The following is a 137,669-nucleotide window of genomic DNA, read 5'->3' as shown; positions in this document are numbered from 1 at the left end:
AATCTGATTCAGATCCATCACTGCAGGCAGGAACAAACACGATCTCCACGCATCCTGTTCTTACACTTTATGAGTTTAATTGTTCTTTTTGATTCAGGAAAGCATCAAAAATTCCAAAAGACACCTGGAAAATTTAAGATATCTTAGCTTTTTACAGGAATTATTAATTAGTTGAACATAAACACCTAACCAATTCATTTCAGTTCAAAATGCTCCAAACATTCCCAGTTCCTTCACATTTTACTTCCAAGTAGACAGATTTCCCATTAATCCTTCAGTCTTTTTACTGGACTTTGGCAGCTTTGCCTCCAGTTTCTGTTCAACCCCTGACAGCATGCTTAGCAGCAAGACTGAAAATGAGGAATGTGGACAGGTAGAGGACAAAAACAGCAGCGTCAGGGCTGAAAATAAACAAGCTACAGTAAATAAATGAGCTATGAGGGTCATGTTTGTACAGAAAACAAATGTAACTCAAACCTGAAACAGGAACAGAGATGCATCATGGTAAATGGATAATCATCTGGTATGAGGAGCTGATTATGGCGTTTTACTAAAAGTACTTAGTACTTATCTTCATATAGTTCACCAAGCTAGAATAATTAATAATGTTTTACTTTATATAGGAACTTTAAATATTTTCAAAAGATTCTAAGTAAAAGTGTAGCACTAGGGATTGGCTACATACGTGTAAAATGATCAATAAGATGTGATAATTCCATATAAATATGAAATATCAATCTGATTAATCTGAGATCTCTCCAGGTGATGGCATGGAAGCTGGAAGGCTTTTTTGCGTCTAAGGCTGTTCGGTGGCTCTTAAAAGAGCCGTTGTGTCGGTAACCACTCGCAAGCGTTGCAGAGAGGCTTTGACCTGATGTCAAAAAGAGAGAATGGATAGAAAACGCTTGTTTGCCCGAAACACCTCCCCAGGGAGGAGTCCAGGAGGCATCCTGACCAGATGCCAAAACCACCTCAACTGGCTCCTTTCGATCCGGAGGAGCAGCGGTTCTACTCCGAGTCCCTCCCGAATGTCCGAGCTCCTCACCCTATCTCTAAGGCTGAGCCCGGCCACCCTACGGAGGAAACTCATTTGGGCCGCTTGTATCCGCGATCTCGTTCTTTCGGTCTTTACCCAAAGCTCATGACCATAGGTGAGGATTGGGACGTAGATCGACCGGTAAATCGAGAGCCTGGCTTTCTGGCTCAGCTCCCTCTTCACCACGACAGATCGGCTCAGCGTCCGCATCACTGCAGACGCCGAACCAATCCGCCTGTCGATCTCCCGATCCCTCCTACCCTCACTCGTGAACAAGACCCCGAGATACTTAAACTCCTCCACTTGAGGTAGGACCTCTCCCCCGACCCGGAGTTGGCAAGCCACCCTTTTCCGGTCGAGAACCATGGTCTCAGATTTGGAGGTGCTGATCCTCATCCCAGCCGCATCACACTCGGCCGTGAACCTACCCAGCAAGAACTGAAGGTCAGAGCTGGATGAAGCTAGGAGGACCAAATCATCCGCAAAAAGCAGAGACGAGATTCTCCTGCCACCAAACTCGACACACTCCACACCACGGCTGCGTCTAGAAATTCTGTCCAAATACTGATCTGGTGTAGTTTAATATCTGAAATTAACCAATGCAGGAAAAATATTCATTTGAACACATCCTTGATTAATACCAAAGATTATTCAACATGTTAGGATTTAAATATCTTGTTCATTCAACACATTTGTTTATTTCGACGTATAAATTGTAAAGTCATTTATAATTCAAGGCAGATTAACTTTATTCAGCGTAAAAGATGCAGGAGTCTCGCTTCTGCATGAGAGCTTGGCTGAAGATGTGTCTTCTTTGTACGGTAACAAGGTCTGATGCAGAGCTTTCTGGTTTGGAGTCCAGACAGATGGGGTGTTTTTCAGTAGCCTTCCCGGCATTTGTGCCTCGATACAATTCCTTCAGATGTCAGTCTTGGGTTTGGCTCTGACATGCTCTGTCAACTGTAGGACCTTGTGGAACCATGTGTGGGCCTTTCCAGATCATCTCCAATCAGCTGAGTTTACAGGTGAATAGGAAGCATTTGGAACAAGGCTGTAACATATAAAACATGAACAGTGGATGTGCTGCCTTTCTGATGCACAGCATGTTAGCATGAAGATTTACTTTACATTCTAAACAACGAGAATTTTTGGGATTTAATTAAACATATTTAGCAATATAATAATTATCTGTGGTATTTTTCTTAAATTTAATAAAAGCAAAAATAACAAATAGTTTGTGATGAGCTGCTAGGGATTATGTTAAGGAAGTAAGCTATTATCTTAGTTATTTACTAGAAATCCCATTTAAACGGGATATTTGCGTCGTGTCCCTTGTCGACACAACTTTTTTTTTCTTTTACTTAAAACCATGTTTATATCTGAATGATTCATGAGTTAAAACTGAACTACCTGAAAATCAGCATTCACTCAGAGGTGTTTACTGTAGTAAGGTTTCACAATAAAAAAAGGCCCTCCAGAATTACTGGTTAAAATCACTTCAAAGAAAAATGTCAGCGCAAAACCTACCTTCTGCACTGAAATGTGGGTCTCTACTTCATCTATAAACACCATCCATCCATCCATCCATCCATCCATTTTCATCCACTTATCCGGAGTTGGGTCGCGGGGGCAGTAGCCTAAGGCGAGAGGCCCAGACTTCCCTCTCCCCAGCCACTTGGGCCAGCTCCTCCGGGGGAATCCCGAGGCGTTCCCTGGCCAGGTGAGAGACATAGTCCCTTCACCGTGTCCTGGTCTACCTTTAGGCCTCCTCCCGGTTGGGCGTGCCCGGATAACCTCACCAGGGAGGTGTCCAGGAGGCATCCTGACCAGATGCCCGAGCCACCTCAACTGGCTCCTCTCGATGTGGAGGAGCAGCGGGTCTACTCCGAGCCCCTCCCGAATGACCGAGCATCTCACCCTGTCTCTAAGGGAGAGCCCAGCCACTCTTCAGAGAAAACTCATTTCGGCCGCTTGTATCCGTGATCTCGTTCTTTCGGTCATTACCCAAAGCTCATGACCATAGGTGAGGGTAGGAACGTAGATCGACCGGTAAATCGAGAGCTTCGCCTTCTGACTCAGCTCTCTCTTCACCACAACAGACCGGTACAACGCCCGCATCACTGCAGATGCAGCACCAATCTGCCTATCGATCTCACGCTCCAGTTTTCCCTCATTCATGAACAAGACCCTGAGATACTTAAACTCCTCCCCTTGGGGCAGGACCTCATCCCTGACCCGGAGAAGGCATTCTACCCTTTTCTGAATCAAGACCATGGTCTCAGATTTAGAGGAGCTGATTCTCATCCCAGCTGCTTCACACTCGGCCGCGAACCGCTTCAGCGAAAGCTGAAGATCACGTTCTGATGAAGCCAAAAGGACCACATCATCTGCAAAAAGCAGAGACCTGATCCTCAGGCTACCAAAACGGATGCCCTCCACACCTTGGCTGTGCCTATAAATCCTGTCCATAAAGGTTATGAACAGAATCGGTGACAAAGGGCAGCCTTGGTGGAGTCCAACTCTCACTGGGAACGAGCCCGACTTACTGCCGGCAATGCGAGCCAAGCTCTGACACCGGTCATACAGGAACCTAACAGCCCGTATCAGAGGGCCTGGTACCCCATACTCCTGGAGTACCCCCCACAGGGCCCGCCAAGGGATGCGGTCAAACGCCTTCTCCAAATCCGGAAAACTCGTGTAGACTGGTTGGGCAAATTCCTACACACCCTCCAGGATCCCCCTAAGGGTATAGAGCTGGTCCAGTGTTCCATGGCCAGGACGAAAACCCCATTGCTCCTCATGAATCTGAGGTTCAACAATCCAACAGACCATCCTCTCCAGAACCCCTGAACAGACCTTACCAGGAAGGCTCAAGTGTGTGATCCCCCTGTAGCTGGAACACACCCTGCGGCCCCTCTTTTTAAAGAAGGGGACCACCACCCCGGTCTGCCAGTCCAGTGGGACTGCCCCCGATGTCCACACGATTGTACAGAGCCGCGTCAGCCAACACAGCTCCACAACATCCAGAGCCTTAAGGAACTCCGGGCGGATCTCATCCACCCCTGGAGCTTTGCCACAGGGGAGCTTTTTAACCACCTCAGTGACCTCCGCAACAGAGATTTGAGAGGCCAACCCAAAGTCCCCAGACTCTGCTTCCTCACTGGAAGACGTGTTGGTGGGATTGAGGAGCCAGAGTCATGTGTTGAGGTGAGTCTGGCTATATCTAGTCGGAACCTCTCAACCTCACACACCAACTCAGGCTCCTTCCCCACCAGAGAGGTGACATTCCATGTGCCAAGAGCCAGCTTCTGTAGCCGAGGATCAGACCGCCAAGGTCCCCGCCCTCGACTACCACCCGTCACACACTGCACCCGACTCCTTTGGCCCCTCCCACGAGTGGTGAGCCCATGGGAAGGGGGACCCACGTTTCCTCTTTGGGCTGAGTCCGGCCGGGCTCCATGGGTGAAAGCCCGGCCACCAGGCGCTTGCCAACGTGCCCCACCTCCAGACCTGGCTGTAGAGGGGGGCCCCGGTGACCCACGTCCAGGCGAGGGAACATGGTTTCCATTTATAGAATTCATCATAAGAGGTCTTCTATAAACACTATGAACATAGAAAAAAAATCTGAGCCAGAGTTTGGTTTAAGGAATCATACGTTTCAGAAAGTCCCCGTTTGTGATGTCACAAGTGGGGATATTTAAATTAGAACCACCTGTCACATGCTGCTGCACTCCTCTGAGCCCCTTCTGGGCATCAGAGCTTCTCAGCTTATAGCAGCCTGAGCAGGAAGAGAGGTGGGCATGACCAGCTCCTGCTGGTTTTCTTAAAGTGACAGAGCTCTGAACCTGTAGTCTGGCGAGCCATCCAACATATGTGAACATATAGTCTGGTGATGGTCCATTGATGGCTCTCGTTCATTGAACAGGATCTACGTTGTCTTTCAAACTGTCTCTGAATGCAATTGGATAACAAACAACGTGACATACTCACTACAAATGTCAGTTAGTGAGGCAGTCCACCTTATTCCGCCAAAGAAAATGCAAATACATATTTATTCTAAATAAATTTAAGTACCTCTATCTGCTCTTGACTCAAAAAAATAAACAAAAGCCTACATCAAAATAGTCCACAGTTGATGCCAAAGTCGTCTCAAACAAGCCGCCATCTTTATTTCATCAGTAACATCCTGCCCACCAACAGAATGCTGTGATTGGCCCACCAAACCAAAAGAGTGCTGTGATTGGGCTGCTACGGAAGTCTGTCAACGTGGCAATCCACCATTACACTGCAGAAGAACTACGTAAAATATAAAAACATAATACATTGTTTTTTTTAAATAAATGCACTGTGATTGGCCAGCCACAATACTGGCTGAAGATGCGAGGCTCTAATGGGGTGTTGCTAGATTGTTAAAGAGCAGGTCACCCCTACCAGAGTCTTACACCACTCCCACTTCCTGTTTGACAAATGCAACAAATGCTGTTGCCTAGCAGACAGAGAGGGCAGAGCCGCTAACAAATACACACACACACACACACACACATGCTCACAATGTCATTGTGACATCATAAGGTACCAGCTAACGTCTTAGCAAATACCTGAAGACCTGAAGAGGGCGCAACAATGACAGTTTTAGGCAGAATATTTTTTTTTGTTAATTAAGTTTTTTTATTAAGTTTTCCAAATTTTTACATACAAACAAAGTCAAAATACCCAAATAACCCACCCCCCTTACCCCTCACAGCACAGACTAGCTCAAAACCACACACAACCACAATTCATAATAATTTCAAAACATGCTATCCAACAACTTTTATATCTTTTTACCAATAAAAAACAAAAATTCATTCCAGGTTTCAAAATATGAGTCTTTTTCCCCCTTCATTTTAGCAATTAATAATTCATAAGATGCGATCTCCGTCATCGTTATTATCCCGTCTCTGTAAACAGGTGCCTCAAAACTTTTCCATTTACGCAGTATGACTCTAGCTGCTGAAATAAAACCTGTAAGAGCCAGGGCCCCTGCTGTTGTAGAAATATTCGGTACACACGACAAGTCTCCTAATAAACAAAGTCGTGCAGTTTCCGGGAGCGGTATACCCAACCACTCTTGCATCGTATTCAATATTTTTTTTTCCAAATAGGTTGAACAACATAGCATGACTACATAGAATGGCATTGTGACATCATAAGGTACCAGCTAACGTCTTAGCAAATACATGAAGACCTGAAGAGGGCGCAACAATGACAGTTTTAGGCAGAATATTGAAATTTTTACTAAGATGCACTAAAGTGCCAAATTATTGACTCCACATGTCTACAGCATGATTAGACACTCATTTATATCATTTATCAACATCAAAATGTTGATTTGGGAGTGACTTGCTCTTTAATTTTTTTCTTCGGCAAAGAAAGTCTAGATTCCAGGCTACTGAAATGACTCATTCTGGACGGTACTGAAAACATCAAGAATAAAACCGTTGATTTAGCTTTATGTGAGAGGGATTGTATACAAAGAACTTCATTAAACCTATAGATCTATTATGACTAAAGAAAGAAGTCATGTCGCTTCCCCTTTAATAGAAGCAGAAAAAATCTGGTTCCTTAAAATTTTAAAGCTCAAAGGAGGAGGACTGGAGTTTTCATTATTATCTGTGGCATTACAAACTCACAAATAACACAACAAAGTATTCTCATACGTAATAATGAATAGAAGCAACATTGATGTTGGCTGGGGACTGTCTTCATGGGGATCAGTGGTAAGTTGTCAAAGGAGATCAGAGAAGAGAAGAAATATGACAATTCAGATGAAGCAAAGCAAAAATCTCCTCTTTGGCGTTTCATATCATCAGTTTCCCTGTAGCTGCTTCATCTTTGCTGCTTTTATCACGCTTACATCACGATTCCATGGGAAACAGATGCTTGAACTTCAGCAACTCATTTTGCTACAACAAACTCACAAAGCAACTCTTCACAGCGTCCCACTTGAGTCGTGCTGTCTCCTCTTCCTCCTCCCTCTGAGGATCACTCACCTCTTTAGTGCATCACCTGAGTAACATCACCCTTTCAGTCCCATCCCCTGTTTCTCCCCGTCTCATCTCATCTCTGTCTCTCTCTACTTCTGAATAAAAATGGTTGTGCGGCGAGCGAAAGGTCGCAGTTGTTATGGAAACAAGGCTGGTAACAAAAGCTGGACACACGAGTACAGAAAGTGGGGAGAGATGGAGAGAAAAAAGAGGGAGACACGTCTGAGTAAATATGCAGAGAGGAGGAGAGGGCAGGGGAAAAGGGAGAGAGGGAGAGGTCTGAATAAATAAAAACATATGCAGAGAGGAGGAGGAAAAGAGCCAACGGGGGTCACGAAATGATGGCTCCATCTGCAATAATAAATAACAAAAGATAATTCTGGGCTTTGTCACTCTGAGGAAGCAGCTCGAGGAACAAAGGTGCGTATTCATGTGGACAGTAGGAGAATGCAACGGATAGTAAGCGCTGCGCAGGCTGGAGAATACTAAAAAGCTCAAATCGTGCAGAGAAAAAGCCGACCAGAAAGCCTAAAACTGTGATTCAGTGTGTGTGTGTGTGTGTGTGTGTGTGTGTGTGTGTGTGTGTGTGCATGTGAGTGGCTGAATGTAATCTCTCCAACGGCTCATATTATGTTAACCATTTAGGCAAACATCAAACACACACACACACACACACACACACACACACACATGCACACACACACACACACACACACACACACACACACACACACACACACACACACACACACACACACACTTCAGTAGAGGCATTGAGGTGCCAGCCATGTAAATAGGATTTCCCACAGCGAAAGGTATAAAGAGAAAGAGGTTGACAGGGAGAGAGAGAGAGAGAGAGAGAGAGGGGGGGATAGAGAGAGAGAGAGAGAGAGAGAGAGAGAGAGAGAGAGAGAGAGAGAGAGAGAGAGAGAGAGAGAGAGAGAGAGAGAGAGAGAGAGAGAGAGAGAGAGAGAGAGAGAGAGAGAGAGAGAGAGAGAGAGAGACAACAGGAGGGGGTGAGGGCAGATAGACATGAAAGGATCAATAAATGGCATAAAGTGTGTGCTCATTGATTTACTTACAGTACATGGGGGGGGGGGGGGGGGATAATGGGAGGGCAAAGCACCAGAAGCTTCCAGGATTAAAAGAGAAAGATTTTTCAAGCCCCTCAAATGTAATCAAAACTTTCAATGGAAAACAATGATTCAGGTGAATTTCATCAGTTACAGAATACTTCAATCCAACCTTGTCGTGTAAAATGAAAAACACCCGGTGAAGGGACACTAAACGGGATTCAGACACTAAATCATCCTGTTTCCACTCTCAACCCATCCTCGAACATCCCTGCTGCATAATGAGAAAAAACACTTGTAGCTTTAAAAAGAAGCGTTTACCCTAACCTAGCTAAGATGTTACGTTATATCACAGTTTCCATTTAAAGTAACTTTTTCATCACCTCTGGTTGACGTCATCGAACCAGACATGGAGAAAACTGAGGAAAAATGGCTGCAAGTTCAGCAAATTTCAAAACCTTCCCACAGGAGGAAAGAACCACCATAAATCTGGTCATGTGGTAAGTGGCAGCTACGCTAGAGGAGAGGAGATTATGCAAAGTACCGATGTAGTCATGCTAATCACGAACTTTTACAAGCTGATTAATTTCAAAGTACGTGACAGGCGTGATCAAAACACCCATTGTTAGTTTTAATTTAAATTGCAGTACAACACATGTGTGATCCAGGGCGTAAGGCAAAGCGGGTTAGAAAATAGCGTTTTAAGCCTCGTTGACCTGAATTAATTTTTTTGTACTTCCGGGTCAGGGGCGCCTCCAGGAAATTTAGATAGGGGTGGCCAGATGGGGCCCCAAAAATTTTTGGGGTGGCACACCAAATTGGTGCTTGTGGTAACTGAGAGTTTAGCCTGCAGCGATGTGCTGCATTGCTCCTTTATTCATTTTTATTAAAAAGGCATTACGTTTCCAAAATATTTAACTTAAACTTTACAAATAAACTTTTCAGAAAAGTACATTTTAAGTTATTTGAAATGTTATTCCAAATTTAATTTAAAATAAACTCTTTTTAGGATCATTCACCTGTGTTGCTGTGTTCACAAACAAACAATGGAGTTAAAACCTTTTTTAAATGGTGAGCAGCGGAAACATGAGTATTTATTTTTTTCTGATTATTTCTTTACTTATTAATTGTATTGTTTTTATTTTGTTTTACTATTATGTCTTAAATAAACAAGATCAACCTATTGTTTGACTGAACAATAATATGATTTATTAACACTGACTTTTCCTGGGGGGGGGGCATGGCCACCCCAGGCCAAACCTTGGGGGTGCCCTTGTTCCGGGGACCCACAGCCGACCGGAAAGGGAGGAGTATGGCATCAGATGGGTGCCAAAACCCATGCACGCGTAATACGCGTGCATGGGTTTGTCATGTTCCTGAGCCGAGGTGAGTGACAACATCTTCCATCTCACCGTTATCAGGCTGATTTTCCACAGGTGAGGAGCGGAGGGGTTTGCAGGTGCAGAAGATTCCCGATCAGGAACTCGGGTATAAAAGGAGGATGGAGACACTTCACTACGCCGGATGATTGCACCAGTATAGGTAGCCCCAGCCACTTGCTCTCGTTCTTGAAACTCGTATTTTGACATTCGCTTTCTGGATGTTATTGGATTTTGAACTCGGACTGCTTTTGGATTACGTTTTCTGGATTACCCTCTCATCTGGTGTTTGTTTGCCTTCTCGCAGGATCTCCACATACCCTGCTTCACCCTCGCTGTTTGAACTCTGGATTACATTCACCACGTCCCATCCTCCTCCGTTGTTCCTGTTTGGACCCTCTCCGCTGCCTCACCAATCCCGGATCATACCTGGACTAAACAGAGCTCACCTCGGCTCTCTCGCCTCTTCCCCCCACCCTCTTGGTTCCCCTGAACTCTAAATGAACTCGAGCAAGTGATCTACTCCACAGGACTTCCCTGTGCTCTTTTTGTTCTCCTTATAATAACGACTTTTACTTTAACCAGTTCCACAAGTCAGTTTCTGCATGTCTTGGGTTAAACACATACCTCGAGCCATGACAGGGTTTTGGCACCCATCTGACGCCATAGAGGAGACTTAGGCTCCCTATAGAGGGCACCATTGTAGGTTACCAAATATGGTAAACAGGCTGCTCGGCACAGGAATGCGGTGGAGTCAAGCAGCTGCTTCTGAGCCCAGAAAATGTTGTAATGTTAAATACTGTTGTAAAATAGACTTATTAGTAGACATTTGCGCTTACCCTGTTCCATTCATCACTGGACATGATGCTGGCTGGTAGTGAACCTGCCATCCCGACGGCTGGAAACCGTGTTCTATTGTTGAAACTACAACCTGCACACTCTAGATGTCGCCATGGTCTCCGTGCTCCTCAATCCACCTTTAACAAAAGCTGGAGGGTTTTGTTTTCAGATCACACATGTGATTATTTTAGGTCAGCAAACTGGCCTGTCATTTACATAAGGGGTGGAGCTTAAAACCTGTACTGCAGTGTAGTGAAATATAGATTGTATATTTATACACTGTAATTAGATCTAAATATTATAATCAGAAGTGGTTGTTTTTATCATCAGGGAGTTTACTTAAACACTCTGTATTGACTGAGAGACAAGAAAAGAGAGAGTTGGGATCGTTTAAGAATCTTTAATTTCTATAATTATAAATTCTTACAATCTACCAGGACTATCTCAATGATGGATGCATATGGATTTGAATGTTATAGTGATGGTGTGTGGGTGTGTGTTTTGTTCAGAATCTCTAGGCTGGCGTAGCGAATCTGGTTTGTTATGACTAGGCTACCACGAGGCTTCAGAAGCTGATGACATGAGCCGCCATTTTGCCGTAACCACGTACCCTGTGGAGCCTCCCGTGTTAGATCAGGAATTGCCAGGTCCTCGGACCTTCAGGTGTACTGGAGCTGGTGAAGCAGCGGTCGCAGCACTACAAAGCCCGTCTGCGGGTCCACTCCGGTAGCAGCGGCAGGCGTCAGCGAGTTCAGCTCTTATTTTGAAAGAACGTCGTCTTGTTGTTCAAACGACGGAAATCTCCAGCTTGACAGTTCTCAGCTTAAAGTAGGAAAGTGCATCTGGCCAGCCTGCAACTTTCTTAATCATGACGATGGAACTCCTTAGGAACTCAGATTGAACAGAGCTGAGGTTAAAATGGAACTGAGGGTAAAATGGCGTTGCCTTGTTTTATATCCCCTAATTGTTTATACATCTTAGTAAACCGGACTGGACAACTTCATTAAACAACCCAGATTCTGCCCTACGACAGACGAAAGTTCTGAATGGCTGACAACAATGTGTCATGCGTTTCCATGTTAATGTAGATCAGTCAGTCTGGTGCAGTCCTGTTTATTCATTAAACACATAAATCATGACATCTTTATTTCACAGATCATTCACCTGATTATTAATGATCAACATATGCTTTGATTAGCTTTATCACAAATAAAGTACTTTGATTAATTAATGGAAAGCGTTCTTCTTCTCTTCTTCTGTCTCTTCTCCTGGAATGTAAACATACTGAAACAAGCACCCGACCTTGGCGATTCTTACACGTTGTTACTGTGTGAAGGGGACAGCTGTTAGGGGCAGACAATTATAATATTCATAACGCTACAGCAGCCAGCCACTAGAGGGAGTTTTGATTCCTTTCAGAGTCCCACGTTTAGTATTCATCCCATAGTCCCACAATCTGAGTGCTAACTGTGTTTTAGATGGCGTTCTTTTGTAGATTTGATCAAAACTCCATCATTAATAAACATAAGGTGACTTTAGTGAAATGCAGGCGGGGATATGCGATCCGTTACAGAACTCTGGACCTTTCATTTTAATGTAGATCTCTAATCAGTTAAAATTAGACAAACAAAACAAACAAAAGACGACTGAAGAAGATTCTGTTTTCCACGGCAAGCATGTGTGTGTGTGTGTGTGTGTGTGTGTGTGTGTGTGTGTGTGTGTGTGTGTGTGTGTGTGTGTGTGTGTGTGTGTGTGTGTGTGGAGAGAGAGATCAGGGGGAGGATGTGAGACAGAAGCGTGCTCAGATAGCTGTGGGCAAGGTGACAGAGAGAAGCGAATGGACAGCGAGGGATAACGAGCTCGTAGGGGAGTGGTGTGTGATGGAGGGAGAGAGGGAAAGGCGAGGATGGATGGGAACAGAGAAGAAGTTGAGGAAACAAAAATGAAAACAGCAAGAGAGCAGGTGTTCTGTTTGGTTCCACCCATGTGGGGTTGTGTCTCCAAGCACGTGTGTGTGTGAGTGTGTGCATGGGCATCCATTAGTGTGTATTTGTGTAAGAGACACACATGTGGAGTGGGCCTACTGGAGCGCGTTTAAGTGTGAGTTTGGTCAGAGGTTGGAGAAGCAGTTTTTCTAGCTTGTAGGACACACACACGCACACACACACACACACACACACACACACACACACACTTGTGTTCACCCATACATGCTGCAAATCCCGTTTTGGCACACGCACACACCAACAGCTGCCCTGCGTGTCATACATGCACACTTAATGCACCATGTGTGACTCTAAAATATGCACAAATACACACGTCTCTTTTGATCTCTCGTGATAACACACACACAACACACACGCACGCACGCACGCACACACACACACACACACACACACACACACACACACACACACACACACACACACACACACACAGGAGGATGCTATTATGCTCTCAGGCTGGAGTGTTTGGATGGTGTAATTGCAGTGACCAGTGAGGAGAAAGAGATGGATAGAGGGATGGAGAGGGGGATGATGATGGAGGGAGGGAGAGAAATAGAAGAGAGTGCTGACACTCTCAGCATGCTAATGTTGCAAGGCTGTACCCCCCTCCTCTGATTTCAAACCTCCCTCCCTGCCTCTCTTTGTCTCCTCCCTCCATCCCACATTGCCGGCTTCTGTGTTTTTCACAGGTGGAGCACTAGAGTGAAGGGGGGATTGAAAGTTAGAGAGGTGGAGAGATGAGAGGAAGAGAGATACATAACAGGATGGAGTTATGTTATCTCTCACGTTCTCTTTCCATCCATCCATCCACTTCAAACGCCCCACAACGGTCCAAAACAAAGCCTGGGCTGGAGTTAGAGGAAGAGGAGGGTCTGATTTTTTCCATCCCTTTGACAATAGAAGGATCATCTCTCTTTATCCTCTAATCTCATCCCTTTTTTCTTCTCCTCCATCCCCTGTTATCCCTCTTTCATGTGGCCCATCATTTCCTCACATGGTTGGAGAAAGGGTCGCCTCTTCTTCCCACTGGCCTCCATTTTTGTCACCCTTCCATTTGTCCCCCGCCCTCTCGCTCCTCTCTGGAGAAGGGATTCTGACTATTTTCTCTCTTCTGCATCCCGCTCTTTGTTTCACCACCAAGCACGACCCGTCCACATTAAAACAGCAAAAATAACTCTGACTCTCCAGGCGAGTGTTAGAAAAGTCAGTCAGATGTGTGTGTGAGGCGTAACACACACACACTCAGGATAAGTCCTTCATCCTTTCAGAAGAGCGTTCACGCCATCCAGGTTTTCTTCTGCTGTTTAAAAGTGGGCGGGATCAACATTTTTCAGGCTTTCTGAAGGTTTATTGAATGATTGTGGCTGCTTGGTAAAACAAAAACTCATCAGACCTCTCATCTATTCATCTGTAGCATGTAACTGAAATGTCACCAGTATGCCACAAAGACTTGATTTATTCCACTTTAAACCCGTTTTCTTCCGGCTCTTGGAGGGTGCAGATGCTTTTTTCCTCCTCTCCTCCATAACTTATCCTCAAGGCCTTTGTCTGTCTGTGGGTGCACGGCTGCTTCTGCATTTTTCTGGAAACTAGAAACTGAAATTCACCTAAATGGACCTCGTCAGTCGGTCTCTCAACGCGATTGATAAAAAAATTTTAACGATGAGAACGGGAGAAGGGGCTCCTGGATGCCCCTGGGACAGACCCAGTAGGACACATCATGGACTCCTGGAAACAGTGGATCTTGATTGGTCTATCTCAGCTGTCTGTGGAGGACTCTGAAGACGTGTGGATATTCGTGGTGTTGGTGTCGGGTTTCCTGCTCATTGGCCTTGGAGGCTACCTGGCTTATCGGAAAATTAACGAGCTGTCGAGGAATATCGACCTGCTCCCGGAGCTCAGAGATGGTTTGCACCGCGCTGTGAATTCACAGTCTCACATAATTGTCGAGATGAATTGTAAGCTTGGGACTTTGGCGGAGATTCATTCTTTGGCACAAAAGATGGATGCCATCAAGGAGAGAGTGGACAAATGAGCACGGATTGGGATAGATTAACATCCAACCCACCACCCCACCTAGTGGACACTTATGTTGTGTTGTCTGAAGTTTGTTGCGTATATGTCCAGGGGCGCCGTAAAGCGCCCCTGGACGTGTTAGCTAGCAGCCTCATTTAAGGGGGTCTGTGGGAATCACTTAAGGCTCTCTTCTCTATCACTACTATTACAAATGAATATAAAAAGGCTATTTTTGGTGATAAACACATTGTTTTTCCACATAATGATAATTATATATATCAATCAGTAAAAATGTGTAGACTGTTTTTGATGCTGGGCAGGTTGAAGCATTGTTATTTAGTCCGTCACTAAGTATGTCACTCAGGAGCATTATTAATTATATCACTGTAAATAATAAATCTTGTTGTGTACAGTCAAGTGTAAAGAAAAACTGGTTTGCTCAGCCATATTGTGGGACTGGCTGGCTGGTCATATTGTAAGGAGAAACTGTCTTTACTCAGTTATATTGCAGCGTTGTGGTTTTATGCTCTTTTATGAAAGAGGAACCATGCTACGTATTAATTCGGAATATTAATTTTTAATAAATCAATAACCAAATTTTATATTGTTAAGAAGACTCAAAGGTTGTTTTCATCAATAAACTGACGATAATATCTGTGTGTCTGTGTTTCAGTTCAATGAGGAAACCAGTTTGACAATTAAAAGTTTTAATTCTTCAAATTAAACTAATGATTTTGAAATTGACAAACAGGAAATAACAATCAACATTGGCAACTTTGTGGGACAATCTTTAACAGTCGATATGCTGTTCTTGCTCAAATAGACCTTCTGTCGGTGAATGAAGATTGAGAGTGATATGATGTGACTATGGATGCGTGTGGGTGCAAAGTGTCGTGAGAATTGAACATGAGGTGAGATGGATGCGTGTGTGAGTCTGATTTTGCTTCAGGAAGAACAGGTGTCTGAGTGAAGTGATGGTTTGGATAAACTTAGGTCTTATCAGAGAACTGCATCAAACGCTGAACACCGTGTTCTGTCTCACCGAACTCTTGTGGACCCTCTTTCGGATCCGGGCCGTGGAGGATGGTGGTGGTTCATCCAGATGACACCGGCGGCTGACAGGGGAGACGTAGGTGTCGAACGGAACCGGTCCAGAGTTGCCCTCGGTACACGTTGATGGTAAAGCGTTTTGTCGACGCGCTTTCTTAAGTTAATTCACTCAGAAATCAAAGACCCGGTATGAGTCTGCGTTAGAAGTTGCGATTCAGCTATTCTGTCTGGCTGACAGGAACAGCGTGAAAGGGGGGGAGAAACGAGCCAACCGGCTCTGCCCCCCCTTTTGTTCAGGTCCTCTCTCTTTCGTTGTCAAGCACGAACTGAAATCATAAGACTGAAACTTACCAAAAGCCTTTCTTCTCTCAAAGCAAAACGTGTGCGTCAGCAAATGTGTTTTGGAGTTTACTGTGAGAAGATGTGCGTGGGCGTGTTTGGGTGTGTGAAGAAGCAGGAGTGTGAAGGTCGTTACCAAACATTCTCAACATTAACATTTAATTAAGAATGGATTAATTAAATCTCTTATAATTACCCAAAGCATAATAATCATTAATTTGATTAAAACACATTTATAATGAGCAAATTGATGATTAAACTTTTAACATTCAAAACAAGAAAAAGAAGTTTAAACTTTATGTTTTGACTTGGTCTGGGTACAACTCATGGAAACACGTCTTCTGACAGCTGCAGGTGGCAGATGTTATGGTTTCCTCCCAGACTCGCTGGCGTTCAGGTCTTAATCTGTGGGTGAAAGTTCTCAGCGACCCAGCTTTGACCCAGCTGAGTCCAACACCACCTTTGTGACAGAAAACCCTTATTTCCTCACGTTACACAAGGCTGAATAAATTTTTTGCTAGTTTTTTTTTATTGAGAAAAATGGGTTTCTAGAGACTTATATACATATTCATGCAAAGTTGTCCAACTTTAAAATTTTATGTAACCCTAACTGACTCCGGTTTGAACTGTGTGCTTATTCATTTTGTGTCTGAAGCCATGGAGACTTAATAAAGAAGTCACCTTGTGAGCAGTGAATCCTTAATTTTTGTCAGTCATACAGAAATACTCCTGTTGCTGCCAGGGCAGATGGCTCCGCTGATGATGTGTCGTTCATTACCTGACCCATCTGAACTCAGCCTATTGTTTCCTCTGGTGTTCACGAGTGTGTGTGTGTGCATGGACGAGTGTGCGGGTGATTGTATGTCCACTTTGGAAGTTGGGTGCGGGAGGGTAACTGTAATTTTTAATTGTTTTATACTTGGGGAGGGGGGCTGGGATGGGAATGTGGGATCTATGGGGCCATTTTAATCTGTAAAGCACTTTGAGTTGCATTTTTTGTATGAAAAGTGCTATATAAATAAAGTTGATTTGATTTGATTTGACTTGATTTCAAGAGGAAAGACAGCTGAAAATGTAGTTATGTAAAGCTTTGACAAAACATGGAAATTTAATTAGATATCCAAATTTGAATTTTATCATGAAATAAAATTTTAGAATAAATAAACACATTTTAAGGGAGTAAAAGGGGAAAGGAGATTAACACCTTTCAGCATGCATTTCCTGCTTTTTCCAGCAGTGATATTGCTAATTCTCTTGAAGGAAATTCACCGTTTAATGAGAGAAAGTTGATGAAAATGATGTAAACCCACATCATTAAGCAAAACTGAAACACTAATATAAAGTATATATATATATATATATATTATATTGTTTTTACTCCCTTCAAATCTGGGAGGGTGGAACCCCAGCTCCAGCTATGGACGAGCCCCCAGGGGGCCCAACTTGACATTTCTTCATGGGGCACAAAATCTCTGGCAGCCCCCCTGTATCTGTCCGGGGTGTTTTTTGCAGAGCAAAGCTGTCCTCCTGGTGGAGGGTAACTCTGAAGTGCCTTTTTTTTCCCTCCACCTGAACCAATCCTCATGTAACCCTCTGATCTCTATTAAGGTAGCGTGACTCAGGGTTGTGAATGACCACAGTCACCAATTCTTGTCATGTGTCTTGCCCATGTCTGATCTCTGAATTGTGTGTACTGAAACTCTAATTTCCCTCTGGGATTAATAAAGTATCTTTGATTGATTTGATTGATTGATTCCAGTTTAAACCTGACACTCCACTAATTTGATTATTAATGAAACACATTATCGTGGTAAGAGACCTGAATGAGTGAAATAAAGTAGCTAAAGCCAACAGAGCAGTGCTGGATCAGAATTTGTCTCATCTCCACACGGTCTTGTCCAAACGGAGATATCCTGCACAAGATAGGTTTTATTGTCCAAAGACCAACAGCACCTCTTACAGGTGCTGAGCATACATTTAACTATCATAACCCTAACTATAAATTAGAGCACGCCGATCTGCACATGGGCACGAGGTTTTAACTATGTTCCCTGAAATGTAGCCTCCATGTTGCATCCGTTCTTGTTTCAGGAGCAGCGCTTGAGTTTGAGTCTCGCTCCTCACGCTCCTGCTGGGATGAATCAAACCGATTCAGTAAGAGAAACGTGTGAATTTCCACCAAAGTGATTCAATTGGAGGAGCACTGAAATTCTAAGAAATACAGTTCTATATGAAATAAGGAAAATGACTTTTTTCACCCTTATGCACTCACCTAAAGGATTATTAGGAACGCCTGTTCAACTTCTCTTTAATGCATGTAGGGGTGTGGTCCTGGTCAAGACCATCTCCTGAACTCCAAACTGAACGTCAGAATGGGAAAGAAAGGTGATTTAAGCTATTTTGAGAGTGGCATGGTTGTTGGTGCCAGACGGGCCGGTCTGAGTATTTCACAATCTGCTCAGCTACTGGGATTTTCACCCACAACCATTTCTAGGGTTTACAAAGAATGGTGTGAAAAGGGAAAAACATCCAGTATGCAGCAGTCCTGTGGGCCACAATGCCTTGTTGATGCTAGAGGAGAATGGGCCGACTGATTCAAGCTAGAAGAGCAACTTTGACTGAAATAACCACTCGTTACAACCGAGGAATGCAGCAAAGCGTTTGTGAAGCCACAACACACACAACCTTGAGGCAGATGGGCTACAGCAGCAGAAGACCCCACCGGGTACCACTCATCTCCACTACAAACAGGAACAAGAGGCTACAGCTTGCACCAGCTCACAAACAGTGGAGAGTTGAAGACTGGAAAAATGCTGCCTGGTCTGATGAGTCTGGAGTTCTGTTGAGACATTCAAATGGTAGGGTTAGGCATAAACAGAATAACATGGATCCATCATGTCTTGTTACCACTGTGCAGGCTGGTGGTGGTGGTGTTATGGTGTGGGGGATGCTTTCTTGGCACACTTTAGGCCCCTTAGTGCCAACTGGGCATGGTTTAAATGCCACGGGCTACCTGAGCATTGTTTCTGACCACGTCCATCCCTTCATGACCACCATGTACCCATCCTCTGATGGCTACTTCCAGCAGGACAATGCACCATGTCATAAAGCTCCAGTCATTTCAAATTGGTTTTTTGAACATGACGATGAGGTCGCTGTACTACAACGTTCCCCACAGTCACTAGACTTGAATCTGCACCGAAGGGCCTTGAGTGTCTGTTATTGCTTGTTTTTGTCTTCTTAAACTTTTGCTTTGCACTATCTTCCACTGGGAAAGCGAAGGAAATGCATCTGTGGGTAATCCTGTTATCTAGTAGCTCCGGTTGGGGCCAGCTGAAAACAATAAGTGCAATCAGGCGCTGTGAACGAGCTGTTTCTCCCCTCCCTGAATACACTCATCAGGTGCTCTAGGTCTCAACCATTGCAATCAGCTGCTGCATGAACACCTGTTTCCAACTAGTAGCACAGCCCAAGTTTGGTGGCATAACTGAAGCGTCAGTCCTCGTGTCTCAGCCCCTCCGGTGTGAAGACATACGTGTCTACCTGCACGTGTCCACAGAGCAATCAAACTCTACCCAGACGCTGCTTCATCGACACCTTGCAAAATGTGCCATTATCCCATACCTGTGATCACTGGCGTCAGATTCAGATAACAAGAGTTTGTTTGGGTCAGGCTGAGATAATTTTCCTCTCTGCCTTCAGTCTTTAAACTGATCATTTCCAGTCCTTCAGTGAAGCCAATTTGGGGTTTTTAAACCTGTCCATACCGTCCAGTGACTCTCTCCGAGATGACATCCATTTTGCGCACTAATACCGGTATCGCAGCTAGAACATTGTCCAGCTTACGATTCACCTCGAGTAACGTCCTAGTCTGTGAGGTCTCCACACGGACGGTGCTTTCCGTGGGTGCGGGTCGCCCTCCAATCGCTCCCGTCTTCCCAAATTTCCAGAAAACCAGATATCCTCCCACTCCAATCAGGAGAAATCCAGTGATCATCAGACCAAATATCCACACGTCTTCGATGTCATCAATGGACAGCTGGCTGAGGCATATGATCTTCCACTCCCTCCAGGAATCCAGTATATACCCCACCGGGTGCGTCCCCTGTGGACATGTGGGAGGCCCCTGCTCCGTTCTCATTGTTGAAAAAATGTTATCGATCGCATTGAATGACCAGTTTATCAAATCCGTGGTTAGTAAAAAATTGACATTTTCAGAAGAAATGCAGAGAAGCGCTCTGTGGGCAGACAGGACAAAGAGCCTTGGGGAGAAAAGATAAGGTAGCGAAAGAGGGAAGCGTCTGTACTCCCCGGGTGCCTGAAGAGAAGATGTCGAGATGTTAACTTCTGTGGACAGCCTGGATCTCTCTGTAAGATGGTTGCACTTCCATTGTTCCTAAGGTTTTGACACTGAATGACATTTCATTAACCCCTCAAAGGATCATTTTAGCAGATACTGGCTGAAGAAAATGATTTTAAACCATGAAAAAGTTACGTGATGTCCCTTTAAAGAACACCTGTGTGTGTGTGTGTGTGTGTGTGTGTGTGTGTGTGTGTGTGTGTGTGTGTGTGTGTGTGTGTGTTATACAATGGCAAATAACTTCAAATGAATTAGTACAATTAAGTTTGAATCTGTGAAGTTTTGTGCATGAGCAGCTTTCGGGTTGTGCTGAATTGGGACTCTCGTGTGTTCTGCTGCCATCTAGTGGACATAAAACACAACACCCCACATTGTTGCCAGTTAAAAAAACATTTCAGTGAGTGGCTAAATACTAGTGATGGGAATTCCAGCTCTTTTTAGAGAGTCGGTTCTTTTGGTTCAGCTCACCAAAAAGAGCCGGCTCTTTTGGCTCCCAAGTGGCTCCTCAGATTTTCTGTTGCGTTGAGTACATTTATAACCAAAATAATGCAAAACTATATGTAAAATGATTTATTAATCTAAAAAAATGCTATATATCAAATATTTATCATTTCTATGGATTGAATAACTGAACACTTTCAGAAATCTCCACTTTCCGACTGCTGGCGCTCATTTTCTCACCGTCTTCGTCACACTCTCCTCTCTCGCTCGCCTTTTTCCTCCTCCTCATTCCCTCTCGTCTCCCTCCACCCGCATGTGCTCTGCTGTGTGTCTGAGTCTGATCCTCCCTCTTCCCCGCCCCTACTGCTCTGTCTGTGGACAGTCTGGACACGCAGTTACACATGCTGACCAATCGCCTGTAGCTTTCACCAAAGCAAAAGGGGAGGGGGGAGGGGAGGGGACGGCTCCCAATGACGAGCCGGCTCCTGTCGTTCACTTCAAAGAGCCGGTTCTTAGAGCCGGTTCGTTCGCGACCGACACATCACTACTAAATACTAATAATGATCTGTACTTTCTCACCTTAATTATCATTAATTCTTCTTCTCTTTATTTTATTTTGGTTGTCACGTTAACAGGAAAAAGCTTTTAAACAACAAAGATAACATCATGAATCTCAACCAAAAAAGAAATAGGCAGAAACTGTGCTTATTTTAGCCAGCCCCAGGTATGCATGTGCTATATTATTAACCCTCTGATGCATGAATTATGAGATCTTCAACCAAGATTTTTTAAACACTTTTTTTCATTCATCTTTAGGTGTGAGTGAAACAAATTTCAACAAATATGTTTTGTAACATTGTGTTAATTTACAAATAATTTATTACATGTCCACCTCAGTGGACAGCGTGTATTCTGAACATGAAATATGTTGGCTTGACTTACTGAAGTCCAAATGGAGGGGCTCACATGCAATAAAGTCTTCAACAGCTGTGCTTCATAGCAAAAATAAATAAATAACAATTTTGAGCACCTGTCCACTGCAGTGACCATTATGCATCAAAGGGTTAATTTATTATATACAATTTAAATATATTTATTTAAAATAAATAAAACAAATCATTCATGTTTTACAAATACTTTTCACATTATGCTTTAAATTTTGATGTAGAAATAAATTTCTTCAAGTCATCATTGAGCTCATTCCATAATTTCACACCAATAACAGAAATGCACCTTGGTTTAACAGTTAAATGCTTCAAACGTGAATCTTTATGCTTTTATTGTGAAAGTGGGCTGGTGTGTTTCCTGACCAATGTGGTTGCCATGGGCAACAGAAACCCACAGTGCCCTACAGATCGATCAGACGTAAACAAAGGCGCTAGCTAATCTAACTTAAATCGTTTCGTATCATAGTTGCTCTGTTGTGTTTTACCAGCAGTAAAAATGCAGGCTGGTAAAAAGGGTTCGGCTAAAAAGCCGAGGGCCACCCCTGGGACTCCGGCTGGAAACAAGACCTTTGAGGCGGAGCTCATCAAAGCTCAGTTCCACGAGGTTTGTGAAGTTCCGAACTTATCCGTTTGATCTTTTTTAACACCGATATTCCTGTCCCTCTCAAATGGCTTCTGTTAGCTAAAAAAATTAAACAAAAAAAATTAGTAAAAGAGAAGAATTAAAGCTACACAGAGGAATTGGTAGTATTTCATTTAGAACGTTCAAACGCGCAAACCGGAAGTGTATCATTAATTGCGCAGTTTCTAATTATCGCCATTTTTAAATGGGAAATAATCGATGTAAATAAATTTTAACCAGTTTTAGGTCGATTTATTACACGAACTCCGGCCAGACCTTCTTATATTAACTTTGATGGAAGCAGATGCTAAGTAGCGTTAGTCATTGTTTAATTGAGCTGCTCGTGACCAGGGCTCGTGGCAGGCCTGCGTGTCTCTGCTAGTCGGGAGGAGTCCAGAGGAAGAGAAGCAGCTCGTCAGCCCCCTGGCTAGAGCCGTGCTCAAGCCACAACGTAAACTTTTCACCATTCTATCCCGGGACAACGTTCTCCTGAAGGTATCATTTGATCTGTTAGTGAAAAAAAAATTAAAAACAAAAAATAATTCAAAACAAGATAATGAAACTCATAGATCTGCTTTGTGTGTTTTAGCAAATTTATTAGCAATTCATTACCATAAAATAGTCATTTTTGTTTTGTAAGTACAAAGTTGTTGTCTAAAATAAATTAACACACACTCAAATCACAGTTTAATTTAATCATAATTTAGTATAAACATATTTGTAAAATGGGGTTTTTCTTTATTATCTGTTAATAAACCTTTTATTTACAGATACGTGAACTGGGAAATCCTAGAGCAAAGAAATCCGATCATCTTCCCATGTTCTACGAGGTAGGGATGTATGGGATCTGTGAGGACTTCTTCCTACAGTGTGTGGTTTGCTGATGTCGGCATCTTGAGTAGATCACTGAGGCTGCTAAAGCGTTGCTGGATGCAGGAGAGGAGATTCCTTGTGACCTGATGACTAAAGTACTGAAGTTCATGCTGCTGCAGATCAAAGCCAGCGACAAGCACAGGAGAGAGGGAGAGCAGGTGAGTGGTGCTGCTGCTGATGTTTACTTCTCGTGGTTTATGCATGATGGCTCACAGCAAGAAGGTTGCAGGTTCAAATCTGGCTGCAGCTTTTCTGCGTGTAATTAGGGTATTCTCCTGATGCATGCATGGACTTCCCCCACTAACCAAAACCAGACATGTTAGATTTATTGGAGACTCTAAAGTTGTTCCTATGTGTGAGTGAGTGTCGCTGGTTTGTTTTTGTGTCCCTGTGATGGACTGGTGACCTCCCAAAGTGTTTCTGTCACTGGCCTGCTGGGGTTAGGCAGCGGCTCCCTCCACTACCGCTGTTTTGTATTTTCCGTACATTTCAGCTCAAGACAGAGGGACGTGAAGAAAAGGTTGTCCCTCCCTCTGACAACAAGGCCAAAGGTTCAAACAGGAAGCCGAAGGGATCTTCCTCAGCTGTGGAAGGTTCCAAGCAGAAGAAAACCGGACTCAAACGTAGGGATGATGTGGACCCACCCACATTCATAGGTAATAATGTAGTGTTGTTTATGGTTGTTATGGTCGGCTGTTTCACAAAGTAGCACGAATCGACAAGAATTACTTTTCCACGCTTTATTCAAACGTGCGTCACATGTACCAGTATCAGGCATCCATCTTAACCCCAAAATTCCACTATCTCCGCTCCGCTCCGGCACGAACTCCGCAGCAAAAACGGTCCCGTTGTAGTCAATCAGAGCTGTTCCACTACTGCGGCCGTGCCGCGCAGTGCCCGCCATCCGGCAAAAATAGGATCGATTCGATTTTTGCCAGACGCCGGAGCACCTCCGCAGTCAATGGACAGAAACCACAACCGCCCAACAGGAAAGGGAGCAAGCACAGCTTCCGTTATTTCACAATAAATCGATAAACAAAAAGCATTTTTTGTTTCATATGCACAGGTTTAACAACTTTTAACAACTATCAATGGCGGCTGAAGTTTAAATGCACAAAAGTAAGCCATGAATACAGTTTCTACTATCAAAGTAGTCACACGTTGTTGATCCAAACACTGCTGATCTCTCAACACAAATGATGGGCAGATTAAAACAGCTCATTTCGATGCTTCTCCCACACAACGGGTGTTTGGATCTAACTTCCGCGTTTATTGCTCGGACTGTATCGAAAGATCTCAAAAATCCCACGCATGCTTGTTTGCCCACCTCAGGTCTCCGCACCGGAGCGGAGCCGTTGTAGAGCGGGTACCAGTAAAAATTGAGTTCGGAAGCGAGCGGCTGCGGGGGCGGAGCGGAGATAGTGGAATTTTGGGGTAACTCCCTCACTCCTTCTTCTCTTGTCCTCTACTGCCCGTCAGTGGTTGTTACAACAACGGTAAAGTAGATTTCCATCCATCCACAGGGGAGCTGGCGCTAGGGCTGCTCGATTATGGCAAAAATAATAATCACGATTATGGTGACTGAAATTGAGATCACGATTATTTAGGACGATTTTTCTATTTATGTTGATTTTATTTATTTTTATTCAGTCATAAAACTGCTCAGGGCACAATCAGGACAAAAATAAATAAGAAACAAGATGATCACTAAAAGAACTCCTGATTCCCAGTATAAAAAGACCAATATACTTATAGCTCATAGTTTATGACCCAAGGGCTGTAGACCTTGGTTTTACTCATGTAAGTCTAACCAGTACAGACCCAAATACCAATATCTTGCAAATACTGACAGCAAGAATTATACAGTGGCATTTATAACAAATAAACGCAAATAAATTGATGTTCACAAAATGTTGCATAACATTTATTGAGTCATGTCAAGGTGCTGTAGGAGCGTGCACTAGCACCGTGTCCTCAGAGAGATTAGTTATTAGTTATCAGCGTGAGGAACTTATTTCTACCTTATTTAAAAACTATTTATTTACAAGTCCATCAGTTAATGTAATAATTGTCCCAACCACAGCTGCACCCCCACCCCCAACCCGGTCTCACAGCAATCCGGGGCAAGCTGCACGTGTGTTTAGCGTGCCGCACATTTAGCTGTTTTTAGCGGCTCAGGAGTCCGCAGGTGCGGTGTGTGTGTCACTCAGTCTGGTTAATCCAACAAGGAGCTGGCTCCGAGAGCCGTTTCTTTAGCGACCGACACATCACTGCATCATTCCCTTTCCTAATGTCCTGAAGAACGGTCGGGAGCGCAGGCGGAGTGTTTAGCTAACCTGCAGGAAATGTCGACGACAGTTATCCAGAAAGTAGCTAAGGGTTACCAGAGATGTTTCTGAGATGTTCGCTAGGTACTTTTAAGATTTAAAAAGTCAAGAAGGGGGTCTGAAAAGCTGCTAGAAATAGCGTCAAAGTCACTAAGTTGGCAACACTGTGGGAGGAGCGCTTCATTTGCAACTCAGGGCAGCGCAAGCGGGAGGAGCAAATAATCGGCTTGTTTTGTTTTTATAATCGTTCAAAACTCAGATCGTAATCGTGATTAAAATTCAATCAATTGAGCAGCCCTAGCTGGCGCCCATCTCCAGCTGTGAATATAATAATAATAATACATTTTATTTCAACAGCGCCTTTCTGAACCCTCAAGGACACTTTACAGACAGAGATAAAATACACAACAATAAAAGATAAAACAGCATAAAACAGACACATTGGAGCAAAGAGAGTAACTATTGGAATGCCAGACAGAACAGGTGGGTTTTGAGTCTGGTTTTAAAGAGAGTGAGGGAATCAATGTTACGGAGGTCAGGAGGGAGGGAGTTCCAGAGCTGGGGAGCAGAGCGACTGAAGGCCCTGCTCCCCATAATGACCAGACGGAAAGGTGGGACAGAGAGGTGGATGGAGGAGGAGGACCTGAGGGAACGGGTGGAGGTTGAAGGATGAAGGAGGTCTGAGAGGTACGGTGGAGCTAGGTTATGGGTGGCTTTGAATGTATATAGCAGAATTTTGAATTGGATTCTGGAAGTGACTGGGAGCCAGTGGAGCTGCTGAAGAACAGGGGTGATGTGGTGGAAGGAGGGAGTTCTGGAAATGATGCGGGCTGCCGAGTTCTGGAGAAGTTGGAGTTTATGGTGGGATTTGTGAGGAAGACCGAAGAGAATAGCGTTGCAGTAGTCAATACGGGAAGTGATGAGGCTGTGGACAAGGATGGCGACCGAGTGAGTAGTGAGGGAGGGGCGTAGGCGGTTAATGTTACGTAGATGGAAGTAGGCAGACCGGGTAATATTGTTTATGTGGGACTGGAAGGATAGTGAGGAGTCGAGGATGACACCCAGACTCTTGACCTGAGGGGAGGGGGAAACTGTGGAGTTGTCGACAGGAAGTGTAAAGCTGTGGATTGTGGATAGTAAAGATTTAGTGCTGACAAGTAACATTTCTGTTTTATCACTGTTAAGTTTGAGAAAGTTTGATGTGAACCAGTCTTTGATTTCAGATAAACAATTGGTGAGGGAGGAAGAAGGAAGTGAAGAGGAGGGTTTGGAGGATACATAGAGCTGGGTGTCATCCGCGTAGCAATGAAAATGGATGTCAAATTTACGGAAAATATTTCCCAGGGGATGAAGGTAAGTGATGAAAAGGAGTGGACCGAGAACAGAACCTTGGGGGACGCCAGTAGTGACAGGGAAGGGACGGGAAGTGAAAGATTTGAGTTGAATAAACTGAGTACGGCCAGAGATATATGAACGGAACCAATCAAGCGGGGTATGAGAAATGCCAAGGGAAGACAATCTATGGAGGAGGATGGTGTGAGAGATGGTATCGAAGGCTGAACTCAAGTCGAGGAGGATGAGAATGGAGAGCAGTCCAGTATCGGCAGCAGTGAGGAGGTCGTTAGTGATTTTTATGAGTGCAGTTTCTGTACTGTGGCCAGGTCGAAAACCAGACTGGAAGGGCTCATAGAGGCTATTGAGGGTGAGATATGTTGTGGAAAAGGGATAAAGAGCAAATTGCAGGTTAAATTATTTACTAATTCATATAAAACTCTGTCCAAAAATACTATTTAAAAAAGCTTATTGTGGATATTTGGTTTTAAAATACATAACAGCAGAGATTTCTTAGCCTAGTGAACTAGACCAAATTCTTGCTTTGCAAAGAATGGTCTAGGCACGCTCCATTGGAACCTCCACAGCTCCTACCAGGACTCTGGCTGGCCAATCACAGCTCTCTAGACGGGGTTCAAACACAAAGAGCTGTGATTGGTCCATAATGGTGGGCCAATCATAGTGCTCTATCTGCTTAGTGAACAAATCACAGAGCTTTATCCACTTTGTGGGCCAATCAGGGCACTCTATATGCCTGGTGGGTGGGATGATGCAACAGAGTGAAACAAGAGTATGTCACATTCATTGTCCAGTAGACAACGGTAGAACCCGCCCCACAACCGAGAGCCGTCAATGGAGCATGGCCAGACTAAATAATACATTTCTGGCTTGCCAGGCTAGAGATTTCTAGCAGAACCGGACCTTTCTCAGCAAAGCTCGTTTCTAAATGTGAACCTCTGACGTAACCAAAGGGAGTCAGAAGCTCGGCTGCCTCGGCTCAAGTGTGGATAGTGGCTAGTTTTAGGGTAGAGAGGTCATGTGATCCAGTCAGTGTGTGTTTACTAGTGTTGGATTGTGTTCATGTTGATAAACTAGAGTGTGTGAAGGCGGTACCAACTCCAGCCTGTCTGGACATCGAGTCCACGGGTTTCCAGATCAGAGGAACAACGCCTCTATCTCCGTACCTGAGGGCGTTTCTGCAGCTGGAAGACGGACTTCTGTAGCCCGCATCGGTCGGTACCGGGTCAGGGAGGCCCGCGCTCGGCTCCGGAGACCCGAGCCGTGGTTTAAAAAATTAAATGTGGATTTCTGGAGCTCCGATCACCGTCAGAACCTGGTCAGAACCGACCACCAGAAGAGACGCGCGGCTCAGCGGGCCAGCTGATTTCCGGGTCGGAACCGGATTAGAACCGCCGCCTGGACCACCAGGAGATGATGCGCGGCTTTTAAAAATACCAGCTCGACTGTCTCGCTCGTGTTTGGGTCAAATCCAGCTCACAGAAGCCCGCATGAGCTCCAGAACCGGATCACAGGCGTCTCTCTAAGGTAAACTAGGTTAGGTGAACGGATATTAGCGAGTATGAGACCGCTGACAGACGCTCATTAGTATTAATATTATATTAACTGCCCGATACTACTTTAATTGTCTGGTACACGATAGTAATCAGTACTATATTGTGAAGTTAGCACACGAGTTTAAAGAGCAAGTCACCCCCTACCAGAGTCTTACTCCACTCCCACTTCATGTTTGAAAAAATGCAACAAATGATGTTGCCTGGCAGACCGAGAGGGCGGAGCCACTAACAAAATACACACACACAGGCTCACAACAACATTGTGACATCATAATGTACCATCTGACATCATTGTGTACTTCTTAGCCAATAGCGATGGCCAATTTAAATTCAAATGTAGTGCAGAGTTTTTACCTGACGACGGTACAACGCTGACAGTTTTAGGCAGAATATTTAAATTTGAACTAAAATGCATTAAAGTGCCAAATCGACTACATGTGTCTGCAGCACGATTAGACATTAATTTGTATAGTTTATCAGTGTAGTGTTAAAGAGTTACAATTTAACTAATGACCATAGGCATTAAAGATCCATAATTAGTATGGACACCATCTAATGGACACTGGGTTATTTAAATCAGAAGATTGGTTCTTTTTATTGCAGGGAAATTAAATAAACACTTTACATGAACTGAGAGACAAGAGAAGAGAGAGAGACTTTCAAATGTTTAAGACAATTTATTATCTAAATGATTTTAAACAGTTTAACAGAACTAACTCTTAACGATGGATGTTTGTGGAGTGGAATGTGAGGTGGAGTGTGTGTTGGTGCGATGTCAGTTCAGAACCTCCTTCTGGAGAAGCGAGTCTGAGTGGGAGATGATGTTTTCCTCCTAACTGATCAACGTTTGAACCGTGGTCATAAAACAACATGAGACGCCATTTATGTCGCTCTACATTACCCTTCAGTGAGACTCCCGTACAGATCAGGATGCCAGGTCCACGGACCCTCCTCTGGTACTGGAGCCGATGAAACAGCGTCGACAGCACGACAAACCAGTCTTTGGATAGTCTCCAGGTAAAAAGCGACAGGTGTTTCACAGCGTCAAAGTGGACCCTCCTTGGGTCAGCGAGTTCAGCTTTTATTCTGAAGGAGCCGTTGTATGTTGATAACAATGACAGGATTTCCCAGCTTGGCAGTCCTAGCTTAACTCATTCACTGCCAGCCGTTTCCTGATCGCTAACGGCCTTCGCTGCCAGCGTTTCTCACCGTTTTTACTGTTTTTTTAAGAGTCACAGAACGTTGCGCACTAGCATGATGTCGATGCCAAAACAATCAAAAAGAGGAGACTCACCTCTTACATCAGGAAGAAGCCGCGTGTTTCGAGCGTTATCCGTTCTTTCATAATCCGTTGTCGAATTGTGATCGGCAGACGCTTTTCCGGTTCGCGCCTCACTTTTTTTTACAGGAACGACCCAAAACGATCTCCAAACACATGGATGTGTTGCTTCCTGATCGTGTGATGTGTGACGTATGCGGATGAAGATCGGCTTCAGGGCTGAGATGTTTGTTCTCTCAGCACGGGGGCTCGTTCCGATGCTCAAACAGAAAAAAAATGCAAATGACGACTTTAGTCGTCATTGGCAGTGAATGAGTTAAAAAGGGAAGTATAGATGGCCTGTCCATACTTCACTTAGCATGTGATGAACTTCAGGGGATCTTGCGATCTGGCTGAATACTGAACTTAAAATGGCGTTGCGCTGTTTTATTAATCTTGATGTTTATGATTCTGGACGAATCACAGCTGACAGATTAAATAAACACCACAGAGACTCTGCCACACTTCAGACATGAAGGTCCTGATTGGATTTGCGGCAGCAATGTGTCATGTGATTATTTACCTTAGTGTATCAGCGTGACTAGTGACTAGAATAAGTCATTTACTTATTAAAACATATTAATCATAATATTGTGATTTCACAGATCGGTCACATGGTTATTATTGACTAACAGTTGTTTTGATTAGCTTTTATTGAAAATAGAGTTCTTTGGTTTTTTAATAAAAGAAAAGAAAGCAGTCTTCTCTTCTGTCTTCATCGCTGGAATGTAAACAGTTTAGAAGTGAATGCATGACCTTGAGGCTGTTTCATGCGCTCTGGCGCTGCGTCAAAGGGACTGTGGAAAAGACTAAATAATCTTGGTTGGAACAGCTCCTTCATCATGTTACATCAGCAAAAAATACTTGGTTTGGGGGTGACTTGCTGGGGGTGACTTGCTCTTTAAGCTAACATGACTAAATCGCCAGACCCCCCCCCCCCCCCCCCCCCCCCGCTCTGCTTTGGCCGATGGTTTCTCCCTCTGGTTGGTTTCTGCTCTCTGGGGCGAGCAGCAAACTCATAACTTTGTGGTTTTGGTCCATCATGAGTATAACAGTAAACATTTAAAGTTTCCTCTGTGTCATTGCCGCCATTATAATCTATATTTTTCACTGGATTAAGCTAGCAGGACTCCCTCAGATGACGTCACTTGGTTTGGCCAAAAAAAAAACTTTCTCACAAAAATGACTCTAAAACCATGTTGTCGTTCTTTTTTAAAACACAGAAACGGTTTTGTTACCTGTTATTGTCGCTACGTTTCGCCGACGGCTGCCGGCTTCTTCAGGCTGGCGCTGATGGTGGCGCGTCACTTCCTTCTCCGTTTATCCGCGGGCAGCAGAGGACGTTGTCGCCCTCTACTGCCCGCTCTCCCCTCTCCGACGATGCAGTCCCATGCGTGGTCCAGCGTGCCTGTTCATGGTCCCGCATCCACGTCTCCTTATCTCGATTGCTTCCTTGATCCATCTTTTGTAACCGTTTCTGTGTTTTAAAAAAGAACGACAACATGGAATTAGAAATAACGCACAGCAAGAACACACCTAAGATGACTCTAAAAGCCTGAATAATTAATGTTTGTGTAAAAAACTGTTTAAAACGAGTTGCTATGATGTTTCCCTAAACATCGGTTCATGGGAGTCTCTAACCTGCGGTTTGCTCTTCAACACTTGTGTGCTTGTCTGTATTTGTCATCAGATGATGAACCAGACCCTGGTCCTCACCACTACATACTCTTGGTGGGCTTCTACCAGCCACAGCTGATCCCTCTGCTCGATGAGGTCGGTGTACACGTAGCAAACGTCATCCAGCTGTGCTCAGAGCAGGCTCAGACCCGTGCAGAGGAGCAAGGTCACCGCTCTGAGGAGAACCGGCCGAGCACAAGAGCTCCTCAAGTTCTGGATGCAGGTTGAGACTCTTCACTACTTTTGGCTTCATACACCTGTCCAGATCTGATGTTCTCATTCACTCTGGTGTTTAGAGATCACTCTAAAGGTGAAGCGGTTCTGGTCAGGTCTAAGAGCAGCCTTAGACAGCGGGCCACCAGACTCCAGGCTCCATGATGTGGTTCAGCTCAGCTATACTGTCCCAGATCTCACATCCTGTCTTCAAACACACGACTCTGACGCTGTGGTGAGAAGAGCCTCACATATGAGTTCATAGATCTCTTCTGAGGATGGATTTCTAGAACTTTGCATTAAAAAGTCATTTTTCTTCATCTCCTTTGTGGGTTTCATGTTTTCAGTTGAGCCTGGGAAGCAGAATCTTTGAAGGCGTGGCTAATCTCATCTACGACTGTCTGGACTGGCGTAGACAGCATCAGCATTACAGGGACAATGTCAAGCTTCTGAGTGTCCCCTGTGTTGGACGGGACTCCCAGCCTGAACAGGTGAACATGTTAGAAAGTCCCTAACCCTACGAGGGTTCACTCAGTTCTTAATTATCCGGATCTAACCTAAAGTGTGCCCCCTAGTGGATGTCAGAGGTAAGCCAGCTGTGAGCTCGTGATAACAGCAGTTTCCTTTGATCTAACGGATGCTGTTCTTCCCTCTGAGGAGGATTAAAGGTTGTTTCCTTTAAGTAGAGATGTTTACCCATAATGCTCAGCTCCAGCACCAGCTGTCAGCATGGCGGCTGAGGGCTGATGGTTTGGGTTGACCTATAGATCTGACAGCTGCGGCCGGAACCCAGGAGAACGATCAGAGTCCAGAGCTTAACAACGGGGTGCTTTTCCGTTTTTATTTTTGGTTTTTGTTTAGCGAATGTTGACCCAACGCGGAGAAACTGCTGTGTTTTCTCTATAAATGACGTTAGATTTGACTAATTTTAGAACCTGGTAAATATTTGCTAGTTTTTCTTACCGTAAATCCTCTTATACAGGCCCGGGCCTGTATTTGACTCAAGCTCATCAAGCTCCAGGCCTTTATTGGAAGGAGGACCAGAAATAGAGGCAGGCCTCAATTTCTATTTGAGCAAAATTAACTAATGGTTCGCTGGAGTTTTTGACAATTAAAATTGCGCCCACATTTTTAAAATTAAACACATTTCTTTTAACAACGGTAGTTTCTGCTTCAGCCCTCTCCCCCCTCCCCCTGCGCAGCGGCCGCTAACTCACTGATGCGCCTGCAGCCTCTCGGAGTTTCTGCTGCTCTAAACATTAAAATAATTATTTCATTTTCTGTTCCTCACTTCTGATTACCTTCAATGGTGTCTGTTTGTTGCAACCAGCAGGTACAAAAACTAACTTGTTTTTATTTGACTATTTTTCTGTCCTGCCTGTTTATTATCTTCCTGCATCTCCTCTCAATCCTAAAGAGAAACTGCTACCTGGGTTCATATATATTCACCTTATGAGTTACCTTTGAACTGCAGTTCTAAAAGATCTACCAACCGCAAAAACAGCGGAGTGCTCGCCGGCCGCATCAGTTAGGTGCGTCACCGAGGACAAAACAGGTGATGCGGCCCGCTCCACAGCAGCGAAACGCATCAGGCACAAATAAAAGAATAAAAGACAGAAAACATAAAAGGAAATGAGCCGACGTGAACGATCGCGTGTTAAATTAGTTTTTGAGGTGGCGACACCTGATTTGATAATGTTACTGTGGCCGTGCTCAGGACGCAGATGTCTGGAGCGTGTCAACAATCAGAGCTTTGCATGCGCAAGCTGGTTAATATGAGGTTAGGATGGGGGTGAGGGGAAGGTTAAATTGCAAGAGGGTAAAGGTCACAATTTGGTTAATTGTCCGTTTTACGGCGGGTGTCAGTGCCGACGCTCTGGCACAGCGCGTCGCCTCCCGACGTGCAGGAGCTCGTCACCTGCTGACAACAGGCTGCTGTCTTTTCCGAGGACTGCATCTTGCCGGTCATTATCACGTGACAGCGACTAGTCGATGACAGGCATAAAAAGTCACTACAGAGCGGTGAAGTCGACTAGTGACTAGTTCATACAACCCCTGCTACTGCTCCCGAGAGTGTTCTGCAGCATAATCAGCACGTTCTCTTTGAACTTGATATTAAATTTTCGCCTCCTCTTCGTCTCCACACGGTTAAAGTTACCCTCGCGGTCTATCACTGGCAAATCAAAAGTGAGACGGATGACACAACACCCCCCCCCCCCCCCCCATGGTACTTGCTTGCTACCACATTCCACCCGGCCACAATAAAAAACCGGCCATTATTCACCTCCGCCGACTCCGACACCGGCCAAAATCTGATACCCGGCAGTTAATTGAATGCAGGCTAATATTAGAGGATTTACGGTATGTCCTGTAACCCTAAAAGAGTGTTTTTATTTGTTATCGTGACGGTAGTAAACCTGTAAACAGGGGTAGCTTGTAGTTGTCATATTTGAACCATTTATTATTGTATATTTTTCATTTAGATTTGGTGTCTTTTATTCAGCTCAGATGTCTATTTAAAAAGATAATTTTACCTTTAAGATACCAACTTTAGCAGAGGATGGTTTCGATCCATCGACCTCTGGGTTATGGGCCCAGCACGCTTCCGCTGCGCCACTCTGCTGCAGACCCCTGATGCAACTCAGATTCATCATAAGCTGCTTAAGAGCCACCCCCCCCCCCCCCCCCCCCCACACACACACACACACACACACACAGCTCATATAGAATCATCCTGATGACCTGAGGCTGATCTGTAACAAATACTGAATCCAAAAGTAACACGAGCTTCTGTTTGTTCCAGTTCACTAAAACCACTCATCAGGACTCTTTAGAGTCGACCGTTCTGCCGACCCAACGCACCAAGAAGATGAACAGGGAACCAGCCCCACCAGAACCTGGTGAGCCTCACCTCTCTGATCTCATTCTGCATCTGTTGCTCTTCTTTACTGCCACTCTTAAGTTTTGTCTCAACAACTGATTCAGAGAAACCTGAATATCTGTTTCCTGTGTGGACAGAGAGCAAGCTGCCTCCTCTCTGTGTGGACAGGCGTTACTATAGCAACCTACTGGACCAGGTTCCCCCTGAAGCCTGCTCTGTACCCTTGATCATGAACTGTATGCTGGAGCAGGTGTGTGTGTGTGTGTGTGTGTGTGTGTGTGTGTGTGTGTGTGTGTGTGTGTGTGTGTGTGTGTGTGTGTGTGTGTGTGTGTGTGTGTGGAGGAAGAGGTGATGACAGTATGAACAAGCACCTCCAACTTCATTTCCTGTGTGGTTTTTTTTTGTGTCCAGGTGGTCCTCACTTTGTCCCAAACACCAGAGGAACCCAAACCGGTCAGCGGTGGTCCCTGGTTGGACCCCCAGCATGCTAGCTGCTTGCAGGAGAACTTCCTGCCTCTTCTACACACCGAAGACGAGAGGAACCAGCGTTTAACCGACGTCCTGACGTTAGCACAGAAGGAAGAAGACATAAAGGTATAAAATCAGAAGTGTTGCTCCTTCAGCACAAGCAGCATTGGTGGTTCAGTGGTAGAATTCTCGCCTGCCACGCGGGAGGCCCGGGTTCGATTCCCGGCCAATGCAGCAACTTCATTTTTCCCCGCCGAAGCGCTAACACGTGACGTGAATTTTAGCGAGGAGCTCAAAGCCCTGTGTCCTTCTATCAAAGACCTCCTCCTGTTGTTTACAATGACTACGCTGCCTGTCCTGCAACATAAATGCAGTAGGCGTGCCGTTGCTGGTGTGTGTGTGAGACATGAGTGTGTGTGTGTGTTTGGGGGGAGGGGAAACACTCGCTCCAAAGAGCACACGTTGTGTAAGAGGACGTGGCTTGTTCTGTTGCTTCTACATTTGAATGTGAAGTGAGTTCAGAAAGGATCCCAGCAGAAGGAGACTACCTATTTAACTCTGAAATGTTTAGACCCGAGACCGTGGAGCTGCTGCAGCTGCAGTCGTTTCTCACACAGCTGAATCAGAGCGTAATACAACCGTGTGTCCAGCAGAGGGAGCCCAAGTCAAGGTCAAAAGCAGCAAACACACTTGACTGCTGCAGATTCTCTATTTACACAAATACAGACTGTCTAGTCATTAGATGTATTGCTGTAACACTACACGAGTATTTTTGGTGTTCAGATCAGGATTATACATCTGTGCTGTCGCTCTCTCCACACAAGGTTGTTCATTATTTAGTCCGGCCTGTTCTTGTTCTCTGTTTTAGATGTTGATGGAGACATCTGGAGATAGAAAGAGTCAGAAGAAGTCTGAGCAGCTTCAGGTTATCGCACACAACGATGAGAGAGCACTACGCTTAAGGGGCGTAACTGTGAGTATTTATTTACTTGTTTGTATGTTTCGTGTGTGGTTGTCATTCCCACGCGTCTGTCTCGTAGGCGGATGATGGTTTCAGTCCAGCTGAAGTGGAAGTGTCCATGATGAGGTTTTCTCCAGTTTTGGACTTAACTCAGCCCAAAGCTCAGGGGAGGAACAGCGCCACCTGTTGGATGACAGACAAACAGCAGCTGCAGCACTTCTGTACAGATGGTCAGAAAACCTTTTTAATAGGTTTGAATAAAAACCTAAAACGCAGATCAGTTTGAGTTCATGAGAATAATCTAAAGACGTCTCCTAGATGAGGTGTCATGGCCAGACGTGGAGCGCCTGTTTCATCAGAGTGTTTTTGAGGCTATGGTCCTGAAGACTGTGGATCAACATGGGGTGTTACTAAACAATCCAGGAACAGAGGAACACACATCAGATGTTATTCCCTGGGACAACCCTTTATTATACGCTAAACAACAACTTCATAAGCTGCGAACTGAAGGTATGTTTGATGAAACCAGCTCCACGAAGCCAGCTTACATGTGTCTCATCAGAGAGTCTTTACTTCCACCTGTAGGCCCAGCATTTCTAACTGAAGACCCTGGAGACTCAGAGGTACTTCCTGTCTTTCACCGCTGCTGAGACAGAGTATTTAGCATCTGACCTCTTGGTCTCCTGTGCTGCTCGTTTTCTCCAGCAGCAGTCTAGCGGGAACGTTTGTCACCAGCTGGACTTGTCTGACATCCAGAGATGTAGACGGAGATCTTTAGTGGACTGGCATTACGCCGAACATCATAGTTCTGCTGTTTTACCACAGGTGAGTCATCTTGTTCATTCATGCATTCATGCATTCACCATCTCATTAGATAGTCATCAGTTATTTCAGCCAGTTAAGTGAAGCTGTCCTTTTAAACGACTCGTTCAAGGCTCGTGTACTGTTACTGTGTTTCTGTGGTTTTAACCTGGATTATGAAATATGATTGTGTGGTTTTTTTTTCCTCTGTTCAGGTTCTCATGTCAGCCTCAGAGGAGTATCAGTGCCTGGACACCTTCAGAGGAAGCCACGAAAACATTGTTTATGTCTTTTGTCACAATCCCATGAATTCTCAGCGCCGGTCTAAAGAGTTGTGGGGCGTGGCTCTTCACACTGATGTCAAGTTCAGGTCTGGCACAGAGGGGCTACTCAACACAGGAGGAACTCAGGAACTTCCTTCCAACTTTGACCAATTATAACACTAAATTAACCACACAGATTTATCTGATAACATTATTTAGATGGGGTGAAGTTGATTTCAAATTCAGAAACATCCTTCTCTCTCCTGGGTTTTGTAGGAAATATCTGGAGCATGTGGCTGAGACTGTTTCAGACTGGACTAGAGAGGAGGAGCTGAAAAGAGAAAAAGCACTCATCAGAACCCAGAGCCCTGCGGAGTCTCTCAAAGGTGCCATACACATGAAAATGTGCAACAACAGCTGTCACGCTTTTATTACAATGTTATAACTACAGCAGCATTAGCTCAGCAGGTAGAGTGGGTTGTTCAGTAATTGGAAGGTTACAGGTTGATACCGGCTTCGACCAGAGAATGCTGCTGTTGTGTCCTTGAGCAAGACACTTAACCCACCTTGCCTTCTGGTGGTGGTCGGAGGGCCCGCTGGCGCCAATGTGCAGGCCTCGCCTCTGTCAGTGTGCCCCAGGGCAGATGTGACTACATTGTAGCTCATCCCCACCAGTGTATGAAAGTGTATGTGAATGAGTGAATGACTGATTGTGCTGTGAAGTGCCTCGACGGGTTGTAGAACCCTAAAAAAGTGCTATACAGGCCATTTACTATTCACTTATGATGGTGTAATAACAGCTGTCACACTTTTATCATGTTATAACAACACATGATGGTGTAGTAACAGCTATCAAACATTTATTACAATGTTTTAACTACTCATAATGGTGTGGTAGCAGCTGTCACACTTTTATTACAGCGTTGTAACAACTGATGGTGTAGTAACAGCTTTCACACATTCATTACAATGGTATTACTACTCATGATGGTGTCATAACAGCTGTCATACTTTTATCACACATGATGGTGTAGTAACAGCTGTCACACTTTATTACAGTGTTTTAACTACTCATGATGGTGTTTTAGCAGCTGTCTCACTTTTGTTACTATGGTATAACTACTCATGATTAGGGCTGCAACAAATGATTATTTGGATAATCGATTAATCGGATGGGGTCTCGACACGATTAATCGATTAATCGGATTACATGGTGAAATTTTTAAAAACTGCTGGGGAAACGTTATTTCTCTCCTTCCTTCACTTTATTTAACACAACATTATTAGAAAACAGTTCAATAGCAGAAAAACAACATGCCATCACCTAAATTGTCTTAAAAGGTGTATAGACAGAGACCCTAAGCTACATCTATCTGTGACCTAAAATGCTTGGTCCAAGTTAAACAGCTTAAGGGCAATTCTCATCTGTTTTGTTTGATCTCATCTGTTGACATTTATTTTAAATGTAATTAAACATAGGCTGTGAATTAATCAAAATTGATCACTATTTCCAAAAATGACTGAAAAAATACCAAATAAAACAAAAGTAAATGAATGCCATCCTCCTTGCGATGATGCCCTGGGCAACTGCCATAAAGTCACATCAAGAAATGCTGCTGATCATTCCAATGATCCCAAATAGACTCACATTAGGCCACATGAAAGCAACTGAACCCAAAAATATATTAACCAGTATATAACTGCACTCTCACACAACACGCCTGCAGCAACAGTTAGGACTCCTCCCTCCCTTTTAAAAGCGTTTTTGCTTCTGAGGACATTGTGGTTGTAAAACCACATGCTAGTAGTCTGGCCCCGGTGTGATCAACCAGTTTCTGCGGGAATGTGACGGCGGAACCAGGGCCAGATTAACACTTTGTTGTACCCTGGGCAACAATATTCAAGGGCTCCATCATCACGACCAGAGGATCACCATAATGTGGTCACATACAGAATATTTTACTGTAATATGCAGTAAATATACTCAATACTTGAATGCCTGACAACACGTAACCCGCCCAGAGTAACCTTTGACCCACCTCGTGTGGACTGACCAATGAGGAGAGGGTCTTAACTTGAGGCCCTCTCTTCATTGGTTAGTCTGCATGAGACTGACTCTCAACTGACATTCGAAGTCATAGGCAGCGAAGCGTCTCTGTGCAGCGCAAAAGCCCGGGTGGACAGTTTGTTTAATGTAGGGTGATCATATTTCCATTTCCAAACAAGAGGACAGGGGATCTGTGCCTATGACATCACACTATGGCAACACCACACAAACCATGTTGGGACCCATTTTTTGTAAGAACTAAATTAATATCAGATTCTGCCAATAAAAGGGCTCTAAAACAATTCATATGTAAATATTTTGCATATTTAATGTAAAATCTAATTTTTCTGCTTTAGTGCTGCAACAAGGTTTTATTAATAATAAATTATTATACCTTTTGTTTTACTACAGCATCGGTAAGCTTCCTGTGCACAAATTATTAAGGATGCTTGTTTCAGCTGTGAGATTAGACGATAGAATCAATGAAAAAATAAGTTGTCACACACTCCATGGAAACTTTCAGAGAATCCACAAATAGTGGCTTTCAAATGGTTTTGTTACTTTTTGCAAGTTTATAAAAGCAGCAGATGAGACAGCATGTCTGATAATTTACTTTTTCATCTGATATTAGAACATGTCAGTAATGTCTGAGGAGCTTTTTATAAACACCATATAACTAACACTACTGGAGAGGGTATGAATTACACAGAGGCCCCCAAAATGTCTTGAAACGGCCCTGGGTGTGTGACTGAGTTTTGAAGGTGATCTGAATTGTATCAGATGTATAAATATTACATGTGTATAACTTATTGTTTTTTACTGGTAAAAACGTGTAGTGGAGATAAATCTACCTACATTTTACTTTTCAACACTTTGTTTTGTTTTCTTGTTTTTATTTAACTGTTTTCCTGTCCTGTCTGTCTCTCATCTTCCTGCATCTCCTCTTAATTCTCCAGAAAATCTGTTGCCTGGATTCTTACCTTTTCACCTCATCAGTTACTTTTGAGCAGATCAAAGGGATCTCCTGACCGAAAAGCGCAGAGCGCGTTTTCGATGCTGCGTGAGGTGACATCACCACAGCACAGGTGATGAGCTCCGCAGTAGCGAGCTTCAGGCACAAATAAGACAGAAAATAGAGAACATGTGCGGACATGAACGATCGTGTGCTAATTATAGTTTTTTGGTTGCGCCACTTTGAGAATGGACCGTGCGCTGGAAGCAGCTGCCTGGATCGCTGTGCAACAATGCGGAACCGGTTCGCAGCAGCGCAAGTCTGCCGGCTCTCCCTCGCGCTGATCTGCGGCTCTCCCTCGCGCTGATCTGACTTGCTCTGGTCTGCGCGCAACGGCGGGCGGGAAGGGGGGGGGGGCGCTTTTGGAAGAGTTGTGCGACACAACGAATCGATGACGCAATTCGTTGCCAACGCTTTTAGTAATCGATTTTCATCGAATTTATCGATTCGTTGTTGCAGCCCTACTCATGATGGTGTCATAACAGCTGTCACACTTTTATTACAGCATTATAACTACTCATAATGGTGTAGTAATAGCTGGCACACTTTTATTACAGCATTATAACTACTCATGATGGTGTAGTAATAGCTGTCACACTTTTATTACAGCATTAAAACTACTCATTATGGTGTAGTAACAGCTGTCACATTTTTATTACAGTATAACAGTCATGATGGTGTCATAGCAGCTGTCACACTTTTATTACAGCATAACTACGCATGATGGCGTCTTAACAACTGTCAGGTCTTTAAATTATTACATAGTTATAACCAGGGTCCGAAATTAACACTCGCCACTCGCCAAATGTGAGCAAATTGCTCCATTTGGCGAGTAAATTTTTGAGCTCTATCTGCCACATGGCGAGTAAATGTTTGCACCAAATTAGTTATGTTTATCAGTCATCTTCCATGGATTTCTGATACTCCTCCCGCCTGCTTGCAACGTACACAAACGTACTCGAAACGTGAGCGCCACATCCAACGTCATTTCCACCTATCCCATTCAATCAGTTTATCAAGTTAGCCGTTAGCTTCGTGTTAAAACTAGCGGTGAAATGTGGCGGTTTTTAACTGGAGTCAGCCAGCCTTCCAAAAGAAAACTCGTCGAACTGGAAGAAAAACCACCAGGACCAGTGGCAACCAGAAAATTTTGTGAAAAGTGGCGAACCGGAGATGGCGGAGTCGTGAGACAATGGCTACATTATGATGGCCACGTAGCGTTGCTGTCTTTCACAGACAACTGTCCCTCGGCATTCTTCAAATATCCAAAAAAATGCCCATACTTCCGACTTTGTCTTCTTTGAGGGATAATAAATGTCCCGAGTGCTGCCGTCTCCTCCTTTGGCCATTATTTCAGCTTTAGCTTAAAGAAAGTTTTGGTCGTAAACAACAAAGTGCGCATGTGCCGCCGGCAACTTTAGCAGATGATACGGTGGCTGGTAAGGGTCACCGCGAGTACACCGCAGCCACGGTAATCCACCGAGATAATATATTTTTTAAAAACAAGATGGTTATCATTATTGTCAACTTTTTTCCGGGGTTTACCGCTACACCGGTTACCGTGACAACCCTAGCCCTGTCACACTTTCAGATATTCTCATGGTGCAGCTGTGTTCTCCAGAGATCAAGGACTATGACCCAAATGAGGCTGTAATGCTTTGGCACAAAGACGGTGTCAGAAGCAGGAGGCCAGACTTCATGGACAGAGAAAACAAGGAGTCTGACTAGATTTCAATGAAAGAGTTCATAAAAACATCTCTAAAAATAAATAAATAAATAGTAAAAATGAAAAAGAGTTGTTTTTCTTATTAATTGATGTTTTAATTATTTTGTCACTCTGTTTGGAATCAACATAATATAGAATTACATGCTTTAGGTAGATCTAAATCATTTAGAATTTTGGCCGGTAAAAAATATATGCTTGGCCGTTAGATTTTCATCATCTACCAGCCAACTTGGCTGGTGAGTAAAAAATTTAATTTCGGACCCTGGTTATAACTACTCATGATAGTGTAGTAACAGCTGTCACATTTTTATTACAGTATTTAACAGTCATGATGGTGTCATAGCAGCTGTCATACTTTTATTACAGCATAACTACTCATGATGGCGTCTAAACAGCTGTCGGGTCTTTATAATATTACAGTGTTATAACTACTCATGATGGTGTCATAACAACTGTCAGGTCTTTAAATTATTACATAGTTATAACTACTCATGATAGTGTAATAACAGCTGTTGCACTGTCATTACAGTCTTATAACTACTCATGATGGTGTCATAAAAGCTGTCAGGTCTTTAAATTATTACATGGTTATAACTACTTATGGTGGTGTCAAAACAGCTGTCGAGTCTTTATATTATTACAACGTTATAACTACTTATGGTGGTATAGATTATATCTGTTTTGGTTTTTGTTCAGACGAAAAGGCTTCGTGCTCAATGATGGAGAAGATGACTCTGGAACCAATCATCAGAAAGGATTCCCTGAAAGTCAGCATCATCCACACTTGAAAGCACACACACACACACACACACACACACACACACACACACACACACACACACACACACACACAATTTTGTCTGTAATTAAAGTAGAACTTCCTGAAACAGCTTGAAGTATCCAGCCTGTTTAATTTGACTACAGCAGTGTCACAGCATCACTTAGTGACTTTATTCATCTGGTTTGTGAATTATGAAAACTAATTTCTAGCAAAACAATAACGAACTGCTGAGTTTCCATAGCAACATGCTGTGGATGCATGCGTTCATGTCATCCTTTAGTTTGAGACTTCTGGTGTCAATGTTTTTAGGCCTGGAGGTTAGAACAGGAGCAGCTGAAGGAAGAGGAGATGCTGAAAAGATCAAAGAACAAGAACACACCCAAAGCCAAGCAGCAGAAAGAAGAGGCCATGGGCAACAAAGAAAGTAAAGATTTGTCTGGTGTCAAAAAGAGCAGAGTAGATACAACCAGCACCTTCGCCAAGGCTCCCAGTAGTGCTGCACCCACCACCTCTATGGGAAACCAAGACCCTCCTCCCAGAGAGGAACCTCTGAGTGTGAGTGTCAGTAGGTTGGTTTTAAGCCAGTGGCACAATGGGAGAAAATATGCAAAATTGGTACAAACAAGAGTTTTGCTAAAAGTTGCATCCCTGAATGGGACACGTGGAGCCTGATGTGACATGAATGCGAGTCCTGTGTGCATGTGTGTAGAGATTCACCGGCTACAGCATGAATGGACGGCTGATCCACGTGTCGGGCTGCACTCAGCACCTCTACCCCTCAGACGGAGGAGTTATCACGGTGGAGACCATCAGCTTTACCGAAGGTACAGAATCTAAACCACGACTGTGTCAGGTCTGGACGTCCTCTGTCTTTTAGACAATAAAACATGCTGTGCTCCAGGTTCTACCCTGATGAAAGTGGCTGTGAAAAAAGATGGACATCATTTCTACACACACATCAACCAAGCCGCCGCTGACCCTTCGAAGTCGTCCTCTCAGCCAGCAGACAGAGGAAACGTCCGCCCAGACGAGGACAGTGAAGGTCAAGAGTTTCTGCAGGACAGAGACACATCAACACACAACTTTAGGATATTCAGTCCATGTTTGGCATGATCTAACAACAAGTATCTAAAGTATGGTAACAAAACTGTAAACACCTTCATGTCTGTGTCCTTCTCAGAGGTCGAGTCTGGGGTGATGAAAACGGTGAAGCAGGGAACCTTCTCAGCTGTGCTGGACAAGAAACTCCACCTGTCCTACAGCTTCTATGGTCCAACAGGAGAGCACACAGGTCTCACTCACTCACTCACTCACTCACTCACTCACTCACGTGGGAGTAACCGTTGTTGTGTTCTAGTGAGTTCTGAGGAGGGACCAGAGGAAACCTCGAAGCCTCCCTGTAGAAGACAAGTTCAGTCCAGTCAGGTGTGACCTCCACAGTCCCTTCATATTTATTACAGACGTGTGAAAGTCCACACATGGGTTCTTTAACACTAAAGACAACTTACTGAGTCAGACATGGACTTCCTGTTTAGGGCTGTGAGGAACCATCAGGCCCCTTCAACAGCCTCAGCCTTTCTGTCCCCAACGGCCTGCTGCTGCAGTTCCTGAGAGAAGAAACAGAAGGTCAGAGACGCGGTCGACATGTTTCACACACTGAAGCACAGACGTGCGTCCTAAAGTCTCTGTGTGTTACATTTCACCACTAAGAGTCTGATGCACGTTTACTCCTATTAGCTTTTATTTTGAAAACTCCTTTAAAGGAAGTCTTATTTTGAAGAGCATGAATTACGCGTGTTTTCCTGATCAGTGAAGGATCATTTCAGATGTCTTTGTTCTAGAAAGCTGAGTTCAGCTTTTAGTGTTGAATTCAAAATACTTTTGTGCGTCGTTAGATGCTTCAGCCACAACACACACACACACACACACACACACACACACCAAATCACCTCTCAGCACTGGTGTTTGTGTGTCCAGGTGTGTCAGCAGAGGAACGAGGAATCCTGGTGAAGCAGAGCTTCCCTGTCCACGGTGAAGGACAGCGTCTTCAGGATGTGTCCCTCTCCAAAGAGCTGCACCGCACCATCACCAGTCAGGGAGCTGTGATCCGTTACATGAGAGATGGATCCAAAGAGGTGTAAACACACTAGGGGTTGTATGAACTAGTCGACTAGTGGACTTCACCGCTCTATAGAGACTTTTTATGCCTGTCATCGACTAGTCGCTGTCACGTGATAATGACCGGCAAGATGCAGTCCTCAGAAAAGACAGCAGCCTGTTGTCAGCAGGTGACGAGCTCCTGCGCGTCGGGAGGCGACGCGCTGTGCCAGAGCGTCGGTACTGACACCCGCCGTAAAACGGACATTTAACCAAATTGTGACCTTTACCCTCTTGCAATTTAACCTTCCCCTCACCCCCATCCTAACCTTAACCAGCTTGCACATGCAAAGCTCTGATTGTTGACGCGCTCCAGACATCTGCGTCCTGAGCACGGCCACAGTAACATTATCAAATCAGGTGTCGCCACCTCAAAAACTAATTTAACACGCGATCGTTCATGTTGGCTCATTTCCTTTTATGTTTTCTGTCTTTTATTTGTGCCTGATGCGTTTCGCTGCTGTGGATCGGGACGCATCACCTGTTTAGTCCTCGGTGACGCACCTAACTGATGTGGCCGGCGAGCACTCCGCTGTTTTTGCGGTCGGTAGATCTGTTAGAACTGCAGTTCAAAGGTAACTCATGAGGTGAATATATATGAACCCAGGTAGCAGTTTCTCTTTAGGATTGAGAGGAGATGCAGGAAGATAATAAACAGGCAGGACAGAAAAATAGTCAAATAAAAACAAGTTAGTTTTTGTACCTGCTGGTTGCAACAAACAGACACCACTGAAGGTAATCAGAAGTGAGGAACAGAAAATGAAATAATTATTTTAATGTTTAGAGCAGCAGGAACTCCGAGAGGCTGCAGGCGCATCAGTGAGTTAGCGGCCGCTGCGCAGGGGGAGGGGGGAGAGGGCTGAAGCAGAAACTACCGTTGTTAAAAGAAATGTTTAACTTAGAAAATGTGGGCGCAATTTTAATTGTCAAGAACTCCAGCGATGCCACCCCCACCCCCCCCCACCCCGTGCGTCGGGAAAAAACGTTTGGTCACCCATCGTCAGTTTTAGCCGCTTCAGGTGTGTGACGTCATCAACGACTAGTCAAAGTCGACTCGATTTTCATTACTTGACTGTCGACTTAAAAAAAATTAAGTCATGCAGCCCCTAACACACACACACACACACACACACACACACACACACACACACACACACACACACACACACACACACACACACACGCACAAACATAGAAGTAGAGGCAGCAACTGGAAGCAGGTGTAACCTTCTCAGTGGCCTAGTGGTAGAGTGACCGCCCTGGGACTGGGAGATCGGGCCTCAAATTCCGGTCGGGTCTTACCAAAGACTTTAATGGACCCGACGCCTCCCTGCTTGACTCTCGGCTGTAAGGGGTTGGATTGGGGGGGGGGGAGCTCAACCACCAAATAGTTCCTGAGCGCAGCCGCTGCTCACCACTCCCCACGGGTTTGGGTCAAATGTGGAGATGTGTGATGATGACTATGGGACTTTAACAGTACAGACGCTCTGCTGCCCTCTAGTGTTCACTTGTGGTCTCTCGTCTGTTTGTCTTGTTTTAATGTTTTTTATGAACATTTCTCGACCTTTTAGGATTCTGAAAGAGAAAATAGTTCGGAGTGATAGTTGGCTGTTTTTTGTCCAGCTGGAAGGACGATTCAGTGCGGATGTAAAGATGAAAGTCCAACAAATGTCTTCTGCTCTGATGGATAAAATTTGGTCTTATGTAGCTGATTTGACATCATTGGTTTCTACTTCTGACTGTTGTAAGAAACCAACTTGTGTTAATGTTTCAGTTCTGCTCAAACGTTAGTTTTCACTGGTTTTACTACCTGCTTTTATTATTTTCAGTAAAAAACGCAAACGTTTTCCTGCCAGATTCTGGTTTTAGACGCTTACAGACAGTAACACACAAACTCTGAAGCGGATTTAAAAGCAGGAGCTGCTCTCATGAGCAGGCCAGTAACCTCACGTACCCGTGTCTGTGTCCCAGGTGCTGTTTGCAAACGGCTCCGTGAGCTTCAGCCAGGATTCTGGTCCAGTTTGGGTTCCTGACGCTGAAGCTGCAAAGCTGCAGAAAGGTTGGACTGCGGCTTTTTTCAGCGCTCAGCTCCTTTACCTTCCTCCGAACTTTTGTTGTGTGCTTCCAGACCAGACCTCAGAGAGAGACACGGACGCGCAGAAAGGAGTCTGGCAGACTACAGGTCCATCGGGGAATCGTGTGTGCACTGTTGGGACCACACACCAACATCTACCCACCACCCCTCTCCTAACCTTTAAGGCTACTGACCCCTTCACCCATCAGGCACCCCTTGCTGCTCTCTTTAGTGATCTTATGGATTTTATTGTTGTAAAAGTCCAAAACCTGGTCCTATTGTTGACGTTAACTTGTTTTGTGTGTCAGGTGTTGCAAAGACGAGAGGATCCCGTAGTTTTAGTTCAGAACCCAGATGGGTCTCTTGTTGTGGAGCATGCTGATGGAACCAGGATCAGCAGCTTCCTCCGGGACAGACCAGCTACTGGTACATCACGCGAGTCGTCCCTCTGCTGTGTAACCACACCGTTAGGCCGCTGCGTGTGTCCTAAACAAGTGTGTCTCCGTTTTCCAGGGGAGAAGACGGCCTGTCAGTGCACGAGCAGCCGTGTGTGTGTCCACAGAAAGGTGGACCATGCTTGTGACGGCGGACAGAAGATCAGCAGCAACAGGAGTAGTGACGATGGGCAGACTGGCTGTCCTAAGAAGACAGGTGGTGAAAAGGGAGGCGTGTCCACCAAAGAGCAGGTGGTGCTGGTGGAGAAAGATGGCTGTGCTTCAGTAGAGATGTGGCCGGAGCGTCACACGGCTCACGTCCGTTTAGCTGATGGGACCGTCATCACTGGGACCAACAGAGCGGACTATAAGGTGTGTGTTTGCTGCAGGTATCGTATACGCGTGTCTCGTTATAGTCTTTTGGTTCGACCAACAGGTGGCGCCAAAATCAACCCGCAAAATTACTCTGAAACAAAACGTCTATGCCTGGATTTCCTCCCGTCCCTGAGCTGAGTGTTCCTTAGGTCGTCAGATGAGTACGCTCGCTATGTTCCAGGTGTGCTGCCGCCCCGTGGGGGTTCTGCAGGTCCAGAGTGATGGGAGCTGCCTGTACTCCTCTCACGCACCAGTTTGCTGCTCCAGCAACCAACCGGGAGTTTACATGATGAGTTACACCCACAGTGTGGCCTGCGATGTCACAGATGAGGATGGGAACCACTTCCAGGTATGGTGATCAGTTATGAAGGTTTTTATGTGTGATGCTGGAGATGATTTTGTGTTCCAGGTGTTTGAAGATGGGCGGATTTCCGTCGTACCCTTTAGTCCCGTTCCCATCATCCAGACGCCTGAGGAGGAGGGTCAGGAAAAGGCCGGGCTTCGTGGAAGACACTGTCCCAGGTAGCCATCCACACATGATCAGCTCTGGTGTTTGTTGTCAAACTTCAGGTAGGAACAGACACCGGAGTGATTTTACTGTTTCTAGTGACGATGATCACTATTAAAGTTAAACTAAATCCTCGGTATCTATAAACATGAAACTAAATTTGGTTGTTTTGTTAACCAAGGTGTGAAAATGTCTCTTCAGACTGTTTCTGGTGCATGAAGATGGTTCCGGCTCTGAGCTGTTGAGCCGTCACGCTGTGGAGGAGCTGCTGAAGCAGAGCCGCTCTGACCCGACCATAGCGGTGCTAAAGGAACCTCTACCACACAAACAAGGTCCATATTATTCAGGACACCCACGGAATAGGGGCAGACGGATATATCGGGCCGATATAACTCCTTAGTAAAGTTGATTTAAAGTCAGGCGCATCCCCGGGCAGCCTGGAGCTGCTGCGGAATTTAATTTAAATGTACATTTAGGCTTCTGAATAGCATCTGCATAATAAATGCTCTAAAAATTACTTTCAGCTAAAACTGATTTCATGGAGCAGTTTTGAACATTCGGTTAGACGTCTGATTGTAACTGAGCGGTGCACCAGATCAAGATTTACCCGTCGGTTAAATTCAGTGTTCAAACACTGATTCAGCTTCAAATCAGTCAAACCAAATCAAAGATACTTTATTAATCCCAGAGGGGAATTAGAGTTTCAGTACACACAATTCAGAGACCAGACATACATGGGCAAGACACATGACAAGAACTGGTGACTGTGGTCATTCGCAACCCTGAGTCGCGCTACCTTAATAGAGATAAGAGGGTTACATGAGGATTGGTTCAGGTGGAGGGAAAAAAGGCACTTCAGAGCTACTCTCCAGCAGGAGGGCAGCTTTGCTCTGCAAAAAACACCTCAGACAGAGATATGCAACAGACTTCAGACAACACAACATAAGTGTCCACTAGGAGGGGTGGTGGGTTGGGACTATCCCCACTTCAGTTCCTGCAGCCATGATAAGCAACACATGTCACCTCAGTGTGGATAGGGGAAGGAGCATTGAGGGTTGGAGGGTTGCAGTGACCCTGGAATGTTTCAGTGGCCTTCCCGCAGTTCCGCCCAGGCTGGGATAGGAGACAGAGTTGAGTTGCCATAGCGACGGCACATTCCACATATCTTCTGAGGGGGGAATTTTCGTTGGAGCCTTGCAGGCTCAAGGACGCCAGATTCCGATTAGAAATTGTTTTGGGGCCAGACAGAGATAATTTCCTCTCTGTCTTACAGTTTGTTGGTCCTCAACCTCTCAAAATCCCAATAAAGGACGTTAATCTATCCCAATCCATGCTGATTCGTCCACTCTCTCCTTGACGGCATCCATCTTTTGTGCCAATAATGAATCTCCGCCAAAGTTTCAAGCTTACGATTCATCTCGACAATTATGTGAGTCTGTGAATCCACAGCGCGGTGCAAACCATCTCTGAGCTCCGGGATCAGGCCAGTATTCCTCGACAGCTCGTTAATTTTCCGGTAAGCAAGGTAGTCTACAAGGCCAATGAGCAGGAAACCTGACACCAACACCACGAATATCCACACGTCTTCAGAGTCCTCCACAGACAGCTGAGTTAAACAAATCAAGTTCCACTGTTTCCAGGAGTCCATGATGTGTCCAACTGCGTCTGTCCCGGCAGGACATCCGGGAGCCCCTTCTCCCGTTCTCATCGTTGAAAAAATGTTATCAATCGCGTTGAGAGACCAGCTGACCAGGTCCATTTTAGTGAATTTTAGTTTCCAGTAAAAATGCAGAAGCAGCCGTGCACCCAGCACACAGAGACAGACAAAGGCCTTGAGGATAAGATATGGAGGAGAGGAGGAAAAAAGTGTCTGCTCCCTCCAAGAGCCGGAAGAAGAATTAAAAAAAAAAGCTTGAGAAAGGTTTTGCATCCATTGATGGTATAGTAACATTTTGGCATGAAAATAAAGTGCAAGACAAGCAGAAATCAGCCGCAACACTAGGAAGCACACATAGGCTGACCACGACCTCTACATGCATCTGTGTCAGCAGCAGAGGAAACCAAACCTACTACGGAATGATTCATCACTGTAACGGTATGTTTCAGATGAGTTTGGCATCACCATCCTGAAGCCCAGCCGCCGGAGTGTGTGGGCCCAGTGGCTGCTAAAGAAACAGATACCTGACATCACCCCTCCCAGTCTCAGAAACCGGACCTGGCATGACTTCCCCGCAGTGGAGGTACAGACGTGGTCCGACACGATGTATGTTATCAGTGAGGGCGGCATCACAGGTGCAGTCCATCAGGGTTTCTCTGCATTTTAGAGGAAGAAGGCAAGTCCTCCATTTGGTAGCAAAGCAGGGGTGGGTCTGACCCTGGAGGAGAGGTCGTCTGGTTCTGCTGCTCAGCATCAACGTGTCCTGAGCTGCCCTGAAGTTCTGGAGGTCAGGGAGCTCTACCAGCATCGGCCCTTCACCACACCGCTCACAAACACTATAGATGCCCGTCTGAAGGTAACTTCATCTGATCAGTTTGGTCGAGTTCAGATGTTTACTAATAACATTTCTTCTTATGATAATAATGTTATTAATGAAACTACTACTAATAATAATGGTGATGATGACAATAACAAGTTTAAATGCTGTTTTAATGCCAAATGCTGAAAACTGTAGTTGAAGTTGCTTACCTGGAGTGAAGCTAACTGCCTTTAAAGTTAGGCTCCGCCCACTTGATTAACTAAAGGCTGAGACCGACTGTGAGAGAAACAACGACTTTATTAATGAACTGGAACAGGACTGTTACCAAACTAATGCAGAGACCTGTCAGAAAAACACGCAAGCTCTACGAGTTCAGCTTTGTGAAGTTCTCCCAAAAACCAGCTGGAGATGTTTAGCTCCAGGAAGACTGAGACAGAGGAGACGCTTCCTGATGAGCTGGAGGTCTTAAAACTCCAGCTAGGAGACAACATTTCCCGGATATGAAACAAAGGAACTCTGAGCTCGGAGAGGCGATGGACAAGCGCAGCTCTGAGAAGGTCGACTCAGACCACAAGTTGATTCAGGAGCTGCAGAAAGTCGTAAAGCAGGTGAGACTCAGTTTGGTCCACAGCAGGGAGACAGCCAGGCTTAACGAGGAGCTCCTGACCACGCTGACGTCTATAGAGGAAACAGAGACCAACCTCCATATTATAATAATAGACCTTCAGCTGGACCAGATAAGAATTAACGAGCAGCATGAGGAAGAGTTATGGGCCACTCCCATCTGTACCTGGTCAGCCCGGCCCGGATAGCTCCGGTCGGCCCCAGCCTGGCCCGGTTGATTCCACACATCCTTGCTTAGGTATGCAAGGAATGCAGTCAGAGACACTTTCAGCTTCTAGGTAATCAGCATGATAACGAATGATGATGAATTGAGCATGCCTTAAGCCCATGTGGGCTGATTCTATCCACCAATCAGAGGCTTGCTCGATTGGAAGGTGCAAATTTGCTGACAGCAGTGGGTGTGTTGGCCCTGGTCAGCCTGAAGCAGACCCCCTCAGAAAGAGGGCTGAAAAACAGTCTCGTTGCACCCTGAAAAAAGGCAGGCCACCAAGATATGTAAGCAAGCTATGCTATCTGGGCCGGGCCGACCAGGTACAGATGGGAATGGCCCACATTTTGGTGCCCTGCCTTTTTTCAGGGTGCAACGAGACTGTTTTTCAGCCCTCTTTCTGAGGGGGTCTGCTTCAGGCTGACCAGGGCCAACACCCCACAAATTCGCACCTTCCATTAGAGCAAGCCTCTGATTGGTGGGTAGAATCAGCCCACATGGGCTTAAGGGATGCTCAATTCATTATCATTCATTATCATGCTGATTACCTAGAAGATGAAAGTGTCTCTGACTGCATTCCTTGCATACCTAAGTAAGGATGTGTGGAATCAACCGGGCCAGGCTGGAGCCGACCGGAGCTATCCGGGCCGGGCCGACCTGGTACAGATGGGAGTGGCCCATTAGAGACCCTCTAAACAGCAGCCTGAAGAACAAATCAGTTCTGAGGTCCAACCTGCTGAAGGAACCAGAAACATCTGTGGAGATTCTGGAGAACAATCCTGGTGAGGATTGTCAGACGGGAACAGAGGTTAGCAGTAACCTTTCTGCAGGAAGTTAGCATTAGCATTCTCTGAAATGTAAAATCTCCATGTGTGTGGTAGCTTACTCTGGTTCGCTTTGTGATGACGTGTTGTGAATTAAAGCCGAAAAGCCTGACAGATCCACATCACACTGAATTTACATTCACGGACTCCCCCATCTTGACTCACGACGGGGAAGGCTGTTGTTGTTTTAACGTCCAGGAAACCGCAGCGGACGCCTCGACTAGTTTAACCTGACCGTTAGCATTAGCAACATCTACACCTGGCAGAAGTGCTTCTAGGTTTATGTTTTCTGTGGAGATAAAACATCCATGTTGCAGGTCAGTGGTAGAGTCGCGTTGCTGTTATCCAATCAGAGACAAGATGTCCAAATATCAGGAAATAAGACTCCAAAACCTGCCGTCCGAAGCTCAGCTGTGATGTTGGAATGACTTACTAGGCTTTCATTCTTATAGGGACCACTGCAAATGTATTGATTAAACAAGTCACCCACTCCTTTGAGTATTCAAACAACAATAATTCAGCTAGGGATGCACCAATACAATACTGGTATCGGTATCGGCACAAGCATCGGTAAAAGTTAACCGATACCAATGCAGTTGCTTGAAAACGGCTTCACTGTAACTTGTCATTTCTGTTCACCTAATATTTTAGTTTTGTGATGATTTCTATTCATATATTTTACTTTTTATCTTAAAATCTTTTCCTGTTGAAAGCAGAGAAGAAAATAAAATCTGTATTCCAAATCATTGCCTTTTTTTGTGTGGTAGAAGTATCGGTAATCGGTATCGGCGAGTACTCAGAACCAAGTATCGGTATGGTATCGGTTTGGAAAAAAGTGGTATCGTTGCATCCCTCAGTTCAGCTTTAGTTTCCTGAATCGTGACTCTGAGATGAGAAGTGTCAACGTGCCTCTGCAGGAATACATGGAGCGTTTGATGGCGAGAGAACTGCTATCAGAGGAGATGAAAGTCAAAGAGCATCACTCTGAGGAGGAGGAGGAGGGTGTCCACATCAGTGATCTTCTCAGTTTTAACCTAGTAAACACACACACACACACACACACGCACACACACACGCACACACACACACACGCACACAGTTCAACAAAAATACTGTAAAAAGGCGGTTTTTGTCTTAAATCATCAGCCTGTAAAATATTTATCTGACACAAAATGGCTGAAATCCTTAGAAAGGCTCTTTGTAGTGTTTTGCAGAGGAAGATGAGGCACGGCGCACGTCTGCTACCAGGGTTTCAGGTGATTAGAGCCAGGGGCGTGTCCAGGGAGTGGCCTGGGGTAGCACATGCCACCCTTGGAATCTGATTGGCCACCCCAGGTGCCACCACGCTAATTTACTTTTAAATTGGCTTTTCACTGTCCACAAAAGGCTTGGGGGTAAAACAAAAAAAGCATAACCATTGGTGCCACCCATGCACAAAGCTGTGCCTCACCTGGGCCACCCCATTTTAAAAGATCTGAACACGCCACTGATTAGAGCAGGAAAGAATCAGACCGTCGGAGTTTTCACTGATGTGTTTCAGAAAACACCTTCTGTTTGGTTCCTTTATTTGCAGCAGATTTAGCCGACCTCTATATCCAAGTAGTGGAAGCATCGCTGGAACGGTCGGACGTTTCAGAAGCTGATGACATGGATGCCGACAGTCTGGATGGATCACAACAGTATGTGTTGGTAAAACAGAAGACTCAAAGCTTAAATCCTCTCCGGATGCTTTTAAGCTTGGTTTATGCTTGACGCGTCTGCGAGGTCTGCGCGGCGAAATTGCGTCATTTTAACAACCACGCCCCTCCACCGCGCCTCCGCACGGCCCAAACTTTCCGCACCGCGCACCTAGGAAATTTTCTAACCACGCGAACGGTCGGACGTGGAAAGACATGGCGGACTGGCAATAACTAGTATGGCAGAGGTTGGTAAATACAGACATTTGTATGATTCAGCTCTCAGAGATCACCGTGATCAACATGTTGTTAATAATTCTTGGAGAGAAATAGCTCGCACTGTCGGAAAAGACGAGGACGCTGTTAAAAATGCTGGAATGCCATGTTGTAAACAACAGTAATTTTTACTTCTACTATGGTGTAGTGTTGGATGCATGCCGTAGAGCTCCATGCTGCCCCCTACAGTTTGGGAGAATATTGGCTCACCGCAGAGACGAGCCGCATGAACCATAAACGCTGCGAGTTGTGAAGCGCGTTCCATCCGCGAGCCGCATCACCAAGCGGAAAGTAAATGTGCCAAGCATAAACCAAACTTTATCCTCCTCTTGCTTTCAGGGTCACTGAAGAGCGAGTTTCCAGATGGACTGAGAGACACGCTCAGCACAGGTAAAAGGTTTGAAAGTGTCTATTTAACCTTCAACCATGAGCTGAAGGATCATGCTCATAAAAGCTGGATACTGGTAGGATATTTCCTGCTTGACGGTGTGTTTTAGACGGGAGCTCAGTGAGGAGAAGACCTACAGAGAGGCGTTGAGGGAGAGGATCGTCGTTCCTTACTTCCATCCAGAAAACCTTCCGTTACACAGAGTAATGCCGGATCTCATAGACGCTCTGTTTCTGGATGTGGTGCAGAAAAAGTCTCAGTGCTCTCATTTATTCAGAGTCTGCTACGTGGTCAGAAACCCGAGACGAGGAGCTCATCCCTGAAACTTCCTCTGGAGGTGGACAGTAGTGAGACTGATGGGAGAAACGTCTCAGAGGACAGCAGTGAGTTCTAGACGTGGACACACCTTATCCTGCTCCTGCTGCTGCTGCTGCTCCTGCTCCTGCTGCTGCTGCTGCTCCTGCTGCTGCTGCTCCTGCTGCTGTTGCTGCTGCTGCTGTTGCTGCTGCTGCTGCTCCTGCTGCTGCTGCTCCTGCTGCTGTTGCTGCTGCTCCTGCTGCTGTTGCTGCTGCTCCTGCTGCTGCTGTTGCTGCTGCTGCTGCTGCTCCTGCTGCTGATGCTCCTCCTGCTGCTGCTGCTCCTGCTGCTGTTGCTGCTGCTCCTGCTGCTGCTGCTCCTGCTGCTGTTGCTGCTGCTCCTGCTGCTGTTGCTGCTGCTCCTGCTGCTGCTGTTGCTGCTGCTGCTGCTGCTCCTGCTGCTGATGCTCCTCCTGCTGCTGCTCCTGCTGCTGCTGCTTCTCCTCCTGCTCCTGCTGCTGCTCCTCCTGCTCCTGCTGCTGGTGCTGCTGCTGATGCTCCTCCTGCTGCTGCTGCTGCTGCTCCTGCTGCTGCTGCTGCTCCTGCTGCTGCTGCTGCTGCTGCTGCTCCTGCTGCTGCTGTTGCTGCTGCTCCTGCTCCTCCTGCTGCTGCTCCTCCTGCTCCTGCTGCTGCTCCTCCTGCTCCTGCTGCTGCTCCTGCTCCTGCTCCTGCTGCTGCTCCTGCTGCTGCTCCTCCTGCTCCTGCTGCTGCTCCTCCTGCTGCTGCTGCTCCTGCTGCTGCTGCTGCTGCTGCTGTTCTGTAGACTTACCCCTTCTTTCCATGGGAGCCGTCGGCAGCACGTTACTGCAGCAGCACGTCATAGCTGCTGATAGGAACTGCTGTGGTCAACAGAACCTTTTCCACCGGAGCCGTCAGCAGCGCGAGTCGGCCGCGTCTCAGGAGCAGCATGTCGCGGCCCTTATGCGCCGGTTCTATTTTCTACGCGCTACGCCTCTGAAATGGGTCAAGTTCGACATTTTTGGGGAAGGAAAGACAGGAAATCGGATGCGGAAACGGAGCGAAGCTCCAGAGATTTTCAGAATAAAGAACGTACTGCCTTCCGGTTGCTTTACTTTAAAAAAAGTTACTAACTGTGCGGTCCCGTGAGAAGTTATCACCTAGCTAGCGGTCTCCTTTGTTTTTCAGGTCCGTATTGGCGATTATAAAACGGACAGAACATAAAACACAAACCATGTTGTAGTTTTCTCCTGCTTGTTGTTGTGTTTACTGATGAAGTCACTCGTGTGACTTCATGCTCTGTCGGTGACAGCTGCTCCCCTGCTGCTACGCGTCTCGTGGGAAGGGCCAAGCAGCAGCTTACGCGAGCAAGACGTGCTGCTGACGGCTCCCGTGGAAATGAGGGGTCAGTTAAAGCCACTCATTTATTTATTTGTTTACATATTTAAGACGTGGAGTTCTATGTCAGACAACAGCTTTCAGGTGAAATGAAGATGTGTGTTTACGAAGTTCTTAAAATGAAGCCGATAGTTCCATTAGACAGCCTCTGGGTGAGTTTCTGGGGTAAACGTGTTGTAATAAGGTTGTGTTTGCCTCCACAGCTCCTCCCTTAACTCCTCCTCACTCACAAAGGTGATCACAAAACACGTGTTTAACGGGAAGGATATCGTAGAGTTGGGTTTATGACGTCTGCGTTTTATTTCAGCCATGCAGCAGAAACCAAGATGCCTGAAAACGGAGCCACCAACCGCCGATCACAGCGTACCGGTTAGTTCCTCACCTTACTCGCTCTAACATGCAGGGGCGTCGGACTGGGGGGGGGGGGGGGGAAGGGTACCGTTTACCCAGGGCCCACTGCAGGGAGGGGCCCTGAGACAGCTTTGAATAAAAATGTTTTATTGTTGTTGTTTTTTCCCCCCAACTTACTTAATGTCTTAATAAACTTCCCTTTACCTGGATAAAGAGGTTAAGAAACAGAATTTCGCCTTAAAAATAATAACTGAATAATCTCTGAGGCATCTATCACCCCTTAAAAATGTGCAAAGTGGTTTAGTCCACACCCGCAGCCAGGGGCTGCACGCCGCATGTACACCTAATGAGACATCGCAGATGCCGACAGCCAGAGCTGGAGGCAGGAGAGTCAGTCATGTCTTTTCCCAAGAAAGGGAAATCTGGCTTCCAGAAAAGAAAAGAAAAGAAGGAGAAGGAGAAAAGGTTAATTGAACAGAAGCAAGTAGAAGGACGGTGAGCAGCAGCAGCAGAACACAGTTTTAGCTGATATTAGCTAGCTCTCAGAAGCTGCAATCATGTTAGGTGTTCAGTGTTAAACGTCTTTAGTTTCACCATCAAGATCAAATATAAATTAATTAGTGTTGTCAGTGAAAACACTAATTAATATATATATATTAACCAGAATTATTATCGCGGGCGGCCGCCGCCAATTAATTCGCGGACCTTGCAGTAAAAACAGGTTCACTCTGTGTGGATATTTCAGCTCCTTCCCAGTCATGGACCAGGACAAACTTGGTATCGATGGATTCGTGGTAATCTCAGGAATGAGAAGCTGCCACTGTTTTTCGTATAGCATGATGACACTGGTGTTAGAGGATTGTTATTGACTTGGTTAGATATTTTAAGCCTATTTTAAATTTCTTTATATTTGATCTTGAAAACGGGCAAACTTATAATTTGGCTGATAATGCAGCGATTATAAAATTTAGAGTACATTACATTCACAGAGAGAACCTGGTTTATTTCATGTCATATGTATTTAATATATCAGTATATATCAGTATTAGCAAAGCTTAACATCATGAACCATGACAGACATGACTGAAGAGCAGATGAAGATATCATGCCAGGCACTGATGAGAAAATATTACAAGGATCTCACAGCTGAATTTGAGAATGAGATGCTACACCTGAGAACAATATATGGTGCCACATTCCCACACATTCGGTCTCCTCTTGAGCTGCTTAATGCCATACAGGATGCAATTACAGAGCATTTTTGGAGAAGTTTGTATTGGACTGAGGATATTTTGCACACTACCTGTGACTGTTGCTGGGGGTGAACGGGCTTTTAGCAAACTGAAACTGGTGAAAAATTATTTGAGATCAACAATGTCCCAGGATAGACTGAACAGCCTAGCTCTTCTTTCTATTGAAAGCCAATTAGCCAAAGGACTGGACTTTAAAGATCTCATAAGTGATTTTGCTAACATGAAGACCCGTCAGTGGGCATTTACTGGAAAATAAATTCCAGGATTTTTGTTTGAACACATTGTTGGCAAATAAAAATAATTATATGTGAAGTCTGGGCATTTCACTTTTATTATGCTGGCATTTGTATTTGCTCAATATAGAGGTTAAACTAGGATCATATTTATTATCTTGTCTTATAGCATGACAAAAAATGTGTAAGAGAGATATTGAGTAATTGAGCATGGGGGCCCACCTGGAAGACTTGTACCTAGGGCCCAGAATTTGGTGCTACGCCCCTGCTAACATGATATGATGAATCATCCGGCACCAACAACAGTAGTAATAAAAAAATTACCATCGCAGTACAGAACAGATAGGAGTCATCTACAGGGTCGTAGTACTGTAACATACCAACGTTTCTGCCCTGAATGTTTCAGTCGCCTCTTAAGGTTCATACAGATCCTCAGGTGCTCCGATTTGACCTCCTAAAGTCTCCTGAGACCCGAGCTTTTGTTTGTGTGCATTTATAATTTCCTTCAGCTATCTGAGACTAGCAGAGCCTCAGAAATATAGAAAGTAACACTAATTTAGCATTCGTGTTTTTTCTGTATTTCAAAAGAATTATTTGAACTGAAAAGGTGGGAATAATTATAATAGTGATATAATTACACAGAATAGTATGCTGCAGGAAGCTGCTGCTCACACAGGTGGGTGTCGTGTCTCCTGTAGTAAATCAGGCTGTCGGGTACATGAGCTCATTGGTGTGTCTCGGTGAGTAAATCACATACATGTTAGAAACAGGATGTTCCGCAGCGATGAAGTGTTTTTGTCTGTTCAGGTGAAAGCAGTCGCAGGAGCTCTCAAAGAAAGTCTGAATCAGTCCAGCCGGACGTGACCGAAAGGCCCAGGCAGACTAAAGTCCAACCGCCGCCCGGCAGCCTCGGCCCAGAGACCCACAGCGAGCCAAACCCACATGTAAACATAAACACGTGTTACAAAACATATTTATCCGATAAACAGGTGAACCTTCATGTGCTCAGTTAGAAGGTGTCAGTGTGGAACCATGTTTGCATGGTCCGCCCACCACACACAGGACATCTGTGACTTTGTCTCCTCTGGTCCAGTTTGAGGCGACGCAGGAGTCTGTGAGGAGGACGTGTGGACCAGTGTCCCTCACTAGTCCTAGCTCGGTCGTGAGGAGCTTCCTGCTCCGTCCCTCGAGTGTTGACTTTGGGACTCTGAGGGACGGCACGTCCTCTTCTCGGACCGTAATCATGAAGAATGTTGGCGTTGACCGTTCCAGGTAAAAGTGCTACGGTTCAGAAACGCTTTTATATTATTGAGGATTTCACTGCATGTTGTTGTTGTTGTGACTGAGTCATAAAGGAGGGGAGCTGCCTTTCCATCCGACCAGCAAAAAGTAACAAGAGAAACTCTTGAGTCCGTTACCGTGGTAACATCTCTGCGACGTAAATCCGTTAAGAGGCAGGTTTTCTCTCAGAAACCCGGAGGCTTTCCAATATGACCAGGCTAAAAGACCCGCCCCTTTTAGCTCATAACAAAGACACTAAAAGGCTACGTTCACACTGCAGGCCTTGGTGCTCAATTCCGATTATTTTATTTATTTATTTATTTCCGTGTCCTGTCTGGCTGTGAAGCAAGCAGAATTGATGTCTGAATGCTGGTGACAAGCCTCACAGATTTACTCAGGTGGAGCATCAAAGCGTCTGCTTTTAATGTCACGCTTGATACTTAAAACTTTATTGTTATTGTTTTTGAATGCTTTGTAATTCCGACCAGACACGGAGTCAGAGGTGAAAGAGAAAGGAAAAGACAAAAGGTGGGAGGAGAGGGGGGAAGGGGTCTGCTTCTAGACCTGCAGAAAAAGACAAAAAAACAGCAAAAGGACAAAAAAAAAGGGACACAACAACAATACAACAAGATCAAGCTATCACTGCGTCAACTTGAAGAAATATACAATCAGCATTGTTTAACTGAACAATCACACGATAATAAATCACAGTGCATTTAGTGCCAACGACAGCCTTAAGACCTGTGTTTAACGTGCCCAAGCCCATACTTATGAGAGCACCATGTGAGCACCTGTGTGTGTACACGCGCTTGTTTATGTAAGGTTTATCTATAGGAGCGTCCAATAGAGTGTGAGGGACCACAGATCTGCTCCCAAAGATGCGTAGGAGACAGGGGGAGCTCCAAGTCCCAGAAATTCAGGCGCTGCCCCAGAACACAGGAACCCCAAGGAGACTGCAACCAGAAAGGCCCCCGCCCCCCTCGAGAGGCACAGAGGATCGCCCCGGGGGGCCACAAACAGCAGCCGGTAGAGTCCCGGGAGACATCAGCGGCAAGCCCTCAGGCCCGTCCGCAGCCTCCCACCCCCTAGCCGGCCGAGCCCGGGACCCAGGGGCGACCACCCCCGCTGGGGACCCAGCAGAGCCCAGGGACCCAGACCCCACCAGGCAGCCACCGGGACTAATCAGGCAGACGCCAAAAATCTTAAACCCCCTGACCCGGGAGCCACGAACACTCAGGCAGACCAAGACACCACACCCCACACCAGGTGTGGCAGGGGGAGGGGGGACGAAGATCTATATCATCAAAAGAAGTCCCAGGAGAGGGGAGGAGTCAAAGGCCCCACCTGACATATACAGTCATACACAAACACAGTCACACACTCCCTCCCTCGTGCTCACACATACACATACAACCCAAGACTTACAAAAATGCATGCCGGACACCCACTCATGCTCCCCATACACACCCCATTCACTCTGGTCCCGGTACTGCTGCACATGGGGTACAACCATCACCGGAAACCAGAGTTTGACCCTTTCTGCTGGGGTGCTGATGAGCAGGCTCCCCCGCCCAACGTTCAGCACAGCAACCCACCACCCCAGACCCCAACCAGACGGCCGGATCTCCCTCCTAGCCTCCAGCCCCAGGAAGCCAAGCAAAACAGAGGTGTGCCAAGACCCCTCAATTCTGATTTTTTGAGTAAATCCGATTATTTTGTGTGGCCGTTCACACCCTGACTGAAATGTGACATCAGACTCTCTCCAGTGTGAACGCTCCGCGGCTCCAAAGCGACCCGCATGCGCAGAGCGGCGGAGTTGTTATGTAATCCTGATACTGTGAATAAGCTGTTAGTGAAAACTTTCACACCTGTTAATTCTTCCGTTTTGGGCTGGAAACTGTTTTATAAACTGTAAACTTTTATTCACCGAAAAGATTTCTGTATTAATTCATTCACAGAGAATCCCCCTCTCACGGAGACCGGTGAAACGCTTCGCTCCGGCAGCACCTCCCGCGCCTGTTCATCTTATTTCTTGTATTTGTAATTCCTAAACCTAAAACAGGATGTCAGACAGACTCCTGAACCCTTCTGTCAGCGCTTCTCCTCAGGAACATCCACACACGACGCCCACCTCCTCTGACTCAGAGACGGATTTAAGGCGACATGACCGTTTAGACCGCAGTCGCTTTCAAAAACATCAGATATGTGTCAGAATCAGTACCACATATTCCAGTGACACAGCTCGTATTTAAAAAAGTCGGATCTGTGCCGTTTAGATTGTCATAAAAAAACAGATATGGGTTGCATGTGGGGAAAAAAGCAGATTTAATGCACTTTTGCCCTGCAGTGTGAACGTAGCTTAAGTTGGATGAACTGATTGAAATAATCGGTTTGAGAACCAAAAACGTCAACGTTTTCACACTCGACTTAAGTTAATTCATAGTCTCACACACACACACACACACACACACACACACACACACACACACACACACACACACACACACACACACACACATAGTAGCCATTAATGTTCTATCTGAAAAGCAGTAGCCTCATAATAGATCCTTGTGGCACTCCCATGGAACAAGTATGTGTGTTTCATCGTAGTTTAGAAGCCTTGGCCTTTTTAATGACCGAGTCAGATGAATCACCACCCAGAAGCTTGGTTTATGCTTGACGCGTCCGCGAGGTTCGCACAGTTCGGCGCTGCAAAGTTGCGTCATTTTAACAACCACGCCCCTCCACCGCGCCTCCGCACGGCCCAAACTTTCCGCACCGCACACCTAGGAAATTTTCTAACCACGCAGACGGTCGGACGCGGAAAAACATGGCGGACTGGCAAGAACTAGTATGGCAGAGGTTCGTAAATACAGACATTTGTATGATTCAGCTCTCAGAGATCACCGTGATCAACATGTTGTTAATAATTCTTGGAGAGAAATAGCTCGCACTGTCGGAAAAGACGAGGACGCTGTTAAAAATGCTGGAATGCCATGTTGTAAACAGTAATTTCTACTTCTACTATGGTGTAGTGGTGGATGCATGCTGTAGAGCTCCATGCTGCCCCCTACAGTTTGGGAGAATATTGGCTCACCGCAGAGACAAGCCACATGAACCATAAACGCTGCAAGTTGTGAAGCGCGTTCCATCCGCGAGCCGCATCACCAAGCGGGAAGTGAATGCGTCAAGCATAAACCAAGCATTAGTGACCTTCGTTTGTCCAAAGTGGCTCAGTAAAAAACGGCCCCTGCTCAGAAGAGACAACATTGTCAAAAATGTATTTGATCATTGATTCAGCCGTTATTTACAATGATCCTTTAATAGAAGAAAGAATCCGTGTCTGAACTGAAGGAAGCAGTCGGTTGGCCACCACCGACTTCACCCTGAAGTCATTTGTTTTATTCTGATGTTTTGCTTTCAGGTTCCTCGTTAAACCGCCTCCTCCTGCAACAGGCCTCAGAGTCCTCTACAGTCCTGGGCCTGTGAGTCTCCTGTGGTTTCATGTTTTTGACATGTGTTACATTTAATATTTAGGTCATCAAAACATGCTGTTGCTTATGCAGGTGGCTGCAGGCTTGCATGCTGAACTACACATCCAGCTGTTTGCCATGCATGACGTTCAGCTGGATGTAGCAGAACCAAAGACCTACTTCTCCCACGATATCGTCATCCACACTGAAACAGACAGTCTCTACCTGCCCGTCACTGCTAATATCCTCTCAACACGTAACCACATAACGAAAGAGCTAACGTAGTTCCAATGTGTCGCTAAAACATGAAGGAATCCAGGTCTGACTTGATGAATTTGAAGGAGGGAAAATAACGTTCCTCCAAGCCTTCCTTAGATCTAAGTCTGAGCAAACATGGTGATGCTCTTCCTTACATAATCTACTCATCCTCCCTGAGGAACTACATGACGAGGAGTGCATGAGTGCACACAGAAAGAGTGGCTCCAAGACCATCCAGGCTCACAGTTGGTCCGGAAATCGGTCAGACGAGCCACCGTGCTCCTGACCAATCTTCCAGCAAAAACAGGTCAGTGTCCAGCTACAGAAGAGACTGGACTTTGATAGGTTAGAGGTTCAGAAATGACTCAAGCTGGGTTTTTGGTTCATTTCAGGACACTACAGCACCACCGCTACAGACTCATCTTGGTTCACATTTCACAGCATGAAGGTTAAATTCAATAAAGTTTAAATGTTAACACTGTAGTTGTCATGAGTGTTTTTCACTATATTTGTTATACTTCCATACCCTTTAAAAGAAGGTGCGTGTCGTGTTATTTAAGGAGAATGTGTCGTCGTCGTCTTCCTCCGCTTATCCGGGTCCGAGTCGCGGGGGCAGCATCCCAACTAGGGAGCTCCAGACCGTCCTCTCCCCGGCCACCTCCACCAGCTCCTCCGGCAGGACCCCAAGGCGTTCCCGGACCAGATTGGAGATGTAACCTCTTCAACGTGTCCTGGGTCGACCCGGGGGCCTCCTGCCGGCAGGACATGCCCGAAACACCTCCCCAGGGAGGCGTCCAGGAGCAGGCGCGTTGCAAGCTTTTCAAAAGTGCGGGGGATGTTGTCTGTGGATGTCATCAGTTGTAAATTGAAACTCAACTTTAATCCAGTAACGGATCCACTTCACAGTAACAAAGTCCTTCCAAAAACATACTTAATATTCACGATGTATAAACTGCACACATGCAGAACGTGAAGAACTAATCTTCCAAACAACAGAACCCGAGTTTTCTCCATCAACAATATCCAATTCAACAATAAGCTGTTAAATCAGGACGTAAAAAGACACTAAATACGCATTTAGAGAAAAACAGTAGCGAAAATCCAATTTCCTACCCACAGAATCCACCGTTTAAATGAAAGCCCAGGCTATTCTCTTTCCAACAATATTTATGCACTCTACGTGCAAAATTCACAGAGCCAGCAGCTAACGAACCACAGCTCATTTCATGACGTGAAAAGTGTAAATTCAGTCTTACCATTGTTGATTCATGGTCATAATCCATGTTATAGTAAAAACAGTCCAATCCTTTTGTGTAATCCGTCTTCACAACATCACACAAAGCTGATTCGTGGCTGTTTTAGCCAAATCCCAAAAAACTAGCCTAAAAAAATCAAAAGCAAGCGATTCTATAGGCTCAGAGGTTTCCTAACTAACGTGAACGGCTTCAATAATCTAACGGCGGGGTCCGGAGAAACTCTCCTGAATAAAGTGTAGTTCCAGCCCAGTCCACCAGCGCACAGGTGTACTCGGGTAGAGGCGGGGCGGTTTCGACAAACTTTATTTGTCACCGAATGTTAACAAAGCTGATTTTAAAGTTGGACAACAAAAACTATTCCTTTTACAAGTGGCACACTGTGGCATTTGAGACCTCGCCTTAAGTGTGCATATATTACAAACCTCTGAAAATGGTTGTTCTTAACTTTATCAAACTCAGACTTTGTACAGCTCATGTCAAGATGTAAAATTATGAATTCAGTCAAATTTAAAACTACTGATGCATTTTTCCAAAGAGGACTTCAAACATTTCAGGCAAAATAATCAAAAGAAAAATAATCAACTTTTTTACAATGTTCCTTGTCCATTTACACTTCATCAGCAACACATTTTCTAATATTCACACATCTGAACAAATCCAGCAAGAATTCCCTTTATAATGAGACCAAAAGTAATGAAAAAGACCTTGCGGTTACAGGAATGTAGCCATTAAAGTGTGGGCATGTTATTTGTTTTTATTTTAACAATGCCATCAAATGGTTTGTTACATTTACACAAGAAACATCACCTCATTTCATTTAAAAGAACCAAATGTGCTCTTTCTGCTTTCCTTGCAGGAGACAAACTGTTCAGCAATCTTTTTTCTGTTTAGCCTGTCCAGCTTGTCTTTGTGGACATGGCACACACCAACACTGTTTAGGCGAATTTGGGTCATGGTGCTGCGTAGCCGTGTTTTCAGCCTCCTGAGGCTGCTGAAACTCCTTTCTGGCTCTGCTGAGGAAACAGGCACAACTAGAAGTCGGGCAACTGTTTCAATCTGGTCAAAGAGACCACGAACCTCTGGAAACATTCCCTGAAGAACAGCAACAACATCTGTACTAGTCTGGACGCTGTACTTTGTTCTAAACAGTGCAAGCTGAACTTTGAGGATGTCTGGGCTTATTTCTTGGTACTGATGGATGACCGTGTGCATCTGTCCAGTCAAGAGAACTTGTTCCAGATGCCTCAACATTTGCATTCCTTCCTGCTCATATCTCTCACTAAACTGCATGTCTGCAGCATCCAAAGCTTTAAAGAACTCAGTCCTGTAGTATTCAGAAGAGGACTCATGCACATGTGCAGGAGCACTTCCTGTGAGGTGCTGAGGTGGGATACGGGCACGAGGGGAGGCAATAGGAGTGAGATGGAGTGTCTCACACAGCTTTGTTGCCTTTGAGTAAAGAGCCTGAAAACTCCATGCTGTCGTTCTTTTTAAAACACAGAAACAGTTTTGTTTACCTGTTTTGTCGCTACATTTCGTCGGCGGCTGCAGACTTCCTCAGACTGACGCTGATGGTGGCGTCACTTCCTTCTCAGTTTATCCGCGGGCAGCAGAGGACGTTGTCGCCCTCTGCTGCCCACTCTTTACAGTTTACACATTGGACCGCGCATGGGACTGCATCGTCAGAGAGGGGAGAGCGTCCTGAAATTAAATAACGTCTGTTAGTCCAAATAATCATGTAAAGCTCAATGTTCAATCAATCTGTGAAATGAGAATATTAATTACTTGATGATAGTGTTATAATAAGTAATATAACTTTAAACTAGACACTAGACTGATCACATGTAATGTTAAAATCACATGACACATTTCCTTTTTCTGATCCAATCAGAACCTTCCAGATCTGACACGAGGCATGGTTTTGTTGGTGCTTGGTAAATCCCCTTTTGTTGTCAAAGTCTGATTCGACAGTAAATCAAAATATCCAAATTATAAAACTATGCCCCACGTCATCTTAACTGGAGTTCAAAGCGTTCTAGTGGAGTTGTCGGAGTGGCCTCTTAAAGCCGAAAGAACCTAACGACAAGCTAGATTAAATCTGTTGCATGTTCCACCTGCTGCAACGGCTCCTTCAGAATAAAAGCTGAACCATCACGACCCTTCCAGGTCTTGCTGATGCCAATAAACTGTCGTGACCTGGGAGTATCTCAAGACGGGACTAGTCGGCAACTGCGGCTTTGCTACAGGCTTCGGTTCCAGACAAGATCCAAGCTGGACCTCGACACCTCCTGATCTAAACGGGGACTTCCGTTGGGGTACATAGACCGACAGATGGCGTCTCAATGTGTGTTATAATATTCAACCAAAGCTTAGAGCGAAACGCCATTTCACTCCCATCAGAACAAATCGTTTCTCCGGATTTGCTGGTTCTGAACATATTCATACATACACCATCCTCAGTCTTACTCCATCTAGTTCATCATCACATAGTATTTAGAGTTAGTTATGTTTAACTTGTTTAGAAATAAATCTTTTAACTTTTTAAACCTGACTCTCTTTTTCTTGGAGTTGATACGAAGTGTTGCTCAATTCCTGCAATAAAAAGATCCGATCTTCTGGTTAAATTTACTCAAAGATCCATTGAGGTGATATTTCATATTTCATGATATTTCACATTCTATGGTTTCTAATTAAATGTAAGAACATCTTCTCTACATGGGTTATTTTTTAACAAGGGGGCAATTACTTTTTCACACAGGGCAATGTAGGTTTGGATTTAGTTCTCTCCCTAAATAATAAAAACCACCATTTCAAAACTGCATTTTGTGTTTACTTGTGTTATCTTTTACTAATGGTTAAATGTGTTTGATGATCAGAAACATTGTGTGTGACAAACATGCAAAAGAATAAGAAATCAGGAAGGGGGCAAATAGTTTTTCACACTACTGTAAGTGTATGTCCTGAGTACTTTATCAAACATGTAAAATCTGTCCAGTTGTGCCTTCTGGCAATAGGTAAATTATCAACTCAGAATAAATCTAAACTTTTAAGAGAATAAGTCTTAAAGACAGAACAGCATGCATTCCCTTTCATATTTGTTGTCAGACATATTTATATATAAATGATTTAAACAAATGCGTAAATGTTTGAAAGGAAGTTAGATCATTTATGTGGCATCGACTTTATGAAGATCAGTTTTGATGTGTAATAATTCTTTAAGAAATATTTTCAAATGTAGTTAAATTTAGTATTAAATACAGAATTAAAGTGCTAAAATGTATTTTGTCCCCTGATAAATTGATTATTTAATAGTATTCTTACAAAATACAAGTTAGCGTATTACCACTTCTGTAAAATTCAGATCTAGAATAGAAAGTTTCTTTATTGTCCATCAGAGAAGGGAATGTTGTAACATCAGCAATATATATATATATATATATATATATATATATATATATATATATATATATATATATATATATATATATATGTTTATATTGTAGCTGCATGGGCGCCTCCAGAAAATTTTGATAAGGGTGGCCATATGGGGTCACCTGTTGCTGTATTCACAAAAAATATGGAAATAAAAACTTTTTTCTAATGGTGAGAAGCAGAAACATGTATTTTTATTCAGATTTTTTCTTTACTCATTAATTGTTATTGTGTTTCACATTTGTCTTGAATAAATAAGATTAATTTATCGCTTGAGAGAACATTAATTTGATTCATTAATACCGGCTTTTCCTTGGGGGGGGGGGGGCAACAATTTTCTAGGTGGCCACCCTTTGGGGGCGTCTTTGTGTGACTGATCTAGATTACATAGAGTATAAAAGGGGTGTGGTTTATTGTGTATGACGTCAGCGGGAAACCCAACTGCGTTATTTTGTTGTTTTCTACCATCTTTACCTCACCAGTAACTAATGTCAGGCGGCAGAAATCTTTGGCTCGTGTCCAGTTCTGTGGGTCACGTGCCACAGCGCACGCTCTCATCATTCAGCAGCACGAGAGGCGGCGGGAGCGTTAACGGCTGCGACTTTGGGGATGCTCTGTGTCACCTTTTGTTTTGTTCCTGACCGGAGAGCCGAGTAGGAGGATGGAGCCGGTGCTGCACCGACCACCGGTACGACACAAACCGTGAGCGGGCCGGCGGGAGGAGGAGACGCGGGAAGGACACCGCTGCAGCTCCCAACACCAGCAGCAGCGGTAGATGCTGCTTCTGCCGCAGGCGTCGCCATCATCGTGAAATTGGATACCGACTTGCGGCGGATGGGGTGACCGTGCTCCCTGCTCCGCCGGGGAGGTCCCTGCCTTCGGACGGTACCTGCTGGGTGGGAGCCGCCTTTCGTGCCCGGCTGTGAGGTGGAGGAAGGAGTGGCAAGCGGAGGGAGGATGCAGACGGAGGAGGAGACGGCGGCCGCAGAAGAGCCCATTTTGGAGGAAGGGTCGGGACGAGAGCAGGTAAGGAAGGACGAGCTGCCCGCTACACCAGCACCAGAAAGAACTCCAGTTACGGTGTCGCTGTTGGTGTTCCCGAACATCATCATCCCACCTTTACACGTGAACCTTTACCCCAACGATCTTAATTCATTCATCCGTTTTTCTGTTGAAACCAGCGCGAGCTCAGGGAAGCTGTTTACTCTGGTTGTTGTTTTCCTCCTTTCTTGTGAACGTGCTTCAGAAACGCCACAGTCCTGATGTCTGCTTTGAGGATGGTAGCAGGTCTTCAGCTGCCGCCTCTGGACCCCTGGAGGGTTACATCACGCCAACCTTACATTCACGTAACGTGTGTGAAATCACAGGATGGCACCTCCCCCGCTTTTCCATGTATGTTCTCAGGGATTTATATCAGGCAGCAGGAGGGATCCTTTCTCACCGAAAAGCCAAAGCTCTCTTCATCTTCTGAAAGTAAATCGCAGTAGTAGCTTCTGTTTCATCAAAACATTGACACATGTCACAGATTCATGATGTCGACCTTCTGATCCAAGGCCCCTGGAGTACAGTCCACTCACCGTTCTGTTCTAGAAACCAGGTAGAGATGATGAAGAGGCCAGTCCCTCCTGGGCCGGTTCTGGTGATCCTGTGTGACAGGCATCGACATATAAATATTGGACAATGGGTTTCCATAGACTCCAATAACACGTTTTTGAAGAAAAATGGGAGGTGGCCACCACCGCCATTTTGACCGCTTCACAGGTCCCGTCAAGCCCAGACAATTCCAAAACAGGGAAGAGAGGTAGAGCTGAGGGTGGGGCTGTAAGGCTGGGATCAACTAACGACACCCGGTCGAACTAGCTACAAGCTAACCTGAAGCTAACCCAAAGCTAACGCGGAGGTGGGATCTAAGCTAACGGAGGTAGCAACCTAGCTACAACCGGAGTTAACTGTGCACAACACCAGAGCTTCTGAGTCAGAGATACGCCGGGCTGACCGCTGGGTACAACCGGGTGGAAAACATCGGTCTCCCGAGAGCTCCACAAGCTGATAGTCGGAACCCAGCTCCACCAACATGTTATACTTCAACCCAACTGCAGCATTATGTTAAATGCACTGGGTTTTACCCTATTACATTTAAATTTCATGGTTAAACAGTACATGTTAAAATCTAAGCTCAGCTCGGCAGTGACCTAAAATACATAAATATAATTTTACTTACCGAAAAAAATGAAGTGGAGACTCCTTGGACACTCAATTAGTGCAATTAATGCCACAGCAAGTCATTTTGTCCAACAATTGCACAAGTAATATCCAAAAAGAACGCACAAACGCTACAACTAATGGTCTAAGTTGAGAGACTGAAAATCCCGGAACAGTTTCCAGGCCAAACCGAAGCTCTACTGAGGCCTTTCCCCAGAGCTAGCTCTGTGGTCACGTGGGTCTGATGCTCATTAATTATACAGAATTTTAGGCTTTTAATACACTTAAACAGAAGAGTGAGAAAAAAATTCACCCCCCCCCCCAGAGTTGTCATGAGTGTAATCTAGATCATTTAAACCAAAAACATGTTTTGGTCCCAGGCTGTAAACATGTTTATTTCTGCTGTGAAATTGGTATTTTTAACATGGGAGTCAATGAGGATTTGCTCGCTTCTGACACCAGCCCCTAGTGGATGAGGGTGGAACTGCAATTTATTTCATTTCCGCGTTGGTTTCAATTTTTCAGCCGCATTGTGGGGGCTTGGTGACGGGAGAGACACCTGGTGTGATCTTCTGCTGCTGGAGTCCATCTGTTCTGTAGACCTCAGGAGGAACCAGTGGGCTTTTGAGCTATCAGACTATCGTCCTCTGACAGCAGCAATATAGTTTTTATCAACACAACTGTCACACATTGGATTATTTTATTTTTATGATGTCTTTCTTGTAAATTAGAGATGGTTGTGGGTAAAATTCCAGCCCATCAGGTACCAAGTACCACTTCAATCACCTTTCTTTTCTCTTCTGATGCTGTGTGAACTTCAGCGACGCATTTTCTCTTCTAGGTGCCTGAACGCCGGCAAGTGCACCTAATAAAGAGCCAGTGGGTGTAAACAAGACTATGTGTGCGTCTCAAACATTCTCTAGAACAAACTGATCGTTTCTTGCTACATGAAACCCAGAATTATGTCTGCATTTAACATTTGTAGCAACTCGGTGAAGAACAAGAATAGATGATGGATTTCTCGGGTCCTCTTTCAACTACAGATCATAATTCTTTAGAAAAAACGTAAGAAAATGAGGAGTGAGTCGAGACCAGAGCAGTAGATCAGAGAGGATTTAAAAGGTTGGTGACTGATAAATGACCTCACATCTCTGAGGTGTGCCGTGTGAGTTTAGGCCAGAGCTTTGGTCCGCTCTTGTGAGTTTCACTCGCAGCTGACTGTCATTTACCAAGTAGTTCAACTACATCAACTACTAATCATTATATATTTGGTGAAATGTGACAGAAGTGGGCCCAAATATACATTTAAACATTTGTATTAATTTCAAAATGAAGCGGCCTCGTGTGCCTTTTAATCAGGTAAAAGACAACGAACCCCTGTTAATCTAAGACTACTGACCAGAAACACACACTCTAGTGCTCATGTAATGGTCATTTAAAGAGCTAATACGGAGTTAGCTTGTTAGACGATGCCTTTCACTTTGCCCCACCACTCGTCTGTCTGTGTTCACGCTTGTGCTGCGATGTAATGCAATGATTTCTGTTTCTCCGCCTCTATTACCCTCTCTGCTTCCTCTCCTCATCTCCTTCCTGTTTTCCATTTGCCTTGTGGAGTTTACGCCTCGTCCTTCCACAGCATCTCTCTCACTCACATCTCCATTAACTTCATCTTTTCTCAGATCCACAAGGACTAGATGTGCTCTCACAGGCGTGATTACAAGTGAGGTAGAGCCACATGATTGATACTAAAACTACCATTTTTATTTACACGCTCCCTCGTGTCGTCGCCATCTTACACGAGCTATGTGTCATCAGATTGTTAAAAACAGAGATAGAGGCAGTTATTGTGCTTTAAATGACAACATCAAGTTGCATGATGACAGTGGCTACGTTTACATGCGTCAAATTTCCCCTATCCGTTTCAAATCTTGGTTGATCCCAAATCTGTTTTAGGGGTGCACCGATTGCAGTTTTTGGCCGATCACCAATCTTGAGAAAAACCTAACTTGCCGATACCGATCTAGTCTTAACTAAAAGCAGATTACGTCAATGTTTCAACTTCCTTTTATTGAGAAAATCAATACTCATGAAACAATACCAGTTTCAACTGGACATGAGATAATGTTCTCAAATATAAATTAACATATTTATTAGGGATGCACCGACATGAATTATTTGGTCAGATACCGATATCCGATATTAATACCACTGTTATGGCCGATAGCCGATATTTGCGGATACTGATTTATGCTTCTGACATCAGCAAATTTTCTATAGACTGAAATGATGCAAGCTGAAATTTTGAATGTTTTCCTTTTTTCTATAAAGTGGAATTTGCAACACACCACACACATTTATGCTTCTGAGATGATTACCATCACTGTCACAGGACTGAACCATTACACATCATCGCGCCCCTAACCCTCAGAAACAGATACACAAACAGAAACAAGCTGGAACAAATATTGGCTGGTAATTTCAGCCCAGTTTTACTTATCGGACCGATGTGTTCAAAAATGACTAGCCTCGGCCAATGCCGATATTGCTGGCCAGGGAACACCTTGGGATTCCCCCGGAAGAGCTGGTCCAAGTAGCTGGGGAGAGGGAAGTCTGGGCTTCTCGGCTTAAGCCAACACGTTCTCACACCCTAAGCGTCGAAAAATGACGCGGTGTGACCAAGCGTCACAATATGACGGGCAGGGTGCCCCAGCGCGTCGGGAGAGGACTCGCAGGGACACGCGCAGTGTCCGTATCCGACGCCCGCGGCGAGACGTTCATTTAACCAACATTTCACCTCTAACCTCTAGCGATTTAACCTTCCCCTCACCCCATCCTAACCTTAACCCAATTGTCTGTGCACATTTACAATTAAGCATGTTTGAGGGGAACGATGAAACGCGAAACAAAGTGGTTAAGGTTAGGATGGGGGTGAGGGGAAGGTTAAATAGCAAGAGGGTAAAGGTCACAAATCGGTCAAATGTCCATCTTACAGCGGGCGTCGGATACCGACGCTCTGGCACAGCACATCCTCTCCCGACGCACTGAGGCACCCTGCCCGTCATATTGTGACGCTTGGTCACACAGCATCATTTTTCTACGTTTAGGGTGTGAGAACGTGTTGCCTTAGCTGCTGCCCCCGCGACCCGACTCCGGATAAGCGGCTGAAAATGGATGGATGGAACTTTTGTACCTGTTCCATATCGTATCAGAATATTCCCATTGACGTGTTTACAGGAAGAATTTTGATCTGATAGGGCATTCATTCGGATTACATGTAAACATAGTGAGAAGCCAAATCTGCCAGTATTGGACAAAACATAACTTTTCCTATAATCAAGAAACATCAAAATGCTCACCAGCAGCTTTGCAGCAAGGTGTGTTGTAGAGGATAAGATGGTTTTAGAAAAGGTAGAGTTGGAGCCAGAAATCTTATAAAACAGGGCTGGGGCCTTTATTACTCTGTCAACTTCAACGCACACAGACAGCCATCGCTGAAAGCCCCCGAACTAGAACTGAGGTTCGTTTTTATGCAGTTCTGTGACGTGCACAAAGCGTGCACGCAGTTACACAACATTTTAAACAGCGGTTTGTGGCTCAGATATGCCAGCATTATGGGCGAGCCAAGTCTTTGACATTAAGTTGGACTTTTCCACCTGATAACAGATTAAACTTTGTTAACTTGGCAGTTGTATTAAAAGTCTGGACCAGTGATCGTTGGTTTTGTGATACAGTTCACGTAATCAAATGTACTTTGGTTTTGCTCGGAATAAACTGCACAAACAATGCCTTTGCAGTCCCTGGAAAACCAGCACACGAACATTGACTAAAGACAAAAAGGCGTTTAAACCAAAGATTCACACTTTAGTTCCATAGAGCTCCGGACGTCACGTGACTCTTGGAGAGTAGACGCCATGTTGGCAGGCAACAAAGGTAAACAAAATGAACGGGATCGGCTTGGATTTTACTTCGTCGGAGTTTACGTCACACTTTAAAACCGAATAAATCGTTTTATATAGTCAGAAATTAAATAGACTAAACATCTCCGACCCTTACCGTGCCCCTGGGATACTTTTTAAAAACGCCAGAAGCTGTCGGAGCGGACTTCTTACCGGACCTGGCCGGGGAACCCCTTGGGATTCCCCCGGAGGAGCTGGCCCAAGTGGCTGGGGAGAGGGAAGTCTGAGCCTCTCGACTTAGGCTACTGCCCCCGCAACCCGACTCTGGATAAGCGGATGAAAATGGATGGATGGATGGATGGATGGACAAATAACATAGATTTACATGTAAGTAGTTTAAATGGAGTGCTGTGCTGTTTGAATGTATAAACTGAACGCCAAGAGAAATCACTAGTCTGATTTTTTTCCATGAATAAATAAATATGTCAGGCAGGAGCGTCTCAGGATCTGTCGGATATCTGTCTCGGTAAGACAGATAACAGCAATCCAAAGTGCTTTTTATGTGTGATCTGACGATTGATCAACCATTGCTTAAAAACTAAATACAGCTTAGCCGGTTAACTGCTGTGATCATAAAACACGTAAACGGCAGCACGCAGAACTCACGAGGCAACATTTTACGTGATGTTTACTTGTTGCTATGAGTAATAAGACAGAAAAAGCCATGCCAAAATAAGTTTAGGAAGCCCACTAAGAATCGTAATAAAAGCATTTAAAATAAATACCATACACAGTTGAGGGAACGTTGGTTTAAGTACCTGATATGAAGCGGTCGCTGCATAAGTGAAAACCTTTACTCTCGGGATCCCACAGTTTCATTTCAGCCCGGTCACTAGCGCGTTTTATTGCAATGATCCAACGTTTGCGGCGCTCCGGATCTTGGGGAATCCTGTAGACGGCTCATTCCTTATGTCGTCCGCGTCTGTTCTGCATCCTGGGGCACAACAGGAATCTACCATATTTCCCGTTTGAGTTTTCTGACCACAACAAATAGTCCAGCTGCCGGCTTCTACCTGCCAATATGGCGCCATTTTGATTTGAACTGTAGCATGCCGGGAGAAGTGACGTCAACTCCCGGAGCTCTATACTCTTCTTACAGATGACCTCTTGACCTTTACAGACACTACAGCATATAGTGATTTATATGTAAATCAACCAGGATCGCTCAGAGCTGGTATGAGTGGACTGATCTTTTGTGGCCCACTGATTACATTTTTAGAATGATAGAATTTTGTCTCCACCAGGCTTTTGACATTGATAGGCAGTTTTTATGAGCTGATTTTGAATAATATGCCCATTCAAGGTCAGTTTTGAGCAGTTTAATAAAGATATGTTTTGCCCTTTTAAAATAGTTAAAATAAAACTAAAAATCAACACTGCAGAGGATTTGTGCTTTTGGGGGAGGTGTGTTCCTGAAGATATCCGAGTATTTCTCCTCTCACAAACCCACTTTCATCTGATTCATCACCACTGTCATTCATGCTGGATGTGTCGGAGTCTGAACCAAGTAACTCGTCCAGTAAAGAGACGGGCACACTTGTCCTCTCCTGTGGTTGCTTGAACCTCCAACGTGTGCTGCTGGTGTGACTTCTCACCACCTTCCGTTTCTCTTTGTGTGCAAGATCTTGGATTTTAGCCTTCAGTCTCACATTTTCGTCTGTAGATAAGAATTTAAGTTTGTGAAACCTGGGATCCAGGGAAGCTGCTTGTATTTGCAGCATCATCCCTGTAGGTCATCTCAGCACCCCACCCTGTGGAGATTTCTGCAGCTGCAGCTGCACAGCAGTGTTGTCAAAAGCTGAGTGTGGACTTAGCCACTCCTTTAATGAGGGATGGGACAGGTCCTACTTGATGAAATAGTCTTAACTTCAACATGAATTCTAATTCTATGAACAACAACATCACCTTCATTTAGACATTTTGGAGAAAAAAAGAAACAGACTTGCAGCACAACCAGTGTGTTTGTTTCTGACCACAACCAAAGTCTGGAAGCAGCCTCTGGGATGAGAGGCTGAATGTCTCCAACATGTCCAGAAACGTCCAGCTGTTTTCAGCTAAAACTCTCAGGATGATCACGTCCAGGATGACTGAGAACTACACCTCCACGCTGCAGCAGCATTCAGTCACAACAGCTGACTCTAGCATGATGACTTTAATTATTCTACAGGTTATTGTTCAGCCTTCTGACGCTCACACACACACACACACACACACACACACACACACACACGCACGCACGCACGCACGCACGCACGCACACACACACACACAGTAGCTGAGTGTTATTAGTGATAACAGATTGTTAAATATCACGAGTGTGGATATGGTTATTTTCCAAATGTGGAACTTCATTTATCTCTAGATCTTAAGTTCGACAAAAATTTCTATAGTTATTTTTCCTGCAGACATAAATTCTTATCAACCTACAATAATGTGTCCACAGTAAGAAGTCAAGCCTGCTTTTTGCTGCTTCTTTAATTTATTAATAACTTCAAATCTAACCCCGTACATACATATATAATCACATTCGTTGTCATGACAACTGATACAGATCCACGACTTATCCTGCTGCTATGAATAATCTGCTTCTACAACTTAAACTGATCCATCTAAGTGAAATGAATAAGACACAAGAGGACACCTGTCCATACAAGGTCAAGTAGTTGGAGGTGTGTTTCAGTGTCTGTAGAACTGGCACAGGTCTGTGGAAGCACATTAGCCTCCGTTAATCTGAGAAAGAGGACGTTTGGAGTTACCAACATATTTCCAGGATCTGCTCAGCCAAACTAAGTTATCAAAGATGAACGGTTTTGGTTAGACACAGACCAAGTCAAAGACACGGCGGCTAGCTAGTCCCTGAACGCCTCCTTAGATGCTGTAAAGAAAATTCCTCTGATCTTATAAATCTGAGAGCAGTATGTGTGGAAATGCAGGCATCGCCTCATTAAAACCATCAAACAAATCTTATATGCACCTTATACACTTCCACTGACGACATTCCACACAAACACACACTTAGGGCCTTGGGAGTGAGCACATTCAACGGCATTTGGCAGGGGGATATCTCAGCCTCCTCCCGGGTGCCGGTGCCTACTTCCAATTTTAAACCGCACTTAGACACCGAGGGCTGAGGGTGTAAGTGGGGCGGTGCAGTGGCATCAGCTGGCATAGGCCGGATGATGCCCGCACTGCCCACTCACCACAGCCATGGAATACACCTCATGATCACACAACACTATATTGGAGCAGGTGGAGGGAGACTAGGGGTCTTAGCCACCTCTGTTGTTGCTTGGCTTCCTGGGGCTGGAGGCTAGGAGGGGGATCTGGCCGTCTGGTTGGGGTCTGGGGTGGTGGGTTGCTGTGCTCAGCGTTGGGCGGGGGAGCCTGCTCATCAGTACCCCAGCAGAAAGGGTCAAACTCTGGTTACCGGTGATGGTTGTACCCAATGTGCAGCAGTACCGGGACCAGAGTTAATAGGGTGTGTATGGGGAGCATGAGAGGGTGTCCGGCGTGCATTTTTGTAAGTCTTTGGTTGTATGTGCATGTGTGAGCATGAGGGAGGGAGTGTGTGACTGTGTGTGTGTATGACTCTATATGTCAGGTGGGGCCTTTGACTCCTCCCCTTTCCTGGAACTTCTTTTGATGATATAGATCTTTGTCCCCCCTCCCCCTGCCACACCTGGTGTGAGGGGTTGTGCCTTGGTCTGCCTGAGTGTTCGTGGCAACCGGGTCTGGGGGTTTAAGATTTTGGCATCTGCCTGTTAGATCCCGGTGGCTGCCTGGTGGGGTCTGGGTCCCTGGGCTCTGCTGGGTCCCCGGCAGGGGTGGTCACCCCTGGGTCCCGGGTCGCTGGGTCCCGGGCTCGGCCGGCTAGGGGGTGGGAGGCTGCGGGCGGGCCTGTGGACTTGCTGCTGATATCTCCCGGGACTCTGCCGGCTGCTGGTTGTGGCCCCCCGGGGCGATCCTCTGTGCCTCTCGAGGGGGGCGGGGGCCTTTCTGGTTGTCTCCTTGGGGTTCCTGTGTTCTGGGGCAGCGCCTGGATCTCTGGGACTTGGAGCTCCCCCCGTCTCCTACACATCTTTGGGGGGCAGATCTGTGGTCCCTCACACTCTCTATTGGACGCTCCTATAGAGAAACCTTACATAAACAAGCGCGTGTACACACACAGGTGCTCACATGGTGCTCTCATAAGTATGGGCTTGGGCACGTTCAACACAGGTCTTAAGACTATGGTGGGCACTAAATGCACTGTGGTATATTATCGTGTGATTCTTCAGTTAAACAATGTTGATTATATATTTCTTCATCAAGTTGATGCAGTGATAGGTAGATCTTGTTGTATTGTTGTTTTGTCCCTTTTTTTTGTCCTTTTGCTTTTTTTGTCTTTTTCTGCAGGTCTAGAAGCAGACTCTTGTTCATTATTGTTTATTTTTGTGCCCCCCCCCCCCCCCTCTCCCCACCTTTTCTTTTCCTTTCTCTTTCACCTCTGTCTCCGTGTCTGGTCGGAATTACAAAGCATTCAACAACAATAACAATAAAGTTTTAAGTATCAGGCGTGACATTAAAAGCAGACGCTTTGATGCTCCACCTGAGAGTAAATCTGTAAGGCTTGTTACCAGCATTCAGACATCAATTCTGTTTGCTTCACAGCCAGACAGGACACGGTAAAAAAACAAAAAGAAAAAAAAAACATCAAACACAGGCAAGTTCTTCTGAAAGGAGCTGAGAAACAAGTCCTGATGGAAGGAAAATGGAGTCAAAAGACTACAGCCCAATCTTTAGAGAGCATCGTCTAAAGCAGTGGTTCCCAAACTTCTATGTCCCAACCATGTCGACGCCCCCCCCCCCCCCCCCCCAGCCCCCACATCGTGGCATGGCTCTCTCTCTCTCTCTCTCTCTCTCTCTCTCTCTCTCTCTCTCTCTCTCTATATATATATATATATATATATATATATATATATATATATCAGATGTCAAGCTAAACAGACAGGGTTAAAAAAATTCCCCATCACTTTCATTTTTTAAATAGTAATTAATAAACATTCGATACCATTACAATTTCCTTTGATTTCATTTTAAATAAATATTTAGAGTGCCCAGGTAGCACATAAACAATGCAGTTTAACGGTTTTCTTAAAGTAGGAACGTTTAACCTGTGCGGCCAGAGCGCTCTCCTTCCTTCTGCTCTGCGTAAACCTGAACTGATCACCTACTTGTGGTAATCAAATGTCTATAGGGGACAAGATATAGCCATGAGGTTCACTTTTACCTCAGACCGACTTATTGCTGTTTTATGGTGTGGCTGAATCTGCGATCCGCTGCCACGCGGACTGGAATAACAAATGCTGCAGTAACAGGACTTGTGGTCAGGTTCATGAGGAGTCACTGGCTGGAGCGGACCCGACTCATCCCAGAAGCTAATATCTTAATTTGACCTTGAATGAAAAATAACCTCTTAAAAGTTTTTATCACGGTGGAGGCAGCGTTCATTTCTGCCTTCAGTCTGACGGCGCGCCGGAGTTAAAGCAGCGTGTGCGCTTATTGAATCTGTGTGTGTGTGTGTGTGCACGCACGGCACAGCCGCTCAAGTCACCGCGTCTCGCGCTATTTAAACCAATGTTGTAAAATGACTTCTGCCCAGCCCAGATGTGCTCACTTGTGCACCCGTGAGCCGTGGTTCAGCCGGAACGCGTCTGACCTCTGACAGACGTGCTCTGAACTTCAGATCGTCAGCGCGCTGTCAATAGCCTGAATGGGAATCATTTATTGATTTATTTTGTTACATCCACGATGTTCTGTGTGTGAGGTTTACAAGGTCAGAACACCTGCATGAGACAGGTGTTAATTACAATCTGCCAGAATGACTCTCCACCTTCAGATTCCTCCAACACCGTTAAAAATGATCAAATACGGAACATATCGGCGTGCGCAGGCCAGAGTGCTGAAGCTCGGCGCATTGTTATTATGAAGCTAGGAATCATTTGGAGGACACACACGTGCAAAATATACTTGTTTTCAATTATATTTATTGTGCCCACTTACTTTTTCTTTGGCCCACCCACAAATGAGTTTCTACGCTAATAGTGACATATGACAGACTTCTCTGAGCTCCGCAGCCATTACACTTTTCACCTCGCGCACCCCCTAGCGGCAGCTCTCGCACCCCCAGGGGTGCGCGCACCACACTTTGGGAATCCCTGGTCTACAGAAAGCTCAGACTGCATGAGAAGAGATCAACCTGAAACGTACCACCAAGAAAAGCAATCACTACAAATTCATGAAAGTCCTCCGGAGAAGTAAAAATGGTTCGTTGTGATTGGGTTTGAAAGCTTTTGGCCAAGAGGAATGTGAGAAGCTTTTAAAGAAACATTTCAGAAACATCAATAAGTCTAATGTTCATTCTCTGTGGAGCACTCTAGAGGATGATGGGATTATCTGTAGCGTTGTGAGCGTGTGATGACACATTGCCACCACAGCAAGTGCTAACAATGTATTTGCTACTGTAGCACGGTTAACCTGACATCCCCAGATGACTCAATCCAGTTCTGATGAAGAGGAATCGTTTTAACGGCTGTCTCCAGGCATCAGCAGCACATTTTCTCCTTTTCCTTACCTCATTTGCCACCCACCTACTGGGCCTGCTAATTATAGCTTCTCCAGTCACACCTAACTAGCTGAATCAGTTCCAGCTGAGAGTCAGTGGGAGAGAAAATCTATTACACACTTTATACAGGAAGAGATGTGTGGAATGAATCCGCCCGCCACACCGTTGGAGAATTTTTAAATGTTTAGCACAAACAGGTGAGGAGAATGTGGATTTAAAGTACACTAAACGATGGGTGTGTCCGAATCCACGGGAAGGATGCTTGTAAGAGTGCTTTTTGAGGTCGGCTGTTACATCTCTAAGATGTATTCAGAAATATGAAATGAGGAGATGGTTTATGGATCCACTGGTATAACAATTGTGACTCTTCAGCAAATAAAACCAGTGTTGTTTTTATTAGAGGTTCCTATATAAATGACTTGCCTGTCAGCAGCAGTGGTGGTCTGCTGGTACCTCCTGCAGGACAGCACCACTGACCTCCTCCACACACATCTTCCTCACGCTCGTCCTCCAGACCCACAACTTCACCAGCACAGAGGCAGATGTGCAGCACAGTGCATGCTGACCTGTGATAGATTTAAAAAGAGTTTGTTTGTGTTTTTATAGAAAAATGTAAAACAAAACATATAACCCACTGGTTCTGTTCAGTTTAAAGAAAAGCAGCAGGGAAAACTACAGAGAATTTACATTTTTAAGACAGATCTAATCATTATTAGGCTTAAGTTGAATAAACAAATGCACATTGGAAACACTTCAATGCTATTTTAGTAAAAAGCCTGTTTTTTATAACGTTTTATCCTCATTTGATGCTAAATAAGAAATTCTAAGGTCCAAATAAAATTAGAAAACATCCTACTTTATTCAACATTTATAATGCATTTGGTTTATATGAATTACCTACATCATAATACTCTGTAGTAATGTGTTATGTACGTTTAACAAGTTCATTCTGTAGCTTAAAACATACGTGAAACCATCTAAAGTTAACATGTAAGTCCTGAAAGCTTCTAGAATAAAAGTTACTTTAGCTGAAAACGGTTGTGAACAAACGCTGCTGATGGACGTGGAGCTGCTGTAGCTCCTTAATATTCCTGCTCCACTTTCGCTAGCTTTAGCATTTTTCCTTTGCGTGTAGCTGCCGCCACGGCTGTGACGGGACCTACGGGCCACCGTAGAGGTGAAGGCTAGACTGTCCAAATTCAGAGCCGCTGATTCCGGTTTTAGCGGTCTTAGACCAGCGAGGACCCATACTCATAAGCATCCTTCCCGTGGATTCGGACACACCTGATGTTTCTTGTGTACTTTATATAGACCAGAGCTTAATTACATACATGTTAGTACAAAAACATTTACCAGATAAGGCAACTAGAATTAAACAAGTCTGGTATTTGTCGTATGAGTAAAGCAAATAAAACTGCTGTTTGCACAGGATGTCTAAAAGCCTAGCAGCAGCTTGCTGACTCTTCTCACACACAAAGGTGTGTGTGGTGTGTTCCTAAAATACAAACCTATGGTGGGAGATTCACACTGGGCTGTTGTGAGTTGTTTAGATGTTCAGGAATTTGTTTATTCTGGTATTCTTTTCCATTTAAATTGTGAGAATTGGTAATGTAGGAAATAGTGTTTCAGTCACGTGTGTCTCAGTTAAGCCGGGCGGACACTGTGTCACTTTTTCACTCGTAGCACTCAGCTTCAACTCAAACTGTACGACTTCCTCGCAGAGCAGATCTCACGAGTCATGTGCTCACACTGCACGACCCAGTTCTCGGATGCGACCTGACTGCTCACACTGTACGTCTGGTAGCAACACGTCGGCCCTAAAATATGCTAAAAATAGCAGTTTTTCCACAACACGTCAGACTTTTTTGTCTTGTCTTGCCTGTTGTCCTTCGGGAGAGCTGCAGGAGGACACACAGGGATTTATGGGGGTTGGATGAGGAAAACGAAATAAAGAAAGTAAATCTGTGTTTTGCGATCAGTTTAATTTGACATGAACACGACAAACACGCTTTCTTGACAATCTTTGTGAGTAAAAAAAACGTGTAGAAACAAAAACGAACAACGTGTGTTATTAGGGAAATAGCGGGCGAGCGGCGTTGATGCAGGATTACGCATGCGCTGTGAGTGGTTCTGATACTTTTTGGGTCGCAGCTGCTCGCAGCGCCGCTTCAACAGTGCAATACCCTCACGAGGGACGAGCAAAATATTAAACACGCCAGAAGTCCGTGCGAGCTCACGATTGCTGATCGGTAGCTGGTCACGTGGTGTTAATCGCCTCTCGTAACCCCCTGTACACGACGCTCGGCGCAAAACTCGCCCCGATGTCGTGGATTCTCGCACGAGTGGAAAATCGGCTCAAAAAAGTGAAAAAGTCGCACAGTGTACGCCCAGCTTTAGACAAAACTTTCAGTTTGAAAATGAAAAATGATGACGTTCTGAGAATAATCTGTATGTTTTTATATCAGTGCTGAAGAGCAGACGTCATCAGAGATGACTCTAGACAGATCTTTGTAAAAGATCATTTCAGTTGACATTTGGACACTGTTTGGTAGAGGTGGGACTAATTCATTGTCATGTGTGTCACAAGTAAGTTTCAAGTCTTTTCATTCCAGTCCCGAGTTAAGTTCCAAGCCAAGTCAATTTCCAAGACATGTACAAGTAATTCACAGGATGAGTGAAGTCTAAAGACACAAAAGTCCCATGTCAGTTCAAGACGTTCAAGTCTCGAATCAACCCCAAGTCTTAAGCTTTTAATTAAGCCATAAACACGTAATTTGTTATTTACAGGGTGATTAGAGATGATTTTCAGAAATTGCAAAGCATGAAATACAACTGAACTAGGTCATTGTCCTGGTGGAACTAGGGATGCACCGATCAGGTTTTTTGCTGCCGATCACCGATACCGATATCAAAGAATGCTGATCACCGATACCGATATCAAACAATGCTGATCACCGATACTGATCACGTGGATTGGCCAGAAATTTTCTACAACATTATAATAAGTGCTACAAACTACATAATCTGGGAATAAAGGAAATGTAACCTAATCTAAAATGGTCTGTATTAAGGTTGTCACGGTGTGAAAATGTAACCTCACGGTTATTGTGACCAAAATTATCACTGTTTTCGGTATTATCGTGATATTTTTTTTAAACGTGCTACATTTTCACACAATTAAATAAACCCTGTATATTAGGAAAATATTGTCCTCAGTTTTGTGTCTAAATTTAGCCTAAAATGTGTTATTTTGTAATTATGTTGTTTATTTGTTTACATTTTTCCCCTTTAGTCTTTAAAATACCAATATTTGCCCATAACTTCTTATTTTTTGTCTGTTTGATGTCATCATTTAAAAATATTAGATCAGATGATACTCAGTACTCAAGTAGCTTCTAATCAGATACTTTTTTACCCTTACTTGAGTAATAAACCCTATATCAGGAAAATATTGTCCTCGGTTTGTGTCCTTCCAGTGAGCTTTGCAGATGTGGGAAAATGTCATCAGGCAGTAATCGTTGTTAAATTCATAATTATTCTCGGAGAGAGACCAACTCTTATCTGCCCCTGGGAGCCCCGTAATGCATAGCGTCATTTCAACATGGCGGTGTCCGTGACACGGTTTATATGCAGGTAGCGGCGCTGCGGCTGCTTTATATAGCGACTCGTTGCATTCTCCCTCAACCCAAATCCTCGGATCACGCATTTTAGCTAAAATGCTAACGTTAGCGTGCCTTGCGTTGACTGTAGAGTTGTGGGTGATGGTCACGCAGATGTGTCATGAGATTTGAAGCGTTGCTGCCTTTCACAGACACTTTTTCTGCACGTGCTGCAAACAGGATAGCCGTCTTCTATCAACTGTCCCTCGACATTCTTCAGATATCCAAAAAATGCCCGTACTTCCCACTTTGTCTTCTTTGAGGGATAAAAAATGTCCTGAGCGCTGCCGTCTCCTCCTTTGGCCATTATTTCAGCTTTAGCTTCAAGAAAGTTTTGGTTGTAAACAACAAAGTGCGCATGTGCCGCCGGCAACTTCAGCAGATGATACGGTGGCTGGTAAGGGTCACCGCGCCTACACCGCAGCCACGGTAATCCACCGAGATAATATATGTTTTTAAAAAACAAGACTGTTATTATTATTGTCAACTTTTTTAACCGGGGTTTACCGCTACACCGGTTACCGTGACAACCCTACCTGATCGGTCTGCTTTGATCTATTTTGAAAACTCCGATCAAAACCGATAGGGGCACTATCGGCCAATTGGGATCAAATGCCGATCCATCGGTGCATCCCTAGGTGGAACACCCAGTTGTATCAGAGTTTCAAACGTCTATTTGGTGATGAGAGTAAGGAGATGGTCCTTCATTATTCCATCCTCTCTTTGTAGTTTACCCGCACCTGTGGTGCGGTGCCCCGTAACCGGAGGCTTGCAGGTTCGCGCCACACTCAGTCTGTCACAGTCGATGTGTCCTTGAGCAAGACACTTAACCTGCCTTGCCTGCTACTGGTGTTTGGAGGGACCAGTGACACCAGTGCTCGGCAGCCTCTGTTGTCAGTGTGTCCCAGGGCAGCTGTGGCCACATTGTAGCTCCTCATCACCAGCGTGTGAATGTGTGTGTGTGTGTGTGTGAGTGACTGATTATATTGTGCTTTGGAGGGTTGGAAAACCCTAAAAGATGCTATACATATACAGGCCATTTACCATGTACCTCAGCATGATGCTACTACCTCCATGCTTAACAGCTGGTCCAGTGTTTACAGTCTGCACACTTCCTGTTATGGGAGAATAACTAAATATTTGTCTTATCCGACCATGTAAGCATATAAGTATACATGTTCCATCAGGTTCCAGGTCATCATAAACTCGACTTGGGGCTTCCTGTGGTTTTGCTGAACATTTTAATCAAATTCTCTTCATGTGAGCGTGACAGACGAGTGTTGGTCAATCCAATAAGTGCTGTCCAACAAATAGTTCCTATGTTGGAAAGCGAAGCAACGATTATACCATTATCACCAAAGAGAAGGTAATATTTCCTGGTCTTGTCAAGATCAAAGACATTCTGTTACCTCTGGTGTCTCTTATACAGCATGTAGGGAAACGTGTTACAGCCAGTATGTATAATTTTGATCTTGTGTGGAAGAAAAAAATCACAATAAATCAATGTTGTGCATGAAATATTACGGTTTTAAAGTGTATCGATGAAGCAATATCACACGAGAGGGAGTGCATTGTTGCTGAATATCAGCACTGGTGTGATTCGTTCGTGCGTAGATAATCACACCAGTGCTGATATTCAGCAACAACGCGCTCCCTCTCGTCTGATATTGCTTTTTTACAACAGTTCTACCTGCTCATTTTATTTTTATAACAACAATAAACAACAACAGATTATGATTTGTTCATTTATTTAAGGAGCAAGTCACTCCAAATCACCATTTTTTTTGCTGATAAACTATATAAATGAGTGTCCAATTGTGCTGTAGACAAATGTAGTCAATAAGTCGGCACTTTAGTGCATCTTACTTAAAATTTAAATATTCTGCCTAAAACTGTCAGTGATGCACTGTCGTCAGGCAAAAACTCTGCACTGCATTTGAATTTAAATCTGCCATCGCTATTGGTTAAGAGCTACACTATGACGTTAGGTGGTACATTATGATGTCACAATGTCGTGTGTGTGTATTTGTTAGAGGCTCCGCCCTCTCGGTCTGCTAGGCAACATCATTTGTTGCATTTTTCAAACAGGTAGTGGGAGTTGAGTAAGAATCTGACAGGGGGTGACTTGCTCTTTAATCATTTATCAGGCTCCACCAATACAAATAGTCCCAACACGAAATAGAGACTCAAGACAAGGCTGTTGCTAGGCAACTCAAACATTTTCTACAATAACGGTTAGAACACCTGTGCACAGCGAAGTGATACTGTTTGCAAACACTCCCAGTGCTGTTAAGGTCCAATATCAGCACTCTTGGAAAGTCTCTTGACCAATCAAATCACTCGGTCGGAACTAACTGTTGTATAATATTTTCTTACGCACCTATTATTGAAACTAGACATGAAGTCTTGTAACAAAGCAGCACATATTACAGTTCATGCTATTGTGCTGATTGTTGTGGAAAAATAACTGAAGTGTCTACTCGTCAGTAAGTGTGAACCCTGTAAGGTCACTGGTGTATCAGTGCTGCTTGGAGACTGAGCTCGGTTGTCTCCAGGCTCGGTCGTTTAGTATCGCGTCATACCCGTGTCAAAACCCGTGCACGCGCATTGGGTCCACAGCGCGCGTGTGAACGGGACTCGCGAGCGAAAATATACATGGCAGCGCGCGTGTGAACGGGACTCGCGAGCGGAAATATACATGGCGAGAGGTCATTTGTGCACTGAGAGGGAGCAAACTGTGTCTGTGAGCGCACAAGGATGTGCACAAGTGACAAACCTGCGTGCGCGCGTTGTCAACGAGAACACGGCAGAGGAAAACGTGCGCGCGCGGCAGCCTCTGTGCGCGCTCGGCAGCGTCTCTGCGCGCTCGGTTTCTGACTCTTGCTCGCTCGGCTGTAAGGGTTTTGGCACTCTGGAGGCGTGGCCTGTGGCAGATCTTCTCTGTCCTCTGATTGGTTAGTGTACCCCGCACTTTACCCTCTACCTATCTATACAAAAAAGTCTGCTATTCAAGCAGTTGCTGGCATAGCTCAGTTGGAAGAGTGGGTGACTCTCGCCCCGGAGGATCCGGGTTCGAGGCCGGGCAAGGAAAATGTAGTAGATGTCATGTTAGTTTTTCTTAGTTTCAGGTATTTTACAGTTGTGACCGTTCAACTGTCATTAAACGTCCGAATGTTTGCTGGGCAGTGTTTTAAAAAGTGCACATAAGCTAGATGGTTTTAACCATAGAAAATTACATTTTTTGTGATACTGGAAAAATACATACTGAAATAAAACTACTGATTGAAAACTTTATGACTGTGGTTGTACAATATATGACTCACTAATACACTGCAAACTCCCTTAGAGTGGGGCTTCCAGAGAGAGAGAGAGAGAGAGAGAGACAGAGAGAGAAAAGTTCTTGCCTCATTAATGAATTGTTTATTTTTTTCAGTATTTAATTGACAAATTATCCTTTCAAATAATTAATTGATGAGTTACATAATTGTCCATTTAGAATTGTTGAATGGACTGAGTCAAGTTTGGTGCACTTTATATATTTCAAAACATGTTTTTTTTTTTATTTTAATGATGCATATAAATAATTTAAATGTTAATTTAATGAAATATTTCTATTTTTTCATTACCTCACCCTTGTTTTGACAAAAACGGGACCTTGCTGGATAATATCATGGAGAAACTATTTGTTCACAGTACATGGCTCCGTAAGGATCTGTGTACCAAAGGAGGAGATACTCAGAAATCTGTCTGCAGATTGTTACAACCCAGACTGGAAGTGGTGGGCTGTAATAAGAAAGGAGACCAAACAGAGGAGTGGGGGTTCAACAACTGATTTATTTAACAAAAGTAAGGATTTACTAAAGCAAGTTAGTGAACAGAAAATGGCCATCTCAAGGTTTTACTCGGATGTCCCTCAGCAGGGTGCAGCACTGTTGAAGGTCATCTGAATGAAAGCTTGATATGCAGTTTCTTTATGAAAGTGTGTAAATATACAGTGTGGTTGCCGTACATATGTTGAGGTTCTCAGACATCAGGCTTCTTTGCCCAGGCCTTCACTAGTGGGCTATTTTAAAAGTTGGTAAGGAGAAAAACCACAGCATATAGCTGATTGTTTACAAATGCAAGGAGGGGAATAACAATCAAAATGCTTGTGTTCTTGGACCAGATGAATGGAGCGCTCCACATGCACTCAGAGATGTTATGGCTTCTGTTTCTATAACTTTACATGCAGACATTTGAGGTTTGCCAGAAAGGAAAGCTGGCCTGTACACTTTGCAGGGCACAATGTCATCAATGAAGAAACCCCTGTCTACCAAGATGACCATCTCTAGTTGTAGCATTTTCATCACACCAGATTCCCAGGTTGGTCGCTGATAGTTCCAGCATACAGTGCTGAGACAAAGGTCACTGGCCTATGTGGCACAATCCAAATGAGCCTCTTCAGAGTGCAGTTGAACTTGAGGAAAATATATGACTCTGGAAGAGAGGGGAATATGGCCATTGACACCTCAGATCAGTGCAGTCAAGAATTACTGGTGTTTGGGTAGTCCTGAACGTGTTGTGATGCCCCCACCGTCTCATTGGGTTTTCATTTGTGTTTAATTGTGTTTTTCTTCTGTTGTAGGCAGCTGGTTAAGCAGCCTTGGAGGCACCTGGGCTCAGGGTGTGGTGCTGCCTACAAAGCCTACTGTTTTTCTGCTTTCACTGGGTCTCTCCTGTGTGGTGGAGAGTCCTCACTGGCCATTTTCTGTTCACTAACTTGCTTTAGTAAATCCTTACTTTTGTTAAATAAATCAGTTGTTGAACCCCCACTGCTCTGTTTGGTCTCCTTTCTTATTACAGCCCGCCACTTCCAGTCTGGGTTGTAACAATCTGCAGACAGATTTCTGAGTATCTCCTCCTTTGGTACACAGATCCTTACGGAGCCATGTACTGTGAACAAATAGTTTCTCCATGATATTATCCAGCAAGGTCCCGTTTTTGTCAAAACAAGGGTGAGGTAATGAAAAAATAGAAATATTTCATTAAATTAACATTTAAATTATTTATATGCATCATTAAAAAAAAACATGTTTTGAAATATATAAAGTGCACCAAACTTGACTCAGTCCATTCAACAATTCTAAATGGACAATTATGTAACTCATCAATTAATTATTTGAAAGGATAATTTGTCAATTAAATACTGAAAAAAATAAACAATTCATTAATGAGGCAAGAACTTTTCTCTCTCTCTCTCTCTCTCTCTCTCTCTCTCTCTCTCTCTCTGGAAGCCCCACTCTAAGGGAGTTTGCAGTGTATTAGTGAGTCATATATTGTACAACCACAGTCATAAAGTTTTCAATCAGTAGTTTTATTTCAGTATGTATTTTTCCAGTATCACAAAAAATGTAATTTTCTATGGTTAAAACCATCTAGCTTATGTGCACTTTTTAAAACACTGCCCAGCAAACATTCGGACGTTTAATGACAGTTGAACGGTCACAACTGTAAAATACCTGAAATTAAGAAAAATTAACATGACATCTACTGCATTTTCCTTGCCCGGCCTCGAACCCGGATCCTCCGGGGCGAGAGTCACCCGCTCTCCCAACTGAGCTATGCCAGCAACTGCTTGAATAGCAGACTTTTTTGTATAGATAGGTAGAGGGTAAAGTGCGGGGTGAACTAACCAATCAGAGGACAGAGAAGATCTGCCACAGGCCACGCCTCCAGAGTGCCAAAACCCTTACAGCCGAGCGAGCAGGAGTCAGAAACCGAGCGCGCAGAGAGGCTGCCGAGCGCGCACAGAGGCTGCCGCGCGCGCACGTTTTCCTCTGCCGTGTGCTCGTTGACAACGCGCGCACGCAGGTTTGTCACTTGTGCACATCCTTGTGCGCTCACAGACACAGTTTGCTCCCTCTCAGTGCACAAATGACCTCTCGCCATGTATATTTGCGCTCGCGAGTCCCGTTCACACGCGCGCTGTGGACCCAATGCGCGTGCACGGGTTGTGGCACGCTTTAAACGCCATAGTTTAGCGACACCACATAACGGCGGGTCCTCTTTCTCCAAGAGAATTGGCACGGTAAGTGCAAATAGGAACAATTTGACTCCTGTCTTGGGGCTGAATTTTTTGCCTGCCTCACTGCTGCAGAGTCCTGATGAAATGGTTAGACCAAACCCTTACAGCGGCTGTTTTTGTTCAGAATATTCTCACTACTCGTACCATTTATCTGGAAAAAAGTACAATGAAAAGTACTTGAGATATTAGAAGGGTGCACGAAAAAGGGATTTTTGTCAGAGTCATTCTCTGGGGTGAGGTATATTTTAATATCTCATCCCATGTTTTTTTTTCCATACTTGTCATTCATGAAGTTCCTGGATGTCTCACGCTCTCCTTAACCCTCCTCACTCAGAGCCCGACACTTTTAGCCCGATCGATCCACTTAGAGACAGACCTAGAGAGGAAGTGAGAGGAGAGGAAGGGTGAGGAGAGGCACATGGGTGGAACATTTCAGAGAAGAATAAATAGACTACATGAGAACAAAGAAGCCTGCTGACAGGAGAAACATCATCCCACCAGTAGTCTTAAAATCTATTTATGGACTCCAGATTAGAAGATTTTTAGTTGCAAACACAGACAGGGTCCTTCTATCTGCAGCATGCTGCTTGTCCTTGACGCACAGTTGGACCACACACACACACACACACACACACACACACACACACACACACACACACACAGGTTTTGTGTAAGTGCAACCAGTCCAATTTCCCAGCAAATATCATATTGTGGCTCCACTGTGCTGGACAGGGAGGAAGATGAGTGCACGGGAGAGGAAGAAGGAGCGATAATGAGTGAGAGGGGCTTGTGTGTGGTGGTTAAATGGAGAGAGGGATGTGCTGACAGGACTGGCAGACTTGACTGAGAGGAGAGAAGGACACTGGTGTCATCCCATCTGTTTGCATTCCCGATACCTTTTTCTCGTCTGCTTTGCTGCTCTTTTGCTTCGTGACATTCGGCTCAAAGCAAGTAAACCTCCATCATGTATGAAGCAGACCACATACACACATCTTTCATTTGATTGAAAATAAAACACACACAAAAGCTCTTTGTTGTTCTTGGCACGAGCTACATCCCTCCCTTATCTACGCACACACACAAGTTGCATCAGCATCGTTGTGATGCCGACGCAGTTGGCTGGAGAACGGTCTAGAAGAATCATTCTCATCTAAATTATTCACGTTTTCTCCGCTGGCTGCATTACAACGCTGCAAACGTGCACAGTGACCTGCGTGTGATTGGAGAGAGGAGGGCCACATTAGACCAGCTATGTTTGTGCATCTGAAGTGTGTTTGAGTGCACTGTAATTTGTTCACAGTGGAAGTGAAGTTGTATGTGCACTTAGAGAGCAGCATAAACAGTGTGAGTCTAATGCACTGCACTTATCTGAAGATGGGTATGCCGGGTGGTGGCGTAATGCGTTCCTTTGGTTGAGACCCCAGCGTTAGCTCTCTGGTGGAAATCTGACACAGTTTACCAAACAGGAAGGTTATTAATACTTTACCAGAGGCGTCTCGAGCAACACTAAATCTGTTATCCACAAAATCAGTGATCTCATGGGTTTATAAAGTTAAAAAGTTAAAGTCCCATTAGTTGTCACACACACAGGTGTGTGTGCGAAATTTAATCTCTGCATTTGACCCATCCCCTGGGGGAGCGGTGAGCTGCAGACACAGCCGCGCTCGGGAACCATTTGGTGGTTTAACCCCCCAATCCAACCCCTTAATGCTGAGTGTCAAGCAGGGAGGCATTGGTCCCATTTTTTCTAAGTCTTTGGTATGACCCGACCAGGAATCGAACCCTGATCTCCCAGTCTCAGGGCGGACACTCTACCACTAGGCCACTGAGAAGGTGGATTATAGTCATGTATGTGATAAAAACATTTGGACCAATAAACATCTTTTATTTATATACGCTTTTTGGGATGTCCCATTCCAATATCAATATCAGAAGTAACAGCGTATCAGATTATATCAGACGACATCAAAATTCTTCGATATAAGTAGTTCGTTAAGGTTCACATTTTTGCAACCAGTGGTTTTTCATACTTAATGTTATGGGCTCTTGTTCTCAGATTGAGTAATAGGCAGCCTAAGTCTCCTCCCTTTCCGGTTGGCTCGTGGGTCCCTGGAAGAACGAAAAAATTAATTAAGACGGAGAACGCAAGCTTGTGATTGGTCAGGGCATCGCTGTCGTCTACGCCGCCACCCTTGCGCCCTCAAAAACATAAAGAGAGCCGAGGATAACTAGCGGCAGACACGGAGAAGCTTGAAGAATACCTCGCGCAAAAACTCTAAAAATATGAACGTTTAATTCCCCGTGACTGGAGGAGTGAAAAGATGCGCAGCAAGCATTTTATTTGTGGACGGAAATGAGCGCATGAAGAGGTGGAGTAGGATGAGAGACAAATTTGTCTGTGTTAAAAAGTCTCTTATATACAAAACCCCCAATATAAACACACTATCTTGGACCGATACATGACAGGATACCACGGAACAGCGTCACGCCCTCTGTTGTCCTGGCGGGAAATCCCTTTGCTACACTCTCCAGGAGACGGAGAAGTATGAGAGCAAAACGCTTCCGTCAATCCGTGCGTGTCTCTCCCTTGCGGAGCTGACGGAGAAGCATGAATCAGGCTTTATGCTCCCTATATCACTTGATCAAGCCTTTCAGACATTCCACACTGCGAAATAAGTAAAAGAATGACTTGTGCTGATATTGTAGCGGATTTAGGGTTGTCACGGTAACCGGTGTAGCGGTAAACCCCGGTAAAAAAGTTGACAATAATAATAACCGTCTTGTTTAAAAAAAACTATATTATCTTGGTGGATTACCGTGGCTGCGGTGTAGGCGCGGTGACCCTTACCAGCCACCGTATCATCTGCTGAAGTTGCCGGCGGCACATGCGCACTTTGTTGTTTACAACCAAAACTTTCTTGAAGCTAAAGCTGAAATAATGGCCAAAGGAGGAGACGGCAGCGCTCAGGACATTTATTATCCCTCAAAGAAGACAAAGTGGGAAGTACGGGCATCTTTTGGATATCTGAAGAATGCCGAGGGACAGCTGATAGAAGACGGCTATCCTGTTTGCAGCACGTGCAGAAAAAGTGTCTGTGAAAGGCAGCAACGCTTCAAATCTCATGACACATCTGCGTGACCATCACCCACATCTCTACAGTCAACGCAAGGCAAGCTAACGTTAGCATTTTAGCTAAAATGCGTGATCCGAGGATTTGGGTTGAGGGAGAATGCAACGAGTCGCTATATAAAGCAGCCGCAGCGCCGCTACCTGCATATAAACCGTGTCGCGGACACCGCCATGTTGAAATGACGCTATGCATTACGGGGCTCCCAGGGGCAGATAAGAGTTGGTCTCTCTCCGAGAATAATTATGAATTTAACAACGATTACTGCCTGATGACATTTTCCCACATCTGCAAAGCTCACTGGAAGGACACAAACCGAGGACGATATTTTCCTGATATAGGGTTTATTACTCAAGTAAGGGTAAAAAAGTATCTGATTAGAAGGCTACTTGAGTACTGAGTATCATCTGATCTAATATTTTTTTAAATGATGACATCAAACAGACAAAGAATAAGAAGTTATGGGCAAATATTGGTATTTTAAAGACTAAAGGGGAAAAATGTAAACAAATAAACAACATAATTACAAAATAACACTTTTTAGGCAAAATTTAGACACAAACTAGGACAATATTTTCCTGATATACAGGGTTTATTTAGTTTCCTGAAAATTTAACATGTTTAAAAAAAATACCGCGATAATACCGAAAACCGTGATCATTTTGGTCACAATAACCGTGAGGTTAAATTTTCACACCGTGACAACACTAAGCGGATTAATATCGGTATCGGTCAATACCAAAGCTGCGATGTCAGTATCGTATCGGAAGTGAAAAGGTTGTATCTGGACGTCCCTAGTAGACTTTAAAAAAATTCATTAAAGTATAAAGACGATCAAATTGAACGTACGACGTAATTATGATCAAACAGCTACCACAATCTTCATTCTTTTGTTGGAATTTAGTCACAAAGTAACTTAATGTCATAATTTACCATAATTTTATTCCCAATCCTTCACAGAGTACTTGAGATTAGTTTCTAGAATTGGTCTAGCAATGTTTTTAAAACTCGGATGCCAGACCCTGTGACTCTGAGAACCGTCAGATATTTTGAAACATCTTTTTAAAACTCCAAACTCCAGATGTGCTGGTCAAAGTAGATTTCCATCCCAAAAAGCTTTACTTGAAATCAGACGTCGAGCAGAGCCATCAGCTCAGAAGTGGCAGATGAGACCAGGTAAAAGTCGTCTACTGTCAGAGGAAGAATGATCAGAAGTGGTCCTCGTGGAAGCCCTACATGCAAAAACACACTCACAATGAGCTATACACAAAAACATTAGACTTGAAATGTACGGGTGTGGAGAAAAGAACAGTTTGTCAATAAGCCCAGATAGGAGCACAATAATGAGTCTGCAGGAGAAAATCACACAGGTTTGGGGTTTCATTTTCACAAATGAAGTTGGAGATTTAGTCAGGATTATTGGTGATTGATATGAGCAGCTACTGATCTGTCATGCAAAACTTCCAGGGGTGCATCTGGCTTTAAATTGACTCCAGATCTACAGTCATTGATTTTATTAGTATGGTCCTCACAGAGCCCTGGTTATGGGCTCGACACACGGGAGGCGGCATCGCCTCTCCTCCATTCATTTTCATTGAGACATGCGCGACAAAGCGATAATCGCGGGTCTCCCTCCTACTAAGCGAAACGCGAAAAACGTGCGTGTGAAATTTTGCGCTCGTGCACGTGTCGTGCACAGGCGACCCAGCGACGCGATCCCAGAAAGTTGAAACATTTTCAACTTTTCATCGCTGTCGCTCGGACGAGGACCAATCAACGGAGGTTTCATTCACTGACCAATGAGCGGACAGGATGCTCCGTGCACCTCCGAGCAAACATGGAGGAGAAGTTGATTATTATTATGTTTTATAGTAAAATCAGAAGTAAGATTTCACATAACTCTAGCAGCAACTTGTGAAACATCATATCTACCGCTTTATTAACTCTGAACCGCTTAAATAACCTTAATTCCCTCCAACCTGACACAGCCAAGCAAAACAACGGAAGTTTCGATTTCACCATGGAACAGAACGCGTAGACGGCTTTGCCGCTGCCGCGGGTCGCCTCCCGTGTGTCGAGCCCATCACAGAGCCCAGGTTACAGAGCACTGGTCTTAATGTCATGAAAAGAAAACGGCTGGCCTATCATGACGAAAGAGTTTAGAGTTGTGGACATTTTCTTATTTCATGATCGTTTTTGTACGTTAAATAATCCATCAGATTATAAACTTTATAATATCAAGTGATTAACATGGAAAAATGACCTTGAGATCAGGGTGTTGGCACCATCTTAACATTTGTTCCGTGTGTGTGTGTGTGTGTGTGTGTGTGTGTCTGTGTGTGTGTGTGTGTGTGTGTGTGTGTGTGTGTGTGTGTGTGTGTGTGTGTGTGTGTGTGTGTGGACAGCAGAGGCCAGTGCAGCAGTCTCTGGCCTCCTCTCTGTGCCGAGAGTCCCACTGGAAGTGCCTTCTCCTGACCCTCCTCATGTATGGCTGTTTTGCCACCCTGGCCTGGTGTGCCCTCTGTCGCGTGCCTGTCCTCGGGTCCTCGTCCGTGCCGCTCGGTGCTGACGACGACGCCACGTCAGCAGCCTACTACAACGACATCCTGCACCTGGAGAGCCCGTGCTCCAGCGGTTACGTCTACATCCCCCTGGCTTTCCTGGCGATGCTGTATGTGGTGTACCTGGTTGAGTGCTGGCACTGCTTCTCCAAGACGGCCATGTTGGCTCATGCTGAATTCCAGGTATGTGATGAAACTAGATGGTGAGAAAAGTACATCTAGTCTACAAGTGGAGACAGAAGAAATCCCCCATGTTGTACTAAAGTTTTAGTTTCGAAGGAAAGGTTGTGATCTTCAGACATTTCTACAACACCAGGAGGAAGTGATTGCCCAATCTTGTAGAAATGACGTGTCCAAGATAGTTTTGGGCTCTGGCCTGTTCTCACACATTCTAGAATACTATTGCCTATTCAGAAGCTGTTTATCTGCTTCTACCAGCAGACAGATGTATTAGGGGTTGTGTGGCACTAGTTTTACTGCAGTCATGTGATAAGAACCTCGTTGTTCACACTGTGGCTGCCTAAAGACAAATATGTCATTTTAAACCTGAACGTACACTTAAAACGAGAGATTTCCTAAGCTGAGGTGGTAAAAGTCCACCGTAACTCGTTAAATATCTTATTTTGTTTGGTAGGCTGGTGTGTAGAATACACACACTACAGTTTTAAACCTCTGGATTCACAGCTTTCATCATTTCTCAAGCAAACTACCAACAGAGCTGGAAGAGGAGTTACTGAGTGAGATTGTGCAGCATAAATCAAATCACATCTATAATGTTGGACAATCAGATTCTTCAGTGAACTCATCACCTTTTTATAGCCAGTTTAAACGTAGTTGTAAACATCAGATGCCTTGTTTTATCCAGCAAAGGCTTTTGTGATGAAATAAAGGCTTCTGTTTTTTTTCTTGTTCATATGTTGACCGATGTCCATTTTCAACATCATAAATGAGCCGTTCATCCTTTGACAGGAAGTGTACGAGCGCGTGCAGCGGCTCCAGCAGGCCACGCCCTGTATTTGGTGGAAGGCCATCAGTTATCACTATGTGAGGAGAACCAGACAAGTGACCAGATACCGCAATGGAGATGCATACACAACCACACAGGTGAGGGGGGAGGGGCTTGTGTCAAAGGTCCTTTTCTGAGTTAGTTTTGTTCAGGTAATCACATTTCTGATTTAAATATTAATTTCAACCTCAGATGATCTCAGAAGCATTATAATCAATACGATTCAAATGCTCAAATTATTGTGTCACACGCTTTCTTTATTTTCACAGTTATTAAATTTGATTCAGCTTGTTGATTAATTTTCATAAATCAATGAATCGTAAATCCATCGTCAAGTGTACAGGGAGCGCTTTAAGGTCAGCGGAAGTAAAGATGGCAGAACAAGGGCAAAACACTCTGGAGTACATGTTAGGGTTTAGATTATTCACCACAAAAAATCAGATTAGAGGCTTCATTAAACTCTAAAGCTGTATATTCTGTGAACACAGTCAGTCTTTACAGTGTGACCAGCTGAAGTAGCGTTATCAATCCCTGGAGTAGGCTGAAGATTCAAACATGGAGTTCTCTACTTAAAAAGTATTTATGAACAGATTCTGCTTCAAGACGAAATAAGTCAGTTTTATCAACTTGCACACATTTCTAAATAAAGGAGTCAGAAGTTGTCGGATCTTACTTGCTTTCAAACTGAATAAATATTTCCACATGAACAGATTGGAAGTTTTGGATTATTTAAAGACAAGCTGCTGTACTCAGCCAGGTCGAACAAGGAGTTTCAGGTACTTTTCTCGTGTAGCTCTCCTATCCGTCTAGACTAATGTTCAGAAGAATGTTTTCAAGAAATAAATAAGTGAACTGATCAGCCCCGACATCCCAACATGTACCTGCACACGGAATTGCACGGATCTGACAGCTAAGGCGGGAGAGAGCTGCTTTTGATTGGTGATATTGGAACAGCAGGTGTAGATAATATCTAAGTACTCTAAATTGATGGATTATTCAATAAAGTACTTGATTAATAAAATATTCAGTAACTGCAGCCCTCATTGCACCACAGAATACACCGACCACCATTGTCTTCAGCTACCAAAACCCACATTTTTATACACATCGACTTCCTGTTTGGACAGGTTCCAAAGCACCTCTTCGCTGCTTTTAAAGCAGCATCGTTAAAGAGGAAAACAAAGTTTGATTGTTTGTACGTTTGTACTATGGCTGGGCGATACGGAGAGAATCCCCATCACAATATGAATTTTCATATGGATCGATGTAAAACAAGTCACTAGTCTGTAAATCTTAACGCTTCCTGGTCATTTAAATTGAGATTTGAAGATATCAGAAGGATCATTTTATTATATTGATTTATTTTCAAAAGCTGAATGTCTCATCAGACGTTAGATAATTGTTTTGGATAAATAAAAAGTATGTTATATTAAACTAAAATATTCAAGCATTAGAGGAGAACAGAACTCAAATTATTAGTGATGTGTTGTTCACGAACGAGCTGCGCAGTGGCGCAGTGTTAGAGCTGTTGCCTTGCAGCGAGATGGTCCTGGGTTCGCTTCCCGGCCTGGGATCTTTCTGCATGGAGGTTGCGTGTTCTCCCTGTGCATGCGTGGGTTCTCTCCGGGTTCTCCGGCTTCCTCCCACAGTCCAAATTGTCCTTAGGTGTGTGTGTGTGTGTGTGTGTGTGTGTTGCCCTGCGATGGACTGGCTCTCTGTCCAGGGTGTACCCCGCCTGATTGCCCATTGACCGCTGGAGATAGGTACCAGCCCCCCCCCCACGACCCTGCGTGGACAAGCGGGTTCAGAAAATGGATGGATGGACGTTCACGAACGAATCGAATCTTTTGAACGGCTCTTCCAAATGAACGAGTCCTTGTAGAGAACCGTTCATTTTGTCTTCCAGTGATGCCCCCTCCTTTCACGGACATCGGGAGAATGCTAACCCCCCCCCCCCCCCCCCCCCCACACACACACACACACACACACACACACACAGACATCGCGTGCCACATGCATTATTCGTAAAGTAAATCTTTTCATGATTCCAGACGTGAGCAACTTTAACGTTTTACATCCTGCTTCGCCCGCTGGTGGAGCTGGTTTATGAGCCCGAACAGATCAGTGGCTTCCCCTGACTTTGTCACAACCTGCATTCACCACGTTAGCTTTGCAGCTATGATGCTAGCCAAACTACATCCACAGGGCCGAACTGTTTGGTCCTTTATTGTCAACGATGTCATTTGCTGTGTCCTCCGTCTCTTTTTTTCTGTTTGGGGTTCTTGTTTTTTCTGTTTTCCACCAGCCATGTAACCTGTTACCTGCAGCAAGCTAAAGCTATGCTAACATTAACCGTTAGCAGCGCTACTGAGCTGCATGGCTCTATTTCTAAGCTCTACCGACCCATTGTCAGATATCCGTCAAGGAAAAGTTATTTCTAAATACATATTGCCATCGTTTTACCGCCCAGCTCTAATTTGTACTAACGGCTGTGTTTTTTCTCCGAACCCTCCCTCCTCAGGTCTACCATGAGCGGGTGAACACTCACGCCTCCAGTTCAGAGTTCGACTACGCTCGCTACGGCGTCAAAGATGTGTCCAAACAGCTGCTGGAGCTGGAGCGGCACCCTGCTGTTCGCCTCCGTTTCACAAAGTGTTTCAGGTGCAGAACGTAACCGCGTCTCAGTCGGAGCCGGCGTTAGGTGTAGTTGGGTTCTAAAGGTGTTTGCTTCTTCTTGTTTTTACATTTTTGTGTGTCTTAGCTTCTCTAGTGCTCGTGCCGAAGCTGCCTACCTCACCCAGGTAAGAGAAGAATGCTGTCTCCGCATGTTTAGCTCAGTGATGAAGAACCCGTGGAATTCCCTCACCTGTACTGTTCATCAGGTAGCTCAGAACAATGCTAACATGGTGTGTTGTGTTTCTTGCTCTGTGGCGGTAAGCGAGCTCGCTTCTTCGGGGAAAATGAGGGACTTGATGACTACATGGAAGCCAGGGAGGGAATGCACCTGAAGAACGTGGATTTCCGTGAGCACATCCTGGCGTTCCCAGATCCCGCTCACCAGCCGTGGTTTTCCAGGCACAAGGTGTTTTGGCTGGCCTCCGCTTTCCTGCTGTCGTGGCCGCTGCGGGTGGTGTCGGAGTATCGCATGGCGTATGTCCACTACCACGTCGAGAAGCTGTTCGGGGAGGATGAGGACCCGGTCGGAGGAGGCGTTGGAGGAGCGGTACAAGTTGGAGGAGGAAGAGGGGATGGGGTCGAAGGAGGGACTGAGAATGGAATCCATCCGGGAGGGATTGGGATTGGATTTGGACTGAATGGGACGAGCTACAGGGCCATCTCTCGGGTCAACACAGTGGACATGACGGAACTAGAGTGGCACATCCGTTGTAACCAACAAATGGTCCCGAGCTACTCCGAGGCCATCCTTATGGACATGGACTCAAGCGGAGGGACGAATCCCACGGTCTCTACGCCCCTCTCTGGACCTCCAGGTGTCACTCCAACTCAGACCAACCACCCGCCTCCCCTGACTCTGCCTGTGGTCTTCAACTCTGCTTACCTCCTGCAGAGCTGCCCCAGATGTAGGAGGACCACATCAAGTGCCAGTCTTCCCTCCAGGTTGAGGGCCCCGATGGGAACCACGGCCCTCCTGAATGCTACTGTGGCAGGGATCCGAGCAGCGGGGCCGGGAAGCGGCGGGATAGGAGGGAGACTGGTGCTCAGTCGGAGTGGATTCTCCCTCGGCAGACTCGGAGGTGTGCGCCAGAACAGCTTGTTTCATTCAAGAAGCATGGGGGGAGGACTGGGAGGCAGCAGAGAGGAGGGCGGTGGGAGTGGAGGGGGAGGAAGCAGCGGAGGAGGGGGAGGGAGCAGCGGAGGGGGAGGGAGCGGGGGATTCTTGGGGTTAGGCTCGAGGCAGAACAACGAAGAAACTCGAGGGGTGCTCGAAGGAGATGACGAGGAGGAAGAGGAGGAGGTGAGGAGGAGGGAAAGCAGGGGAGGGGAGAGGGATGAGGAAGCAGAGCAGGAAAGTGGAGGAGGAGGTGGAGGAGAGGTGAGAGAGGGTGAGAGGGATCGACCGCCCTCCTACCAGGATGCGTTCTTCTTCCCTGTCCTCATCATCCATGGTGAGGAGAGCTGCCACGCGGGTGACGACATGTGAAAGAGAGGGAGACAAACTCATCAGGAGTCTACTCGGGGGGGGGGGGGGGTCAAAGCTGTGATGGACGGCAGCAGGGAGAAAAGATGGGAGGATAAATGGAGGAGACATGGATAACAATGGAGGAGATTTAAATGCATCCGGATGTCGGCAAACCCACAAGTTCAGCGGGAGCCGCTGGAGCGTTCAGTCACTCGAGTCCAAGTCAGAGGAGGAGCGTGTGTTTCCACATATGTCTATGCAGGAGGAGTCGGAGTGGGGGAGCCAACTAGTCCAAACATGGCAGCTTCAGAGCAGCAGAGAGGATTTTAAAACAAAACGTAGACTTTAAATAACCCTAACCCACGTGAAATCACAAAAACGAGCCTGGGGAAGTTCCCAAAGAGAAACGTCCTCATTTTCCAGTCCACAGACAATCTAAACCTCAGAGAGGTGGGTTTGATGCCGAGCTACACCGATAGGCCCATCACAGCGAGCCAGACGAGCACGGGAGGAGAAACATCGATTTTCCTCCTCGGCTCCTCTCGTCACGCTGTCTAACGTCTTGCTTCTCCATTAGCTTCCCGACCACTTTATCCATTACCGTTATGGAGGTGATCCGGATAAAACGCCTTCCCCCTCCGTAGACGTCGTCCTTTCATCACCCGAGTCACAACCACATCTGTTGCTTTTCTCTCAAATTGGACCGATCTGCAGATTTAGCTGTTAAATGACCTCCTTTGGGGTTAATTCCAAGTATGCCATGCTGTAGTTCTTTTTTAAAACGCAGAGCAGTTCTGTTTACCTGTTGTCCCGCTACGTTGCGTTTGCGGCGGCAACAGGTAAACAGAACTGCTCTGCGTTTTAAAAAACTAATGCATTGAATTAGAGAAACGACACAGCAAGAACACACCTAAGAAATTCCAGGTATGGTTGTGTGATGAGTCCTCACGCCACCTGTGATGTAATTTTTTTTGGGGGGACAGGGGGGGCCATGTCCCCCCCACTTTTTCCAAAGTCAAGTTTTGACCCCTGCACTTTTTACCATCCAAAAACAACATTACGCTATATTAAAGTGACACCGGTTGAGCTCTAGGACCAAGCAGAAAACAACCGTTTGTGTTGAAGCCTGTTTCCCATTAGAACATACTGTAAAGATCCACCCCCCTGCCCCCCCACCGCCCATGTCCCCCCCACTTCTAAAGTGAAAATTACGTCCATGGGTTCAGGTTTCAATCGTAGATGAAACTATTCTCATCAAATTCAATTGAAGTCGTGGAGGATGGCTGCTTATACTGAGCCAGGATTCTCTGGAGGTTTCTTCCTGTTAAAAGGGAGTTTTCCTCTCCACTGTCGCTTCATGCTTGCTTGGTATGAGGATTGCTGTATAGTCACTGACACTAGTCAGTGACTTGATGCAATTTGCTGGGTTCCTTATATAGGAAACATTATTTCTGATTGGCTTAATGAACTGACCTGAATTGGAATTTTTATTATGTGACGTGCCTTGAGACGACTCTTGTCGTGATTTGGCGCTTTATAAATAAACTTGAATTGAATTGAATTGTAGCGCTGGGTTTTAATTGAAAGTCATTCTGATGCAGAGAGGAGGCCACAAACAGCAATAAAGGATCATTTATAGCCTTTTGCCCAATGCTAAGCCTGCACAGTGGAAAAAAACATACGTGCATAATTGATTTTAGCGTCATATTTATCCCAAACATGTTTAGGCATGAAATCCCGACCTCTTTTTCCCATTTATGTCCAACTTATTGGACCGCATGTGAAGTAACCCTGGAGCAGTCGGGCTCGGCTGGCATGCTGGCGGGTTTAAAAAACAACAAGAATCATTTAAAGAGACTAATAATGATAATATAATAAAAGAGCCAACCCGGATGACTCTCAGCCCCCTGAAAGAATGGCTCCAGTCGGGTGGTGCCAAGCTCCTACCGCCTGGTTACGGCGAGTCATCGATCAAAAATGCTCTCTGGAACATCGCCTCCACGCGCAGAACTCTGCTGGCATAGAAATGCATGGAAAAACGCTGATGGTGATGTAGCAGGTCGGAGCTAAACGCGCCGCTGAGCGGAAGCGATCCACGAGGATCCAACACAATGATAATAATGTAGACGGAGGCTCAGACGGGAATCCCCAGGGATTCAAAGGCGTGTCCTAGTTTCTGGGTTAGAAGAACCCCGGCCCGCTCGAGCATCCGCGTTTGGATTTACTTTACTAAGCACACAGAACCTGCTAGAGTAGCATTAGCTAGAGGAGCGTTCCCTCCCGTCCCAGACGCTTCTCTGATGCTCCACTTCTGCTTTTACACAGTTACTAAAAAGCACATAAAAAAAGAAATAAAGCAGGAAAGTTTAAGGAAAAAAGTCTCGGCTGGAGCAGAAAGCAGGGGAGGGTGTTCTAGAAAAGTGGAGCGACTGCCGGCCTGATTTAACGAGGAGGACACAAACTGACACACATTCGCTCTCCCTGAAACTGGTTCACGGAGCTCCTGTGGCTTTGTGGGGACACCAAACCCCAGAAAACAAGGAGGGACAAGGACCCCGAAGAACCCAGAATGTGAGACGCCAGGACGCGTCTCCTGTGTGCTCCTGACTGTCCGTGAGTGTAAAGGAGCACTCGGCTGTCTGCACAGCGGCTCGCGTGTTTTTGATCGTCACACTAATGTAACCTGCTGCACAGCTTTCTTTACCGGAACGCTCGCTTCCATCTGTACATTTGCTGCTTTTGTATCATTTTCATAACGGAGTGATTGTCAAACACAAATGCCTTTGTAAGATTTATAAATTACGTTTCAGGATAAGTGTAGCGCTCACATCTGCTCGGTGTTAAAGTTCTTTAATTCATGTTGAGACGAGAGTTTAACTCTGCTGACGTGTCGTTACTGGATATTTATTTATGCTGTTCTCATGTCCAAAGTGTGTTAAACACGTGTGCCAAGAGAACTCTCACTCACACACACACACACACACACACACACACACACACACACACACACACACACACACACACACACACACACACACAATGTCTTACACACACACACACACACACACACACACACGCACGATGTCTTACACAAACACACACACAATGTTTTACACACACACACACACACACACACACACACACGCACGCACGATGTCTTACACACACATACACACACACACACACAATGTTTTACACACACACACACACGCACGATGTCTTACACACACACACACACACACACAATGTTTTACACACACACACACACACACACACGCACGCACGATGTCTTACACACACACACACACACAATGTTTTACACACACACACACACACACGCGCGCGCGCGCACGCACACACACACGCACGATGTCTTACACAAACACACACACACAATGTCTTACACACACACAGGCACACACACACACACGCACGATGTCTTACACACACACACACACACAATGTCTTACACACACACACACATAATGTTTTACACACACACACACACACACACACACACAATGTCTTACACACACACACACGCACACAATGTTTTACACACACACACACACACACACACACACAATGTCTCACACACACACACAATGTTTTACACACACACACGCGTGCGCGCGCGCGCACACACACACGCACGATGTCTTACACACACATACACACACAATGTCTTACACACACACACAGGCACACACACACACACACACAGACATGATGTCTTACACACACACACACACACACACACACACACGATGTCTTACACACACACACAGACACACACACACACACACAATCATTCCTGCATGTTAAACCACAGCAGTAAAGTAGCCAATATAACAACTTATTTTAGAATCAAATTAATCCCAGAGCTGTGATAAATCACCTCACACACACACGCTGCTCAGCTTAAACACACACACACACTGTCTCAGCTTAAACACACACACACACTGTCTCAGCTTAAACACACACACACGCTGCTCAGCTTAAACACACACACACACTGTCTCAGCTTAAACACACACACACACTGTCTCAGCTTAAACACACACACACGCTGCTCAGCTTAAACACACACACTGTCTCAGCTTAAACACACACACACACTGTCTCAGCTTAAACACACACACACACTGTCTCAGCTTAAACACACACACACACTGTCTCAGCTTAAACACACACACACACTGTCTCAGCTTAAACACACACACAAAAAGCATTCAGTTGTCCTGCTAAGTTGCCTTTTCTATTCCATGTTGCCAACCTTTTTTTGCTCAGGATATCAGTTAATGCTGCGTTCCTGTCACCACAAGTCTTCATTCACTGGTGCAAATAAAAAAAAGTACAGGTTACAGGGAAATGTCAGCGCGCACACACACACTTATATAGATGTTAACAGATGATATAAACTAGCCCACACAATGTGCAATACTTGTGCTGTGAAACAGAATATTTATGGATTTATTCAGAGGACGTGCCTGGTTCGGTTGTAAAACCTGTGTGTATCTGACTGTTGGAGGTGCAGTTTGTGTGTGAAACAAGAAAATGTTCAATTAAATATGGAAAATTGAGATTGTGTCCACTAGATGGCAGCAGAGAAGCACAGAAAAGCTGTATTCTGGTCGAACCTTACACACACTCTTCTGTCACATTTAAACGTTTCAGACCAGTAAACACATCAGACAACGATAACAGGAGTAAACACAAAGCTTAGTTCTCAGATGGTAGTTTGATTCATTTCGGGGGGAAATATCGAGCCTAACCTGCCTGGCTCTATTTTAAAAAGTAACGGACCCCTTTGTGAAAACTGGGTCTCTCTTACTGGTATGGAGGAACTGTGTCCCACTCTACTTTACAGAGTAATTGTTAATTCAACCACTTTGGAGGGTTTTCCAGCATGACCAGTGGGCCGTTACGCACCCGTAAGCAGTACTGGCACTTTTACCAGGGCTTATTTTGAGTGCACGGTGTGCACCAGTAGTTTTTACGACCACTCCAGGTTAAACCCCCCTCCCATTACTCTGATTAACCCAGGTCGGACTGAGGGTCTCCGGCGTGTACGTACATTTGTTTCCTGATTATAATGATTTAAGTAACAGGAAAGTAAAACCAGAGGATGTCTGTAATGCTGGGTCTAGAGCTTTAGTCAGGCAGAACCAGACGTGTTTAACTCACATAACTAATAAATGTGATCAGAAGGACAACACTGACCAAAGTGTGAAGGTGTTGACGTCAGCCTTCTCAGCCTTTCACTGATCTTTAGATCTTCTTGTACCCCTTGACTCGCTGTGTCTCTTGTGTCCCCGCTTGTGGCTGGACTTGTAAATGTTGCTGAGCAGCTTCCTGAACTTCTAGTCGACGACAGCTTCGAGATAATAAAGACCGTTTACATTTTGTGACTGAGCCTCCATTTCCACAGCTGTGTTCTTCTAATAGGCACAAATAAACGTGATCAAGGGGAAACCAGTTTGGGTCTTGATCTGAGTTTTCTCGACTTTTCCTACATCATAGCCAAGTCATGTAAAACTTTAAAATTATGACCAATGATGGAAGCCAATCCCAATAAAAAAGATTACATGGACTATTATTACATACTAATGATGTAAGTTCACTAAAATATCACAATATGTTATGATGGTACATGCCTTGGCCTGTATTTGCATAGCGTCTTCTAGGGTTTTACAACTCTCCAAGGAGCTTCAAAAGACACACACTTACACACGGTGATGATGAGCTACAATGTAGCCACAGCTGCCCTGGGGCGCACTGACAGAAACGAGGCTGCCGATCACCGATGCCACCCGTCCCTTCGACTACTACCAGCAGGCAAGGTGGGTTATGTGTCTTCATGGATGTAGTTTTGACTCTAGAAGTGGGTGGGTGGGGGGGATCTTTACAGTAAGTATGCAAAAAAGCCACCCTTTGCTCTGATTACTGCTTTGTACACTCTTGGCATTCTCTTGATGAGCTTTAAGAGGTAGTCACCTGAAATGGTTTTCCAACAGTTGAAGGACTTCCTCTTATTTTAATACATATCACATCATCTCTCCTGTATTGTGACTCATATCATATCGTCTCCCCTGTATTTGAATACATATCGTATAGTCTCCCCTATATTTGAATACATATCGTATCGTCTCCCCTGTATTTGAATACATATCGTATCGTCTCCCATGTATTTGAATACATATCGTATCGTCTCCCATGTATTTGAATACATATCGTATCGTCTCCCCTGTATTTGAATACATATCGTATCGTCTCCCATGTATTTGAATACATATCGTATCGTCTCCCATGTATTTGAATACATATCGTATCGTCTCCCATGTATTTGAATACATATCGTATCGTCTCCCCTGTATTTGAATACATATCGTATCGTCTCCCATGTATTTGAATACATATTGTGTCGTCTCCCCTGTATTTTAAACATATCGTATCGTGTCCCCTGTATTTTAATACATATCGCATCGTCTCCCCTGTATTGTGACTCATATCGTATCGTCTCCCCTGTATTTGAATACATATCGTATAGTCTCCCCTGTATTTGAATACAAATCGTATCGTCTCCCCTGTATTTGAATACATATCGTATAGTCTCCCCTGTATTTGAATACAAATCGTATAGTCTCCCCTGTATTGGAATACATATCGTATCGTCTCTCCTGTATTTGAATACATCTCGTATCGTCTCCCCTGTATTTGAATACATATTGTGTCGTCTCCCCTGTATTTTAAACATATCGTATCGTGTCCCCTGCATTGTGACTCATATCGTATCGTCTCCCCTGTATTTGAATACACATTGTATCCTGTCTCCCCTGTATTTTAATACATATTTGTATCGTCTCCCCTGTATTTTGACTCATATCGTATCGTCTCTCCTGTATGTGACCCACATTGGATTGTCTCCCCTGTATTATGATATATTAACTAGATTCTTACCAAAATACAACCCTATTTTATACTTGTATATATCTCTATTTAGATTACTGACAACAGTCTTGAGAAAGCTTTTCCAAACTAAGGGACAGGAAGTGAAGTGACTTATGAAATTCTACAGAAATCAGAGTCAAATTATATTAACTACTAATGTAATTTTGCAACAACTAATCCAACACATAAAGCAGTAATCATTAGAGGATAACAACTAGCATAAATCTTGTTTGTGTTGTCAAAACCAAAATACCCTAAAAACCAGCAGACATGTTTTTAAACCCAACCCAATTAAAGATGGCCATCGCACTCAATTGACCTCAGAAAACACAAAAATGATTCCAAATCAATGTATTTTAAAGATAGTTAAGGAAAATATATGCGTACTACAACTCCTAAAAGTCACTCCTATGGGTCCAGCACGGCTCAGTATTTGAAATGACCTTACGCATGCTTTATGATACAAATATTTTCTCTTTCGTGAACGTGTATGCGTAAATCTTGATTTCCCCCCACAAAAGCCAGAAGTAGTCATTTAATCATCACTATTTTGCCGTATATGTATGGTGGTTCTGGGGTAAAATTCTGAAACATTTAAAGGTGTCGAGCACTGAAAAATCTTTTTTTACAGATTTGCTCTGATTATAATTGATCACCCTGAGTTTTCCATGCAGGCTGAACATGAAAAGAGTCTCCTACATCTATCTCCTGCTTTAGCTTCTGATAGAAAATAGGATGAAGGATGGTTCAATGCTTACTTGCTCGGCTTGGCCGGGCTGAGCAGATGGCAGAACTCCTAGAATCCAGGAAGTGAAATCTTTTTTATAAACTGTTGTTATAAATTGGGACAAATCAGAGCTTCGTCGTCGTCGTCGTCTTCCTCCGCTTATCTGGGTCGCAGGGGCAGCATCCCAACTAGGGAGCTCCAGACCGTCCTCTCCCTGGCCTTCTCCACCAGCTCCTCCGGCAGAACCCCAAGGCGTTCCCGGACCAGATTGGAGATGTAACCTCACCAACGTGTCCTGGGTCGACCCGTGGGCCTCCTGCCGGCAGGACATGCCAGAAACACCTCCCCGGGAAAGCGTCCAGGAGGCATCCTAACCAGATGCCCAAACCACCTCAACTGGCTCCTTTCAATCCGGAGGAGCAGCGGTTCTACTCCGAGTCCCTCCCGAATGTCCGAGCTCCTCACCTATCTCTAAGGCTGAGCCCGGCCACCCTACAGAGGAAACTCATTTCGGCCGCTTGTATCTGCAATCTTGTTCTTTTGGCCATTACCCAAAGCTCATGACCATAGGTGAGGATTGGGACGTAGATCGACCGGTAAATTGAAAGCCTGGCTTTCTGGCTCAGCTCCCTCTTCACCATGACAGATCGGCTCAGCGTCCGCATCACTGCAGACGCTGAACGTATCCGCCTGTCGATCTCCCGATCCCTCCTACCCTCACTCGTGAACAAGACCCCGAGATACTTAAACTCCTCCACTTGAGGTAGGACCTCTCCCCCGACCCGGAGTTGGCAAGCCACCCTTTTCCGGTCCTTGAACCGTCACCTTCTCGTGGTGGAGGAGTTTGAGTGCCCTAATGATCCTTGGAGCTATGTTGTCTGGGAAACTTTGTGCCCCTGGTAGGGTCTCCCATGACAAATTGGTCTTAGGTGAAGGGTGAGACAAAGAACGGTTCACAGGATCTTTCATGAATGTAAATTCAAAGAGTCGGAGTACCTGGCCCAGAGGGTTACCGGGGTCCCACCCTGGAGCCAGGCCTGGGGTTGGGGCCCGTGAGCGAGGGCCTGGTGGCCGGGCTTTCGCCCATGGGGCCCGGCCGGGCCCAGCCCGAACCGGATACATGGGCTCATCCAACTGTGGACCCACCACCCGCAGGAGGAACATGAAGGGTCCGGTGCAATGTGGATCGGGTGGCAGACCAAGGCGGGAGCCTTGGCGGTCCGATCCCCAGACAAGAAAACTGGTTTTTGGGACATGGAATGTCACCTCGCTGGCGAGGAAGGGGCAGGAGCTTGTGGCAGAGGTTGAGCGGTACCGGCTATATATAGTCAGACTCACCTCGACACTTAGCATTGGCTCTGGAACCCAAGTCCTTGAGAGGGGTTGGACACTCTCCTTTGCTGGAGTTGCTCCGGGTGAGAGGCGGAGGGCTGGGGTTGGCTTTTTGTTAGCCCCAAGACTATCTGCCTGTGTTGGGGTTTACCCCGGGGGATGAGAGGGTAGCTTCCCTGCGCCTTCTGGTCAGGGAACGGGTCCCGACTGTTGTTTGTGCTTATGGGCCAAATGTCAGTTCAGATTACCCACCCTTTTTGGAGTCCCTGGGACGAGTGCTAGATAGTGCTCCATCAGGGGACTCCATTGTCCTGCTGGGGGACTTCAATGCTCACGTGGGCAATGACAGCTTGACCTGGAGGGGTGTGATTGGGAGGAACGGCCCGCCTGATCTGAACTCGAGTGGTGTTTCGTTATTGGACTTCTGTGCAAGCCGCAGTTTGGCCATAACGAACACCATGTTCGAACATAAGGATGCCCACCGGTACACTTGGTACCAGGGCAGCCTAGGCCGCAGGTCGATGATAGACTTTGTAGTCATATCATCTGACCTGCGGCCGTATGTTTTGGACACCCGAGTGAAGAGAGGGGCGGAGCTGTCAACTGATCACCACCTGGTGGTGAGTTGGATCAGATGGCAGGGGAAGATGCCGCGTAGACCTGGCAGACCCAAACGCACAGTGAGGGTCTGCTGGGAATGCCTGGCAGAAGAACCTGTTAAGACGGTCTTCAACTTCCACCTCTGGCAGAGCTTTGACCGCATCCCGAGAGCAGTGGGGGACATTGACTCAGAGTGGGCCTTGTTCCACTTTGCGATTGTTGAGGCGGCTGTTGCTAGCTGTGGTCGCAAGGTGGCCGGTGCCAGTCGTGGTGGCAACCCCCGTGCCCGCTGGTGGGACACCAGAGGTTCGAGGAGCCATCAGGCTGAAAAAGGAGGCCTACAGGGCGTGGCTGGTCGGTGGGTCTCCGGAGGCAGCAGACAGGTACCGGATAGCCAAGCGAGGTGCAGCAGTGGCAATTGCCGAGGCAAAATCTCAGACGTGGGAGGAATTTGGTGAGGCCATAGAGAAAGACTATTGATCGGCTCCAAAGAGGTTCTGGCAAACTGTCCGGCACCTCAGGAGAAGAAGGCAGCAACTCGCTCACACTGTTTACAGTGGGGATGGGGAGCCGCTGACGTCAACTGGGGCTATAGTCGGGCGGTGGAAGGAATAATTTGATGAGCTCCTCAATCCCACCTATGCGCATTCCAAGGAGGAACCAGAGCCGGGAGACCTGGGGATGGACTGTCCAATCTCGGGGGCAGAAGTTGCTGAGGTAGTCAAACAACTACACAGCGGCGGAGCCCTGTGGACGGATGAGGTTTGTCCTGGGTATCTCAAGGCTATGGATGTTGTAGGGCTGTCATGGTTGACACGTCTCTGCAACATTGTGTGGTCATCGGGGGCAGTTCCTGTGGAGTGGCAGACTGGGTGGTGGTCCTCATCTTTAAGAAGGGTGACCTGAGGGTGTGTTCCAACTATAGGGGATCACACTCCTCAGCCTCCCTGGAAAGGTCTACTCCAAGGTACTGGAGAGGAGGGTCCGATCGATAGTTGATTCTCAGATTGAGGAGGAGCAATGTGGTTTTCGTCCTGGCCGTGCAACTGTGGACCAGCTCTATACCCTTGCAAGTGTGATGGAGGGAGCATGGGAGTTTGCCCAACCAATCCACATGTGTTTTGTGGATTTGGAGAAGGCTTATGACCGTGTCCCCAGGGGCACCCTGTGGGGGACGCTCCAGGAGTATGGGGTGAGTGGCTTTCTGTTCAGTCCCTATACCAGAGGAGCGTGAGTTTGGTCCACCTAGCCGTTAGTAAGTCGGACCTGTTCCCAGTGAGGGTTGGACTCCGCCAGGGCTGCCCTTTGTCACCGGTTCTATTCATTACCTTTATGGACAGAATTTCTAGGCGCAGCCGTGGTGTGGAGTGTGTCGAGTTTGGTGGCAGGAGAATCTCGTCTCTGCTTTTTGCGGATGATGTGGTCCTCCTAGCTTCATCCAGCTCTGACCTTCAGCTCTTGCTGGGTAGGTTCGCGGCCGAGTGTGAAGCGGCTGGGATGAGGATCAGCACCTCCAAATCTGAGACCATGGTTCTCGACCGGAAAAGGGTGACAAATCAGAGCTTAACAAGTTTAAAGTGGGTGGGTATCACAGAGCTCAGACATTACTCCTTTCTCAAACACTTAAGAGAGTTTATTTCATCCAATGTGGAGTAAAAATTTCAAACATTAATGTGAACTAAATATATTAAACATTCATAATAATATACCAATATGAATGTGTGAATATAGGGGTAAATAGATCATTATTAAATTCAACAAGTAGACTCATTCGGTGTAATTTAAGATCAGGAATAAATCATTCTAGGAATAACCGTTTATCGTAGCTCATTATTCATTACTGAAGAACATTCAACATTATTAAAACACTTTAGATTGAAAACATATTGTAGCTACTGCAGAATTTGATTATAAATACCTTTGTAAAGTTAGAATAGTTATTCTATGATCCAAAAACGAAAAAATAACTGTTAAAAGGAGATAAATAAGCAGTCTTGTGTCCTCAGCGGTGTCAGGAGTCTGGAGATACCGGATAATGGTCAAGTTCAGAGATGCTCATAATGACACCTCCTGTGTCGGGTTGCATGTGAGAGGTAAACGTCAACTTTGACCTATTTGATGACCCAATCATGAAAAGACAGAAAATTAAAATGAGCACAAACAAATATGGCAAAAGCAGTATTTTACAAAAAGTTAACTATATTAAACTAATGCAGAAAAACAACATTTTACCTTCAGAACTTGGAGGGCAGTTGTTGTTTGACTCACCAGAGCTGATTGTCTTTCCAGGCCTTCCTCTGGTGTGTTGGGTAGACTGGAGAATAGATCTAGAGTAAGATGCTGCTAGCTCCCAAAGACCTGGTGAGGATGAAACTGTTCAGAACCCTCAACATTCGGAAACATTTATAAGATCCTTAAAACAAGAGATAATGGACAAAAGATCATGTGTGAACACTAGGGACAGCAGACTTCTGTACATAGGGTTGAGCTTCAAGCAACTGGTGGACCTGGTTACAGTTCACCAATCAGTTGTTGCCTCTGCTTTTAAAGCATGTGTGTGTGTGTGTGTGGTCTGTTCCTGACTGCAGCTGAGGTATCACCCTTCAGATGAAGCCCCATATTGAGTCTGGGGAATGAAATATGTCAAATACAAAAGAACACAGATGATTGAAGATGTTCTCAGCTGTGCAGGAACAAAATCTGCATGAAAACCTGCTTTTGAACTGATTTAGTGCAGCAAAGTTTAGGTTTGCCGACAAGAAAATTATTTTATATACAGTTTTATAAAAACAAAAGACTTCTCTCAATGCTTTAATGACCTTTTACTTTTTATGTGCTATACTCAGAACAAATACATTTATATGTATTCTCAATATTTTACATTATTTTCCAACCAGTCTTGCTTTTGTTTAGGTTGTATTTGACATGAAAACATTTATGCAGAGCATCTAGCAGGTAAACACAGAAATACTTTAATGACAATAAGACAATTAAAGAAGTTTTCAGTTCTGCAGCTTTGATCGCCTCCGACCACTTGGTGGTGCTGTAGCTCCACAGCTTCAACCCTTCCCGCAGTTTAAATCAAACCCAGTTAAAAGCTAGAAACAGTGCATCTCCACATTAATCCTTTGATTTTCAAACCCCAGGAAGACAAAAGTTTTTTATTTATTGGATGGCAGCGAGGCTCTAATTGGTCAGATTAAAGCCTGTTTCAGACTTCCATCCATAAGTGTCTGAATGATGGCATTACCAGTCCAAATCTGAGCTGCTGTGAATAATGTAAATGACAGAAACTGTCACAAGGATTACGTCTGAGTGAAGAGCTTTCAGTAAAAAATGGAAATTAATAACGTTAAGTCTGCCATAGAGGAAAGTAAAGATCAGACAGGTTTCTGTGGTATTCTAATAAAACCTGCTGCTCAGTGCTTTGGTTATTTCTCCTTTTCTGGACGACCTTCTGATCCAGGCGGCACTGGGGGCAGGAGGTGAGGCAGCGAAGAGGGAACAGCCGTGAGGAACAGCCTCTCTCATGCTGCAGCAGCAGTGCTCTGCTGGACTCCTCCTGCGTGGAGCCAGTGGAGCAAAGGATGAGGTGGAGGGATTTAAAAGAAATAAGAGAGGAATACTAAACAAACCAGAAATGACAACAGGACATGCGGGCACGCCTCAGAGGCATCTGCTGCTCTCCTAAGGCTCTGCTGCACTCTCTCGTTGTCATCTGATTAATACAAGGAAGTGTTTCATAGCATAACCCCTCCCCTTCCTCCTGCAGACCTCGTCTCTCCTTCTAATAATAGCATCATATGTTGTCTTCCTCGCAGTAGATCTGCACCCCCTCCTCTTTCCCACATTTCTCTCTTTCGTGTCTGGTTGGTGTCATCCCATCACCCCTCCCTCCTTGTCCTCCTGTTTCTGTATGCAGCACATGCCCTCTCACTTGTTTCTCCCTCCATTCTTCTGTTTCTCCTCCTCTAACAGTTTGTGGTCTCCTAACCTCAGTGTGTGTGTGTGTGTGTGTGTGCACGGTGCAGCTGCCTCCCACCTTTCCTGAGCACTTTTCTTTTTCTGCCTCATTATATTTCTGTTTGTGCTCTGTGTGCACGCGCGCGCGTCTCTGCTAAAAGTCCTCTTTTAGAAGTGTGTGCGTGTTTCTTTTTTTATTCAAATGAGGAAAACTTTACATTACCTCCTCCTGCAGTGCACGTACGTACGTACACACACACACACACACACACAGAAACAAGAGCGGAGGAATTTTCTAGTTCCATCCTGTTTCCTTGTGAACCTCATTACTGCACCCAGGTAGGACATGAAAGAGGCGAGCGGACCCAGAGCATCAAGGCAGGAAAATGACGATTTGTTTCTTTTTCCATTCAAAGGAGCAGACGGGCTGAATGACACGGATGTGCTGTGACCAACACGACAGACGGAAATATTTCAATAAAGTTGGACAAGTAATTGAATCCCCTGGCTGATACAGTCAGTACGTTTCATTTAACAGCTTTTTGGTGCTTGTTTGGTTCACTCCTGTCACCCATCCGTAATCCAAGTCTTCTGTAATGAATGTTGGGATGGCCAAAGGCAGAGCCTTGGGGAGGAGGGTGTTGTGACTTTGTGATGAGGGGGTCTCAGTAGCTGTTTTAGTTTTGTTAAGCTAGGACCTTCAGCTCTTGCTGGGGTAAGGAGGATCAACACCTCTAAATCTGAGACTGGTTCAGAACCAGAAACCCATTCAAGCTGTGGGGACGGTTTAAGTATCTTGTTGCTAAGTGATGAAGGCTGGATGTAACGACAGAGGTGGAGAAAGGCAACATTTTGGATGAAATAGTCATGTGTAAAAACACTCACCTACAGTCATGTGACCTGGATCATGACTGAATGAAGTGATATCTCTCTGTAGGCCAGCCAGGCTCAGCATCACACATGAGGACAGGAGCTCCATCACCCTGGGAGAGCTTGGAGTAGAGCCACTGCTCCTCCTCATCAAAAGGAGTTATCTGAAGTGGTTCTGGTCACCTCCCTCTGGAGCTTTTCCAGGCATGTTCCGTTGGTCCCGAGCCCCAGGGCAGAGCCAGAACTTGCTGTAGGGATTAAAATTCCTTTCTGGCTTTAGAAGACTAGGATCTCTCAAGAGGACATGGAGAGTGTTGCTAAGGAACGGGACAGCTGGGGTTCCCTCTTGGACCGGTTACCAGCTCTGGGGCTGGACACATCAGACAGCTGGGTTCTAGTTATCGAGCCCTTTGACAGCAGCCTGACACGGAGACATCATTTGTTTTTTTCCTTCGGTTCCACAGATAAAAATACTAACCATAACATCGTCTTGACACGTAAAATAATATTTTAGCAGCAGAAGAATGATTCTCCAAACTACACAGTATGCTTTTATGGCTCCAGTTCACCAAAATAGGCTGCATGGTGGTGCAGTTGGTAGCACTGGTGAGTTGCTGGTTCAAAACCTGCTTGCACAGCCTCGCTGCGTTCAGTAAGCATGCATGGATTTTCTCCCACGGACCAATAATGAACTGAACTCGGTGCACTGATGTGCAGGTTCAGTTAAATGATAAATGACCCGCACTTGTATAGCGCCGCTCAGAGTAAGGACTCCAAAGCGCTTTACACTACAGTGGTAGTGTAAAGCCATTCACACACTGGTGGTGATGAGCTACGATGTAGCCACAGCTGCCCTGGGGCGCACTGACAGACTGGGGCGAGGCTGCCAAGCACAGGCGCCACCGGACCCTCCGACCACCACCAACAGGCAAGGTGGGTTAAGTGTCTTGCCCAAGGACACAACAGCAGAATTCTCTGTCCGGAGCTGGGATCGAACCTGCAACCTTCCGATTACTGGACAACCCGCTCAACCTGTTGAGCTACTGCTGCCCCAGTTGGAGTTAAGTGCCTTTATGACTCTTGTGAATTGGCGCTTTACAAATGAACTGAATTAAGTGAATTGCTTCTGAAACTGGAGCGGTCAGCTCAGCTTATGTATGTAATGGAAATGGCACCAGCACTGTGTTTGTGTAGTGTTCCCACCACCCTCCAGTCAGTCATATACCCACTCACACACTGGTGGTGATGAGCTACATCACAGCCACAGCTGGACAGCCTGACAAACCAAACCCAAAGATAATTATCCTACAGAGCATCTCCCTATGATAACACTAGTCATGTTTGCTGTTTGGGAGAGAAGTTCATATTTGTTCATATGAGCAAAAACCGATTGTTCAAACCTGCTGAACTGTGTGGGTGTGCTTGTGTTAGCATGGTCAGCTCTGTTTGCTCTAGAAATTTGATGCTGAAAAAGAGCAGATAAGAGAGAAAATGACGAGAGAAAACCTGGAGCCGCCGATTTCTGGTGACTCTGAATCAATAAACACAGAAATGGGCAGGTTTTTAACAGCAAGTTGAATGGTTGATGTATTTGATATAGAAACTTCTAGGTTTCTAGAACCCCTCAAGGCAGTTTATCATTCACCCATGCATGCATACACACATTCACATGCTAGTGGTGATAAACTACGAGGTAGCTACAGCTACACCAGGGCTCCCTGACAGAGGCGAGGCTGCTGAGCGCTGTTGCCCCTCCAACCACCACCACGGTGGGCGTTACATCCCTAAGGTGGTGAATTAAGATCCAGACGCACCATAAGGAGACGTGTGCAGGATGGTATACAAAATAAATGTTTTTATCAATAAACACGATTAAAGCTCAGGGTCAGTTGGGTCTACTGTAACAAAGAGGTAAAGATTAAAATCAGCAGAAACCGTCACCTTATCGTGGTGGAGGAGTTTGAGTGCCCTAATGATCCTAGGAGCTATGTTGTCTGGGGCACTTAGTGCCCCTGGTAGGGTCTCCCATGACAAATTGGTCTTAGGTGAAGGGTGAGACAAAGAACGGTTCGAAGGATCTTTCATGGTGGTTAAAACGAAGAGTCGGAGTACCCGGCCCGGAGGGTTACCGGGGTCCCACCCTGGAGCCAGGCCTGGGGTTGGGGCCCGTGAGCGAGCGCCTGGTGGCCGGGCTTTCGCCCATGGGGCCCGGCCGGGCCCAGCCCGAACCGGATACATGGGCTCGTCCAACTGTGGACCCACCACCCGCAGGAGGAACATGAAGGGTCCGGTGCAATGCGAATCGGGTGGCAGACCAAGGCGGGAGCCTTGGCGGTCGAATCCCCGGAGAAGAAAACTAGTTTTTGGGACATGGAACGTCACCTCGCTGGCGGGGAAGGAGCCGGAGCTTGTGGCAGAGGTTGAGCGGTACCGGCTAGATATAGTCGGACTCACCTCGACACATTGCATTGGCTCTGGAACACGAGACCTGGAGAGGGGTTGGACACTCTACTTTGCTGGAGTTGCTCCGGGTGAGAGGCGGAGGGCTGGGGTTGGCTTTTTGTTAGCCCCGAGACTCTCTGCCTGTGTGTTGGGGTTTACCCCGGGGGACAAGAGGGTAGCTTCCTTGCGCCTTCGGGTCGGGGAACGGGTCCTGACTGTTGTTTGTGCTTATGGGCCAAATATCAGTTCAGAGTACCCACCCTTTTTGGAGTCCCTGGGACGAGTGCTAGATAGTGCTCCATCAGGGGACTCCATTGTCCTGCTGGGGGACTTCAATGCTCACGTGGGCAATGCCAGCATGACCTGGAGGGGTGTGATTGGGAGGAACGGCCCACCTAATCTGAACTCGAGCGATGTTTTGTTATTGGACTTCTGTGCAAGCCGCAGTTTGGCCATAACGAACACCATGTTCGAACATAAGGATGCCCATCGGTACACTTGGTACCAGGGCAGCCTAGGTCATAGGTCGATGATAGATTTTGTAGTCGTATCATCTGACCTGCGGCCGTATGTTTTGGACACCCGAGTGAAGAGAGGGGCGGAGCTGTCAACTGATCACCACCTGGTGGTGAGTTGGATCAGATGGCAAGGGAACATGCCGCGTAGACCTGGCAGACCCAAACGCATAGTGAGGGTCTGCTGGGAACGCCTGGCAGAAGAACCTGTCAAGACGGTCTTCAACTCCCACCTCCGGCAGAGCTTTGACCACGTCCCGAGAGCAGTGGGGGACATTGAGTCCGAGTGGGCCTTGTTCTACTCTGCGATTGTCGAGGCGGCTGTTGCTAGCTGTGGTCTTAATGTGGCCGGTGCCAGTCGTGGTGGCAACCCCCGTACCCGCTGGTGGACACCAGAGGTTCGGGGAGCCGTCAAGCTGAAGAAGGAGGCCTACAGGGCGTGGCTGGTCAGTGGGTCTCCGGAGGCAGCAGACAGGTACCGGATAGCCAAGCAGGGTGCAGCAGTGGCAGTTGCCGAGGCAAAATCTCGGGCGTGGGAGGAGTTTGGTGAGGCCATGGAGAAAGACTATCGATCGGCTCCAAAGAGATTCTGGCAAACTGTCTGGCGCCTCAGGAGAGGAAGGCAGCAACTCGCTCACACTGTTTACAGTGGGGATGGGGAGCTGCTGACGTCAACTGAGGCTATAGTCGGACGGTGGAAGGAATACTTTGAGGAGCTCCTCAATCCCACCAATGCGCATTCCGAGGAGGAACCAGAGCTGGGAGTCCTGGGGATGGACTGTCCGATCTCGGGGGCAGAAGTTGCTGAGGTAGTCAAACAACTACACAGCGGCGGAGCCCCGGGGGCGGATGAGGTTCGTCCTGGGTATCTCAAGGCTATGGATGTTGTAGGGCTGTCATGGTTGACACGTCTCTACAACATTGCGTGGTCATCGGGGGCAGTTCCTAGGGAGTGGCAGACCGGGGTGGTGGTCCCCATCTTTAAGAAGGGTGACCTGAGGGTGTGTTCCAACTATAGGGGGATCACACTCCTCAGCCTCCCTGGAAAGGTCTACGCCAAGGTACTGGAGAGGAGGGTCCGATCGATAGTTGAATCTCAGATAGAGGAGGAGCAATGTGGTTTTCGTCCTGGCCGTGGAACTGTGGACCAGCTCTATACCCTTGCAAGGGTGATGGAGGGGGCATGGGAGTTTGCCCAACCAACCCACATGTGCTTTGTGGATTTGGAGAAGGCTTATGACCGTGTCCCCAGGGGCACCCTGTGGGGGACGCTCCAGGAGTATGGGGTGGGTGGCTTTCTGTTAAGGGCCATTCAGTCCCTTTACCAGAGGAGCATGAGTTTGGTCCGCATAGCCGTTAGTAAGTCGGACCTGTTCCCAGTGAGGGTTGGACTCCGCCAGGGCTGCCCTTTGTCACCGGTTCTGTTCATCACTTTTATGGACAGAATTTCTAGACGCAGCCGTGGTGTGGAGTGTGTCGAGTTTGGTGGCAGGAGAATCTCGTCTCTGCTTTTTGCGGATGATGTGGTCCTCCTAGCTTCATCCAGCTCTGACCTTCAGCTCTTGCTGGGTAGGTTCGCGGCCGAATGTGAAGCGGCTGGGATGAGGATCAGCACCTCCAAATCCGAGACCATGGTTCTCGACCGGAAAAGGGTGGCTTGCCACCTCCGGGTCGGGGGAGAGGTCCTACCTCAAGTGGAGGAGTTTAAGTATCTCGGGGTCTTGTTCACGAGTGAGGGTAGGAGGGATCGGGAGATCGACAGGCGGATTGGTTCGGCGTCTGCAGCAGGGACGAAATTTTGATTTCAGAAGTGGGGGGGACACAGCAGGCTTGTGCGGATTTGGGGTGGGGGGTGTTATGTAAAGACCCCTTGACACGTCACGTGCCCATCTCAATAATTTTTCCATCCTCAATATATATATATATATATATATATATATATATATATATATATATCAAAGTTAAAAAATGTACATCTCTATTATTATTTTTATTTATTATCATTATTGAAGTGCAGTTTTGGCTGTTGACAATGGATAGGCCATTGTATTTATTGTTTTGGGTCTTTTTTTTAATTGTTTTTGGTGCAACATTTTCTAACAGGGAGTGAGATTCCTTTTTTATTCAATTTTTGTTTGTTATTTTTATTCATTTAGAAGTTCTGGTTCTGGACATTTCAATGTTAAATTAAGGTTTATTTGTTGCATTTTAAAGGGTGTACTTGCATTATTATGATATATTAACATTATATTAGTGGTTATTTTGGTCTAGATAATGTTGACAATGATATCGTTTATCATCAACAATTTGTTGGACAAAATATCGTCCAGCAAAATGTGTTACTTTCCCAGGCCTAGTCAAAAGTATAACAATTATTTATACATAAACGGTCCCTCCTGAGATCTGGCCGTTTGTTCATTTGCTGTGTTAGAGGACATGCTGAACTAATGTTTTACACATGATCATCACCATAACATTTGAGTGTATAAAAACATATTAAATATGTTTTTTCCCTTAAAAGTGTTTAAACAGTTGTTGCATTTCAACACACAAAAAAATAAATGGAAAAAATAAGATAAATCTAATGAAAAGTGTACATCTTTGACATTAAGCTTAAAAAAATCTGTTGACGATGATGATACTGTTCATTTTTCAGAGCTTTTTAATGTGAAAATATACATTGCAATAGATAAGTTTACAATAAAGTTAAATGATAAAAGTTTTGAAGTTACACTTCTACTACTACTAGTAATAATAATTATGATGATAATAGTAATAATAAAAAAATAATTATTATAATAATACGAACAAATTGTGTCTGAGGAGTCAGTTATGTGGAGGAGATGAGTTTGTAAAAGTTAGTTTTGAGTTTGTGTGTGAAGGAGGAGGTGAGTCTGAGCTTAATGCAGGTCTGTCACATGTTCCAACTTACGTTTTGACTTTGAAAGAAGTCTCTTATATCCACTTTTCATTTTCTTGACATGCTGCCTCCTGGCTGTGCCTAACTACCAAAGACTCACAAATGAACACTTATTCAAATGTTATGTAATGGAAGCTGAGCTGAGCTCTGATATTACACAGCGTCTAGTTGACGGTGACTCAGTACCGGTGTTCCCTAGCGGCTCCAAACTAGCAAAACAACGTGAGCACGTTCTGACTGTTTACAACTTGAGTGACAGCAGCAACAGCCAATAATACGTTAGCAAGTATCAGCAGAGCCAATAGATTAGCTTTTGGGCGGGTCTAATAGTAAACCGGTTTCCGTTTCGGTCCTAGTGCTCAACCAAATCCATTTAATGGAGCGTAACATTGTTTTTGGACGGAAAAAAGTGCAGGGGACCAAAACTGCCTTTTGAAAAAGTGGGGGGGACATGTCCCACCCGTCCCCCCCCCAAAATTACGTCCCAGGTCTGCAGTGATGCGGACGCTGAGCCGATCTGTCGTGGGGAAGAGGGAGCTGAGCCAGAAAGCCAGGCTCTCGATTTACCGGTCGATCTATGTCCCAATCCTCACCTATGGTCATGAGCTTTGGGTAATGACCGAAAGAACGAGATCGCGGATACAAGCGGCCGAAATGAGTTTCCTCCGTAGGGTGGCCGGGCTCAGCCTTAGAGATAGGGTGAGGAGCTCGGACATTCGGGAGGGACTCGGAGTAGAACCGCTGCTCCTCCGGATCGAAAGGAGCCAGTTGAGGTGGTTTGGGCATCTGGTCAGGATGCCTCCTGGACGCCTCCCCGGGGAGGTGTTTCGGGCATGTCCTGCCGGCAGAAGGCCCCCGGGTCGACCCAGGACACGTTGGAGAGGTTACATCTCCAATCTGGTCCGGGAACGCCTTGGGGTCCTGCCGGAGGAGCTGGTGGACAAGGCCGGGGAGAGGACGGTCTGGAGCTCCCTAATTGGGATGCTGCCCCCGCGACCCGGACCCGGATAAGCGGAGGAAGACGAAGACGACGAAGACAAAGAAACTCAAAGTGCGGAGCAACGCTCCACCCACAGCCGAGGACCACAAACACAAACTCTAGAAAAAATAAACTGGTTTTATTTCAAACTAAACTAAACTAAACTGAGCTATACAAAACTCCCTCCGTCTTAACGGCAAACTCTAGGCTGTTTATCTGAAAATAAGCCATAGACAATTCAAATAAGCAAAGCTAGGCTCTCAGCCTCTAATTAACTTAGACAGGATCTACATGACCACAACCAACAGAGCTCTCAAGCTTCTCACAATAAATTAAATAAACAAATAACCCGTCTAAACAAGTGGTCAGCTCCTCTGAGCTGACCCGGCGAGCTAAAGCTGCGCACGGCCAACACTCACATGAAGTTTCACAAACTTCCCCCGTTGCTCCTAAACACAGATTAGCATCTACAAAACAAGGGCTCCTCTGAGATGTTCTGGCACAGCTTGGAGATCACCACAGATATGGGTCCTCGCTCTCAGAGTGCAATACGCAGGCTTTTTGAGGCTGCGATCGGGGATTATTGGGATCAGCTGCACCAACTGTAGCAGAGAGGGAGGAGGGCAAAGGCCTTTCTGTGGCATGCCTCTGTCCAGGGTCCTGAAGGGAGGTGAGCTGGAGTGGGAGCTGTCTGTGGTCCTGCAGGGGGAGCAGCGCCACCCTCCAGTCCCCTTCTGAGTCGGACAGGTAGCAGCAGGACAAGGACACGACGACTGCAAAAAACTGGGTGGGGCTTGAACCTGCAACCTTGTCCAACTGCCAAAATAATAGTAGCACACAGCTCCCACTAATGTATAATTGCATAGGCCTACAACCACCAGACCAAAGACAAAGTTCACTGAGAAGTTGTTTTTATTTGCTATTTTTGTCACATGATTGGTCGCCGTGAGCAGCACATGCAGGCTAAATGTGAAAATAGTCTTCTACGTCATTTCCTGCATTAGCCGCCGACAGAAAACTGACGGGAAAACGCTCAGGTCATAAAAGCCTGACAGATTTACATCACACTGAAAATGAGCTTTCGTGGACTCCCCCATGTTGGCGTGAGACGGGGAAGGCTGGAGTTGGCTTAGCGTCCAGGAAACAGCAGAGAACGTCTCAGCTAGTAGAAGCTAACCGTTAGCATTAAGAACTCCACCACACCGCAGTTAACTCCTTCAGGTTTGTGTTATTTCTGGAGCTAAAACATCAACGTTGCAGAGCAAATGGAATTGAGTCGTGTTGCTGTAAACCGGTCAGAGGAGAGATGTCTAAATGTCAGGAAATGAGACACCAGCTGACTTGTAGTTCTAGAAACAGGAGCGCCAGAGCTTTATTTCCACAGGAAATGAATCACAAGGCAGTAATTGAGACTAGAGACCACTGCAAATGCATTGAAAAAACACAAGAATGAAAGCTTTGAAAAGACCTTCAGAAGAACTATTGACCACTTTAAAAGATTAGAAGAAACTGTCTTCTTGGAAACAAAAGATAAAAAGGTAAGTTTTGATTTAATTTCCCGTTTTGTTTGTGGAAGTGCTGCCGCGGCCCCAGATAAGACCTGAAATAGTGCTGATGCTGAATAAAACACATCTCCTGACTCGTGACAGCGGATCACAAGCATATATTGAACATTTGTGACATCATTATAACTATTTAGACCCCAAACCCATTGTTACACATCAACTCACACAACAAAAACAGCATTTGAATCAGAGTTTGTCATTTCTCAGTTTCTTCACATGATGACCTTTCTGCGTTAGAAACAGTTTAAAGGCGATGGCTGTATTCGGAGTATCTGCTGCACCCATGCTCCATATTTCCATCCTGCTCTTCAGTCTGCGATGGAGCTGAAGAGCTGACCTGATTCTGGCAGTCAGCTGGTGCGCTCCGCTTCACACATCAATAATGTAGAGTAATAACATCCCCAGCACGCCATAGGAGAACGTACGGTAAAGTTCTCCCTGTTCCACGCCGCCGTGCCGTTGGCTCCAGCATCTGTCCCAGTTTTCTCAGAGCTTCTCAGAAAACCAGGCTTTCTAAAACTGTCACTTGAATCTTCCTGGAATTTGAAGGAACTCCTGGTTTGAATTATGGGGTGAAGTGAATGTTTGACCCCACTTATTAAGACCTTCAAAAGAGGCTAAAACTACAGGTGGAGTGGAATGAATGACTATAATGAGCTGTGATAGTAGCCACACACTGAATGAGGCTGCGTGTGGCCACCATGCAGCCCTTCATAAATTGGGCTGCATGGTGGAGCAGTGGTTAGCACTGTTGCCTCGCAGCACAAAGGTTGCAGGTTCGAAACTCGGCTGCGGCCTTTCTGCGTGGAGTTGCGTGTTCTCCCCATGCATGCGTGGGTTTCCTCCGGGTACTCCGGTTTCCCCCACAGATCACAGCACGCCCTATAGGTTAAAAATTGTAAGTCGCTTTGGATAAAAGCGTCTGCTAAATGAATAAACATAAACGTGAAAAAACATAAACACACCATCGTCAGGCACTCCTGTCACGTATGGATAACACGTTTTTCCACCAGTTGTCTTTTTCCTCATTAATTGATAATTTTTCCATATTTCTGAGTCCTTTAACAAACTCATTCATTCATTTAAATGGCCTCTGAAACATGCAATCCTCTAAAAAGCCCATCCAATCATTGTGAATGTCCCGTTCTTATTGATTGGCTTATTATCCATTTTTGTATCAGCTGTCTTGTTACTCAAATTGTTCTTTTTCCTCATATTAAAAAAATTTAAAGGGCAATTATGTCATAAAAACAAAGTAAAACATTACATTGGCTGTTAAAAAATAATCATTTAGAGCATAAATTAACTTGGGTAAGTAAATTCATTAATTATTGTAATCTTAGGATTTTTGGGGGGGGGGGCAAATTTGCTATAAAACAATTCTAATGAACATGCAACTTAAATTCTTCTGGTAAATTTATGACTAATCCTGAAGGTTTTCTAACCCACAAACATCACAAATTTTGATTTAAAGTTTTTTACTTAAATATATGGAACAGGGTATCTGCAGGTCCTTAAAAAGTCTTAAATTAGCTTTTCCAAATTTAAGGCCTTAAAAATTCCTTAAAAATGACAAATAATCCTTAAAGTTTCCAGAAGTCTTAAATTACCAAAGACCCAATAAACAAGATTCTTTTATTTCTGTAAAATTTTTGTGAATTTCTAGTTAGTGTTCAGCATTTTTTGTGTACGACGTTGGCGTAAGCGGAACCGTACACGTTCAGTTGGTTGTGAAAGGGGGCTATTTTTAGATGAGCACGTTAGCTGGTTAAGCTAGTGGCTGTGTCTCAATTCAGGGTCTGCATCCTACGTCGGCCGGATTCGTCGGCCGGTTACGTCACAGCGCCGCGACTAGGCCTGTCCCAATTCGAAGACTCCTTCAAATGCGGTCGACGAATCCGGCCTTCTTTTCGCCTGAATGAAGGATGGGTCCGGTGTATCCTTCAATAGGTAGCATTTCCCAAGATGCCTTGCGGGCCGGCCGGCAGAAAAACTTAAAAACAATGGCGGACAGTGAAGTGGGAGCTGTTGGAGAGGATTGCGCCTATAAATGTCAGTGGCTGTGTCTCAATTCAGGGTCTGCATCCTTCGAAGGACCCAGCCTACTCGGCCGACGTGGGCTGGGTCCTCCGTCGGCCGGGTAGACCGGATGTTAACGGCTGTGAATTCGGACAGGCCTAGCCTTCATGAATTCCCCGCCTCTCCCTCGGCGAACGTTCCGTCGCCTAGCAACCGTGGAACCGCTGAGTAGAAGGGAGAAGGAACTTTAAACGATGGAGCTCGACGTTTTATTTAGCTTTTTAATCATTTCCTTGACTGTTGGAGAGCTAATTCAGAGAAAACACTCTTGACAAGCTGAGCCTGAGCAAAGATGTGATCATAGTTTTTAATACTTTCTAAGGGTCTTCATTTGACCAAAACCGATTTATCACCTTTTAAGACTTTAAGACCCAGCGGATACCCTCTAGTAAACAATTCTCATTTGTAAACAAAAATAAAATTCAAGAGTTTCATGCAGAACTGATTTTATTTAGATATTTCTTTCATATGTACATGTTTAATCTTTATTAACCATTTTTTCTAGCAAAGTAAAAAGCTGTCAAAGTTCTCCCTTCTCTCCTGTGCCCTCTGCTGCTCTGCCTCCCTCTGCAGCCTCATGTCCTCCCTGATCAGCTCCAGAAGCTGGTCATCGCTGTCACCTTCCCCTGGATGCCCATTTTCTCCAGAATCGTCTTAACAAACATGTAAGAAAAGAAACGGGAAGAGAAAAGAGGACAACGGGTTATTCCTTTCATGGTTTCGCAGAAAAAAATAAACTCAAACGAGTTTTTAAAATACGAGTTGTTATTGTACCTCCATGCCACAGCCGCCGAATACTTTGCTCCGGTGATCATGTGGTCCATCTCCACCCTAAGCTTAATAAATTCCCTGGTTTTCTCTTTTGTTCCTAAAATACAAACTTCTATTAAAATCAGGGGGAAACGTAGCGGGAGAAGTACGACACCGAGCGGCCGAACATACGAGCCGAGACCGCAATACAAGCACTTTCACTTTTTCAAGTTGTTCTGTGTGAACATGAAGCAGTACAAGTGATAATGCTGCAGGATTTCATAATTGTATCTTCTCAGCAGCAGCACTGCAGGTGCTCTCCGTGTCCAACATGTGCGTAAGCCAGGTCCTTAGTCAACTTAAAGTTGCGCACATTTTTCTGCTAAGTTTTCTTTCATAAATCCCAAAGTTTGCGTGGAAAGTTGCTTACGCAGTTTTCCGTGCGTAAGCAAGCTTGATAAATGAGGCACCTGGTCCTTAGTTATGGCTCAAATTAGATCATGGTTTCCATTTCAGTTGAAATGTATGCATTTTGTGTATTTTGCAAATAAAAAAGTTTGTCATCAGTTCTTTGTTTTCTGGTCTAAAACAGGACATAACTTGGGTAGAAATACTTTGCCTTGTTTTTATTGTTACAGTCTGAGTATTTAGTTTAGATCTTGAGGAGGTGAGATTGGACTTGAGCAGTGTGGGATGTTGTGTTCAGGGACAGTTCGTCCCATAGCATTGTAACTGGTATCGACATCAGGAAACTGTGCCCTTGCTAAAGTTTTCACATCCCTTAAGCCTTTACACATTTGGCCTCACAAGCACAAACTTAGATGCTTTTATTGAGATTATCTGTGATGGACCAACGCAAAGTAGCACCCCTCAAAATCACCACAGTTATTTCATTTAGGAAAATCAATACTGAGTTGCATCCCAAGAACACCATACCTACTGTGAAGCATGGGGGTGGGATGACCATGCTTTGGGGCTGTTTTTCTGCTAAGGGGACAGGACGACTGATTCGTGTTGAGGACAGAATGAATGGGGCCATGTATCGTGAGATTCTGAGCCAAAACCTCCTTCCATCAGTGAGAGCTTTGAAGATGAAACGTGGCTGGGTCTTCCAACACGACAATGATCCCAAACACACCGCCCGGGCAACAAAGGAGTGGCTCCGTAAGAAGCATTTGAAAGTCCTGGAGTGGTCTAGCCAGTCTCCAGACCTCAACCCCATAGAAAATCTGTGGAGGGAATTGAAAGTCCGTGTTGCTCGGCGACAGCCCCAGAACATCACTGCTCTCGAGAAGATCTGCATGGAGGAATGGGCCAAAATACCAGCTACTGTGTGTGCAAACCTGGTAAAGACCTATAGTAATCGTTTGACCTCTGTTATTGCCAACAAAGGTTATGTTACAAAGTATTGAGTTGAATTCTTGTTATTGACCAAATACTAATTTTCCACCCTGATTTACAAATAAATTCTTTAAGAATCCTGCCATGTGAATTAATGGATTTTTTTCACATTCTGTCTCTCACAGTTGAAGTGTACCTATGATGTAAATTACTGACCTCTGTCATCATTTTAAGTGGGAGAACTTGCGCAATCGGTGGCTGACTAAATACTTTTTTGCCCCACTGTAAATAGTTTATAGATGTGTTATAAATTAATTACAGTTATTAGTTTAGAAAAGTGACTGTTTTTTGCATAATAGTGAACCAAATTGGTTCTCTCCTTCTCATCCTTAATTAATGCATAATTAACTCTAATAATGGTTTATAAAGGGAAACAGATTAGTCTATAACATATCTATAAACTATTTATTAGCTATTTCTAATGGGAGCCTTGTTGTAAAGTGGCACCAAAAACTGTAAATACCATATTTATAGTACATATGTAGCCACACTCGCTGTAATAGTTGTGGAGACAGTGCCGTGGCATTTAGGCTCACAGTCTTTTCCAATTACCATGTTTGCGTCCTGTTGGATGGCTTTGATGAGTTTGACATTTCCCCGATCGCACAACTTTGTCCGAGCACAGCTGAGATTGACCTCAAGTAGAAATGACACTGATCTGATAATACAGACAGAATTGCTGTTTTTATGTCAGAAAAACGCAACAAGTGTGATTCTTAAAATTATTCGCACAATTTATTTCACAGCAGGAAGCTGTTCATCAATTAGCAGCTGTTGGCTGCTTGGTGACATTTCACCAGGACGGTGAGCATCATTCATAAGCTGCTAAACATGAGTCAACGTGCAGTTATATTAGACTCTTGGAGCTCCTGTGTTTTCTTTAATATTCATTCAGAATTCCTGTTTGCTCATCACAGACAGGGGCGGAGCTTGATATGTGCAACATGTGCGGCCGAACAGGGCGGCAGTCTGCAGGGGCGGCATTTAATTTCCCCCTTTTTTTTTCAAAATTTTTTTTTTATTTTTAGCATCAACCAATACATAAACAAAACATAGAAATCACATGTTCTTATTAATAATAGTGATGATAATAATAATATTTCTGTAATAAAAGCACAACAAAGTGTAAACCATATCAACTACTCCCTGTCACATGACTCACGTCAGCTGATGTGAGGTCCCTCTCCTGATTGGCTCCTTCCAGTCGCGGCAACCATGAAAGCTGCTCCTGCCGTGGCTGTAAGCTTGTTGCTTGTAGAACGGCGTTGGAAAACAAAGCGTTTTTCTCCCCTCAATTCATTTATACTCTCATTTTCCCTCAGCGGTAAGTGTTCTTAACATCTACCAATAACACCCTTTTACTTGTCAGTGACCAGTCGATCGTTTTCGCTATAAAAAATGACCTTGTTCGGCGGAGTTCCCACCGCGAGCAGAACTCCGGTTCAAAAACGCTGTTTTTGAAACACTTTTATTTACTTAAGCACTTTAGTGGGCTTAACTTGAAACCAAGAGCAATCGAATGATTATTGTTATGTGTTGCATTGAATTAGGCTATGCTGTCTGTCAGACAGTTGTTTTCCTTTATTGTTGTTTTTGTATTTGTAGCAAACGCTACTGGAATGCATAGATTGAGCTACGTAGCCAAGATGATTAATAATTGACCTGTTGTACATTCGTGATACGTTTACCGGTAAACTGAATAGAACTTGATGTGCTAATGAACGTTTCTCTGGCCTACAGGTCAGGTTTTTTCCCCATGTTGAACTGATCTTCTTCATATTGAAGTGGCAAGCTGGTAGGACCATACTTTCTTTTTGGAATCGGGAAATTACTTAGTATTTACCCCATGAAAAACGGAGCGGCAGCGGGCCGCTGGAGGTGCCCTGCTAGTAAGATCCCGTTTAAACTGTAAACTGCCATAAAATAAAAACTATAATAGCCAGAGCGGTCTTTTTTTAGCTGAAAGTTGAGACTCTCGCCTTTCAGCGCATCTGTACTGTACAAGTCGATGATGCCATCATGTTGCGTTAAGTGTGTCTATTTCAGTAGAACTTTGACAAGTGGTGAGAAGGTGGCCAGGAGCTGGATGTTGTATTCAGTCAGCAAACGTTGTTATATATACACTCCACGCAATTTGAAACAAAGTTGTAGGTGTAATGTTTTTTCATGTGTGTGTGGGTGGGGGGTGGGTGGGGGGTGGGGGTGGGGGGGCGTCACAGGGGGATCTCGCACAGGGCGCCATTTAGGCCAGCTCCGCCTCTGATCACAGATTCCGTCTTTTCCGTCTGAATCATGCAGCTGTTAGATCACTTTGATCGCAGGATGACGACACAGAAAAACACACAAATCAAATCGACTGAGAATTGGTTTTTTTAACGATATCAGAAGGGAAAACACAGGAAATAACAGAAATTCACCTAAATGTCTTTTCTGACTTTGTTCTGAAGCAGCGAATTGTAACATGAATAGGAGTAATTTGGGTGACTTGTTTCGTCAGGACCAGATGCAATTCAGATCAGAAGCTAGGATCAGCTCACAGGAGTAAGTGACACAGAGACAGGATGGAATAGACTGTTAGGTTGGTACCAATATAGAATATATCATAACACTTATTTAACAATACATACAATTAATAATAATTGACAATATACAGAGAAAAAATTACAAATCATCAAAAGTCAATCGAATGTCCATTAGTTGGGGTAGCACATGATCGTTGGCAACTTCAAGCTCCAGCGGACCCGAGGACCCACGAATGGGTCCTAAAGAGTGAGTCCAATGTTCATGGGGGGGGGGGGGGGATTGTGAAGGATGTGATCAGGGTAATCGCGGCTCGCTGTTTAATGAAGTTGCTGAGGAACAGAGACCTAAGGCTGGCTACAGGAGCCTCCTACCAGCCCAACAATGGTGGAGTGAGTCTGATTCAATCCGCCTGACTTGGTTCAGGAACTCAGGGATTCTGGGCTTCCAGCCTTGGTTCTAGTGGGTAGCTTGCCATCCATGAAGAACACCTGGCCTGAAAGAACAGGACCAGGCGGTAAAAGGACATCCAAATGCACTCACAGTCGTGATATGATGTATAATACAATTCATCCAACAACTGACAATAATGTTCACTGGATATATTTATAAATCCAAATACGTCACTCATATACCACCAATCATTTAGTCATTCAGTTATCATTGACAACCAGAACACATGAGCATTTAAAGTGCATTAATATTTCCAAATAGCCCCATACACAATAACTCACTATAGAATAACTCCTCAGGCTAACCAAGTGGTGCCTTTACTTACAGAAATCACACACAGTAGCCAAGACTAATCAGCCAACCTCATCTGCACTGAAAAGCTACGCTAATCGGCCCTTGGAAATAATAGGGGATGCTAAAGCTAACGACAACAACTCACCTTTTCCGTCAATTTAAAGCCATCTCCGCGCTCTTTCCTATACGCCCGACAACCGATAGTTGGCTCCTGAAACGGACGGTCAGCTTCACTACTCGTAACGGCGTGACAACAGAAAGTTTAACTTTATAGCGACCTGCAGCAACTCCTTTGCCTGTGTCTCCTTGCGCTTACCGATAACGTCTGGCTGTGAGCTATTTAACTTCCTGATTGACCTAGATTTGGCCACGTGAGCGGTGTTGTGCCAAAGTAGCTACCCCCGTCAAAAATTGTTTCCCCTCGGTTTACACTTTGTCTTTGTTGGCGTTGCTATCACGAAATAGTTTATTTGCAAAATAAGTCACAGTATGACTAATAACTACAGAAACTTTGGAGAACATTAAACGTTAAATTAAGAAGTCTAAAAAAAGAGCCAGTCTCTTCTGGTGGTCGGTTCTGACCTGGTTCTGACGGTAATCTGAGCTCCAGAAATCCACATTTAATTTTTTAAAAACCGCCTTGGGTCTCCGGAGCCCAGCGCGGACCTCCCTGACCCGGTACCGACCGATGTGGGCTACAGAAATCCGTCTTTCAGCTTCAGAAACGCCCTCAGGCACGGCGATAGAGGCGTTGTTTCTCTGATCTGGAAACCCGTGGACTCGATGTCCAGACAGGCTGGAGTTGGTACCGCCTTCACACACTCTAGTTTATCAACATGAACACAATCCAACACTAGTAAACACACACTGACTGGATCACATGACCTCTCTACCCTAAAACTAGCCACTCTCCTCACTGAGCTGAGGCAGCCGAGCTTCTGACTCCCTTTGGTTACGTCAGAGGTTCACATTTAGAAAAAAGAGCCTTTTTAGAAGCTTTGCTGAGAAAGGACACTTTTTACTAGAAAACTCTGCTGTCATGTATTTTAAAAACAAATATCCATAATAAACATTTGAAATTGTATTTTTTGGACAGAGTTTTATATGAATTAGGAAAAAAATGTAAACTGCTATTTGCTCTTTAAGTAGCTTCTGAGAGTGATGAGAGGAATATCTCAATCTTTAGAACTTATTCTTTCCATCGACCCATGGGAATCCTCTCCAAGGACTGTTGGCATACCAAAGAACAAAGGACTGAGCACACATCCCTGTGGGACCCCTGTTTGATGGGGTGTTCTGTTTCTCAGATGTGTACTGTCTGATATCTTTCTAACACAACGTTTAAAATCCATTTCAGAGGAGAAGTTTGTTAGTCTAACCCCGGCTTTCCACAGGAACCGTCAGCAGCATGTTACTGCAGCAGCACGTCATAGCTGCTGATAGGAACCGCTGTGGTCAACAGAACCTTTTCCACTGGAGCCATCAGCAGCGCGAGTCGGCCGCGTCTCAGGAGCAGCATGTCGCGGCCTTTACGCGCCGGTTCTATTTTCTACAAGCGACGCCTCTGAAACGGGTCAAGTTCGACATTTTTGGGGAAGGAAAGACAGGAGATCTGACGCGGAAACGGAGAGAAGCTCCCGAGATTTTCAGAATAAAGAACGTACTACCTTCCGGTTGCTTTACTTTTAAAAAAGGTTACTAACTGTGCGTCCCTGTGAGAAGTTATCACCTAGCTAGCGGTCTCCTTTGTTTTTCAGGTCCGTATTGGCGATTATAAAACGGACAGAACATAAAACACAAACCATGTTGTAGTTTTCTCCTGCTTGTTGTTGTGTTTACTGACGAAGTCACTCGTGTGACTTCGTGCTCTGTCGGTGACAGCTGCTCCCCTGCTGCTTCGCGTCTCGTGGGAAGGGCCAAGCAGCAGCTTACGCGAGCAAGACGTGCTGCTGACTGCTCCGGTGGAAACCCGGGGTTAGAAGAGGGAGCATCACTTTAAGCTGCTGTGGGTGATTATATCAGAACTGATGAGAAGTAAAAGAGTCATTTTGGGACAATAACAGCTTTGATCTGTTCTGATTTCCCAGTAAAACCATTACACATTCTTACAGGTATGGTGTGTTTGAGAGGCAGACTGGTCTTCATCTACCACAAACCACCAGGATAGCCACACTGCTAATTAAGCCCAACTGTTACAGGCGTAATCAGTAATTAGTTTGTATGGCGTCCAGAAGACTTTGCTATTAGCATAACAAGCTCCATATGTCTGTGAAAAACAAGCCACAGAACAAAGAGAGTAGTGGGTTGAATGCAGAGGGGAGCGGTCGCGGCTCTGCAAGTTTGTGGTCTGCAGTAGTTGATCCAGCAGGTGTTTGTGCTTCTCATGTAGGGATAATGAACTCTGTCACTCTCAGCTTTGTGTCAGGGCTAATGCTCCTGCTCATAAACAGTTTGTTCAAATGTGTTTTTTAAATAATTACAAGAAACCTTGACTGTTGTTGTTAATTTAAGAAGAAACTAACATGACGCCCATGAATCTGGCTTAGAGGAGTTTAATTCAGCAACACCCCCGACTCTGTTCTTCACATTTTATAATTGACTCAGTCTGGTTGTGGTGCACCACCTTTAGGTGACAACATCCCACTGGACTGTTGGTGGTTAGCAGCAGACACACAAATATGAACACATTTATAGTCACAATCACACTGAACTGGTTTTTATGACACTTTCACAAGATGGTTCATTTGGTTTGTGTCGTTCATGCAAAAATGCACAAAACGGCTCGGCGTTGTGACTTATTAAAGAGAGCAACGAGGTTGATTGACCCTCCTGTGATTTGATTTTCCTCTGCACCAGATTTTCTAAGTAAACAGCACTCATCATAAACTGGTGCAAACATGCCCAAGAAGAGCTGTCTGACATCATTAGCCAACTGTGATTGGCATTAAAATGTAATATCTTAAATTGTTTGTATTAGTTATTATTCTTTAATGACACAACGTTCACATGCCATGCCATACATCAAACTCTTCAGCAACTTTTCTCACTCAACATTTCAAAGGATGACAGATCTGAGGTCTAGTTTTGACATATTTTTGTTTGTACGGCACAACTTGTGCCATACAAACCATACAACCTTGGTCAGGTGCATCTGAAGGAAAATGGATTCAGCTGCTGATGGAGCCAAATAAAAGCTTTCGTACCTCCAGGTATTGGCGTAAGACAGTCAGCACGCCACTCATTTCCTATTCGTGCCCCTGTCGAGTGGGTGGGGTAAACAGGTGTAATGATTAAATTTACATATTATTTAATGAACCATAAGACATGAGATTCCATAGAAAATATGAAATCAACCTTATGGATCCTTGGGTACTTTTTAACCAGAAGATTGGAACTTTTTATTGCAGAGATTATGTAACAGCTTCGTATTCACTCGGAGACAACAGAAGAGAGAGTCAAGTTTAAAAGTTTACAGATTTATTACTAAACAAATTAAAACTAGACTACCTTTAAACACTAAATGTATGGTGTATCTAAGGTGAATGAGATGGAGAACGGTGTAGTATGGAATGTTGCTCAGAACCAGCAAATCCAGAGAAACGATTAGTTCTGATTGGAGTGAAGGTGATGTCTTTGCGCTAAGCTTTGATTTGGAGATTCATAAACACATTGAGACGCCATTCTGTCGGTTTACGTACCCTTACGGAAGTCCCCGTTAGATCAGGAATGTCGAGGTCCAGCTGGACCCTCTCTGGAACCGAAGCCGGTAGGAAAAGCAGCGGTTGCCGACTCAAACCAGTCTTGAGATACTTCCGGGTCATGACAGATTATTGGCATCTAGCAAGACCCAGAACGGGGTTGTGATGGTTCAGCTTTTATTCTGAAAGGAACCGTTGCAGCAGTTGGAACTAGGGTTGTCACGGTATGAAAATGTAACCTCACGGTTATTGTGACCAAAATTATCACGGTTTTCGGTATTATCGCGGTATTTTTTAAACGGTGTTGCATATGTTCAGAAAGCATTGATAGTCCTGTTCTACACAAACTGAAATAGTTCTGAAAAGGTTTAACAGTGTTTATTAAACCTAAAATAACACAAAGCCTTAGCAAAAGTACAACTTGTCACAAGTAAAGGAACAAATAGCTTCTTTTCTGGAACGTGTTACAGTAGTCAGTGCAGGTTTAAATTATACAAATCCAAACATTCAAAACATAAACAATATGTAAACAAATCAAAGAAACACCACTTGTTTTCTCATATACTTGTTTTCTTCATTATCAAAATGAAAATCTAAAACTCCAGTCCACACTTGACTTGAGCACTGTACAAGTCAACCTTAAAAAATATGTATTTAAAACAAATAGCCACTTTAAACAAATTACTAAAATAACTACTACACTATGTAATCAAATCCAAATGTTCAAGTATAAATGGCATTGAATAAGTAAACAAATCCATGACAAGGAACTAATTGTATATTTCTCTTCATCATCAACAAATAAGATGCTTCATCCAGCAACAGGGTGTCCGTGACACGGTTTAAATGCTGGCAGAGGACGCTGCGGCTGCAGTATATAGTGACTCGTTGCATTCTCCCTCAACCAAAAGTCCTCACGTCATGCATTTAAGCTAAAATGCTAATGTTAACTTACCTTGCACTGGCTGTAGAGCCGTGGGTGATCGTCACGCAGATGTGCCATGAGATTCGAAGTGTTGCTGCCTTCTGCAGACACTTGTTTCCTGCACGTTCTGCAAACGGGATAGCCGTCTTCTATTAACTGTCCCTCAGCGTTTTTCAGAAGTCCAAAATATGCCCATACTTCCGATTTAGTCTTCTTTGAGGGCTGATGGATGTCCTGGGCGCTGCCGTCTCCTCCTTCGGCCATTATTTCAGCTTCAAAGTTTTGGTGCCGTTGCAAACTAAAAAGTGCGTGTGCGCGCCGCGGGAACTTCAGCTGAAGCGGCGGTGGCTGGTAAGGGTCATCGCGCCGAAACCGCGGCCACGGTAAACCCACCGAGATAATTTCGTTTTTAAAAAACTGGACGGTTATTTTTATTGTCAACTTTTTTACCGGGGTTTACCGCTATACCGGTTACCGTGACAACCCTAGTTGGAACAGCAACAGATTTTATCCAGCTTGTCGTTGGTTCTTTTGGCTGAAGAGGAAAGTTACGGATTGGCCACTCCGACAACTTCTCTAGAACGCTTTGAACTGGCGTTAAAGATGGCGTGGGCATAGTTTTATACTTCGGATGTTTTGGTTTATGTCGAATGAAAAGGTGACAGATTTACCAAGCACCACCAAAACCACGCCTCCGTCAGATCTGGCAGATTCTGATTGGATCAGTAAAACAATGTGTGATGTGGCTTAACCTTACGTGTGATCCGTCTCTAGTGGAAACATTTAGTTATATTACTTATTATATTCTGTAGGATTATAATATCAAGTAATTCATATGTCCATTTCATTTTATTATTGACCAACACCTTGTTTAATTAGCTTATTAAAAATAGAGTTATTTGATTTATTAAAAAGAAAGAGTCCTTTGTCTCCATTCTTCTCTTGGGCTGGAAAGGAAAACAGTTTAGAAGCAGATGCATGAGACCTTGAACAATATCTCATGCAGATTAGTTCTTGCTCAGGAGAGTGGGGAAATGACTTTTAGGTTGAAAACAGTCATTTCATTCCGTTACACAGGTCTTTCCATCATAGGGCTTTATTATGGGGTCTTGTTTGGCCTTTGATTAGGGCTCCTGGGTCACTGTGAGCCCCAACAAAGTTTCAAAAGCTGTTTAGAGGCTAAAATCTCTGTTTGTGAGGGCTCTGCGAGTCAAAATCAAAATTCTGAAGTGCACTTGCAAAAGACTGGCAATCGATTGGCAAATTTGGGCTTTGGCTGCTCATTTGGGGTTTGTTTCATATAAATCCATAAGCACTGACATGTCCACGTTAAATACCAGAGATTAATATGCAGTTTGACACAGGAGAAGCTAACCCAGACAGCATACCTGCAGCCTCAGTATGGACGTCCTAATTTTCCCTTTGGAGGCAAAACATGTTTTAATATAAATGCAGTTTTGTTGGACTCCTTCCAGACCTAAAAAGTTACTACCGAGCTGAACTCTGCGTAACGTTTCAGGAGATATTTGTATACCACATGCTAATTGTGTTGCTGTGTATCTGATTGCTTCCTCCAGATGGACCCGTGCAGCATTTATATAATCAGGATCACTTTTCATTGCATTCAAGTCACAGTTCATTATATGTGAGCATAAATTAAGAAAGTGTTTCAGAATAAATGAGTTTTCTTGTGTCTGTTTAT

The 137,669-nt window shown here is 45.0% G+C and overlaps 2 protein-coding genes, 1 long non-coding RNA gene and 1 other non-coding gene across 9 annotated transcripts; all 4 read left to right on the top strand.

Moving 5' to 3' along the window:
- The first annotated feature begins 7,302 nt into the window (after positions 1-7,302).
- LOC139062718 (uncharacterized) lies at positions 7,303-11,807 on the top strand. The gene is made up of 3 exons (XR_011516287.1): positions 7,303-7,482; positions 9,389-9,677; positions 9,822-11,807. It is a non-coding gene; the product is annotated as an uncharacterized lncRNA (long non-coding RNA).
- Positions 11,808-21,868: 10,061 nt separating this feature from the next.
- Positions 21,869-63,454, top strand: LOC107380945 (sperm-associated antigen 17). 5 transcript variants are annotated; one of them, XM_070544271.1, is made up of 49 exons: positions 21,869-22,117; positions 22,487-22,630; positions 22,906-22,965; positions 23,038-23,166; positions 23,502-23,664; positions 31,250-31,459; positions 31,533-31,684; positions 31,797-31,940; positions 34,253-34,349; positions 34,468-34,580; positions 34,742-34,924; positions 35,667-35,771; positions 35,839-35,989; positions 36,078-36,269; positions 36,345-36,382; positions 36,465-36,584; positions 36,776-36,930; positions 37,100-37,209; positions 42,305-42,375; positions 42,699-42,944; positions 43,099-43,213; positions 43,291-43,431; positions 43,570-43,680; positions 43,747-43,814; positions 43,925-44,015; positions 44,367-44,524; positions 46,518-46,605; positions 46,675-46,829; positions 46,929-47,046; positions 47,134-47,426; positions 47,611-47,778; positions 47,839-47,951; positions 48,139-48,269; positions 50,044-50,177; positions 50,262-50,450; positions 52,988-53,107; positions 53,275-53,326; positions 53,647-53,749; positions 54,362-54,412; positions 54,520-54,613; positions 54,688-54,793; positions 56,326-56,356; positions 56,430-56,491; positions 58,767-58,903; positions 59,053-59,231; positions 62,665-62,725; positions 62,807-62,954; positions 63,136-63,278; positions 63,364-63,454. In XM_070544271.1, exons 1-48 carry the CDS (start codon positions 22,010-22,012, stop codon positions 63,255-63,257), a joined length of 6,030 nt encoding a protein of 2,009 aa, XP_070400372.1. In that variant the 5' UTR covers positions 21,869-22,009; the 3' UTR covers positions 63,258-63,278; positions 63,364-63,454. The 5 variants fall into 5 exon arrangements, with proteins under 5 accessions (XP_070400372.1, XP_070400370.1, XP_070400374.1 ...); XM_070544269.1 differs by having other exon boundaries at positions 53,644-53,749; XM_070544270.1 differs by having other exon boundaries at positions 21,870-22,117; positions 36,468-36,584; positions 53,644-53,749.
- trnag-gcc (transfer RNA glycine (anticodon GCC)) lies at positions 34,962-35,032 on the top strand. Its single transcript has one exon. It is a non-coding gene; the product is annotated as a tRNA-Gly (tRNA).
- Positions 63,455-68,058: 4,604 nt separating the features above from the next.
- Positions 68,059-106,462, top strand: LOC107380947 (transmembrane protein 151B). 2 transcript variants are annotated; one of them, XM_015952371.3, is made up of 6 exons: positions 68,059-68,685; positions 95,681-96,016; positions 96,803-96,937; positions 99,361-99,500; positions 99,601-99,640; positions 99,778-106,462. In XM_015952371.3, exons 1-6 carry the CDS (start codon positions 68,617-68,619, stop codon positions 100,999-101,001), a joined length of 1,944 nt encoding a protein of 647 aa, XP_015807857.3. In that variant the 5' UTR covers positions 68,059-68,616; the 3' UTR covers positions 101,002-106,462. The 2 variants fall into 2 exon arrangements, with proteins under 2 accessions (XP_015807857.3, XP_015807858.3); XM_015952372.3 differs by having other exon boundaries at positions 68,060-68,685; positions 95,678-96,016.
- Positions 106,463-137,669: the final 31,207 nt, after the last annotated feature.

Source organism: Nothobranchius furzeri, chromosome 14 (genome assembly GCF_043380555.1).
Source record: "Nothobranchius furzeri strain GRZ-AD chromosome 14, NfurGRZ-RIMD1, whole genome shotgun sequence".
NCBI classification, from domain to species: Eukaryota; Metazoa; Chordata; class Actinopteri; order Cyprinodontiformes; family Nothobranchiidae; genus Nothobranchius; species Nothobranchius furzeri.
This window is presented reverse-complemented; position numbering and strand designations above follow the sequence as displayed.

Coding starts and splice junctions, on each gene's coding strand:
- LOC107380945 (XM_070544269.1), top strand. CDS start 22,010: ATGCAGGCTGGTAAAAAGGGTTCGGCTAAAAAGCCGAGGGCCACCCCT. Junction 22,966..23,037: donor ATCTTCCCATGTTCTACGAG/GTAGGGATGTAT, acceptor CATCTTGAGTAG/ATCACTGAGGCTGCTAAAGC. Junction 54,413..54,519: donor GAGAGACACGCTCAGCACAG/GTAAAAGGTTTG, acceptor GGTGTGTTTTAG/ACGGGAGCTCAGTGAGGAGA.
- LOC107380947 (XM_015952372.3), top strand. CDS start 68,617: ATGCAGACGGAGGAGGAGACGGCGGCCGCAGAAGAGCCCATTTTGGAG. Junction 68,686..95,677: donor AAGGGTCGGGACGAGAGCAG/GTAAGGAAGGAC, acceptor GTGTGTGGACAG/CAGAGGCCAGTGCAGCAGTC. Junction 96,017..96,802: donor TGGCTCATGCTGAATTCCAG/GTATGTGATGAA, acceptor ATCCTTTGACAG/GAAGTGTACGAGCGCGTGCA.